We start from the raw sequence: 144,179 nt of genomic DNA, 5'->3' as shown, positions 1-144,179 counted from the left end.
TCGATGAGCAGAATGTCTGTAGTAGTGAAACTGTCCATTTATGTATGCATAAATATTTCTATATTTTTATTTTTTTTCTAAACTAATTGATTTATTTAGTTGATTTATTTATCTAGTTTGTTTTTATTTATTTATTTATTTATTTTAATTGACAAGTTTATTCGTTTATTGTTTATTCATTTATTTATGTTTAAATGTTCATTCCACTGTAAATCTGACGTGGGTAATGTATTGTGCTACTCGTTATGGGTATTTCTTTATTACGTAATTGTTTATCTACGTACGTGCAAAAGCTTAAGTTGTCTAAACAGAATTTCTGTTCATATTACTTGAGCTTAGACTTTTAACATATTTAATCTACCAAAAGAAGAAGGGATAAGGCACATGTTATAACCATGTATGAAGCCACCTCCTTACATAGACAATTCAGATGACATATATAGACTGTATTACTATCTATAACCAATAAGCGATTATCAAAGAAGCACAGTACGTCATTAACCCACACAAAAACATCATTCTAAAAGTCAAGTCCCGAAGTCAATAATTAAACATATCAAGCTCTTCAAGGCAAGAAGGCAAGAAAGATAAGTTATCAAAGAGTCTGATATTGGGAATTCTATAGAGCATGTCGGCTATCTCTTACTGTAGTGGGTAGTTTGGATTCTGATAACTACCTATTTTGTATATTCTATCCGAAAGTAACGTAATTCAATTCCAGTTTATCTATCTGTATGATTCATCAAACCAGTAATCCTTCTAAATTTACATAATCAATTACATTCATCCCATATCTCATATTTATATTCTAAAACTCGTAATAGAAGTTTTTGTCAATTCTCAAGAGAGCACCCTGCTTTAACATACTAATAAGGAAATTTTCGCATAATGTTGCCTGCATTAAATGAATATTAGTTTTCATTGAGTCAGAAATTCCCAAATAGTGGCCAAACAGTTTTTACAAGTTCACAAATAGCGGTCAAACAGTGTAAGTTTACAAATAGTAAGTTTGGTTATTATTGAACTGTAATTTGGGACATTTTTTATAACAAATGTTCAACAACAATTATTGCCCGAAATACTTGAAATGAAGTTTCTAGAATCTTCTGCATGGTCATCATAAAACGTTTTGTTAACATGTGCATTTCCATATCCATATCCTTTGTAGAAAGTACATATGAGTCCAAACTCATTTTCAGTACGATTAGTATATCTGTCGGGTTACTTGGGTACGATGGAATTACATCAATGTGAGATTGACGGAAGTACCACCAAGTGGAACCGGAAATGACCATAATGTTGTATAAATGAGACGAGCCTGTTGTAGTAGTCTCGTCATTTCTCACTCCCTACATCTGGTATCAATAACTTAAAACACCATTGTTTTGTCTTCGGATTAAGGAAATCTAATAAAAGATAATCTACCTCGCCATTGTATACAAGAACACTTCAACGTTTAGTGTTTCACTTCCGGTTCACAATGCTGTCGACATTTGTATAATTTAGGATTATAAACGTCTGAAACAATGTTCATTTTCTCAGTGTTTTTTATGGAACCACTCTATTCCCCGAATCAAGTGGTGCTATTTGTATGGTAAATAAGCCAGGTTTTGTATGTAGTGTATATACTTGTGTCTTTAAACGGCACGTGCAGGCAAACACATCAAACGCACAGCCTCACGTGCAGATATATCCAATGACAGCTTAGCGGAAACAGATAGCTTAGTTTATAAATATTACAAATTTGTTGATCAAATACGGAACGAAATTAATTATTGTCAAAATATACATGTGAGGTTCACAACAGGGAATCTTCCAATCGCTCATTTTTGTCTGGAAATATCATATGGAAATAATCTTTGAAAACATTAAGATATAACTACATTTCACATTTCCAAAGCGGACACATATATGTAAAGAAATATCTTCCATTAGAATTTAATACAATTAAGATGTGCCCTCCATGCTGGTGTCAATTCAGGTAACCGAGCCGTTCAGCTATGAATTCGATCACCCGTGTATATATCGAACTGTTTCTGATTTGTATACAAATGCATGCTCATACATGCATGTAAAATCTGATCTGGCACTGATTTTAAACAAATTAATTTGTCTAATAGTTCCAGCACGCTAGAATTCGCTAAGTTGGTATACATTATATGCTATGTAGCTGCATAACTTATTGCAATGTTTATAGTGAAGTGGGAGTGTTTCCCGACCTGCGCCCTACGTGTATATAGGTAAAATAAACAGCTCGCCACTATACTAATGGTTACTGCAGAGCGCCGCGGGCCATTTCAATCAAACATAATTGAAATAATTTACTGCTATAAAATAAAGATGGCTTGTCCATATGTCGGTTCCATGATATTAATGATAATCATCAAAATGTTCATATATCGTTAGTGAAACAAAGACTGTACATTTATATAGGTTGGGTTACAGGCCTAGCGTACAGCACACAGATTGTAACAGACTTGATACCGCTGCTTATACATATACATTCAGAAACATCCGCGAGAATTATATCTAGTGCTAAATAAAATGTATTCATAAGTTCTGAATTTATTAAATACATACCATTGTTTTTGATAATCTACTCCCGTTTACCGTTTGCTTCATGCATTATTGCCACCGATAACGTTATCAAAATAACAAATGTATAAGTATGTATAGCATAATATCCAGTATTCTTTCTTGTCTGGTATCATTATATTTTAAAATGCTGTGTAAACTTTACATAATTGTATCCCTTTTCTTACTTAAATTTTTTGATGTATAGTTTTAATGCCATATGAATAATTACCAAATTCAATGTGTTTTGTTATTAATTCACACGATAAGTATTGGTGATATTAAATTATAAGCGAAATCTTATCAGGGACACGTGGTTTGATCTGTGACACTTGAAATACTGCGTATTTATTCCAGCTCTATTTTAACATAAGAATGCAATACTTTTTATTCACGATTCTCTGATGAAGTAAGTTTCTTAATTTCCAGCTTTAGAAAAAAATATACATAAATGTACTGGACTTGTTTAATGCGAGGTTTCTTCCAGCTTGGGAGGTAGCGTTTTAAGTCAGTCCAACAAAATACCAAATCTACCAATTATGTTACGGCAATGTTTTGCTGTTTTTTTATATCTCTTGTCGCCCAGATTTTAATCCATGCAGTAGGATTAAAAATTGAAGATTGAAAATAATAAATAAGAATTATTTATATTGAGCGTTCATTATGTTCAATAAGAGGTGTGGTATGAAGACTCTTCCAAACCGGTCTCAAAATAATCTTAACTTCAATGCAAGTTTTTCTCAGATGTTTTAAACTTTCGAGAACATTGTAGGAACCAACAGTTAGTAGGGACATTTCCCTCTTTCTTACATACTCTTATGTTTCATGGATGTTGGATTTTTTTTTGGTACCTTGTGTGTTGTTTGGTATCTTGTATGTTGTTTGGTACCTTGTATGTTGTTTGGTACCTTGTATGTTGTTTGGTACCTTGTATGTTGTTTGGTACCTTGTGTGTTGTTTGGTACTTTGTATGTTGTTTGGTACCTTGTATGTTGTTTGGTACCTTGTATGTTGTTTGGTACCTTGTATGTTGTTTGGTACCTTGTGTGTTGTTTGGTACTTTGTATGTTGTTTGGTACCTTGTATGTTTTTTGGTACCTTGTGTGTTGTTTGGTACCTTGTATGTTTTTTGGTACCTTGTGTGTTGTTTGGTACTTTGTATGTTTTTTGGTACCTTGTATGTTGTTTGGTACCTTGTGTGTTGTTTGGTATCTTGTATGTTGTTTGGTACCTTGTATGTTTTTTGGTACCTTGTGTGTTGTTTGGTACCTTGTATGTTTTTTGGTACCTTGTGTGTTGTTTGGTACTTTGTATGTTTTTTGGTACCTTGTGTGTTGTTTGGTACCTTGTATGTTTTTTGGTACCTTGTATGCTGTTTGGTACCTTGTATGTTTTTTGGTACCTTGTATGTTTTTTGGTACCTTGTATATTTTTGGTACCTTGTATGTTGTTTGGTACCTTGTATGTTTTCTGGTACCTTGTATGTTTTTTTGGTACCTTGTATGTTGTTTGGTACCTTGTATGTTTTTTGGTACCTTGTATGTTGTTTGGTACCTTGTATGTTTTTTGGTACTTTGTATGTTTTTGGTATCGTGTATGTTGTTTGGTACCTTGTATGTTTTCTGGTACCTTATATGTTTTTTGGTACCTTGTATGTTTTTTTGGTACCTTGTATGATTTTTGGTACCTTGTATGGCCCAATGATGTCAGATGTGTCCGTGCTATATGGTTCTTTAGACTAAAGTACCCGATTTCTGTCAAACAAGTTATAGTTTATATTATATAAATTGACATTGCTATCTGTATACTACCAGTGCTGTTCACCACGGAGTCTAAACAGTCGGAGAAATACACTTCTGTAAATAAAAATGACACTAACAGCGCGTGGGATGTGTGGTCAGATCGGTAGGGTGTCCATTTTCCCTTCCAGACGGACTAGGCTCAGCTAATAGAATAACTTGTTGTGAAAGAAGACGGTCATAGATTTGTTTACCGACGAAAACCGAAGATCCCAAAATAAACAGCTTAAGAATAATCAAGGAATAATGGTATTTACCTAAGAAAATGAATTATCTAATCCAATCGAGAGGGATAATTCGGCCTTGATTATCTACTGATCTGTATATATATATAGTTTACGTTTGACCAGTGTCAGCTGAGAATATGACATCTCCACAAAAACCAAGCGGCTGCGGTGTTGTATTTCGGAACAACGATATCCCTTATAATAGCAGGGGCTGTCGCGAGCAGGTACCGCGGGCGGATTTCGGCCCTAGTTAATCCAATCTTCCACCCGAACACGTTCACATAAACACTTCGGACAAAAGGGACTAAAATATCGTAATGGTTTATAAACTAAAACCGCTAGTGTAGATTCTGTTCCAAATGAACCCAGTCAGGCCTTCACATTCCAATTTTCTGGTCTTCACTATGACCGGAAAACCTTTGTTTGTCTAGGTATACCTCATGATTGAAGTGAGCTCGGATCTTTGTCCATCGTCAATCCACTGACCGAAGATCGCCACAACGTGGAGACAGTTTCTTTAATAATGACATTTCTACTTCTGTTTATTTTAAATAGAAAGTATAAACGATACGAATTGCTCTCGATTATTCAATAACAACGTACCCAGACATTACTCTGCCCCGGTTGTACGAGTCCGGTTTCAAGTGGTGGTATTTCAGGAATGCATTTGGACTTGATACAAATGACCACGCTACCCGGAAATGGTTGGGAAATTGAAGGGCTCATGTAGTCAGACCAGCCAAAGTCAATATAAAAATAGTCCTCCACAAGGAACCGGATTCCGGGTCCGCATTTAGTGAGGATTTGTTATTAAACCCATGCATCTAACATGACATTAACAGTTGTGACGCTATAAAACATAAACGAACAAAGACGAACGAAACCTGTAGCAATTGTTTCAAAACATTGTTTCAATGTATATTAATGTTCATAACGTGTTTGGTTTTTGGAAATGTGATCTGGACCATGTAGAGTAATTGTTCATGATATCTTCGTTACGATGAAATAACCTTATATTTTTCATATTGTAGGATTATTTAACATTTAGTATTCCTATCATTTATCTAAACATACCTGAGTGCCACATTGGCGCTACCCTGACGCAAATTATTGGGAATATGTCTTCCTTCTTTCCAGATATTTAATCTGAAATATTTTATATACAGTAATAAAATGCACAATTCAAAACATAATATCAGTGGTATACGTGGTATATAGATCAGTTAATACAGTCTTCATCTTCTGTCCGGTCAGGCCCCTTATTAAATTACCAGTTTGCCATACGTCGGATATAAAACCGGCATGTCAAAACTTTGTTCATTTGCACATTTTTTAAATTTGTTAACAACAAAACAACAACAATCGTTGTGTCCCTTCTGTTCCCGAGTAAACTCGCTCTAAGGGAAATAACTCTTTCTGAATTTAATTACTCTGTATAGAATTTTAATTGCTGTGCTGCAGTAAAATACCCGCATACTGCAGAGGAATAAGGACTTAATGTTCGACTTTCATCACATAAATTGATTATAGAATCATTTATTTATTAATTAGAAAACTGTAAACACAATTGTGAGTCTCATTTGAACAAATAACGTGGAACCCGTTGAGAAGAAACCGACATTTCAGACCCCTGGGCAGAGTCACGTGACATTTTCGTCACGTAATAAACTATGGAAACAAGAAAACCCTAATCACCGCTGCATTTTACGTCATGTTTCAGCTATTCCTTTAAGATGAAATACGGGTCGTGCCAGTTACATCAAAGTTTGACCTTTAAAACACTACGTTTGACACGAGATCCTGCAGATGACGTATAGAGTGCCCATCAAAGGGCACTGCAAGTTTGGCCGGAAGTCTCGACTGTTCGAAATATTTTCTGTCGCCTTTCCAGGAAAAGTAATGATTCCTTTAACAGAAGACACTTGTGTCAGTTATGTTTGCATCAGAATAGAGCATCAGAAACATTGAAAAAAAAAAAAATGTGGTTCTTCAAACATAATGTAATATACAGGTCCCTGATAATATTGCAAGTGACTGACATCCTATCCCATACGTTATACCTACCCCCTACGTTATACCCACCCCATACGTTATACCCACACCATATATTATACCCACCCCATACGTTATACCCACACCATATATTATACCCACCCCATACGTTATACCCACCCCATACGTTATACCCACACCATATATTATACCCACACCATATATTATACCCACACCATATGTTATACCCACCCCATAGGTTATACCCACCCCATACATTATACCCACCCCATACGTTATACCCACCCCATACGTTATACCCACCCCATACGTTATATCCACCCCATACGTTATACCCACCCCATACGTTATACCCACCCCATACGTTATACCCACCCCATACGTTATACCCACCCCATATGTTATACCCACCCCATACGTTATACCCACCCCATACGTTATACCCACCCCATACGTTATACCCAACCCATACGTTATACCCACCACATACGTTATATCCACCCAATACGTTATACCCACCCCATACGTTATACCCTCCCCATACGTTATACCAACCCCATACGTTATACCCTCCCCATACGTTATACCCACCCCATACGTTATATCCACCCCATACGTTATATCCACCCCAAACGTTATACTCACCCCAAACGTTATAATCATCCCATACGTTATACCCACCCCATACGTTATACCCACCCCATACATTATACCAACCCCATATGTTATACCCACCCCATAGGTTATACCCACCCCATACATTATACCCACCCCATACGTTATACCCACCCCATACGTTATACCCACCCCATACGTTATATCGTCCCATACGTTATACACACCCCATACGTTATACCCACCCCATACGTTATACCCACCCATACGTTATACCCACCCCATACGTTATACCCACCCCATACGTTATACCCTCCCCATACGTTATACCCACCCCATACGTTATACCCTCCCCATACGTTATACCCACTCCATACGTTATACCCACCCCATACCTTATACCCACCCATACGTTATACCCATCCCCATACGTTATACCCACCCCATACATTATACCCACCCCATACGTTATACCCACCCCATATGTTATACCCTCCCCATACGACGTTAAACCCATCCCCCCTTACGTTATACCCACCCCATACATTATACCCACCCCATACATTATACCCACCCCATACATTATACCCACCCCATACGTTATACCCACCCCATACATTATACCCACCCCATACGTTATACCCACCCCGTACGTTATACCCACCCCATACGTTATATCCACCCAATACGTTATATCCATCCTATAAGTTATACCCACCCCATACGTTATACCCACCCCATACGTTATATCCACCCCATACGTTATATCCATCCTATAAGTTATACCAACCCCATACGTTATACCAACCCCATACGTTATACCCACCCCATACGTTATACACACCCCATACGTTATACCCACCCCATACGTTATATCCACCCCATACGTTATATCCATCCTATAAGTTATACCAACCCCATACGTTATATCCATCCTATAAGTTATACCAACCCCATACGTTATACCAACCCCATACGTTATACCCACCCATACGTTATACCCACCACATACGTTATACCCTCACTATACGTTATACCCACCCCATACGTTATACCCACCCCATACGTTATAATCATCCCATATGTTATACCCACCCCATACGTTATACCCACCCCATACGTTATACCCACCAATATGTTATACCCACCCCATACGTTATACCCTCCCCATACGTTATACCCACCAATACGTTATACCCACCCCGTGCGTTATACCCACCCCATACGTTATACCCACCCCATACGTTATACCCACCCCATACGTTATAATCATCCCATACGTTATACCCACCCCATACGTTATACCCACCCCATACGTTATACCCACCCCATACGTTACACCCACTCCATACGTTATACCCACCCCATACGTTATATCCACCCCATACGTTATATCCACCCTATAAGTTATACCAACCCCATACGTTATACCAACCCCATACGTTATACCCACCCATACGTTATACCCACCACATACGTTATACCCTCACTAAACGTTATACCCACCCCATACGTTATACCCACCCCATACGTTATACCCACCCCATACGTTTATACCCACCCCATACGTTATACCCACCCCATACGTTATATCCACCCGATACGTTATACCCTCCCCATACGTTATACCCTCCCCATACGTTATACCCTCCACATACGACGTTATACCCTCCACATACGTTATACCCTCCACATACGTTATACCCACCCCATACGTTATACCCTCCACATACGTTATACCCACCCCATACGTTATACCCACCCCATACGTTATACCCTCCACATACGTTATACCCTCCACATACGTTATACCCAACCCATACGTTATACCCTCCACATACGACGTTATACCCACCCCATACGTTATACCCACCCCATACGTTATACCCACCCCATATGTTATACCCACCCCATACGTTATACCTCCCCATACAAACGTTATACTCACCACGTACCACGTTATACTCCATCCCGGACAGTTATATTTACGTCTCTCCCTTCTCCAGCTTAGTAAACTCTGACTGCGTTAAAATTAGCGTAAAGCAATGAAAAAGGGCTCAGCGGATTAATAAGTGCGGGAATCGGTAACATAATCATGACGTCGTCTCTTTGTGACGTTACCGGAACTTCAACTAGACGGCGCCATTTTTAAAAGACTGAGATCTACGCAATTTTAGCATTTTTTCCTGTTACCCGATGATCTCCGTATAAAAAGGTAATGTCAAGTGAGTGTTTTGTCGAAAACGAAACTGAAGATTGCAGAGGGAATATTTAACTTCTCCACGAGGTAAGCTAACAATCAATGGCTGAGGCGTAAAGTTCCTATAGAACAGTCGACCACGTCACTACTATATCTGTGTCAGTACCAGCTGTGCTTGACAACCATAGTTAATCCGAGACGGATATTGTGGATTGTGGATATATTAATAAATTGAAAACGTAAAATTTATTAAACAAAAATGTTGATTTTTTCTTCTTTTAATTTTGTTAACAATACCGCATCGCGATGTGTCCCCATTGCGTTCATACACCATAAACGCAATAAAAAAAATCGTTCAATTCCAATATACCCACCCCATACGACAGCATATCCTCCACTAACGACGTTATACCCACCCAATCGACGTTATACCGCATCATTAAAAATTGCTGATTTTTCCAATCGAAGCGAAGAAAGTTCAAGGGTTATTGTGCTGCATATCTGAAATATTCATGTACAGATTCCCCGATAACAGCAGAAAACACTTAAACCGCGCTGATAGTCCTTTCAAAATGGCACCGTCAAGTTGACGTGGAGTAATGATTCCCGCACTTTTTGACACTGTCAGTTTTTCGGTGTTTTTAATTTTGTGTTGTTTTTTTTTTGTTTTTTTTTTTAAATGCAATAAAATGAAAATTGAATGGTTTCTCGTTGAATATAAAATACTCGTGAAATATATATCATATTCAACGGGAAATCATTCATTATCCAGTCTTCACGACGTTATACCTACCCCAAACGACGATTGAACCGATGATTTCAGAATTATACCCCATCAAAAACAACGATAACCACACACCGTACCATCTTATTGACAAATTCAGATTCATTCCCTACCCCTGTCATAGTTTTGTTGACATCTTCTTCAACATTACAGCATTTTATTCCCGCAATAAGAGACAAACGTTTGCAAAATCTAATGTAACGGGACCATCTGTTAAAGGGAAGCAACTCGTATGACAGAAAGAACCCGAGTCCTCCAAACTCTAGACGGACGCTCTAACCATATGGACCACCTAGCTGGTTACATGCATGTAAAAATTCAAACTCCTTAACGATGTCGCCTCTAAGTGTTTTCATTGATTGGATATCTTTTGGCACGATTTCTTCTTCTTATTGTTCTGATTTATGTTTGCGGCGATTGGACCAGGACTTATTATAACGTATGTATCACTGTATTACATTATTCTATTTGTAATGTTTTTTTGGGGGAAAGAGAATATTGATTAACAAGAGCATCGCAAACGGATGCATAATATATCCGTCTGACATTATCTAATGATTTGTTTGTTTGTTAATATTTACAGAATTGTTGGACTTGGTAATACAATTGTCCCCCAATTTTTTTTTTAAACAGATTATTACCAGATATCAAATCCATATTATCCTTGTTAGACCCTACACGGACATCCAGGTCAAAACATGACATCCGATTAAATCGTAGACCACTGACGAAACTTTAACCGAGAAATTGCACAAGAAATGTCAATTCCTATACAAGTCAAAAATAAAAATATGCATATATTTTCTAAAATTAAATCCATAATCCTTTAGACCCCACATAAAAATACATGACAAAAGTTGCACAAAACTTAAAACGGGCTTATTAAATGTGCAAGTAAGTTAAATGATTCGATTAAAGGGACTCGAATCATATAATGGACCGTAGGTAAAACAAAATCTTACCAAGTCCCTGTGGTTTCAATACTATCGTTGACTACCACCCATTGCCAAGTCCCTGTGGTTTCAATACTATCGTTGACTACCACCCATTGCCAAGTCCCTGTGGTTTCAATACTATCGTTGACTACCACACATTGCCAAGTCCCTGTGGTTTCAATACTATCGTTGACTACCACACATTGCCAAGTCCCTGTGGTTTCAATACTATCATTGACTACCACACATTGCCAAGTCCCTGTGGTTTCAATACTATCGTTGACTACCACACTTTTAGCAATCATATCAGAATTAATGTCAGATTTTTATTGTTCAAGACAGAAAAAAAACATGTTGTTTTGTATTTTTTTTTTTATTATTTTCAATTGATTCAATTAACAAATATGAATCATAAAAAGGATATAGATTAATATTACTACGTGTATTTTACCTTATATTTAAGGCTAACAATAAAGAATACCTGGTATATTGTATAATTAATAAGTAGAAGAATATATAATATCCATCAGATGAGCATGATACATACAGGAGAATAGGCTCATTGTATGATTATGGTAAATTTGTGATGATTAATACGGTATGTAAATTTCAATTTTCACAAAAAATCAATTCATAAAAATTTAATAAAACAAAACGTTGCAATGCGAAATTTGTTCAGAATTTCAAAATTCAGAGTCTTCAAACGATCGAATTAAAGAGATCTGGATGACACATAATATCACACATTTTAGACCAATAGCATATAGATTTCAAAATGGTACATAAAACAGGAGGGTTTAAGACCATAACAGACGAAAAGATACAACAATATTACAATATACAGCATGCAAAAATTAACTTGTATACATCCTAAAGAGGTTACTACTAGTAATTATGATATGTGGTTCCTTCTGTCAGATATCACCAGTCTAACCTAGATAACGGAAGTAAAACAGAGCGAAGACCACCACGAAGCAGAGCAGGAACTTGTGTACGGTATGGAAGAAAAACCAGGAAAAACTGCGGTGGTTATGTACACAGTGTGGGGCTTCCAGGGCCGCGTACATCAAGGCGAAGAACAGACTCAGCACAACACCATCCTCCCACCGGCCGATCGGGTAAAATTGACTGGAAAGACATTGGCAAAATATGTAGGATACGGGATAAAGAAATGAACAAAAATCAGCAGCTTATATCCAAGTTTGTGACACCGACTATCAAAAGGGGAATAGCCACTGTCGTAATCAGATATGCCTTTAGATTTAGTGATAGAGAAGCTTTAGATAAGAAAATATTGAGGGCCAAAATTCTTATGTTGGCACATTCGGATAAACCATTTACTGGTGGTTGTAAAATTTTGATATAGTATTAATTAACGTTAGGTTAACATACATTACTATCTTTTTTAGAGTTTAATCAGATTAATTCAATTTCCTTGACCTACGAAATATTTCATTATTGGGATGGTTAGGTACAATACAGCTATGATCGCGGATCGTATACTGAAAAAAAATGAACAGGAAAATTACTTACTCGGTGACGAATTTTAAGAGGACAACTAAAAGGGCGTCACAGACGATGGCTGTAAGTAGGTATCTGTGGCCAGTTCGATGTCCCCATGGTGATCGGTCGTTATACCACAGAATACTCACAACTTCCGCCAATATCCCTGCTATCACCATAGCAAGGCTAAACTGGATGTGCAGATCAGCCATGTTGAATGATTGTCTCTTTTTCCTGAGAATAATTGATTGAAAATGGTGAAAAAAGGATTTACGACTGCTTTTGTCATACATATCTATAGGGAGAAGGTCTAGTCCACAATAATAGTTGCTTCACTAAATTACTTAGTTAATTGATTCAAATCTGGAATTCTACCTGAAAAACATGTGGCAAGTGTACATTTGTAGTTCTAGGCAGATCTTGAAAACGTCAATGTCCACATAATGGATCGCCATCGTAGACAGTTACCATTAAAATGATGCGTGATAAATTTAATATGAATGTTGTTTTTTATTTTTATCAATACAAATTGATCAACACATAACTGTTTTTTGAGTGCTAGCCACCTAATTCCCGTGAGGGGATTAATGACTCGTGAACGTAATGGACTGGTTGAAGTTAAAACATAGCATACACCCATAAGTGATTAGCAATTGGATGTATTATTATTATTACTTTTTAAATTAGGAACAATAAAATCAGGACAATTCATCTCCAAAATCATAGGTTCCATCCATGTTTTCAAGTGGCAGAGTTTGCTATCAGTGAGGCCGCTGATTATTTTCAGTCTAGAGTATTTTGGTTGCTTTACTTTGTCATGTATCAGTGGTTTGTAAGTAAAAAAGAACGGGTAAGAAATATAATCAGGATTGCTGTTTAACGCATCGATTAAAGGGAAGTAACTCTGGCACCCTTATCTGACAAAGGTTATAGTTCCCAACTGAAGAGGTCATGCTATAAATAGCAACATAACAACAACACAGTAAACTGTGTTCAAGAAGATTGAAAGACACTTTATCTGGGTTAGATTCGTCGATGTGTACGGCATATAATTACATATAAACACAAAATTCCTCACCTGACGACGTAATACACGCATGCTTTCATATACATGTATCATCACGGAATCTTGATGCAGTAATGACTAATGGTTTACGCGTGTACAAAAATGTATCTTATTTAGGAAGAAGATCGACCCGTTTTCAAATAAACGTGCTATTTTCCATGACTAAGTTTTCCAGAAAATGAGCTGAAGTTCTATGACCTTTGATACCATGTACATTTATCGCTGACCTAGGCGTGTAGCGTAGACGTCGTAAATGTAAACAATTTGTTATACTCGATGTTGGTCTACGCCCGGACGGCCAGCTGATTCGACCTCCGATATGATTCTAATATACGATTTCAGATCTACATTAGAAGTGCGATATGTGTCAAATGCTTTGCAAAAATAATACATTAAACGAGGCCTTTCTAGATAGACCAATCTTACCTTTGACCCGAAGAGAGGAAGTGTGTATTCAAATACTGCTTCTCCGAGGTTTCTCGTCAATAATTAGGTCACCAGCGTCCCGCCAATAACTGTTAACCAATCAAAAGTCGTCCAGTCATAGATTGGTAACAATGGCGAAAGTACTAGTACTCGCCTTGGTATACCGAACGTGTGAACAGTTAGCAGTGTACTGTCGTGCCTTCGTCCCGACTACGTTCTACCGATAACGGCTTATGGCAAGCCAAGTCGTCATTTATTCAGGGAGCAACGTTGACACAGGATTTCCCCAAATTATATAAGACATCATATATTTATATAAGATATCTTATAAACTTTTATAAAGATATATATCTTATATACTTTATAAGATATCTAATATAATAAATGAGATATCTTATATAAAGAAAATTAAATAAGTTATCTTATATTTTATAAGATATCTTATATATTAAATGAGATATCTTATATATTATAAAGGAAATTATACATCTTAGATAATTCGATTATGAGATATCTTATAAAGAACGAGATTTGAATTTGAGATAATGAACTCTCCTCCACTCGATAAAGGAGCCGAGATGAAGCTGAAACTGCATATGATGGTTTGAGACAGATTTATAATTGCCATATATTCATGTTTGCTCGAACACGACATCTGCTCAGGATCGATCCGTGCCTAGCCGATCGTGGTCGCGACAGAGGGTTGATTGTGTATGTTCCGCATGCCTTCCAACAAAACGGAAGTTACCTTACAGAGGAAACAATTATTCTCGAACTTTTAGGTTTTGCCGGTCTCACGAGAGTCTCGTTTCTTTATAAGATATCTTATATAAGAATCTTATATCTTTTATGAGATATCTTACATATTACATAAGATTGAGATATCTTATATATTATATAAGATATCTTATAAATTTTAGATAAGATATCTCATAAACATTCTCATAAACATATAAGATATCTCATAAACATATAAGATATCTCATGAACATATAAGATATCTTATATGATAGGTAAAATACTGGATCAACATTGCTCCGCGAATAAATGACACCTTGGCTTGCCATAATGGTTATTCGTGGTCACTGTAATTGTACCCTGTTCTGACAATAGTGATCTGCGGCTACTATACTGGTTATGTCTCATAGTGTCAACTATTGTGTAACATTTAGAGAATTTTATAGTTACGATTGTACGTCACGCACTGCTCACATACTTATTAACAATATCACCAGACACTTACATATAGGATATCTATCATAGGTCTTGGGTGAGAGAAATTATGAAATACCTGATAAACTACATGTACACGAATGGGAAAACTTGTAAGTTCGTTGTAGGAGCAGAGATTTAAAGATAGTGAGAGTTTTGGCAGAGACCAGGTCAGGAGGGAGTTTGTTCCAATCAGATATAGTTTTTGGGAAGACATTTTTTTTTGCGGCAGAGAAGGATTTGTGAAGGTAAAGAGTATGAGGAGCGTATTTGGCAATTTTAAGTACTTCTAAATTGATCGCTGTTGATGGCAACCAGGCGGTGTAGGTTGTACATCATGGGTATTCGGGTGTCCATATATCCCTTTGTTATGACACTGGGTGTCTGTGCCCAATACAAGTTGGCGTCCGTGAAAACTGGCGAGTATCAGTGTCCAGACCTCTTATGTGCTGTTTCAGATGAAAATATCTCGATGCCATGTGATGACTAAGGTTCAATCTAACTGTCGTTTGCTACAAACGAGTTTTAAGAAATACCTTAACATGCTCTTAAAATGTTCTAAAATCTTGTCACGTGGACTTATAGGAATCCTGTAATATAGTCATACATTTTAAAGCCACGTCCATATCTGTGTACTCGAACAGATAGGACCGATACGTTTCATTATCACCACAAACTCGGACAGGTACCCCACCCCTACATAACCTTACCCAATTGCTCATAACTTCCCCGTTACATTTATATCTCATATTTCTTTTTAGCAGAACAAATGCATTTTACATTGATTCTTGTAGACTTGCAGCCTATAATGCCATTCATTGTACCGAACGAGGATTCTACCTGTGGTACATTTACATGAAAACAGGTTATAAATTCATGGTCATTTTCTAAAGTACTGGGTACTTCTTTCCATTTGCCTCTCATCCCGGAAAATGATCTATACTGTCCATTTCTTCATTGAAGTGTGGAGGAGATGCATTGGTTTGGAATGTCTTTGCTTCCATCGGGGACTAGTCTGCTTCTTCTTTACTCGAGACATCGGGTGCCAGGGATGATGACTTCAGGAGATAGGTAGGATAATACCATAGAGTGACCTCTTGTATTGAGACTTCAGTAGAGGATTGTTAATAGATAGTTTCTTCTGAGGAGTCTGTCCACAGCCAATGTATGCCTCCTTAACATGACACAAGTATTATAATATGATATCATAAATCCAAAGTAAGAGGTACAAATATGAGACATTTCAAAGAATGTTTCATTTTACAAATCAGGCTGTAGAAAAAACAATACCTGTTTCAAGAGCTTGTATATATATGCAACGGTCCTGTCTCTTTCTCTGGACTATGGACGTGTCTGCATTCTTCGGCAAGTTCTTAGTGAACTTTTCCAGACTCTTTCATTTGGATGAATATATATCAGTGGTAGAAGATACCTGCGATTTGATATAGCACCCAACAAGTTCTTGTTAAAGCTTAACCTAAAATACACATGTCACACGAAATTGTCCTCAACCGTCACTATGTATTGGGAATAGGGTAGCAACTCATAATTGCTCGTTTGTTTTGGGTCGAAAAATGCTCAAAACAGTTAACGTTACATGAGAGCAGTGTACAGGTAATGGAACCACTAGAGCCCTTATAAATAACCATCACACGATTATATCCTAGCCTTCCGCACAGGTCAGCCATTCTATATACTGGATGTTTACATGTGTATAACCGGTAATTTAGAACGATTCCTATCTCTAAACATTGTAGTAACCCATACCTGTTTGTCATGTTGATGGATGAGGAATTCTTTCCCTTCTACCAAGAAGACAAAGGATTTCAGCAAAGGTAGAACAGACTTATTAAGCCATGTGGTCAACTTACTGCCAGTAAACATACTGCATTATATGTTTTTGCCCTTCCTTTTTGAGCTTCTTTATATCTAACTCAAACTTACAAACCATAAACATACATGTACCATATTGAATTATGTGTTTTACTATTACATTAGGCAGACAATGTTTGACGACGACATTATTTTATGATGATATTTTCTCCCTTTGTGTAATATGATTTTGTCACTGACGTTTAAATTTAACTTACGACTACCTGTCTCTGATGAGTATTTAGTAGGCTCTTACAGTTTTGGAATAAGATGAAAAAATCATGTATTTAATGGAAACAATTATGTAAAAAGTAAAAATGAGTTGATAACAGCTTTCATAGAACAAATATTGCAAATTATAATTTCATTATTTTTGCAGGCCTAGTTGGGGAGATGGTTTTGTTACATCTGATTGGTTGTCATTTAATGTCGAGTCAATGCAGCTGGACATGGCAATTAGCATAATTTATTAAGTTTTGAAAATGTTCTAAATCCATCAAAATGTAAGAAAATCAAATGTAAAAGGAAAGACATGAATTTGGAACATTGCGACTCCATACAGATACTCCAACCAACTGAGATTCAAGATCTGAGTCATCTGCGTTTGACGGAGCCCAGTACAGTTAGGGTATAACCAGCACCATAACAAGAATTGTAATTCAATGGGCAGAAAAAGGCAACAAAAACAACAACAACGAGAACATAATTACCCCATCACTTTATTTTACTTACCATTATAAATATACGCAACGGATCCCGGAGTTTGACTTTTGGTGCTTCCAGGATTACATATACAATTGTAATTTCAAACCTAGAAGAGAAATTCATAAATATAGTTCAAATATCAGCTAGGATGGTGATTTTTGATAACATGTGAACTTAAGTGGTCATAGTTCTGAGAGTAATTTGTAAATGTCAAAGTAAGAAGGTTTTGTGATTCCGGTACCTGTACTGTCGAATGAAATTCCACCATTTTCATGATTACATATTGAGGCACTTTATTACCAATCAAATACAGGATTTAGACTCCCGAGGAAACCAAGCAAATATAGTACATGTATAACGGTGCTAACAGTTATTACCATTTACACTGTCCCCCGAAAAGTTTCCATAGTGACACGTCTGAATAGGGACATCGGTTCTGTGTGTAGACACCATTTTCTGTTATTCTTTGAATTATACAATACAAAAATTGGTTACATTAGGAGTTATTGTAATTTATTTGTGTTAGGATTTATTATAGGACATTTTGATGTTCTCTTCTTTTCTCACGTTTGGCCAATTGTATCACGGATATTTCCCAAACTATATTCATTATTCAGGATATTGTATCTATTACTGTATCAATATGTAAATGAACTATTGACCCGTGTGTACAGTCCTTTGTCTTGTTGATATAGTATAAGCACACAAGAAAGTGAAAACTGACAAGTTAATTGTCGGTAAATTTGGCGGTGTAGATAGTCGATGCCAACCGTTTCCTATCGTATAACATCGGTATCTGTCGTAGGCCGTATGTGAAATACACATATTTGTTCAATGGTCTCTAATAGTACAATCAAGGATTTAGCTGTAGTATAAAATTTCTTACTTTGTTCTACGTTTATCTCAAGTGATCATCTATTCTATATAAAACATTACTATTTGATTAATCTAATTCTGTATCACGTAAACACATTATTAATTGATTCATTTAATCATCTATCACAAACAAAACATTATTAATTTATAAACTTATTCCTCAATTATATATACAACATTAACAATTCATTAGTTTAATCCTCTATTACAAATACAACATGAACAAATGATTAATGTTATTCTTTGTCATTTATAACTGTATACGAAACATTATTAATTGATTAATTTAATCCTCTATCGTATATGAAATATTATTATTTGATTAATGTAATCATTTTATACATATACCATTAATAATTGATTAATGTACGTGTTCACGAACCTACCCTTCTACCTTCTACATCAGTTTAAGCTCAGTTTGTATTCCCTGACATCTCGTTTTCATTTCATAAAGATTGTATTGAATTAATTCAATGGATATTGGCCAACCGACTAATGCCTATGTAAGCCCTCTTGTTTGTCTTCTAGACTTAAACATTCCTTGGTCCCTGCTGTCTAGTACTAGCTAGAAGAATAGAACAGCTGTAGTTTTGTAATCCTATTTAGACTCATACAGTAAAAGGTCTATCTCTAAATATGAATTCTCTAAAGACATGTTAAAGGTGTCGTTAACTGATATTTAAATTGAGCGTTAAAGTTTTGCTAACATTTTCTGTTATTGCAACTTAGAATTACATGTATATGAAGGATATCTTATTTTTATTATATGTTTTTGATTCTAGTCAATACAAATACGACTGTAAGATAGATATTTGCCTTAAACATTAGATGTGCATGAAAATTCTTACATGACGTGTTAATAACGCGATACGATTTATTCTATAACAATGCGGGTTTTTCTGGGATTATAACGATGATTTATTAACTTATTTTGTTGGTATAGCATTATGACACTACTTATGAATAAGATCATTTCTATGATATAAACTAATATCGAGCAATTGGTTGTGAATTTGTTAGTTTAGATAGTCTACACGTGTCCAGGATTTGCATGAACAATATAAATGCATATACAAATAGAGGTGTCAAATACAGTTGTGATTCATGCCCTTTTGCTGCCAGTACTAGCATTATTATTATGTTGACATTGCTATATTGATACAGATATCATTTCTATTTTCACCCCTTTAAGGTACCAATAGTTTCATTAACCAGAACTTTCATACACGTTCATACATATATAGACTACTGCCAGGGTTGAGATCCTGGATTCAGCATCCGTACAAATATTCATGTTTTTTATGCACAAAGATGTACATGTCCCTCCATCTTTTTCCTGAATAGGCATTTATGCTTTTCCAAGAGTGATGAAAAAGATACAAGACTTTTTCTGGAAGGTTGTAGTGTTACAGATATTTACACTTCATGTTGTTTTGCCCCAATCCCATTGTTTTAAGATAGTCGTACATTTTCTCAAATTTGGACTGTACTCTTTATTGCGGCAATTATATATGTGATGTTTTATTACATTAGAAAATGGATTAAATGCGTTCAAACCTTTGGACTACCTAGAGTGATATATGCGCCTTTAAAGTAATAATATGTATGTATATTATCATATTAACTATACAAACACTGAGATGTTCAAATAATCTATGTTCATATATAGTATAGCAATGAGCAACCGTAATGCACACCATTTGCTGTTTCCCTATTTCAGAACGTACCAAGTCTTAGGCGAATACTTTATTTCGCGAACTCACTTGTACCTCTTCAGATATATTTCGCGAACGCTGATCTAAAAATGACTTTAAATTTGTGAATGATGAACTATTAGAGTCAGGGACACCACAAGACTCCTCTATCGGTAACCTATATCTTGGCTCCCGTCCAAAGGTGTAATATTCGTACAAATAATCGCGAAGGATTTGAATTCGCGATTGATTCTTCTCGCGTTAAACGTGAAAATAAATCCCGCTCGAAATAAAAGTGATTTACAGTATTTCATTATATTTTCACTGACAAATTATTCGTCGACAGAATGCTTGGATAATTCTTATATTGAAAACAAAAGTCATTTCGGTTCCATTGAACAGTTAAATGTATTAGTATATACGTGTAGCGTGCTAATTAAGAATTAAGAGAATCACGTTCTATAACAGGTTATCATTTCTCTTTAGTGTGGTATTGGCATTGTTTACCGTCTATTGAACAAAGTTCAAGTTAATTCACTTCCAGCTAGTTTTACTCAACATAAACGAGATAATATCTTCCTTTCTAGAGGGTAATATAACATCATAACGTTATATAACATTTCAGTATGTTCGTTTGAAGTATTTGTCTATTTCGTTTAATATATGATAGCATCTAATTTAAATTGTTAAGCTCTATTTTATACTTCTTTGGAAATAATCCTCAACTGTACCTTAATCACATTGTGTTTTCCACTGGTTACAAAACGTTTTCTTCGTCTTACCCATTATTCTATACAACGTATAATAACGAGTGTTTAAATGCATTTAGTATACTAGTACATCGTAGAAAGTCCGTATATATGATTGGCACAAAACACTATATCAGCTTAGGGAATAAACAATTAGAATACTTACACTATCCACAGAGTGATTGTATACACGTTCTTACATGAATGATTATAATGTGTGGTAGAGGAAATGTTTTCTTAATAAAACTTCACTCCATTTGTATGCCACATTCTCCATATTTTCTGTATTATGTTTTGTATAGCCTCTAGAACTGACCATAATTACAAGTTCAAACATTCTGACGTACGTTTCTACCAATGTTTATACTGTAGACCAATATGTACATTTTCAAGGGTCCTCATGTTTTTCTGTATTTCGTTAATATTCTGCCAAAGTTTATCGATTTAGATAATTATATGCCTTCAAAGTTACACCGAGAAGACAATTAAAAGGAATTAAGATAGATGATACACCCTGAGGTAGAATATCATCTCGGTTAACTGGATTTTGGTCAATGGTTATGGTAACATTCTACTTTGTTTACCTTCATCGTGTTGTTTGTAATGATTCACAAAGACCAATCATCAAGTAAGCTAGTTAGGTACAATTGTTGGCCATCCTTTATTTATATAAATATGTAATGGGATTGGGAACCAGGTGTTCCAACTTATTTCAAACCTTTTCATTTTACACATTAGTGGATGGTATATTATGATAATTGTTAAACTATATACTGATGAACTCTTCCAAAGCGTGATGCATTTTAAAATGATATTATTTGTGACACGCCTCTATTGTAAGTGGTTGCTAGACAATTTTACTTGTCATCAAGCTATTCCAGAGAAAATAAATGCTAGTTTAAATGTCAATTAAACATTATAGACGCAAACATTCTATTACACGTTTTCGGAAATAATGATAATAATAGACAAGCATACTGCCCTTAGGATTATAACATTTTATTAATATCATTTGATATAAACATACACGTAATACGAAATTTTGAACATATTTTGACTTCTACATGATATGTATTTGTTTAAAACTAAGTTGATGACTACTCAGTACTTTTTAAAGCTATGAAGTACAAACAATATGATAAAAGACAACACAAATTTGTGAGCGACATGGTACATAAAATAGGATGCACTGTAGGTATCGTAGACATAGTGAGGGCCTTGTAATCCTGCATAGAACAGAGCCACCCATAGACTCAGTACTGCCATGTCCTCCCAACCTCGACAGGTCCAATGGGCCCTGTCAAAGAAATGTAAGAAATTGTAGGTATAAATCAAAAACCTAAAAATAACATTTGTTAATATTTTATCCACTCCAACCGGGACAATATCGCATACCGTGTGAGAATTTATATCATGTGTACGTCATAATGTATATAAAGGGCGTCACCGTCAGTACATTTTGAAGTGTGCATTGATGATTAACGAAGCGTAACATACACAAAAAGAGGAAGCGATATGTGAGTACCATGTGTACACGTTTATATGACTGTATGGGCCCTACACACAGTGATGTCTTTAAACGTGTGAAGATTTGAGCACAGTCAAGTGTTTATATATGTATGGAGAAAAAGTCGATGTACAACCGGTATTGTACTTCTGTACACGTATAAACCTGATATTGTCATAGCTACAATTTGTATTTACATACTGTAAAACGATCAGACACGATTCACATGATCGCTTAAAGGCTTATGTGTTCTTAAAAAATTAAAATTATTGTTACAAAATTTGTTGGCAGATAACGACAGCTTATGAAATATTAAGTGTCGTACGCTTATCATTAATTTAAAATATAAAACCATGAGATTAGACCAATTGTGAAATTTCGATGAATGCATAACCATCTGACACTTATTCTTTATTCAGTAATTAAGGACGATCATCCCATCTAAACACATTCTAAATCTAGCTTTTCTTCTCTACCACCCAGGTCAAGTAAAACCTTGTTAACTCAACAATAGGTTAATCTCAGACATTTATGTTGTAGCATCATGTCACAGTGGTGATCCACTTACTCTTTTATATATTTGAGGACGTAGACCACGATACAGTCACACAGGAGAGCCGGAATCAGGTATCTATGTCCAATGTGGTGGAACCAGGGCGAGTAATGGGTATACCACATCACGCTGAAAATCTCGGCGATCACCAAAGCTATTACCATAGCCACGTTGAATTTGACTCTCACCTCCGCCATTTTGATATTTCTTTTCTACAGAAATATCTGAAAGAAAAAAAACTGAATTAAGCAAATACATGATTTTACTTCCTCAGTAATTTACTATCACAAATACATTTTGCTTTTTTAATCAAATTATGTACTGTTTTGATGACAATTTTGAGTTTTAAGTATTGAGACTGGGTAAACATAACATACATATAGATATAATGTTAAACTAAATGAGCCTTTTGTTACTAGCAGCTTTTGTGGATAGGCTTAAAAATATATTTAGAATTAAGGTGTAACAGGAACTCGCACGGACTTAGTAATGATATTCATGACGTAGAAAATTAGTTATACTCTGTTTTTGTAGTACATATCAATATTTCCGTGAATATTTGCAACGATATATCACATATTGCCACTCCACACATTAGGATGTATACACTCCAGACTTCTTAATATAAATACACTAAGAATTGTAAATTCCTGTTTTTCATATATCATATACAATGAACATGTGCTTATCTTAACTATTCCCTCAGATTGTGCATCAGTAACACCAATATACACGCGCGTATCCTTACCGGGGAACAATTAACATCAATATACACGCGCGTATCCTTACCGGGGAACAATTAACACCAATATACACGCGCGTATCCTTACCGGGGAACAATTAACATCAATATACACGCGCGTATCCTTACCGGGGAACAATTAACACCAATATACACGCGCGTATCCTTACCGGGGAACAATTAACACCAATATACACGCGCGTATCCTTACCGGGGAACAATTAACACCAATATACACGCGCGTATCCTTACCAGGGAACAATTACTGTTAAGATATCCGATGTTATATGAAAATTATACAGAACACTTCACTGTTGCCGAATGTGAAGTTTCAGTCTTGATCGACCTACAGAGACAGTATACTATCACAATGAAATGAAGGTATTAGAAGCTACTTTTTTTGTGACACGTATACCAAAGTATTTTAGCGCCAGAAAGCGATATCAATAGAAAGTGCGAATGCTTTTGAGAAACGCCAACGAACTATAACGACATTATTATTTTATGTGTTAGTCTGACATATGTTATATGGTAAGAGAAACATCAACCGGTAAACCAAGCATGACAGGGCCTACACCCCACATTATATAGCTACATCTACTCGTGCTACTAATGGCGGACTCACAGCCGAGAGTAATAGGATCAATCATTACCTCTTCCGGTCAGTGTGTTGGTTATACGATGTTCAGCGTGCACTATACTCGGTGGTGGACGATGAGGGTTTGGTAGAATCAATATGCGATATACATTGCTTTCTTATAGAATAAACATGTATATATACTTAGTAACTAAATCTACCCAATGCATTCTTACCTTTTCTATTTATTGCAGATTTAATTGTCGTACTTGCTGCTCAACCCTCTGTTCTTTGTTTGTCAACAAACCCTGGTATCGTGAAAATGAATACCAGATAGCTGACTGACCTTCCAGCCAATCAGGGGGCTGTTATACCACGTATCGCGGCGGTTTACTGAAGGGCGAGGCACGCCAAGTTATTAGTACTAGCAGTGAAAAATTGCTTCGGTTAGAATATCATTGGGCTAACGAGGTCAGGTGATCCGGCGGTCGATGGACAAAGCCGTCCTGTAAACACTCGAGTCATAAATTGTTTCTCGATTCTCCACTATTTCTGAATGTCATGGTATCCAGTTTTAAAGGTTAATTGAAAAATACCCGTTTTAAATAAACAATCTTACAACACCAACGCAATTTCAATGGAATCTTATATTGCGCAACAACTACGGATGTATCTTGCAAATTGTATTTAACTTTGACTTTTTAACACTGCAATTTTGTTACCAATATCAACAAGTTACAGGTTATCAATTGTTTAGAAAACTAGGTTACCAGCGTGTGCGAATCAATACCTCCTACACAATATTTGATCACTAAATCCTGTAGAGTTATTAGCCTCCATCAGACTATTATTGACACAAGTACCAGGTACAGGCTTTGGGATCGAAAATCACAACTCATGATATTATAACACGTGTATTATACATGTTCAGGGAAAAGTTTGCTCTCAGGTTCCTCATAGTTTGGATAACAAAGACAAATATTGATAAAGGTAGACAAGGTAAAGGGAAACCAATTATAGTCAGTTTCATACAAACCCCCAGAATACATGAACCTGGCCGGAGTGGGATTTAACCAGATACAAAATGTACATTTGTGCTTTGTCGAGCTTTACCCTCATGATTTAAGTACATGCCATGTCTAGATACTTTCATAGTGCTTGTTATAACGCTTGCCCTATTGCATTTTTAGAAAAAAAAATTGGTTTTGGTCTCGAAGATTTTAAAACCTCTCATATTATACTATTCATTCGATATTCTTTACGATACTCTTATAAGCAAATATTATTTTCGTATATCAGCAGTACCATCCTTTACGTAGTATATATACATGTACAAAAAACCTAACATACTCTATTTATTCCCGTAATTTTCATTTTAAATCACATGATAATTATTTATTTTGGTATCCATCAAAATAAAGAAGGAAGGCAGCTGATTGTTAGGCATGTAGCCAAAATAATTTGGATTATATTTTATCTGTTTAAAAACAGGAATATGATCCGGAAAAAGTTTTTAAAAACTTATATTAATCCGTTTTCAATAGAAATTACTTAGCATTAGACATGATGGTATATATAGGTTATGACACGCTTCGAAATAATTTTTGAACACAGTTTGAGAGGTTGTGCGGAGTGTAAAAGGGATGTGAGATTGGGATGAAGTTATATCAGGGCGTGGAAGAATGAGAGGGGAGGGGGTATGTGGGAAGAGGTTGGTTGGATGAATGTGAAAGACGTAGGATTGCCCGTGCCAATGAGAATAGAAAATAAAGTACCTCGGATAAATCGTTTGGAGTTAGTAGTGAAAGATTGTACACATGTAAATAGTGTTTTCTTCATCAGAAAGCTCATCATTCCCGAACAAAAGTAAATCAGTTAATGGATAGTTTACGTCATTAAATATTCGAAGGCGGATTTGCGAACATTTAATTCCATACAAGGACACATGGGACAGGATAAAACTTAAGGGAACTACACTCCATTCTCACTCTAGCATGGAGCATCTGACCCTTTCTGGTACCAGTGAAGTAGTACACTGGGACTTTGTGAGTAAACTTCCGTAGATGTGATTTCAGTTTATAAATTGAAGGATAATTTTTAACAGTCTGGCAAAGAGTTCCAGATACTGATGGCTGATGGCAGAAAGGAATTGTTGTAGAGTCTTGTGTGGCAAAAGGGTGATCGAAAATTGTTTCCCGTAAGAGTATCATGATCATGGTAGTAACAGTTTCGTTGGGGTAGAATATTAAAAAGATTTTGAGGAGCTAGAACATGAACCATTTTTATGAAAAAGTATAAGCTTATGCTATTTTCGTCTTTCCTCGAGGGGGAGTCAACCTGTTCCAATATACAATTTCACTATAAGTGTTAGATTAGTGCCGCCTGTCACTACGCGTGCGGCTTCTAGCTGAAGATTTTCTAATAAATCAGATTGAGAATTAGTAAGACCGTCCCACAAGATATCACCACACTCTAATATGGGTCTAAAAAGACTGAAATACATAGTTATGTATATCAAAGGAGAATTTAAAATTACGTAAAATATTAATTTTAGAAGAAATCTTAGAAATTAAATAATCGATATGATTATTGTTATTCTTTGTTTGTCATTAAATATTAATGATGATGTTTTATATTATGATAATTTTATATTGTATTTTCAATATTTCTTATCAAATGTTCTATCTATATTCTTCCTTTTGTGTTTACGTTGAAGTGTATCGTCGAGTACCGTATTCAGTTGTCTAGAATCTATCTAAAGTTCATTTGTTAATACTAATGTGTTTGTTTGTTATCGCTTATCAAGGAGGCAGCCTCTGTTCAGTAAAATGTCTACTTCAGATTAGAAATCTAAATGAAAAATTCTGCATGCTTGTAAGAGCTTGGGCCGTCCATTGTGCCAACAACCTTAATTATTAAGTTTCTTGTTATTTATAACAAATAAGTATAAAAAAAAAGTGTCCTTCTAGGGCTTCCGTACTCGTTAGTATTAATAACAAATAAATATGTAATAACAAAAATGGAATAACAAATAAACAGTAACAAATAAATGCTAGTAAATATTGTAACCGGTAACAAAGTGTCATTCTAGGCCTTCTATATTTGTTCGTGGGTCCACGAGTTTGTAAAATGTTAAAAAATGGACGTGAATCGCTTAAATGAACGCCGTCGATGTTATCAAACCAAGAAATCATTTATCATCAGTTCTGCAAACGTAGCACTAATAGGTAGAGTAAATGTAAATTTGAATGATTCTCCTTCTTGTGGTTGAAGTTATCCCTGTGAAATTCGTATATTTTGGTGGGAATGTCCACCACATAAGACATGATTTGTTTATTAAGTTGCGTCGGTATCAATCATTATTACTTTATACGCTGTTTACATATCTTATAAACTAGCCTCTTATTCTAAGTCTATATAGCCTACCTATCCTGTCACTACCTTTGTTGATTTGCTGAAGCCAGATACAACGTAATATTCTTATGTATCTTATGTAAGAAACTATGGATTTGAGTTTCTGCCTGTCATAATAAAACGACACCTTGAAGTAGTACATTAGAGCAATATGATTAGGTATGACTATTTACATGGACAATTTGAAGAGAGAAAAGTAGCTACATGGAGTATCTTACGTTTTACATAATTTACATTATGATTGAATATATTGATATAAATGATAAGAATTGCATTATATTACTATCATTTCCCTGCATGCACTTCCAATCTGTCTCGTCTTTCACTCCACTGATTACAATGTACATGTATATGTCTATTGTTGATGTCACATTGCTAAATCAAATTTTGGAGGAGAGGGATTCTATAAGTTACCAAATCATATTGCTTGAAGCTTGAAGAAGCAATAAAATATTTCAAATTAAACTAAGAAAGCATTGGCCTTATGAATTAAGAATCGGTTTTACAGTGTATTTCAATGTGTAAATTTCGCTACTTACGGGATCAGCATAAAATTTAAATAGTTGATGATCCACGAAAAGCATACATGCTGTCTGCTCTGAAGAACACTGACATCAATTGGTTTCACTTCTCTGGTAGTAGAGTGTACTGGGGAAGTGCATGACATCTAATAGATCTATAATGTATACGTTATGTCAGTGTTCCATGACATGCATGTATAATTAAAGTAGGCTAGATGACACATGTACAGAATTGCTGCAACTTATCGGAAGACTTCCGAAAAATTGTCTTTTGACTAAAAGCGTGCCTATTTAGGTCGTATGACTAATAAAATTAAATGACTGCATTCATTATCACGGGTGAATCAAACCTGGCAAACCTCATTTTAATTTCACTGCGGGTCAGATAAGCCTTTCTAGAGTTCCAATAGACATCTGGCAGAAACTACACAACCTTTGACCACCCAGTTGATGGCCATCACAAGGGAGGCTTGTTTTTCGTGGTTTGGTTGGAATAGATAAGGTCCTCACACGAGACAATTTAAACTGGCCTCACAATCTGGACATGACAGGATTATTTTTAATTGGCTCGGCATTGGATCAGAACCGATTACCTCCTTGTCTGGACGGACATTTAGTACTGTAAATTACTTAATATTTCGCGAACTTTCCTCTTCAGACATATTCACGTATTCTAGAAACGAATGATGAGCTAAAGCGATGCGTTGGCATGGAGGCATTTGGAAGGAAAATGTAGTCGAAAACTAAATAAAAATCCCAGTTACTGTAACGGGCGCAGCAGAATTATTATAGCCACTTTGGTGTTATATACTTGAGGACACAAACGTAATCCCCCATTATTAAGGCGGACATCACAATAGTCGCCTGTCACATTTTTAGGAGCAGGTAGATATGTTTGTTTGTTTTTTATTTATTTTTTAAACTTACGTAGCGTTCTATACAACCGTCGCTTTGCTGTCCATATCACAAAATCTTACAAACCAGGTCGAGATCATGCAAGGAAGGGCATTATTTTCTGAAATTACTGCTGAGATCTGATCACGAAAAAGATTGTTTTTAAATATGAATTTTCACTTACATTCTGTTGTCGCCAGGAAACCTGCTTTTATTCTCCTATGTCTAGAGCCTCCATGCAAATCTATTTTTTTCATAATTTACCCTCGTGTAATCGATTTTAAAATTAGAATAATGGTTGTGAATGCATTTTGGTATTCTCTGTTTGTTATGCTTCTACATCAAAGTAGAAGAGTAATCATGAAAAACTTCATATTGCATCATTTTGTCAAAATAAAAACAGCAATATTGAAAAGAAAAAGAAACGTCATTAGCCATTGTCCGGTTTACAAGGGAAAGTAAAAGATATGTTCTAGAATGTAATAATGGTGTTATTGAAAGATAGGGAACCACTCTGTCGTCTGTGAATTGTCATCCATGTACGTTTGGTACCCTCGTCAAATCTCGGGTTGGTCCAAGGGCACTCTAAATATAATTAGCGTTTTGGGCACATCAGTATTGTGTACGAGCCGAACGAGCCGTAGTGGTTGCAAGGACAAATATGGTATTGACCTTCTCATTCGTATAAGGCTCCATTGGACTGAGAGCAACGTTGATTGGAGGGTTCGGCATACGTCTTGGCCCTCTGGACAACTCGTCCCAAAAATGTTCTATCGAGAGGGATCAGATTAGTATGAACGACGGGGTACTATATGGATTAAATTTTCACATACGACAGTGGTTTCCTATCATTCAATGATATCATTATCACATTCTACATCATCAGCTATTCTCCGTGGACCGGTAAACTGCGTTTCCTTTTCCATTCAGTACATTGGCCTTCACGTATCGAAATGGTTGCTGAATGGTATACTTTATTTTACTTGATACACCTATCAAATCCAATGTAATATTGAATAAATAGACTGGTCATAGCAATAAAATGCCGAACCGCCACAATTCCTTCGGGTTCCGATTTTACCTGCATTTGCATTTTCTCTATTTAATTATCCATTTATACAGGAGATCCCAGAGGGATCTTGGCGCCCACCATTGAATGATCTTTATAGGTTCCATGTCAGATTGATCTTTTCTCTACTTTTATCTTCCTCTAAGCCTTACTAATCTGTGTAAATTCAGAAACAGCCCCCTGGTACTTTTCAAACAAGGGAACCTATATATAACATTTAAGATTTAGCAATAATGGCCGTCTGTCGGCCATGTTGTTTTCGGATTGGTCCCAAAATGCAATACCAGGGACCAAGGGGAACCTACATATGAAATTTGAGAAAGAACCCTTCAGTACCTTCTGTAAAATAGCGATAACAATCAATTTCAAATTTCAAATTCAATTGTCAAAATACAAGATGGCTGCCTGTGGGCCAGATTGTTTTCTGACTGGTCTCAAAATCCAATATGCATAACTGGGCACAGAGGGCAACCTACACATGAAATTTCAGAAAGATCCTTTCTGCAATTTCTGAGAAATAGCGATAGCAAACTTCAATTATCAAAATCCAAGATGGATGCCTGTCAGCCATGTTGTTTACCGATTGCTATCAAAACGCAATATGCATAACTAAGCACCGAAGGAAACCTATATATGAAATTTGAGAAAGATCCCTTCAGTACTTTCTCAGAAATAGCGATAACAAACTTCAATGGTCAAAATCCAAGATGGCTGCCTGTCGGCCGTGTTGTTTTCTGATCGGTCCTAAAATGCAAAATGTAAAAAACTAGGCACCAAGGGGAACCTTCATATGAAATTTGAGAAAGATCCCTTCAGTATTTTCTCAGAAATAGCGATAACAAACTACAATGGTCAAAATCCAAGATGGCTGCCTGTTGGCCATGTTGTTTTCCGATCAGTCCCAAAATGCAATATGCATAACTAGGCACCAAGGGGAACCTACATATGAAATTTGAGAAAGGACCTTCAGTACTTTCTCAGAAATAGCGATAACAAGAATTGTTTACAGTCGGACGGAGGGACGACGGACCACGGACGCAGGGCGATTTGAATAAAATGTGTACGCACATAGTTTTTGATATTGTCCACAAGATGTCATCTTCGCTAGCCAAGGCTTCTGATTACGTTACACTACACAAACCCTTGGCGGATATAGTCGGCGGATATAGTCGTGTTCAAACCGTCGCGCCCTGGAATCCCAGGGCATCCAATCAAATCGCGTTTTACGTTCAGGCTTGGTTTCGCAGTAAACAAAAATTGCGGCACCCAGTACAGAGCTACAATGTCAACTATGTCATGGCATTTTACCTATATACAGAGACGAACTATCTTTAGGGAAACATTCGCAGTGTTTGATTAATCTATTTAAGTCATTGATCACATATCTCATCAAAATGACCCAAGCCTCCATGTGTGTTTGTAAACATCTCAGATGAAGTAAATCGGTAACGCTCGTTTTGATTGGTCGAAAATTTCATGCGTAAAGAGTGGTAATTTTGAATCTCCGCTAGAGGGCCAGAACTGACGCCTATATCTGCCAAGGGTTCGTGTAGTGTAACGTAATCAGAAGCCTTGGCTAGCGAAGATGACAAGATGTGTGAAGGAAGACTGTCGAATCGATCATGCGCACAATAGTATGGTGTCAAATGTTGTTACAGAACTTCATGTAAAAATATGATTTGCAGTTCTATATACAATATACCTACAGAATAGTCGTATTTATATGTTGACAAACAAGAGAGATGGAAAGATTAATGTAAAATAATTTAATAATCAAATCAGAGGCCTACACTACCAGGATATATAGATCTCTTGATACAATACAATTTAAAATATAAAGTGCACTTGTGCCACATCACATTTCACCTTATCCGAAAGTAGAAGGATATGATAACTTAGATTATACAGTCAACAGTCTGCTGTATCAAGTTGTGATCAACTAGACACTAAAAAGAAAAAAAATCAAAAAAAATCAGTGCATAAATGAACTTTACCCAGTATCAATACTTTCTTCTGGAACTATCCCAGGTAGTCGATTTCAAGTTTAAAAAGTTTGTCCAATAATTGTATAATGTATATTATACTTTTACAAAATAATTGAATAGTTAAAATACTTTTAAAGGGTTAGTAGAATACATGACATCGGCACATGACAAAGTGATAATAATTATTTTACCACCTTTTATAGCCCTATCATACATGATCCAGTTTTATTTTACAATATATAGAGGTAGCAAGCAACGCAAACTAAAAGAGGGCATGTACTGTATATGTTGAGACGTGTTATTTACAAAAGCTTAAATACACAGAAATCACTACACAAGAGATCCCAGAGGGATCTTGGCGCCCACCATTGAATGATCTTCGTAAGTTCCATGTCAGATTGATCTTTTCTCTACTTTTCCCTTCATTTTACTAATCTGTGCAAATTGAGACATCCCACCAGTACTTTTCAAACAAGGGAATCCTAGCTATATAAGAAATTTGAGATTTAACGATAATGGCTGTTTGTTTGCCAGGTTGTTTTCAGGACAGACTGGTCCAAAAATGCAATACAAGGGACCAAGGGGAACCTACTTATGAAATTTGAGAAAGATCCATTCAGTACTTTGAGAAATAGAGATAACAAACTTCAATTGTCAAAATCCAAGATGGCGGTCTGTCGGCCATATTGTTTTCCAATTGATCTCAAAATGCAATAAGCATAAAGAGGCACCAAGGGGAACCTCCATATGAAATTTGAGAAAGATCTCTTCAGTGCTTTCTCAGAAATAGCGATAACAAACTTCAATTGTCAAAATCCAAGATGGCTGCCTGTCGGCCATGTTATTTTCAGATTGGTCTCAAAATGCAATAAGCATAAAGAGGCACCAAGGGGAACCTCCATATGAAATTTGAGAAAGATCCCTTCAGTACTTTCTCAGAAATAGCGATAACAAACTTCAATTGTCAAAATCCAAGATGGCTGACTGTCGGCCATGTTATTTTCAGATTGGTCTCAAAATGCAATATGCATAACTAGGCACCAAGGGAAACTTACATATGAAATTTGAGAAAGATCCCTTCAGTACTTTCTCAGAAATAGTGATAACAAACTTCAATTGTCAAAATCCAAGATGGCTGCCTGTCGGCCATGTTGTTTTCAGATTGGTCTCAAAACGCAATATGCATAACTAGGCACCAAGGGAAACTTACATATGAAATTTCAGAAAGATCCATTCAGTACTTTCTCAGAAATAGTGATAACAAACTTCAATTGTCAAAATCCAAGATGGCTGCCTGTCGGCCATGTTGTTTTCCGATTGGTCTCAAACTACAATATGCATAACTAGCACCAAGGGGAACCTTCATATGAAATTTGAGAAAGATCCCTTCAGCACTTTCTCAGAAATAGCGATAACAAACTTCAATTGTCAAAATCCAAGATGGCTGCCTGTCGGCCATGTTGTTTTCCGATTGGTCTCAAAACGCAATATGCATAACAAGGCACCAAGGGGAACCTACATATGAAATTTGAGAAAGATCCCTTCAGTACTTTCTCAGAAATAGCGATAACAAACTTCAATTGTCAAAATCCAAGATGGCTGCCTGTCGGCCATGTTGTTTTCCGATTGGTCTCAAAACGCAATATGCATAACTAGGCACCAAGGGGAACCTACATATGAAATTTGAGAAAGATCCCTTCAGTACTTTCTGAGAAATAGCGATAACAAGAATTGTTTACGGACGGAGGGACGGACGGAGGGACGGACGGACGGACGGACGGACGGAGGGACGGACGGACGACGGACCACGGACGCAGGGCGATTTGAACAGCCCACCATCTGATGATGGTGGGCTAAAAATGATATTACAATTTTTAACATTATTAGCACTTATAATGTATGTGAATAGTATTCATTACTTTTTTAAAGGCTCTAGTGAGTTTTGCATCAAAACCATAATCATTTCAATCTTTAAGTGTATAGTATTTAAATATCGTGTTAATGATTGTATTATATATACATGTACATGTATTCAAATTTGAACATTAGAAGCAATTCTGAAATTACGAGGAGGAATGTTTTTCAAACATTTGTCCATCTCCTGCTTTAATGGCAATTGAGTTTGACTCAAAGTTTTATCAAACCTTGCTGGAAATAAAAGGTAAAAACAATAATTATTTCTTACATGATGTGTATAAATAAACAAATAATCAATGTTAAACTCTGTAAAAAAGACCAACATGCACGAACACGAATGTCTAACCAAAGTGGAATTGACAGATGCAAGTCTCTTGCATTCTGCTCCAAATCATACTCCTACAGTAATGAGACTTATGTATCATGTTAACCATTCAAACTAAAGAATAATTCAGACTTGAACAAGTCAAATGTAACAAAGCCAAACTTAACACAACAAAACATCACTACTGGCATGAGCGGCATATGAAATGACGAATACATTGACATAATTCCTGACAATTTGCATTTAATTCAAAAAAAAGAGTGTTATATTTTTGAAGCTGTAAAGCTTTTCAGTGACTATTAACAGACAATCTAATTCTATAATAATGAAATATAAACAATAGAAAATTACTATTTTCACAATGTAGAAATATATCAAACTTTGTGACCTAGAATTTTACTTCAGTGTAAACTTGTTTGTTTTGATTTTGAGGTGTTTGGTACAATTTATAAAGTGTGAACTAGGAGTAAATAGCACGCCAATATAACTTGTTTCCACATCAATCGAAAGCGTATTCACTGAAAAAATTGAGGACAGGTTTCAAGAATAGAGCTGATAACTTTGCTGAACATGATAATTACTTATCTACAAAAAGTGTGTTTATACATTATAAAGTACCCTACGAACAAAATTAAAACATGGACCCATTCATTCTAGTTCATACCTCCACATCACCTTGCATGAAATATTATACATTTATATATGTATATCACATCAAGCAATTACTTGATTAACAAGCATACTAGGTATTTCTAGAGCAATACATGTACTCCACATACCAGTCTCCACTTAAACTAGTAACAGTGACCTTGATCCAAAAACCCTGAAACTCTCAATTTTCTGAGATATTATGGTCCTTTATCATTGTGTGAAGATTGATAAAAATCTCTCCAAGACTGAAGCTGCTAGAGTGCTGACAACTTTAGTATTATGTATGTACATACCGTATGTGCCAGACGGATGGAGAGGAACCTATAGTGTCCCCCGGTTACACCGGTAGGGGATTATAAAGTTCCTCAATGCTGTATGACATTAGCTGACTGAGAGAATCTACATCTATATCTATAAACATGTATCAGGGTAATAGATCGGTATTTACTATGCAATACTGAAACTTCACAAGGAGAAAATATTTGATTTCATATTCCTCCAGGATATTCAGTATCGATGTCAATAAGGAGGACATGAAAGACTGTTACACTGATTTCTAGACACAAGTGTTCGGGATAATACCAGCTGGTAGGTGAATATCTTTCTTTAAAATTTTAATTCAAATTCAAAGCTACTGGAAAAAGAATTACCCTAATGACCAAACATATCTTTCAAATCTCAGATTTCACCAAAATACACTTGCACAAATCAATTACTGTATGAATTAGCCAGGACAGCACCCAAGTTTAATTTTGTCAAAAGTAGATCATACAAATGTAGATACATGTTCCAGTTACTGAAACAAGAAAGCTTTGGTTTTCATTTCTATAAAAAGTATGCAATGGCCACATACATGTACATTTGTACTTTGAACAAATAGTTTTTATTAAGTCAGACTTACAGGTAAGGTGATTAAAATATTTATTATAATGAGCATCCCATTCGTTATACATAATATGTATAATGAGCGATTACCCAATAATGAACAAAAAATAAATAAATGTACAAAAAGGACATATTAGTTACATTCCAAAACAAACTAAAAAAATATTACAGTAATACAAGAAAAAATTTGGGGTATTTTGACAAACATTGCAAGTCATATTTTCATTGTAATATTTTTATAAGATATCAGATCATTAAGTTGAGCAAATGATTGTATAGGTATTCAATAGGACGGTACAATTGAAACAATTACCGGTATGTCTAAAAACAGTGATGACATAGAAAAAAAAAGAAAGAAAAAAAATTATATTTTCATGTTCTCTAGATAAAACTGAAACCACATTAGGGATAGTATTTATTTTAATATATGCATAGCAACAGTTACTTTGATATCAATTACATGTAGTTTACTTTTTTCCAGATAGAGATACTGATACTAGTAATTGGGTACCAGTTCAAATGGAAATGGTTGCACGACTATGTGAATGCATGAATTTGAATATCAAATATCTATAAACGACATATTTTCAGGCTGATGTGAAAAATAAAATGGTGATATTTTGACACAATTCATAAAATATATGAAATCACTATTTCAACAATGGGGACATGTATTGAGTGAAATAAAACTGGAAGAAGAACAGTTTAATTTTGTGATGAAAAAAGAGAATACTGTTTCTTAGAGTGAACAAGAGTATACAAGCTATGCAGGTGTCTCTATTGATAATGGATCTACTACAACTCCTGTGGCTGTAATATGCTCATTTGTATTGAAATTATATCACAGTGGATTTCATCATTCAATGATTGAGAAAAAATACTGGCTTGTTAATTTACAAGTAATAATAATAAAAAATAAATACAGCATTGTAAAGTTTGGTCCACATTTTATCATATCCAGGGAATTAAACTTTGATTTGTATTCTTTACAATTTATGAAGAAAAAAAGGAATACAGATCACTTTCTAATCTCCATAACATTTCATCAATCTACAAATATCACAAATGAAAGTGTATGACATGACAAGCATTATTATGAATTAAAAGAAATAATTTGATTTTTATCATAGAAATTTAAAACATCATTATTTTGCAAAAGATGGAATTTTAATCAGTAATTTTCAAAAGATAACTCTGACATTTTAATGATAAAAGTACAGTTAAGTGCCATTAAATAACATTCACTGGTAGAATGACACGGGCACTGGGACCTATATACCATCAAATACTGTGTGAAGAATTGTGACAGAATCAAATTGATGTTAAAGTTACAAACAGGGCCAGTAAAACAGCCATATGATCAAGATATCCTTTGATATAACAAAATGATGAAAATTGGCAAAGTGTTAAACAATGTTACTACTCACAATTTTAAACCTGCATGATTGACAGTACAAAAAAGACTTCCCCATAGCAGAATAGTATAGATCCACAGAGACAAGATTTTTGTATCAGAGCAACTGCAGTCTTACTTATCTCAGATTTTATATCTAATTCAAAAAAAGAAAAAGTACAGTCATATTTGGTGATTTTTAAGACCTTTCTTGTCTAAAAACAATTTTCCATAAAATATTGAGTAAGAAAAAAAATACATTTGAATCTCATTCAGAAAAGCTGAGAACCAGAAGAAGAAAACTTTAATCAAAAGAGATGCTTTGGACTTACTGTCAGATCACATCATTAAGATCAAATTTAACACAAACTCCTGAATTGATAACCAAAATGATATTTATAATGAAAACAATACAATCTGTGTCCACTTAATGGTTCTTTCAATTGAATTAATGTCATTTCGATCAAAATTAATTCAAAAACCTCCATAAACCATTTAGGAGTTGCTGAAGGATTTTAATCATTCCATTCCTACAACCTTGAGTGTAAATTAAAATCCCTCATATTTCAAGCAACTACAAGACAGATAGTATTGCTTGTATATGTACCAGTGTTTGAATCCAGTGACTGCAAGTGTATAGATGTAGCTAAAGATATTTTATTTGAATACATATACCAGGTAGTTCTCAACACTAGTAAGCTACAGACCAAATAACTTCTTCTCTCAGAAGAAGTCAATCAAAGGGCCAAAGGCCCTGAGAAACGTCAGGGTCTGAGGTCATATACTAAGAAATTTAAAATTGGATTTTATAGTCAGTTACATTTGTATCAGATGAAATGTCTTAATCTGGTTATTCCTATTCTATATATATTCAAGAAAACGTGTATAACATATTTATCTGCTGACAACTTTCCAATAGCTGAGTATAGTTCTTTCCCTATTTCTTTAATGCTTGTGGAAGATTATTGATATACATAGTGTACTCCTGAATCAGTAAAGCTGCTTGTAAACTTTGAAAAAAATCAACTGAACGACAAAGTTGTCTATTAATAGAATATGTTGTACAACCAAAGATAAAATCCAAGATGTACACAGCCTAAGTTTTTTTAACTTTATTTATACTATTAGATGTTAATTAGGCCTAGCAAACATCTACTTTGTGACCCCTAGTAACATATTTTAACTCCGATAGAAAATTGCGGTCGCGTTGTCCGACGAGACATATCTAATTTTGACATCGACGCCAGTACATCAGTCACGGATCATAATCATTAGATTCTATTCAAATAAACAAATAATAACCTTATTTAATAAAGTCCTCACGAAAAACGGCAATGTAGTTTGTTACAACTTGCCTTCAATTCCTGGTGATATTTCTTGCGTATTCTAGCGACATACAAATGAATATGAAACTGCGAACGGTCGTTGGTTTAGTTACATTTGACAGTACCGCCATTTTGCCTGATTAGTGATGAGTCACGTGACAGCTGAAGTTATCTCGTGGAATGCTCGGGTGCATTTGACTACGTAAATAGGGTTGGTTTTACGCTTATATGAAATGTACCTGCATATGAACTCCGGATGAACATATGAGTCTAAGACATGTGGATAGTTTCTCTGTGAATGCATGTAAATTTCCACGACGATCAAACTGATAGTTTTACTTTCGTTTTCAAGGCAGGATTGAGACAGAACTACGTAATCCTACGCCAACAAAATTGCATATACTGATGAGGAAAATGTTTATATTTATACTCTAAAATAGTCTAGAACACTAAACATTCATATTTCACTTTAAATAATTGCAGTAAACACGGTCTACATCAGTTAAATCGTGTCAATAATTGCTATCAAAATTGGAACTATATTAGGCTGCGGATGTATATCAGTTGTATGACAGAAACCGGAAGTTGTTAGCCGGAAACCTAAGTGTCACTAACAACATTTTCGTACCACGACTATAACGGCAGGTGCCAAAGGCATCCTGACGTTAAAAATGTGATATTCTGGGTGATAATGGAGAAAGGTGGATGGTTAAAAGGTTAATGAGCCTTTAGCTCTGGATACACAATAAATCAGCTAGGTGTAGAACAATTTGAATCCATACCTCACTAACATGGGTAAATATCAAGTGGATTTCTTATTAGCACACAGGCAGATTGTACCATCTATACAACTTGTCACTAGCCATTGTTTAGACAGACAATGGAGCCATCCTCAGGTAGCCAAGTAACAAACAACTAGTTCCTTCATAACATGTTAGACCAGAAACCTCGTCACACCAACACATACATGTAAAATACTGTATATCATCCCTCGATCATGCTAACACATAACTGCATTCCGTCCCACCATCAAATACATGTATATCACTTGGTCACAACATCAAATACATGTATATCACTTGGTCATCCCTTCAAATACACATATATTACTCGATCACACCATCAAATACACATATATCACTCAGTCACACCATCAAATACACATATATCACTCGGTCACACCATCAAATACACATATATTACTCGGTCACACCATCAAATACATGTATATCACTCGGTCACACCATCAAATACACATATATTACTCGGTCACACCATCAAATACACATATATTACTCGGTCACACCATCAAATACACATATATTACTCGGTCACACCATCAAATACATGTATATCACTCGGTCACACCATCAAATACACATATATTACTCGGTCACACTATCAAATACACATATATTACTCGGTCACACCATCAAATACATGTATATCACTCGGTCACACCATCAAATACAGTATATCACTGTAAGACTGTATCACACTCGGGTTACATTACATTTGTTTCACAATGTATCCTCCAATGGCTCGGCGCTGATGCCTTTGATAGAGAACTCCTCAAACTAGCTGCTTGCCCGTGCCAAAAATGATGTACACTATCCAACCAAACAAGCAGACCCCAGCAGTCTGATTAAACACAGCAGCCCAGCTCTTGGTCGCCTCCAGGATGTGGCCAGCCATGTACACACCCACAAATCCTGCAAAACAACCAAGGAATAATTAAAATATACAATTATAAAAGCAATATAAAGATTAATTTTATATTATCATACCCTGGTATATGTTTGATTTGATTTGTTTATAAAACAGTTTCTCATATTGCTCCTAAATGATGTATATCTGTATCCTCCTTACAAAGGACTTATCATTTTAATGAACATTTAATATCATTCAAGAAATACTTCTTACCTGGTACAGCTCCAGCCATGTTCATGATACCTGAAAAAAACAACCCAGACAAATAACATTATTGTTCACAGAATAGTATCCACATCAGTACCTTCATCTTTTATATTACATTTCTACTAAAGCACAGTTGCATTTTCTTTCAGATTTTCACTGCAATACAACAGTAATATGATTCCTGCAATGATACAATTATACAGGTTCATAATTACGCAGTTTAAAATTATATATTAAATTGATGTATCTACTTTTTAGAGACAATTACCAGGATAACACTAAAACCCAAGATCAATAATTCATAATGTTTTCACCATGATAATTATGTAAAAGAAATATTTTACAAGCATGGTATTCAGTCACTGAATCTAATCTACATCCTAAATCTTCAACTACCAATTGTGGTAACTCTCACCAAACACAGCCCCAGCATGTCTTGGAGCAATATCCTGGGGGTTGACAAGGATGCCACTGTTATGGAAACCACAACATGCCACTGCTATGGCCATGATAAACAGGGCTGAATAGTAGCTTGTAGTATAGGAAATCATTACTAACGCTGCTGAGGTTCCACAGAGAGCGATACTCTGAAACATAATGAACAGTAATTATATTAGATTGTGGTATTGAAAGTCACTACAAAGGATGCTGACGTACCACAAAGGGCAATACCCTGAAATATGATTAACATAAATAGTAGCTAATTGTGGTATAGGAAATAATTACAAATGATGCTGTGGTACCATAGAGGGCAATACTCTGAGACACAATATACATAAATAGTAGCTGGTAGAACAGGACTCGATGAAGACTAAAACTATATATCTTACCTCCATGAACTTCCTCACGAATGTCACACTAAAACCTGTCAAAAAAGGGGGAAAAAACAATGTTTCGGAATATTAATATTGAATACATGTATTAATGAAATCAACATGGCTATAGTCTGTGTTAGTAACACACACATACACACACAAAAAACAAGAGGCCCATGAGGCCTGTATCGCCCACCTGGTTGGATTAGACCAAATGTCAAAATAATGTTCATATTCAATTAGTTTTATTTGTAAATCTCAAACAATGCTATATATGGTTACAGTGTGGGATTCCGAACTGCTTTAAAGATTAATGAAGTCCAGACTCTCTAAGGTTTGAATGACCTCAAGAATTGTTTTTAGAACATGCATTCATCACTTAATGACTAGTAGCGATTTAAAGGAATTACCTCTATTTCCCCTATTGGGCTCCGCCCCTTTGGCCTCTTGGGTTAGAGGAACCATTTATGCAAAATCTGTTCCCCTTCCCCCAAGGATGTTTCTGACCAAAATTAGGGTTCAAATCCATTCATAACTTTATGACGAGTAGCGATTTGAAGGAATTACCTCTATTTCCCCTGTTGGGCCTCGCCCCTTTGGCCCCTCGGGGGTCAGAGGAACCATTTATGCAAAATCTGTTCCCCTCCCCCAAGGATGTTTCTGATCAAATTGGGTTCAAATCCATTCATAACTTTATGACTAGTAGTGATTTAAAGGAATTAACTCTATTTCCCCATATTGGGCCCCGCCCCTTTGGCCCCTCGGGGTCAGAGTCACAGATTATGCAAAACCTGTTCCCCTCCCTCCAAGTATGTTTCTGATCAAATTGGGTTCAAATCCATTCCAAACTTTATGACTAGTAGCGATTTAAAGGAATTACCTCTATTTCCCCTATTGGGCCCCGCCCCTTTGGCCCCTTGGGAGTCAGAGTCACCATTTATGCAAAATCTGTTCCCCTTCTGCCAAGGATGTTTCTGGCCAAATTTGGTCAAAATCCAATAAAAACTTTTTGACTAGTAGCGATTTGAAGCAAATGTTGACGGACGACGGACGCTGCGCCATGACAAAAGCTCACCGGACCTTCGGTCCAGGTGAGCTAAAAAGATTTGAAAATACATTTACATAGTTATGGAAACAGATATATCAAATTTTATACATTGAGATGATTCAACATTATCTAAAATGTCAACTTAAATAATGGTTTGATAAAGTTTTTGACTTTGTGTCAGATCATCGAGAGAGTTAGTGTAACAATACCTTAAAAAACATATATATCATTGGAAAAATAGCCTCTAAAATAATTTAAATGAAAATTAACATTCCAAATTAAATTAAATTAAAAGACCTTATAAATACTTTCAATGACAAATTTATCTGAAATACCAATCAAACATATTCTTGTTTTCTCATTTCACAGATATATTTATGTGTACCTTTTGCTAACATATGATCTGCGATCCAGCCTCCAAGTACAGAACTGAACATGGTCACAATCCATGGTACAACATTAAACACCCATCCCTACAGCAAAATGAAATAAAACATGACACAACAGTCATAACTGACATTTATTTTATGATACATATTTTAAAAGTTACCTACCGTATTTGACCTAATAAGGGGCCTGCCCTAATAAGGGCGCCCCTACCTTTTTTCAAGGAAATAAATCTTTGACTGAGTGTCAAAATGGTGTTCAAAAGTAATAATTCATGTGAAATATTTTGCTACTTTATGTGTTGAATTTTCTTGAGCAAATTAAGTAACTGGAACACATTTTGTGTATTCCTACAGGCTACAGATGACATGTCAGTGCAAAGAGCACCCAAAACTAAACACAAATACAAATGATAACTTACCATCTTTATTTGAAGATAAATTAAAGACTTCATTCTTGTTGATAAATAACTTTTGTTCAGAACAGAAAGCTCGTAAAAGACATCAATTCAATTCAATTATTAGGTCAAAGAAAACGATGTCTGATATGATCTGGGAAATCACCTGTTTCTATAAATAGAACACAAAAGAGTTCCATTTGAACATAAATGGTGGAACACATGTTCTCTGGTCTAAAGATCAGCTGGCATGGTTTACAAGTTTACAGGAGTATTCAAGTGATGTTTAAGCTTAATATATGATAATGAATAGATATCTTCATCTGGAATATTTTTATGACTGAATATTTTACCGTTTCCACAACCTTGGGTATTCTGCTATAAGGTATAGTCTATTTCATAAAACTTCAGAATAACTAATCTTAATAAGGGCACCCCCACTGTCAATTACCCACGCCCTGCGCCCTTATTAGGTCAAATACGGTATGTATTTATACTCATAGTTTTTTTAGAGCAAGTTCAGATATTAATCTATAATTTTCTTCATAAACAACATCTAACATGGCATCGCGGAATGATACTAATCCCCTCGCAGAAAACTCTGACGATGAACAGAATAACTTTGTGAAAACTGAAGCAAGAGTTATGGTTCTTGCACACTGCACTCCGCCTCTATGTGGTTTTGATATGTATGAAGTTTGATAAAATTATCATGCATGGTTTGAAAATTATGCTACGGACAATGTAAATATAATTTTTTTCAAAAATGGAAATAACTCTGTAAAAACAGAAGCAAGAGCTATGGTTCACTGCACTCCGCCTCTATGTGGTCTTGATATGTATGAAGTTTGATAAAATTGTCATGCATGGTTTGAAAGTTATGCTCCGGACAAATAGATTAGATACGGGCAGATCCCTATATCCCCTCGGCGACTCGTTGCGCAAGGGGATAATTATTGAATTTTCTACCATCCTCATTAGGGTCAGGGTTGACTCTGAAATAGCCGTAAAACAATCAGAAGTCTACACACAGTGCTTCTACGCTGTACAATAAATGGTAATAATTAAAATTAATTGGAAATTAAAAAGTTTGACCCTTCACTCGTGTTTCTAAAGTACAAAATAAACTGTTAAAAACATTGACAACCCTGCCTCAGAGTTAAATTCATGTAATCATTCACTATCACAAATTGTTCAATGGTCAAATTAAAACTTTTGTAGTATTTTGCTAAAATCAAAAGTAAACAGAAAATGTCACTTTCTTCAAGTGGAAAGATTATAATAAGAAAATAGTAAGTTAAAATCTGATTGAAGGCTATTTACAAGTCAGTGGTAAGAAGTAATTCATGCATTAGAAGCTCGAACATTTTAGTTATTACAGGTCATGCTTAGATAAACCAGAAATTGAAACTGTAAAGTTCACAAGAAATAATATTATACAGGTATGTGAATATCATTCCAGAGATTTTTTTAGCAGAGTAAAGCTTCATATTGTACAACATTCAGACAACATGCTATAGTTTGTACACAGTATATGTATTAGGGGACATGATTGAGAGAGTTTTAAGGTGTAATTGATCTACATGTATTAGGGGACATGATTGAAAGTTTTAAGGTTGAAGATAGATTATAGTACTGGTAAAGACCACAAAGGTATTATAGTCAAAATGAAATTTAGTCTTAGTTAGAATTACAAAGGTGACAAGACAAATTTCCAGTACTTGTGCAAAACATCTAACTTGTACAAAGTACCATGGCCAGGTATGTTACTTTCCATGCTTGATGCTATATCTAACTAAACACAACAAAGGAAACTTAGTAAAAGTTGTGACAGGAGAGAACAGAGAGATTAGGGACAGTAAGTTGTAATGCCTTCCTTGCCAATGAAATGTGTCATATTTTTACCTATACAATGTACCGTGCACATTATCACTTGTCCAACTTGATTTTTTTTTTTTAATCTCAAAGCTTATGTACCATACTTAGCATTGAATGATGTACAGCAATAGATCAGGTGTCTGTGAAATGGTTAAAATCTTAATTTTTGGGGATAAAAAAAGTACTTAAAACACTTAGAGAGTGTATGTTAAATGCATGATGGAGTTGTCTCCCTTAGAACATTTTCAAAGATAGACGTGTATATACACTGTATTGTACTATATTGTCGCATTAAATTGTTGTAATTGATGATACTTGTTTCTACATGTATGTTTAGAGCTCATAATTTTTACAATGTACGGCTTACATGTTTAGTGTATATAAAATGTATATGACTGTATGCCTATGTTGGTAATTTGAATTGAATAAATACCTGTCTGCCTCAGTTTTTTCTGTTTTTTTTTTTTCATTTACCAAAAAAACATGAAATAAGACATATTTGCCAATAAAATATGATGGATTATTATTTTTGATAATTTGTTTGTTTAAATGGGGAAGACACAGAAGAAAATACTGATTAGACAACCTTAGTCACACTTCATTCAATTAGGATGAATTTATTGAGGAAACTAATATTTTACATGCATTTTATTATTTACTGGTAGTTACTTGCATAGAATTATTAAAATGGTAATATTTAACTTCAAAAGACTTTGATTCAATTAAAGCATAACCCAAATGTTAACATTTAAGCTGATATTAAATTTACAAAGTAAAAAACTTGTATCATCAAAGGTGAAGAATTAACTGATCAATATCAACACAAGGAATTCTATGGCAAAGCATATCTTGTTTGTGTGGGTAATAAGGCGTTACAGATAAAGATAATGTTAGACAGTCAGACACCTCAAACCCAAACTAATTAGCAAGTCTAGATCTACAAAGAACCAACAAGGCAATGTGGTATTAAATTTCATCTACAACCTTGACATTTTTACCTTAGCATCTGGGAAATTTTCATGAAAATATGTAGGTAACCATGACAACAGGATAAAAAATGCATTATTTTCACAGAAATGTCCAACGAGAAGAGACCTGAAAATAGAAAAGAATCACAAGATTTGACAATTTCTGTAATTATTTTACCTTGGCATCAGGAAAGTTTTCATGGAAAAAGGTGGGTAACCATGACAACAGGATATAGAAAGCATTATTTTCACAAAAATGGCCAACTAGCAGGGACCTGGAAGAAAGAGATTAGAAATGAAAATAAGCAATAAATATTTAAATCTGGTGCCCAGCACTGTTACTTCGGCAACGTCATTATGGCCAAATCATTGATTGGTAAGAAAATGAATAATGAATGACAAGTATAGAAAATAACAATGGTTTGATTTTTTGATGATTTGTGTAGAAGCAACTGCTTATGCCAAATCCTAAAATCTTAGATTGGATCATAATTCCATTGCCAAACAAACATCTGTTAAAGCAATCTACTACTACTAATGTGTGCCACGTCTGGTCTTCTCTCCAACATTTAAAACATAGCTGTGATGTCATCCATTATTCTTTCTGTGCTATAACTACGAAAGTATTGGACAATTACCTGTAACTGTCATATATGTTACCTTTTACTGTCTTATATGTGACTCTCTTATAAGACAGTAACATATAAGACAGTTCAATACTTATGGCAACAGCTGCCTACATGTGCTTACTTAAACTGGAATATAAGTAATATATAGACATCAAACACAGTAAAATACTTAAAGAATATAACCCCTGCATCACCATGTGTTCAGGTATATAAATTATTGAAGGTGTAATAAATTTTGAAGCTAATTTGAAAACTTTGAAGAGGAAGTTGTTATTAATTACCAAAGTCCATAAAAATTTCAAGTTTTACATCCAAAAATCGCATCACAGTGAATTTCCTTTTTTGTTGTGATCTTTGTTCTACAAGTATCTACACATACATGTATATCAAATCTGAATGCGATTGTAGTTACTTTCTAGTAAGCTTAAGACTGCCTCTTAATGTCTGAAACTATCAGTACTTTTAAAAATGATGAATAATCACATTTACATAATTGTACATCGTATGATGCAAAATTATCACAGTAGAAATTATTTCATTTACTGGTACTTTAATGAGAGAAAACCAGAAGAGGTAACATTCATAGAAGAGTACACTTTGCAGCCTGTATGTTTACATCATGTGCAGCCATTACCTTTGATTCAGGGAAATTGTCAATCACATAGGTTGGCAACCAAGATATCAGTATTTGGAAAGCATTTGAACCACAAAAATGAGAAAATATCATAGCCCTGAAATAGAATGGACTAAATTGGATACAAAAGACTTTCCTTACAACAATTATTCCTTCATATTCCTCTGAAATTTAATACAAAAACAACAAGGGGCCGATGGGCCTTAACAGTCACCCGAGTTAATTTGGCCCTTTTTGGTTCAGTCCATAAACCCCTGGGGATAAGTCAGGGCCAACATGCGCATACCATTAAACTGTCATCCGATGCTGATACAGATAACGTTAATCAAGTTACAATGAATTCTAATATAAATCATACAAACGATAGACCACAGAGTCATGAAATTCATAGGATAAAATGTCACCAGGAAAGTTGGCATATCATTGATTTCTTCTTAATTTTCTCTTTAAATATTTTACGACTCACAACTTTCTTAAACATGGGCAATTTTAATTTCTAATCACTGCATGTCAACCTAGTTACCCCAAGATTTATGTTCATGTTTGCTCGGTATGACCATAAGCCCTGGAGTATTGGTGTTAACTGCATACGTACATGTACCATACAAGATATGAAAAGTGTACTATAGTATAGTATACTCACCAAAAAGCAGGTTTGACAAAGAGTGTAAGCCAGGGTACAGATTTCTCTGTCTTGTGTATCCCCTTCTGTGCGATGCCCTCTCCAACAGATGCTAATTTTTTTCTATGTTTCTCTATTAATAAATATCGTAGAAGTAGCATCCATGCAACACTACTAAGGCCTGAAAAGACAAGGAATTATTAACTTTAGATAAAATACAAAATGAATTTTAAATAGCAACACATCCCTGAGGTCTGTATTACAGAAATAGTATATGTCCCCAATAGAATATCCCCGAGGGCTGTATTACAGAAACACTTCCCCAATAGAATATCCCCGAGGTCTGTATTACAGAAATACGTCCCCAATAGAATATCCCCGAGGTCTGTATTACAGAAACACGTCCCCAATAGAATATCCCCGAGGTCTGTATTACACGTCCCCAATAGCTATCCTCGAGGTCTGTATTACAGAAATACGTCCCCAATAGAATATCCCCGAGGTCTGTATTACAGAAACACGTCCCCAATAGAATATCCCCAAGGTCTGTATTACAGAGACACGTCCCCAATAGAATATCCCTGAGGTCTGTATTACAGAAACACGTCCCCAATAGAATATCCCCAAGGTCTGTATTACAGAAACACGTCCCCAATAGAATATCCCCGAGGTCTGTATTACACGTCCCCAATAGAATATCCCCGAGGTCTGTATTACAGAAACACATCCCCAATAGAATATCCTCGAGGTCTGTATTACAGAAACACTTCCTCAATAGAATATCCCCGAAGTCTGTATTACAGGTAACCAGAAATAAATGTTACACCTGTGCTACATTTGTATAATTATATCAACTTAAACAATTTTCCTAGTACAATGATCGCAGTATTTTGCGTATAACAAGATTATATATAGTTATGTCCCTTTCCAGTGGATTATTTAACACCCAAAAACTGTATATGTTTTGGACAAAACTGTTTAGTATTCCAATTTATGGCAAACACAATGCATACTGCATGTTTTTCAGTAGTGACACTAGGTTTGAACATATGTTTATTTCCCTGTACAAGTATTGTGTCAGTATTTTCAACTTTGTTTACTTACCTGCAAAATAAAACACACTTTGCCAGCCGTATTTATCTAAAAGTAAGGATCCTATACTGCCACATAACAAGGTGCTGAGGAATAGAAATACACCCGTAATTTGGACATGACCAACAGAATATTGATCAATAGAAAACTATTGTACAAGACTTCAGCCATTATTAATATTAACTCTTTTTTAAAAGAATAACAGTTACATAATAGTTTTATCAATGTTACAAACCTTCACATTAATGTTTCATAAATCTTTTAAAAAGACATTAAAACATTACATCAAACAAATTAGTTTGATAATGTACATGTACATGTATTGAAATTGTACTCAATTATTATTATTATTATGTTTTTTTTATCCAAAAGGTAGCAATAAATATACCTAAACCACTTAATGTTTTCTCAGATACAGCAATAGCAAAGTTGAGTAAAATTTCTTCTACAAAAATGTTTGCAAATACTATCAAACCTGCCTTAGTGACCACTTGAATTTCATATGTGACTATTTTCCCCCTTTCAATGTTATTTACTATACTATAGTAATTACCAGAACCTGGATTAAGAGGCCACTAATATGACCTTTTTATTCAATATTGCCTCCCTAAATTTGAAGTCACTTGACAGGTTTGACTGTAAATGTAATGCATGTACGTGTATTATAATTGTATCGTATGCAATGGAAAAAAAACCAGGACTATGAAGGGGAGAAAACCATGATTACAAGCAAGAAAAACCAAGCCACACCCAGTCTGGACAATATAATTTATCAGCGTAGTTAACAAGTAAGCAAATTGATGATAAAGAAACTTTTATTTAAATAATCTTGAAGTCTTGTCATGGGAACAGGCAAATAAAAACTTATCAAACATCAAGATATTAAAATCCAAGACCTATAATGTGCTACAATTTTGGCGATGGTGCAATAGATTAATATGATAAATGGAATAACAACTCAATAATGATGTACCATGATTAGGTTTTTATTTTGTATGTTTTTAATTTCGTGGCTTTTTGTGAGATGCTTTCAAATTATTTGCTGTAAATTAGAACTTCACAGAAGATGGATGTGGCTAACGAGAGGCGAGATAAAAATTTAAAGCGAAAGGTAAGTTACCCAAGATGAGATCCCGAGCAGATGAAGCTGTAAGTTAAGGAGCGCTCTTGTTCTGATACTTTTCTTGACACCACGGAGCTCATACTAGGATAGTGGAAACCTGTCAGGGGAGAAAAATTTTGAGTTCAATAATGATTGATACCATTCACTAGCAGGGAAAAAACCAGCATCCATGATCTTTGTAATTATTAAGCTTTTTCTTTTCGCCTTGATCCTTTTCTTCTATTTACCTTGACAACCTTGAAGATACTGAATTATGTGTTCAGAAAAAATACATATGAAGTCATATACTGTAACTTAGGAAATGACTTGTTTTCATTGGTAATTACCATGTTCATAAAGTAGCAACAACTTCAATACCCTGATTGGCAACTGAGATTGAATAATGGGCATTGGATTAAAGTTTATCAAAATAGTCCTATTTCACATATTTCTCCCCTGCTAGATTTGTTCAGTGTAATATACTGTATACAGAGTTGATTTCCCTATCAACAGGTGCTGTAAATAAAGAATATATACGGTACTCTTAATATAAAACTACGAAAGGTTAATTATCACAAGGAAACAATTTAGAATAATACACAATAACCAGAATTTTCTTTCATATTATTCTTTTCTGGAAGTCATAATCAGCAGTGACAATACCTTATCTATGACACTGACATAGTATATTATAGCAGAATAGTTCAGTTGAGTGATTAAATGTATTTATTATAGATTGTTCCTTGTTAAGTGGAAATATAGTATACAGCTAATCCTCTTTCATTTCCTTTTTTGAAGGCAAAGCTTAATTGGTTGTACCTGTATGTATCTATATTATTAATATGACAATGAAAATGCTTTCTGTGATTTTTTTCATTCTATTACAAGGAGGATAAACTGTGTACAATAAATGAGGGCTATTCATGTAACCCTTTAAGGTTAAGAATCACCACAAGGCCCAGTTTCTTCCTTAACTTAAAGAACGTTGATGAAACTGGGGCCTGGGGTCAACCATAATAATTAATACAGAGTTGTAAATAAATTAACATTGAATTTGACTTAGATTGAGCTTGTTGACTATTTGCAATTAATCAGTTACATTCTCTGCCCTATATGAGGTAGTGGAAGTAATATAGTGTATGTATGGCAAAAATAAAACGAAATATGGAATCCAGGGTGGAAATACTAGAATAGCCCTTACATACAACTAATATAGTAAACCTCTAAGAAAATCTAAAGAAAATAATTTACTAAACTATTTACACAGATTTGACTCTAGTTTCACAATCAACTTTAAAGCAACATTTCCATATTTTCGATGGATATACTGAAAATGATTCAGATAAATAAATCTTAGCCTTAAGTGTCATGAATTATGGATATTACTATAAATAAGTGCGGAAAGACATCAAACTGTATAAATTATGTTAATTTTGCAGATGGCTGGTTTTAGAAGCCATCAGTTTAAATATATATTTCAGTAGAGTCTGACTGGTAAGATTGAGCCATTTAGTCATTCTTGGATCTGACCACATAAATTTGTTTTTATGATTATTCAGTTTTCATTTGAAGTCAGTTTGTGCTATTCACAACAAACATACTCTAAAACCTTACTAGAATTTTCTGTTATGTATGGACACATTTTTCTTCGCAAATTCTAGTAAAAATTGCAATTGATAATGTAGGAATGTCTCTTTAACGTAACCTACATCATTAACATTTAAAACATTCAGATCATTAATATATTTAGATAATGCTCTTTCAAACAATTGCAATGTGATGATCAATACATATATCACAGCAATATTTATCAGATAATTAAGATATCCTTAACATAACTTTCATTTTTACTTATAATAATAATCTTCTGAAACAAAATTGTTGGCCAGTAGATTTACATATCCTAAATGTTATTTAAATTAGTAGAACTTTAAAGTTTGGTTGTGAAACTGTATGTGTCTATAAACTAAATATCATACCTAATTAACACCACAGATGTCACTTTCTGGCCATCTTAGTTTAAATCATGTTCAATACATTGTAATTCTTGCATCCTTAGAAGCTTCACCATATAATAGAAACACTGAACGTCTAAGATGACCAGTCAAGCGTAATCCTTTTCAATTTTTCTCTTTGATTTTTTTTAGGATATATATAAAGACTATCCATTAAAACACCCTCTGGATTAAAGCTGGAGCACTAGACTCACCCTAAGTATTGGCCTGTGGCGATGAAAGCTGAGTAGAATGATTTCATCTCAATGGGTATGAACTGACCAACGAGACTGGTCATGCTAGGCATGTAAACACCTAATAATGTTGTAACAATATTGAAAACTAGAAAAGTGTTGAAGATAAAGGTAAGACTATAATGTATGAAACTATGCATGATTTACCTACATTTTACAGAATCAATAATGCTTATATCAAATGAAGCTATTGTAACATAAAACTGTCGTTGGAATATGCATCTGTCTTTCATTCCTGATGGGGCATGAAAAGGAATGAGGGACACTGCCTAAACACAAGTGCTTACTCCAAGTACTTAGATTTCCTTCTAAAGTAAGATTGTTACACATCATGCACTTCCTCCCGGGTCAACATGATTGATTAATATAATTATTTTGATAGTTTATAAATTTTATAAAATGTGAATTTCTACCAAAGTCCTACCACAATTGAGAAACTTATGACATCCCATGATTTTTAGCAATTTCAGAAGTGAAATAATCATTTTTCCAAAATCTGAAGGGCCACAGCATTTGTTAAAAATATATGCTCCTTCAATTCAAAGAGTCAAATATGAATTTGGGGAGTCAAACACATACTCTAAAGGGTCTATACTGGGACCCAAAAGAGAGATGTGATACACACTCCTGAAACAAAGCATTTTTCCTTAACCTCAAGAAGTGGTACATAATACATAACATTACGAGTAATGTCTGTGTATAAGGTCTCATTTAGGTAAAACAAATCTGTAACAATGAAGAAGAAGAGGCTGAGAGAAACATCTGGAAGAAGGATGACAGACCTGGGTAATACTGCATGCCCTGCCCCCAGCCACCACCACCTTTACTGCCAATGAACCTTATCTCTGGATAAAGATATTATTTCACTAGCTTGACAAGTGTTGATTGTGTTGACCGTACTCGACAAGTGTTGATTGTGTTGAACGTACTACTACTGACAGCAATTAAAATACACATCTTAGTTCTCGATAGCAATATGTCGATAGCATATTTTCAAATCATCCACTAATTTGATATCTCACTCAACTGTTGATTGTTCATCTGCGCAGCCTTCGTATATTAATGAAAGCATCTTTGGTATCATGATAAATATAACTTCAAAAATAAAAAAAAAAAAGTCCAACTGTCTCACTAACATCAGCTGGCCTCTTAATTGAACTTCTCCAAATCTATTTATGACAAAACATGAATATTAAACTCTGCTCTCCTTAAATATCCTGAAATCCAATTTTGTTCACAATTTTCTACAATTTTATTGTTTAATTCTACAATAAGTGCTCAGCTAGTTTTCAATTTCAGCTTATGGAAACCTCAATATCCAACTCTTACCAATGCTAACTAAAGCTAAATATAAAAATAAAAACCTAGATTCATTTAATTTGTAACTAAGCTTTATTTCTGGTTTAGAAAAAATCTTTGAAAGGTAAAAATAACTATTGTTGTAGCATTGCAACGGTCTCTGGACTATCATAGCAATAGTAGTTTTACTATCTATTTTAGCCTCTATAGTCACCCCTAATACCTACATTGATAAAAAAAAAAAGATACAGAATATCCAGTGGAACAATAATGTCAACAGGGTATCCCGTTTGTCGATCAGTGGATCAAGTTTAGATAGCAGATAAAACTATTGCTACCCTAACATATATGATGTGACCACTATGACCAGACCCACTGAGAGTACTAAGTACTGTTGTGAATCCTAGCTCCAGCTTTGCCCTCAGCATTTTGGGAGTGACCATGGGATGACTGGTTTGCCCATTGTCAGTATAATGTGACAGGGTTGGGTGTCTTGTTGGAAGTCTTCAGCAGTACACTTCAGTAAGGTAGCACTATTAAGTCTGCATCAGTTATGTGCTATTTCAAGGAGATAAAACATGTACATACCGCAGCCTCGCGAAAACACATATTCACTACACACATGCATCTCGCAGACAGGAGAGGCTGTCATTACATGACCTTATATAATATAAGCTGTTGGTAGGATGTTACACAATACAAAACCAAATCATACAAACTTCATCAGCGTCCTTGTCATCACTTTACTGAAGTTTGATATAAGATTGCTGTTTACCTCATGGCCAGGGCTGTTTAAATGTGTTCTATTATGTAATTACAGCTAATAACTATATCAAGCATTGTAGTGGCTGGCAAAGTGTTTTTTACAAAACGTTTGTCATGCATGTATGCTTGATTTATTCAAGACAAGCGATATGGTAGTCAGGAATACTTGTTTTCAATTACAAAAACAGGTTTTTTCTAACTGAAAAAAAAGCTAAAAGATTTATTTTGCAAGTCAATCATAAGGATATCGTAATTTGTGCAGATATCAACAGTATGAAGTTTCCTTTTTTGGAGAATTCTTGTACACAGCTGGACAGAGGTGCACGATTTAGTGTTGTTGGAAGGTCTGAAGCCTTGCCTACCTTATACATGAACTGCCCACTGTTTAACTCCATGAAGCCGCAGTTTATTTTCATTGGATGATGTTCAATTGATACTTATTGCAATTGTGTTACATTTTCATCATCCACAGATAGGGTTCATTGGCAGTAATGGCAAGAATACATTCAAAGACTGGAAGGTGTTAAATAGTGTAAAATGCTGAATGTCAATTCCTTTGAACTTAAATTTTATCTATGATAATTTTTTTAACAATCCTACATTTGTATTTTGTAAGGTACATGCATAAATGTAACTCAACAACTGTTGTGTGAGGTTTGGGTGTAGCAGCTGCTGGATTCTTAGATCAATGTCACACCTCAGGATACTCGGTATATAATCATACCTATTATCCTACAACTGACTTAATAACTGTTAATGATTTCCAATTTGTTTTAGTACTTCATACATAAAATTGTGTTTAATCAAAATATGACACAATAAATCAAAAAATTATTCTTACCTTGGAATATCCCGAGAAACACTCTGGAGACAATTAATATGTGTAGTGTAAGGTATTTGTCGGTAGACAGATAGGCAAGCTGGGGTGTCCAGAAGGTGATCATGGACCAGAAACAGGCAGCAATAGGCAGGACCACATCACCGCCAACCTTATCAGCCAGGTAGCCTCCCAAGAACTGTGTCATTGTGTACCCCCAGAAGAAACATGACAGCACTGACCCCTGTCATTTAAACAGAAATCATTTTTTTTATAAATCAACACAACTATATGACTTTGTATAATACATGTGTACATACTTCATAAAATATCAGAGAGATGAATAAATATGACGATTACATAAATTATATTTAAATCATTTTCTGATATTTGTGGTAACTAAAGTAAATTATTCATACAAGGTCTGAAATGCCTTTAGCTACATCATACAAGGACAAATGGTAAATAATGTAAACCAGAATTTGTCATCTTTTGAAAAAGAGCAAAAAATAAATAAACACGAGGCCCAGGGGCCTTAACGGTCATCTGACTCTAAATTAAAACCCTTATATTATTGTAGTATGTATTCTCTGTAGCAAGTATATAGTGGCACTGTTGGCCATGGCGGCCATCTTGGATTTCAGACCAATCCAAAAAATAACAACACTTGGTCAGGATCCTCTCAGGAACATTTCAGGCAAGTTTCAGCTAATTTGAGAAGAAGTTTGAAATAGGCATTGTTCAGGAAAACCATGATTGCACAATCATGTTACAAAATGGCTGTCATGGCTGCCAAGTCAATGATTTTACTAGGCCGAAAAATAACAACACTTTGTTGGCCCTCCTTCCTTAACATCCTCACCAATTTCCAGCTCAATGGCACCAGTGGAACTGGAGAAGAAGTTAAAAATGTGTTTTTCAAGATGGCAGCCATCTTTGATTTCTGGCCAACCCGATAAATAACAACACTTGGTAAGGACCATCTCAGGATCATTTCTGGTAAGTTAGAGCTGAATCCCACTGGTGGAATTTGAGAAGAAGTTTGAAATAGGTGTTGTTCAGGAAAACCATGATTGCGCAATCATGTTACAAAATGGCCGCCATTGCTGCCATTTCAAAGTTTTTACGAGGCCGAAAAAATAACAACACTATGTTGGCTCGCCTTTCTTGACATCCTCACCCATTTCCAGCTCAATGGCACCAATGGAACTGGAGAAGAAGTTTAAAATGTGTTTTTCAAGATGGCGGCCACCTTGGATTTCAGACCAATCCAAAAAATAACAACACTTGGTCGGGATCATCTCAGGAACATTTCTGGCAAGTTTCAGCCCAACAGCACTGGTGGAACTTGAGAAGAAGTTTCAATTGTGTTTTTCAAGATGGTGGCTATGATGGCAAACTTGGATTTCGGATCGGCCCGAAAAATAACAACACTTGGTCAGGATCATATCAAGATCATTTCAGGCAAGTTTCAGCCCAACAGCACAGGAAGAACTTGAGAAGAAGTTTAAAATGTGTTTTTCAAGATGGCGGCCATCTTGGATTTCGAATCGGCCCGAAAAATAACAACACTTGGTGGGGATCATCTCAGGATCATTTCTGGTAAGTTTCAGCCCAACAGCACTGGTGGAACGTGAGAAGAAGTTTAAAATGTGTTTTTCAAGATGGTGGCTATGATGGCCATCTTGGATTTCGGACTGACGCGAAAATAACAGCACTTGGTCAGGATCATATCAGGATCATTTCAGCTCAATAGCACTGGTGGAACTTGAGAAGAAGTTTAAAATGTGTTTTTCAAGATGGCGGCCATCTTGGATTTCGGTACGACCCGAAAAATAACAACACTTGGTCGGGATCATATCAGGATCATTTCAGGCAAGTTTCAGCTCAATAGCACTGGTGGAACGTGAGAAGAAGTTTAAAATGTGTTTTTCAAAATGGCGGCTATGGCGGCCATCTTGGATTTCTGACCGACCCGAAAAATAACAACACTTGGTCGGGATCATTTCAGGCAAGTTTCAGCTCAATAGCACTGGTGGAATGTGAGAAGAAGTTTAAAATGTGTTTTCAAAATGGCGGCCATCTTGGATTTCGGTACGACCCGAAAAATAACAACACTTGGTCAGGACCATCTCAGGATCATTTCTGGCAAGTTTCAGCTTAATCCCACTGGTGGAACTTGAGAAGAAGATTGAAATATGAAAAGTTTACGGATGGCGGACGACGACGGACGAAGCACGATGGCTATAGGTCATCCTGACCCTTCGGGTCAGATGACCTAAAAATGAAGACTCCAGTTGTTTTTAATTAAGATGACATTGATGCTATACAGACAGACTCCATTTCTAAACTCTCCAGTGTTAGGTCTGAAAACTACAGATAATTACTTTAATATCATCAGTCTGAATTAACTATTTAGAATACATGTTCACAGTGACATTTATTGTTTATGTTATCTGTAGAGGACCTGTGGCTGTTGATGCTCATTGGAAACAAGACAATAATATTCTAAAAGGTCTCTTATAAATATATCACAGGATCAGAGCTGTGAGAATTAAATAACACTGCACTTATAACTAACACCTGAAATACCTCACAGATTCTTATAAAATTGACTGTATACATACAACCACATTAAAACTTTTGAAATATTGGACAAGTATAGTGTACACCCAAAAAAGATTAACAAGAAACATTACATACGCTCTGGGTTTTGTCCCAACCAAATTCTTTGGCCATGGAGGCAACAACCAAAGGAGTGACTGTCCGACAGGCATAGAGGACCCCACAACCAGCAAACAGTCCAGTGGCCCATTGCTTTCTTTCCGTCCTGTGAACCACACAAAGGCATGAATACTTTTATAAGTGCTCAACAGGTCAAACAAAACTTCCTTTGGTTGGCATAGGATAGATATTTTTCTACGGCAAACATTACATATATATAAGAACATTTAATTTATAAAATTTAAAAAAAAAAAAGAAGAAAATTTGTGACACTCAACTGTAAAGACATACATTTTCACTCATTACATTTATTTCTTAAGATTACACTAGCATTGCTACAAGCTTTGTCATATTTTGAGAGTACTACATACATGTACTAATCTATCTGACAAGACAATCTATAAAACATGTGTAGTAGTGTCATTATTTTACAATACTGCTTTTTAATTGTTTATATTTATTTTATCTTTACGCGTGCGTGTATACCTGGATGTCAGCCGTCCGCGAAATACATATACCGTACGTATACGTATCATACGCAATGTGTCATGGCGTTAGCGCGCGCGGGAAAGTAGCACGTGTGGATGAATGTGAGCCACTGGACGGATGTGACATATCGTTATGTAACTTGTCTATCTATTATGTATATTGTCCATATATAGTGTTTCAAATGAATGTTGGGTAATTTTAGTGGGGTTCTGGTCACTTTTGGACAGAGCGGCCGATGCGACAGCACATATCTATGCTACAGAATTATACAACTATTTGAATCTATATATCGACGCTAAGGCCAGTCTGAGATTAATGTAAGTACTTGTCTAAATTATATAAGTGTAATATAATAGTATTTATTTAAACTATTTGATAAGCGTTATAAGTTTATTATTTTTGAAAGTTTGTATTTGATTTAAATATCGGGCGTGGTCAATTTAGAGAACGAGTTGTTTCAATGAAGCGTTAATATTATTTTAATATGTGTATTGTTTTATTAAAATAGTACGACTAAATATTGTACGAGTCGGGAAGCAATGACTCTGCAGACTTGGTCTGTAAAGTATATATATGTTTAACAATTTCAACTGATTAGGATCAGTTATTAGATGCTATTTTGTATAATTGTTTGAATGCATTATGCTGTATTGTGTATTATTGGTAATATGATTTATTCATGTTACAAGATTTTTTGTATTGGATACAATAAACTTCGTATGAAAGAACCCTAGGAGTTGTACATGTGTTATCATGGGGAAAACATAGCTACTACACATGGGAAGTCTAATTGAAGAACAAACAATTTCATGTTTACTGAAAATGGGGAAACTATGTCTGAGCATGTGCACTGCACTGAACAGCTGCAATAGTTTGTAGCGGCTGGGAGGAGCTAAGCATTTACAATTGTTTTCTAAAGTACATGTATATATAAACGAAAAAAAAAAATGTTCTTCATTTTATTTCTTAAGATGCTAAGACTAAGAATCGTTAATTATTGTTAACGATATACCATAGAAAGTAAAAAATAGATGAACTTCATTTGCCTTTTAATTTCATTATCATCCAGTCAATGTGTAGACTTACTGGATGCATAATATTCAGACTTAACAGACTTTATATTTCTAAAGTTTGGATGCGTAACATGTTTGATGTATTTTTGTGAGGCACAGTTTTATGTCAGCAATGTGGTGTATTGCACGCTCATAAGTTAAAGATCAGATCTATTATAACATGATATATGATGTCATTATAATCGATCTTTGCATATAATGAGTGTGCTAAAATCCCATGATAGGAACTTTAAAATAATATATATCATCTTTTTGTTAATATCATTTTTTTGTTCTTTCTTTGAATTTGGAAAATGATCATAACATGACAATGTGAACTAGGTTATTGTCTCATTTCACTACAAAATAAACTGTAAGCTTAAGCACACTTTCGTACATGTACTTCATTTGTCTTGACAGCTCCATCCGAAGGGATCCTCAGACCTCACGAATGGTCTGGAGTAAGACACAGGTTCTAGCCTTGTGTGTCAATACACCCAATATATAATCGATTATATATTGGATGTATTGGCAGACTAGGCTAGGACATGTATAGATCTTCTGTTATCGTCGCTTTCAAATATGCAAAACAGTCTAAAACTACAGTAGCTATTTAGGTTACGGGAGTCCTTGCTGAATTTGTTTCTGAAATCAATGAAGCACGACATGTCAGTGTTTCTGCCAATTGAGATAAATAAATGACCGTTGGTGTATTTCAAAATCTAAAACATATAAATATAAGTTTACCTATTCCAAAATTTCCTATCCAATCCTTTCACATCGTCTGTATCACCGATAGGAACCTTGTATCTGTTTGTAGACGTCATCATCACGCTTCGCCATACTTCGCCTCGTCTGGGTCAGTAAGACGTTTATCATTCACTGTTGCTACAACGCTTTTTTACTCTTAAGGATACATGCCCATACATTTTTTTTTTAAATATCTTCGACCGTTTTCTATTTTTCGGTCCAAACGGTGTTTTTTGTTTATGAAAGAAAGGTGGACCTGGCGGACCTGGCGATTGTATATGGGTTTTTTTTCAGACGACCCTTCACAATCATTTCCAAGGCTTGTATTATCCAGAAAAAAAAGGGGGGGGGGGGGGGGGGGGGGGGGGGGGGGGGGGCTTTTGCTGCTTAATATATGGAGGCGGGGGGGGGGGGGGGGGGGGGATCCTGAAATTGAAATATATAAAAATTAAAATATATATAAGGCTCATAAACCCCCAAAACTAGAGATTTAAAAACCAATAATAAGATAAGAAACTAGTACAACAACACATTATGTTACGTCGTTTGCATGATATTTAACATACATGTATGTGGACTAAATATTGTCTGCAAAAAAAAGGTATACCAGGTAGTAACTTTATTAGTTGAACAATAATAATGGACTAATTTTATTAATAATGTACAAGTTTATTCATTATCAGCAAACAGTATATTTATCAAGTGACGTGATTCTAGTACAACTTCAACGTAATCACTTGCAAGTTGCAGCGTTGTAAAAGTTGTCAGATACTGAATTATTTGACAAGGTATTAGAAATAGCCTGAATTTGAACATCTTTATTGATTTGCAAAATGTCAAAGAGAACGGATGCTGGATCCAAAGATCTGTGAATACTGTATGCATGTTAAGCAAACGCCAATTACAATACCTTGACTTGACCCTCCATTTCTTTTTTATATGAACTATTTGATGTAATTCGGTCGAGGAATAGCTATACATAATTACGTTATGCCAATTATTAGACAATATTGTATGTGCGGGTACAATACACGTATTACTTAATTCTACTGACATTACTTCTGCAAACTTATTGAATACCAAGCTGTTATCAATTGATTTGATAACAGACAACCTTAGCCTCAGAGATAGACTGGTTCCCCATCCAGCTGGTCACAAAAAAGTACTATCCTATGACCTGCTGCCAATCCGTTGTTAATGATAGGCTAAACAAATTCAATACACACTATAGGATTAATACTCAGTAGGAACAGTTACAGATATAACACTACTTTCGTACGAGTTCATCCACAATTGATAAAAAAGTGATAAATGAAATATTTCATCATAGTATTTACGAACAGAACATTAAAGTATGGAAAACAGTATTACTATAAAGTAAGCGAAGGATGATATACTGGTACACGTAATTTCACATGTCTCTCTAGTTAAACAGTATTTCATTTCTTAATTCATTTGCTTTGTAAATATACATTGCCAGGTTTTGAATTATGGTAACTTGTTATATTTCTCTGATGACATAAGATCTTTTAAATCTAAACATATTAGGTCTAACATAATATTTCCTATACAAATGTGGGTATTTTCTGAGTATAAGGGACATTCCATAAGAAAATGATATTCGTCTTCAGTTTGAGTACAAACATTACAATAACGCATTTCTGCAGTTATTGGAATCGGGCGATGTCATCTTCCCGTTTCTATAGAAGATACCCCAATTATTGTTAATTTTTTTTCACTTTTTTTCACCTTTTTTTTTTTTTTTTTTTTTAAATATTAACAATATCAAGATATCTCTTTTAACCAAATTCATTTGAGACAACCATATAATCTGACTCGTGGCGAGTCTACAAGCTCTCTATGCCAGTCTTGTATAAATATGTCTCGTACCATTGATTGGAAAAATGATAAAATACATCAAAAGTTTAGCCCAATTTATGGAACGAGAAGTTTCCGCTTGTGTGTAAAGGTCGTTATATATACAATGTTGTATAGACTTAACCAGGGCATTCTTTTGGTTATGCACGATGAGTTTCAAATCACAGCAACTTGCGAACAGTGTGTGTTTTTTCATTGATATTGTTTATTATTCATAAGGTTCATAGTACAATTATGACAGGAAATTCAACTAAATCTTTATCTTCGGATCACCAACACATCAGCGAACAATGATTTCTCAGGTACATTTTATCTGAACTGAAAGTTTGCTGGCGAATATTATTAAGCAATTGAGAAATCATAATATCAATGGTGAAAAAAAATGGTATACAATTAATTGCATTAGACATGTAAATTAAGGGAGCATTCTGGTTACTGCAATCTACTTCCGTATGTACATTATTGTATCTTCCATCACAGTCAAAACAGGTGTTCTACATATTGGTCAGTTTAGCGGTTTTTCGACAATTTGTTCACAATACCACCAACGATTTTTTATGGCAATTTTTCTGGCACAGAAATAAGTTTGCAGCAAAGGAACAGTAAAAACATTAGTGCCTTTTAGAATGTTGCCGCTGTTGAGTTAAAATACTGATGTTGACGGAAGGAGCTGGGTAGTGCCGCTGCTAGTGCCGATTACACCCACGAATGAAACTACATTTTGTATGTTGTAACAGCATGTACCTTTAGGGCAGCTACGTATAAAAAGGTTATATTCAAAATGGTCTATGACTTCGTAGAAGTCATAGACCATTTTGAATATAACCTTTTTAAAATTCAATAGTACTTTATATTTCCAAACAATAAGAAACGCAATCTATATTACTAATCTATATGTCCAGGGATATGGACATTGTTCTTCCTGAAGAAGGTCCGATTTGTCTTGATGTATTGATCGTTACCCATCATCTACGGTAACAATTACCAATTTGGCAAATGTCTGAGAAGGTCCAAGAAATCGATTATTCTATATAGAATTATTTTTGCTCTATGTCCCATGGCATGGAAAACCTTACTCCACTCCTTTTCAATATAATACAGAAATACAATAAATACAGATAACAATGATACAGAATCATGGAAAAAATATTTGGGCTCACCTCTGTGGGTGGCCTTCAGTATTATTTTATTAAAATGAACATAAAAACACATAAATACACATAAAAAAGCAAAGATGAGCGGCAAAATTACGCCCATCCAAAACACAAAAATACACATAAAAAGGCAGAGACGAGCAGCTTTACGCTCATGCAAGTATGACATTATATTTGAAAATGTATCAGTTGCTTAGATAGGAGGGAGGGAGGGAGGCTTTCGTTTTCAAAAACAGTCACTCTAGTTCATTTTTAAACAAATTGTACTAGACTCTAATCAAATTTTTTTAAAGATGGCGACAGTGAATTTTTTTCTGATGAAGATGTGGGCACTAATGACCAATCAGGTTTGAGCTTTAACCGCTGACCTGTATGCAATACCAAAGGAATGTTGGCGGATCCCAAGCTATGTATCTGAAAGATTGGTGACGTGACAAAGATGTGTTTGTTTGTAAACAACTTTTTGTCATACAGGGCTAATTTCGTTTAATTCATAAATGATATGAAGCTACATTATCAGAGGACGACTCTTAAATCGTAAGTACTTTTACTGAATATAAGAGCTATTTTAGACCCTTATTAAATTGTCAAGGCACTTTCATAAATAATAAAACTAATTTTACGTTTTGAAAAACCTTGCTTTATAGTTTCCATACGTGATTCAACCACTTTCTTAAGGTCATCAGTTTGAGATACAATGTAATTCGCATGTTACCTTACGTAGACTTTTAAAATAGGTTGATCTTCCGACTTTTCTAACAAGAGACCCATGGGCAATAACACTCACATAACTATTTTTCCATGAAGAATCGGATTCTGATTCTGAGACACTGTTTTGTCCAGGCTGTCAGTCGAAAGGTGATACATCTTTGGAGATGATAGGGTATTATACATGTAGTTTATGGTGGTACATTCTGTTGTTTAACCTGAATCGGGATGTAGTTTGTAAGGCCCAGATAGCTTGAAACAACTTACATTTTGTATTTTGTTTCCTTAGTTTGTTTTCGGCCACCTACATATGTATATATTGTCAGAGACTTATATACTAAAGTTAGTATATAGATCTCTGATATTGTACAGCATTTCTGTGGCTACAAGTATGATTATATTACTGAAGAGTGTGTTAATAGTTTTGAAGAAAAATCAAAAAATAAATGATACTATCAATTCTTTGATATGTGCTTTTATGGCCGATATTATCCCGAAGTGGTCGATAATACCCAGCATATTATATATTGTTGATTAACTCTGAAGGTTATCTCAAGGTCATACAACGTCTGTGCATCCAGTTGGTCAATAAATATGGCTCTTGGATTAGGCTATCTGATCATCGATGCTTGAGTAGTATATGAAAGTGTAACTCTCGGATGCAGTGAATTTACCCTTAAATGGTCGATAATACCCCAGTGTGCTCTATTTACAATATATTTCTAAACACACTTCCTGTATAAATAGCAGTATAACTATAATAAAGCACTAGCGGAGTAAACACATATAGCAGGGACCCGGTAACATAGTAGAAAATTATATGGCATGGGTCTGACTACAGAGTAAAAATTATATGGCATGGGTCTGACTACAGAGTAACAATTATATGGCATGGGTCTGACTACAGAGTAAAAATTATGTGGCATGGGTCTGACTACAGAGTAAACATTACCTGGCATGGGTCTGACTACAGAGTAACAATTATATGGCATGGGTCTGACTACAGAGTAAACATTATATGGCATGGGTCTGACTACAGAGTAAACATTACCTGGCATGGGTCTGACTACAGAGTAACAATTATATGGCATGGGTCTGACTACAGAGTAACAATTATATGGCATGGGTCTGACTACAGAGTAAACATTACCTGGCATGGGTCTGACTACAGAGTAAACATTATATGGCATGGGTCTGACTACAGAGTAAAAATTATATGGCATGGGTCTGACTACAGAGTAAACATTATATGGCATGGGTCTGACTACAGAGTAAACATTACCTGGCATGGGTCTGACTACAGAGTAAAAATTATATGACATGGGCCTGACTACAGAGTAAACATTATATGGCATGGGTCTGACTACAGAGTAAAAATTATATGGCATGGGTCTGACTACAGAGTAAACATTACCTGGCATGGGTCTGACTACAGAGTAACAATTATATGGCATGGGTCTGACTACAGAGTAACAATTATATGGCATGGGTCTGACTACAGAGTAAACATTACCTGGCATGGGTCTGACTACAGAGTAAACATTATATGGCATGGGTCTGACTACAGAGTGAAAATTATATGGCATGGGTCTGACTACAGAGTGAAAATTATATGGCAGGGGTCTGACTACAGAGTGAACATTATGACATGGCAGGGGTCTGGTTACTGGGTAGATCATTATAATATGACAGGGGTCTGGTTACTGGGTAGATCATTATAATATGACAGGGGTCTGGTTACTGGGTAGATCATTATAATATGACAGGGGTCTGGTTACTGGGTAGAAAATTATAATACGACAGGGGTCTGGTTACTGAGTAGATCATTCTAATATGACAGGGGTCTGGTTACTGAGTAGATCATTATAATATGACAGGGGTCTGGTTACTGGGTAGATCATTATAATATGACAGGGGTCTGGTTACGGAATAGATCATTATAATATGACAGGGGTCAGGTTACTGGGTAGATCATTATAATATGACAGGGGTCTGGTTACTGGGTAGATCATTATAATATGACAGGGGTCTGGTTACTGGGTAGATCATTATAATATGACAGGGGTCTGGTTACTGGGTAGATCATTATAATATGACAGGGGTCTGGTTACTGGGTAGATCATTATAATATGACAGGGGTCTGGTTACTGGGTAGATCATTATAATATGACAGGGGTCTGGTTACTGGGTAGATCATTATAATATGACAGGGGTCTGGTTACTGGGTAGAGAATTATAATATGACAGGGGTCAGGTTACTGGGTAGAGAATTATAATATGACAGGGGTCTGGTTACGGAATAGATCATTATAATATGACAGGGGTCTGGTTACTGGGTAGATCATTATAATATGACAGGGGTCTGGTTACTGGGTAGATCATTATAATATGACAGGGGTCTGGTTACTGGGTAGATCATTATAATATGACAGGGGTCTGGTTACTGGGTAGATCATTATAATATGGCAGGGGTCTGGTTACTGGGTAGAGAATTATAATATGACAGGGGTCAGGTTACTGGGTAGATCATTATAATATGACAGGGGTCTGGTTACTGGGTAGATCATTATAATATGACAGGGGTCAGGTTACTGGGTAGATCATTATAATATGACAGGGGTCTGGTTACTGGGTAGATCATTATAATATGACAGGGGTCTGGTTACTGGGTAGATCATTATAATATGACAGGGGTCTGGTTACTGGGTAGATCATTATAATATGACAGGGGTCAGGTTACTGGGTAGAGAATTATAATATGACAGGGGTCTGGTTACTGGGTAGAGAATTATAATATGACAGGGGTCAGGTTACTGGGTAGATCATTATAATATGACAGGGGTCTGGTTACTGGGTAGATCATTATAATATGACAGGGGTCTGGTTACGGAATAGATCATTATAATATGGCAGGGGTCTGGTTACTGGGTAGAGAATTATAATATGACAGGGGTCTGGTTACGGAATAGATCATTATAATATGACAGGGGTCTGGTTACTGGGTAGAAAATTATAATATGACAGGGGTCTGGTTACTGGGTAGATCATTATAATATGACAGGGGTCTGGTTACTGGGTAGATCATTATAATATGACAGGGGTCTGGTTACTGGGTAGATCATTATAATATGACAGGGGTCTGGTTACTGGGTAGATCATTATAATATGACAGGGGTCTGGTTACTGGGTAGATCATTATAATATGACAGGGGTCAGGTTACTGGGTAGATCATTATAATATGACAGGGGTCTGGTTACTGGGTAGATCATTATAATATGACAGGGGTCTGGTTACGGAATAGATCATTATAATATGACAGGGGTCTGGTTACTGGGTAGATCATTATAATATGACAGGGGTCTGGTTACTGGGTAGATCATTATAATATGACAGGGGTCAGGTTACTGGGTAGATCATTATAATATGACAGGGGTCTGGTTACTGGGTAGATCATTATAATATGACAGGGGTCTGGTTACTGGGTAGAGAATTATAATATGACAGGGGTCTGGTTACTGGGTAGATCATTATAATATGACAGGGGTCTGGTTACTGGGTAGATCATTATAATATGACAGGGGTCTGGTTACTGGGTAGATCATTATAATATGGCAGGGGTCTGGTTACTGGGTAGAAAATTATAATATGACAGGGGTCTGGTTACAGAGATTCCTCAGTACCTAGAAACTTGCCACATTATGTTTTTTAACATGTGATACATGTATGTTAGTGCCTGTGACGTGGGTGTTACGTAAAGTAGGTAGAGAGGAGAAAAGGACAAATAGGCTAATGCGACTTGAAAGTGTCAATGATAGATATAAATGATCAGCATTCCATGTCTACTTCTGATTGAATTTAGAAACAAGGTATCATTCAGTAAGACTGAGAGCAATGCTATGTACATTGTAGCTCTAAGAATTGAAATGTAGTTTGGTTTGGTTTTTATTTTGTTTAACGTCATTCAAGGACGTGCCTGATTTTTGAGGTGGAGGAAAGCAGGAGTACCAGGAGAAAAACCACCGGCCTACGGTCAGTACCAGGCAATCCAGGGACTAAGGAGATCCCTCAAATAAGGGATAACATACATCAAATGTCAAAATCCAAGATGGCGATCTGTCAGCCATCTTATGTTTTAGATTTGATTTCAAATTAAATGGGCACAACTATAGGCCATCGGGAACCTACATATATACAGCGGGTCAGAATTATCCTTCCAGTACTTCTCAAGAACTAGCAGTAACAATCTTCATCTGTCAAAATCAAATTGCTGTCTGTCTGCAATTTTTTTTTGTGATCAGACTCAAAATTGAATGGCCACTACTAGAGACCAAGAGGAATATATGAAGTTTGAAAAAAATGTTCCCAGTACTTCTCAAAAAACAGTCATAATTATAACAAGGGTTTTTTTATGGACGGAAGGCAGACAAAGAGTGATCTGAATGACACACTATTAATCTGAATGTTTCTGATGTTTTATCGGCCTTGATAAGATTTTTGTAAGATAAGCCCACTAGTCTGCTCAACATTTTGTATTTCGGGAGTGTAACAACTGGCAGTATAATGTGATTGGGTGTCCTGCGTGGTGTTTTCAGCAGTATAGTTCAGTGAGGTAATACTATAAATTTGGCATTAATCATTCATTGTACTTCATCATAAAACAGCAGAAAAAAAAACCAAACTAAAGTCTGAAAGTTTTAAAAGATAATTTTATTCATCTTAATGTTTTCTTAATTAACATTCTAATTCAGTTATAAATACAAAGGATCATTTCATAATGATTTCCAAAGATTTGCTTCTTCAGAAAGATGTATGTTAAAATGAAAATGAAATGCATGTATTCAACAAACAAATTATAGGTCATGTAACACCAAATGAATCGAACATCAATCATGATAAAAATAATATGTACAATTATGGCATTACATTTGAAAATAAAGTCCATAATCTGATTATGTTAATGTTACACTTCTTTTTCAAGCATTTTCTTCATCTTTTTATACTCCGATATGATTTCTTGGTAGTGAAATTTCTCTGGCATATGGTTGAACAAGCGGACCAGGTTGAATCGCTCCACGCCAGGTTGACTATAATACATTGTCATCTGTTTCACTAAAATTAGGGCTTCACTTTTTGTCTGAAAATAAACAAGGAAATCTTTTTTCACATATTTCAATATAACATTGATTTTTACTGACAATTACCTTATGTACAATGATATGGTAATTTACTATTTGAAGCTTTAATACCTAACAAAACAAGAATTGAGGAAGTCTTCATAACATCTTTATCAAGGATTATCTACTCCATTCAGATGTCTGCCCCATAATTCAGATGTTTGTTTGGCCCTCTCCAGATGTAAGTTAGGCCCCCATAATTTAGATGTCTGTTCATCTCCCCTAATTCAGATGTTTGTGTGTCTCCTTATTTCAGATGAATGTCCGGCCCCAAATTCAGATGTCTGTCCGCCCCCCTAATTCAGATGTTTGTTCAGCCTCCTAATTCAGATATAAATTCCGTCCCCTTATTTAGTTGTTTGTTTGGCCCCCATAATTCAGATGTATGTTCAACCCCTAATTCAGATGTTTATTCAGCCCCCTAATTCAGATGTTTGTTCGGCCCCCATAATTCAGAGGTTTGTTTGCCCCTGTAATTCAGATGTAAATTAGGGCCCCGTAATTCAGATGTTTGTTTTGCCTCTAATTCAGATGTTTGTTGGCCCCCGTAATTCAGATGTTTGTTTGCCCCCGTAATTCAGATGTAAATTCGGCCCCCTAATTCAGATGTTTGTTCAGCCCCATAATTCAGATGCGATTCTGTACCAAAACATTTAACATGTTTGAGTACAAGAACATACCTACAATAAAGGTAAAGAGTATCATATATCATCTTTGATATGGTTAAAGTTGACTTATAAAACACCTCGCACAAAAAGAGCAAAAAACATCTTACCAGAATATCACTGTTATACTGGCCAGCCATCAGAACAATACCTGTAAAAACAATGAAGTTTAATATACTTAAGAGCATTTTCTGATTGTTACAATACCTGGGTAATGATCATCCTGTTATATCAAACTATTGTCTTTTAAAGTCATTAATAGAATTCCAAAGAATAATTCTATTACAATAAAACAGAGGATTACAAGATACACTTGATAGTTTCTCATCTTTTGAACTATACCTACAATGCATATGATATTGAATGATGTAGGTCCAAAAACAAAAGATTTCCATTTATGATGGTAAGGACAACAGTAACAGATGTAACAATATGTATATATAAATCGTAAGAAATCAATCGCAACAAGCCATAGGATAGGATATGTATATATATGGTATACCTGAAACCAGCTATGTTATACTGTCTACACCTCAAACCTGTTATGTTAAACTGTCTATGCCTCAAACCTGCTTAGTTTAACTCTATCTATGCCTCAGATCTGTCCATTTTAATTATCTACACCTCAACATACTTAGTAAAACAGTTAAACTGTCTACACCTCAAACCTGTCTACTTAAACTGTCTATACCTCAAACCTGTCTAGTAAAACTGCCTACACCTCAAGCTTCCATTAGTTAAACAGTGTATATACATCACTAATAGGTGATTATACAGTAATGTATACATGTATTTACCTAAAACTGACAATACAGAGAGTATTAAATGATAACAAACAAACACCTTTACTTACATGTATATGTGGCAGTGTTGTTTTTAATGTTTCATTGACATATATTATATATCATTATGTTATATGCACAACGTATGTGCAACGTTTGTTATTTTTATATACCTGCTCTTGTACTCGTCCAACCGGTTTGTCTTGTCCACGTGTCTTAGCTATTTGTTACCTGTGTTATGTGTTGTCCTTGTCACGTGATTGCATGTTCGTACGTGTACCTGTACGTATCTCGCACCGTCACTCGCGCACTGGACAGCGAACTATACAGACCTCTAATATAGATTTTGATTACAATGCTAACGACAGATTTGAAACAGGACTTGTTGAAAAGTAAGTGTCTGGAACGTTATTAGTTTTTGGTTTAATTTCTAAATGTATGTTACCTTGATTCAAAGTAATCTTTATAGATTATTTGGAATATTGATATAAGTTAAAAATCTTTAATTTGGTAAACGTATTATCGGGCGTGGTTCCCGTTTTGCTATTACGGAAACTGTCATTAATGAATAATTTTATAAGTCGTTTGTTAAATATCATATTTAGTTTTGTTGCTTCATTTTTTCAACAGAACCATAATATGTAGCAGAAAACTATGCCGTATGTGTCTAAAGACCCCTGTCAGAGTGATAGGGTAGGTACGATTGTATTTTTAATACTTGTTATTTTTCTCACTCTAATATATTGATGAATTGTATTTTGGATGATATTAATGAATTCTGTCATTTATCATATCTACTGGTTTATAATGTAATCAAGTTCGTAATGTTACTTATAACCGTTACGGGTGGTACATTTTATGTAAGTTCAGTATATGTCCAGTGTAATGTATAGCGTTGATCTTTTATCATGTTTCGTAGTGTTCTTATGTTTTATTTATGTTATAACAGGGTCTTCTTCTGTTGTTCCCGTCGAATAAAGGGATTGAACCGAGAATCGGATCTGTGATGTTTTCATGTAGCATTGAACCCGGCTACATATATAAGGATAAAGAAAAGTTATTTTCCATGTGTCTCATTTGCAATCACCATATTTACATATATATACACTGTATAATGATTGTTAATTTATTAAAACATTTAAAACACAATAATGTTAGTGATATCTCACCTTTTTCTTGTTTAAGTTCCTGGAAATGAGTGAGGGTAAGACAGGACAAGGCTTTATCTTTCTGTGTCTGTAAGTAGAGAAAACATGGTAGGTGTTTCAGGTATAGTTAACATATTCTCTTAACAATGACAATCAAATACAAAATGTGCTATATTGTGTTTAAATCTGACTCAAATAAATACAATTTCTACTAAAATGTAAATCTATCAAATGAAGGATATCTTTTTTTTTATTTTGTTTTGACAAAAAAAAATTTCACCACAAAAGCTACCATGAATTAGAAGTGATTCCTTTACAGATAAAAGTCTTACAAAACATCATCCAAATTTTAATGACTGTAGTCAGATTTGTTCAGTGACATACCTGGTACATTATAAGAGGGGTAAAGTACACATCTTTTCCACTGAACTGTGACAGAATAAACTCAAATCCATCTTGTCGCGGCAATGGATACACAAACTATAAAATAAACAAACTTGTCACTCAAACTATAAAATAAACAAACATGTCAGTGACAGACTAGTACCGTATACATTTCAAGTTTCCAAAAAAATGTACTACACATTACACTTTACAGCACTAATAGATTCCGATGTTTTAAACCTATCCAGTCTATTCATAGTGGCCTTTTTTGTAGATATTGATGATATTGATGATTCAGCATAAGATTAATCAAATTCTGCATCCTGAAAATAGGACAAAACAATGTCAACAACTAATCATTAAAGTAAGAGCTTTCATTATACAAATAGTTTTTATTTTTTACCTGAATTTTGTTTAATATGTACATAGCAAATCAACAATTCAAATATCACTTAGTAGTTTTGTTACAAAACAAGGACAGATATAAACAACACTTGACACCTGACTGAGCCTGAAGCTGTCCTTGTCCCATGTCAAATCATGTTTAATTAATAAGCATTCTAAGCAAAATCACTATAAATTTGCTCTCTGCACAGAACGAAAGTGATCATAACCGGGGCGTTATCCCTTGAGTATTGGGGATGATGTGATACATGAAACATATGTTGTTACAGAGTGGTGTGTTGATAAACTTGTATCTACATTTAATCTGGGTTCCATCTAATTCCATTACACAAAACAAATCAGATCAGTACCATATCCAGTCAGTTATTATACATGTTACTAAAACATTGTATTGTAGAATGTTCTATGTAAGGCTGACATCTATAAATCATGTACTTACCACAGGACACACACGAGCTTTCTCCATTAGATATTCAAAATCCAACTCCTGCAATGTATAACATATTTTATCAATAGAGGGGAGCTAAGTACAGTTGAATATAGGAATCCATGAATTGATAAGAGAAATAACAACTCCCCTCGGACCATTACAATCTTAAATCTGGTATGACATATACCAATAATATATACAGTACTGAATAACATGATTATCTTGTTATAAGAGTAAAATTGAAACTTGTTAAAATATTGTGTATCGATTTGAATTTGTTTTGATTTTATTAGGTATCTTAAATAATTTGTGTTGATTCCAATTCAAATGTAAAATATGTTATAACATCAACAGTATGTATTAATCTTGGCGTTCTTGCCCCAGCTGAAAATTGTACAATAACTTACAATGGTATTATTTTACGTATTTGGTGTAGATAAATGGTCGTACGAGTTACATCTGTGGCTGAGGATGTTACATCACCAAATTATTAAGCTCAAATAACAGCACCAGTTTTTAATTTTTTCAACTGATAACAGGTATTACAAAAGTAAATTAAAGTGAAACACATTTGGTTACCTTGACAACTGATAACAGGTATTACAAAAGTATAAGTGAAACACATTTGGTTACCTTGATAACTCCAAACACACAATCTTTTGATACATGATATTCTTTCCAAATCTGTAACAAAAATCATCATTTTAAACCATTGCTTGTTTGACTTTCAAACTAAGTCTAATATTAAAAACAACTCTCTATATAAAGGACACCTCTCTAGAAAGGACATTTTGCTTTGTCTAATAGGGTTCCCTTTATATACAGGTTTGACTGTACTGTATTCCAATATTTCATAAGTATCCATGACAATTTCTAGGTATGCATTGTTATTCAAGTTTTTAATCATAATATTTGATTTTGATAATAAACACACACGTTTTATATTACCATCTATTTAACACCACAAATAACATTATGTATACACAGTGTAATTACATATTATTATACATTACATGTTCTATTTGTTCTGGAGTTCTGTCCTTCAGCAGGTCAACCTTCATGATCTCATGTAAACTCTGGATAGATTTTCAAGAAAAGAAGATTAGAAATGACAATTATCACATGATTGTACTTATTACACATGCATATAATTGTGTTAACTTTCCTGAACAACAACTTTTTTTTTAATTAAACACATAATTATGATAAGCAATTAGAATCAAAAACATGCAGCAACAGTAAATTTACATCTTGTACATGTAATTTTCATAAATTTATTAGCATCATATAATCATTACTGCTAAACCTTACATATTCACATTGCTTTAGCACTATATTTTTATCAAAATAGAATTAGTCCCTTTTTCTATTATCAGAATAAGCATGACAAATTTGCTTTTGTCATGGCAAAAAATAGTTTATCTTCCATATGCATGCATACCAAACAACTTAAATATCACTGATTCAATGCTCTTTCATCGAAGCAGGAACATTTTTGAAAATCCAAAGCTCTTTCATAGAAGCAGGAACATTTTTGATAAAAGTTATCTGCTATTTGAATGAGTACCTCAAGTGGCACCTGATTAAGCTTGCAGTGCTACATGAAAACATGTATGCATGAATTAAAATATCTGGCAAATATTGATAAGTTATATTATCAAAACAAGATCTATATATCAAAATCAAATCGATTCAGATATAGCTCATTTTAGAAAATGAAAACTTCTAGAATAAGCCTGTTGCAATGCAATATCAAAGATAAATACTTATTTATGAAAACTATAAAATTATTCAATTCCCAGCATGCTGAATGACTTACTTTTGGTGGCCAGCTGCCAGGGATAGCCCCTGTCCTGGGCTCACCATCAGCATCAGCAGGGGGTGGAGCTAAGTCTCTCCTTAACTGCTCAAGCTCAGCTTGTTTTTCTGCCTGCATTTCTTCCAGCTTCTCTTGGAACTCATCAGGCGATTCACTATAACAGCATTAAATATATATATATACAATAGATTTATGATAGATATAGATATATGATAGATAAACAATTAATATTAATAAATCTTAACTTATTGCAACGTAATTAAATTCATGCTCATCATAATTACCTATAAGAATAAAAAATGAATTCAACTGGACCTACAATGTTTTTGAAGAGCTAGTTCCAGATTTTAATTATGCATACACGTGTCTATACGATGAATTTCTACTGAACCGTCAACTTATCAGTGTTAAATTACAACATTATCCCTCTTTTGCTTAATTATTAAACATGTGAGGATAGCATATTCCAATAAATAACACTAATTCCAGTAAATCACATTTAACAAATCAAACTTCTGTTTATATGTAATATGATGCATTTTAGATTAACCTTTGTTTTTGCTTCAGTTTCTGCTTGTACTTTTCAAAGAATGCATTCTGTTCCAAATCATGTGTCTTAGCTGATTGCTTTTGTGCACTGTCACTGCTATACTGTCGCACCAAAGACACTCTTGGTAGTCCTGCTAAATCCATCATGGTTGGCCATCTTAAGCCACATGACGGTGAACAAGTCAGTGTTGGAATTGTTTTACTATTGGAGACAATGCCACTCGCTGAAGAGATGTGGCGGTTAGGGAGACGTGACCAGCAGGACAGACAGACACGTAACAGATTAATCCGAGGCATTACTTCTGTGTCAATACTGTAGTTCATCAGAGTCCCAGCTAACACATTAAGACAATCTGTATGTCAATCTGTCAAAAAGAAGCTTAAGGTTTATCAGAGATCTATAAATTGTTATTAAGATCTCGTTTTATTTGTCACTTAGAAACACATTGATGTCTACAACAAGATGCAATCATAAAATTATATAATCGTACATGAATATTGATATAGCATGCATTAGTGGTAGTAGCTAAAGGTTAAAAAAGTAAGATTATCAGTTTGTCGTTTACAAGGTCAACAATACAATGGATCAACAGTAGTAGGCGGATCCTTTCTATAACAGCACGTACAATGCATATGCTTCCTAGGTAACATGTAGTTTTCAATGTTGGAGGGAATCCAACGTTTGTTACACAAATCTAAGCTAACCATGGTTGTCTGGCATCATTTGTTTTTTGCGTGAGAGACTGTAATCTTATGGTTACGTGTTGTGGAGGGGCTTAGAAAATATCGACATAAGGAGAGATTTTATGACGAGATGTACATATTCTGTCCAATCAATTAAATATAGCCAATGGTTAAATGCTTACAACTGTAAAGTTTCGTTATTTGTCGGCGGCAGCCAGTCTGAAAGCATGTAGAAAGTGTGTATATTGTAGATTAAACGCTTGAATCAGTTCAATAGTAAAACATCGACGAAAACAAGGATTTAAGGGATCCCGATACTCAAGAGCTTTAGAGACCCCCGATACACAAGCATCTGTTTGACTTCGATCGTGATCAGCCAACAGCACAGCTGGCAGAGTTATGAAAATGTGAGCAAGCGAACACAATGCTGTGAGCAGCACTAGGTCATAATATAGGCCTATATAGAGAAGTAAAATCAACATGAAGCCTAAAGCATTAAGGTAAATGAATTAAAGCTTTGTTCATATCGATACTGTATAAAAAAAATCAACAAGAAAATGTTAAAATGATGTAGCGCTGCAAGTCAATGTTAGAGGATAACACGACTAGAAACTAATGACGGTTTGCGTCAGAAGCAAGAGACCTTTAGCTAGCTGACGTGTCAGAAATGTTGATGTTTTGGGATGCCAAACGTTCGAGCACCGATTCGTAAAATAATATTTTCCTGATTATATATTATATATACTTATTGATATGCAGTTTCTTTTGATCTATTTAGTCGATAGGTACACGTATTCAAAGTTCAGCAGAAGTTAGACCTATCTAGTTAACACAACTCCACCAAGACTGAAGTGGTTCAAAGTGATCTCATTAGAAGCTTAAAGCAACTTGTGAATAATCGAATATGTAGTATTGTCGTAATAGCAGTCATTGAACCTTTAGGCTAGAACATATCCATCACTTAAGGATGCATACCACAAATAAAGTTGCCTTTGACCAATTAATTATTTATGTTTCAGATTTTAATTCAGACAAATGTAGAAGCTAATCAGGATGAGGTCCAGCAGTCTACAGCTGGCCAAACCAATCCTGATTATTGTGACAATATTACAGAAATCTTGCACAACATGTAAGTCTCTCAATTGTGAATTGTATAAACACTTTATAGGCAATTTACTTGTGTCAAGATAGGTTTACGAAATTGAAAGTGCTAATGATTTCCTACTTGCAGACCTTATAAAACAAGTCAAAGGTACCTAATCTTACGAATATGAAGTGTTTAATTGGGTTTAATTTCAATGAGTAACTAAGGATCAAAACGTAACAAAATGGTTCTAATATCTTTTACAGTGATGCATTAATGAAAATTTCATGTAAAATAGAGAATTTTTAATATTAAATGTGCTGTATCTTTTACTAGCATTGCCCCCAGTAGATGTATCAGTGTGCAGCCCTAACCCCTGTGAGCATGGTGTATGTACAGCTTTACGTGGACACCAGTTCTACTGCACATGCATATCAGGTAATTCTTAGGAATTATTTTAAGTCCATTGATAGTCATTACATTTTTTAATTAAAAATACACAATTCATATAGGGCATATATACACACTGAGACTAAAGTGTATTACTGATTCACCTGCAAGATATTGAATGAAACATTTGTAATAGTGGTGATATTATTGCAAAAATACAACAAATCCACGGGGTTGTGTAAATGTTCAAGGTTCAATTCCAGTAAGACGTCATCGTAAAAATACGGACACTCTGAGTATGGCTCAAAGGTGCAAAAGTCCAGATACGGAGAGCACCCGTGCATGACATGTATCTCTACAGGTATTACTAACAAAAGTGAATAGAACGGGTCACAGACAAGTTGGTGAAAGTCCTGTCCAGTCAGAAGGAAAATGTATGTCTGACTCTAACAAAGAATATATCCCGCCAATAAAACAACCAATGAAATAACAGACACTACATGACGTAACATCACACAGACTAATCACTCGGACACTACAATTACGGAGTACAACACAAACGAAACGAACGCACACAAAACGTATACATAACTATAATAATGTGGACGATACTATAATGGACGAATTAAGTTACGGATGCGTTACATATTACGTTGGACGGACAGGAAACTCCTATGAAATAAAACTATCAAACACACTAAAATATGTCCCTGCTACACATTCATTTCACCTAAAGAAGAAAACAACAACACTATTTGCACCATTTGTACTGTACAACCCTTAGTGAAATGTTGGTGATCCAGTTGACCCTTGACTTTTAACAATTTCAGATGTCAAGTTACCATTTCTAAGAAATCTGAAGGGTCAAAACATATGTCAAATAGACATGTCTCTTCAAACTCAAGAGTCAAATATGATTTAAGTATCTATGGCATTTTTTTTTAGTTTCAGAGGGTATGATAAAAAATGTTTGCAAACTTTTGTGAGCAGATTCATACAGTTTGCAAACAATTTTTCATACTTCTATGAAACTAAAAATATATTGACATCAAAGCTTCTAATTAATTTCTAAACTATTTCAAATTTAAAACGCACTTATGTAGAATTTTATTTTAATATTTAATAAGAGATTCTTTTGAACAAGTGAATATGCAACATCAATGGTCAGTATTATGATGTCAAATTTTTCGCAACATTAACATTTTTCTCATAGAGATATGAAAAACTCAAGCAATCAGAAATCTGCTTTCTCTTACAAACAATGGGAAATTAATTATATTGTCATGAAATTACACATAATGATCTTAATTTAATATGCAATAGAATTTTGATAACTTCAACCCTAAATTGTAACTTGTACTTCAGACTTCTTTTCTTCATTATGAGAATATCGGTACAATTTGTCAGATTTTTTTAAATATTTTTTTTCTACCAAACTCAACAGGATATGGAGGCAGCCGATGTCATATTCTGTTCCATGCTTGTGTCACTCATCCCTGTCTAAATGGGGCCACATGTCAGGTCAGTCAGTTGTCATATATAGGTAACATGTTAATTGACAAAATTAAAACAATTAAAAATGTTTGCTGATTAATATTTGTATAAATTTTAAAGGTAAAGTTGTGATTTTTTCCAAGTACAATTAGTGAATTTTTCAGTTTATATGGTATTTTGTGTATTTTCATTCGACAATTTCTAAATACAATAATATAAGAAGTATCATGCTTGGGTTATTCTACATCATGTTATATGGATGTTCTGGATGAGCTGTAGGTTGAAGAATAAACTGTAGATAAATTGAGGTTGAAGGATGAGCTATAAGTTAAACAATGAACTGTAGGATGAAAGAAGAGCTGTATGTTGAAGGATGAACTGTAGAGTGAAGGGTGAGCTGTACATATGTAGCTATAGGTTACTAATTGAGGTTGAAGGATGAACTGTATGTATAAGTTGATGGAAAAAACTGTAGGTTGAAATTTAAGTAAAAATTAAATATTTTATCTCATTAACAGATGCTTTTGTTTGTTTCAGGTTACTGCAGCAGGATTCCAGTGTAGATGTGCTGATGGCTACATAGGAAGGCAATGTGAACAGGAACTGGATGAGTGTGTTAGTCTTCCTTGTCAGAATGGTGGGACATGTACTGACAGACCAGGGTCATATAGCTGTCAGTGTCCTGTAGGATATACAGGTATGTGTGTGTGAATATTCACATAGATACAGCGTATATATATGTCAATACCATATAGGTGGACATTTTAGCAGTTATAAAATTTGGCAATTTGGTCATGAAAATTGAAAGTTACATATTTGACAGGTTAAAATATGGCAATTTCCCTAAATCTAGGGTTTTGATTTGGAGTTGAGCATATATATTACCTACCGGTATATGTAGATAATTATGTTATTTCCATACATCCTGTCCATGTTGATTAAGTTTGTAGTGTATTATCAATCCTCTATCTCAAAACCAGAAGCATGACATTTCAAAATAATCAAAAGGTTTCTAATCAGTCTTACAAAATAACATGGATTTAATTATTAACTTTTGTCTGTGACTACAGTATCTATTCACTATTAAGTCTGAATACAAGATGTTGAAGTTTTCTTCTATGTGTTGATTTGTCTTCAATAACACGAGCTACTTGTGAGACCAACATTGATGACTGTAGCTCAGATCCATGTCTGTTTGGAGGGACCTGTCAGGATCTGGTGGATGGCTATAGGTGTGTCTGTCCACCAGAGAGGGCTGGTGTTGCATGTGAGAGGGAACAACTCTGTTCAGGTAATACAACTTGTTACTTACAATAGGTACATATTTGACAACATGTTACTTAGTTAATGCTACATGTTCTTTGAATGATGTTGTGTAAATGTTTTTACTCTTTCCAAGGAAAATTATAAGACAGTTTTTAGCTCATCGGGTTAAGAGTAACCATGAGCTAATGCTGTACCCTGCTTCAAGTCCAAAAGTACACACCCCACGCCTTTCTAATTTGGTTTATACATTCATTAGAGGTCTAGAAGTGATGTTATGGTAAAATCATACAGAAAAAAATTGTGATTTTTTTCAAATTTTACCTTTTTGTGGGCTTCACTATTTCGGCATCAAAACCCACTTTTAAAGTTTTTAGTTTTAAGTCCCAAAACCTATGCCTCACACTGCTACAAATCGATTTATGCATTCATTGAGGATTAAATGTAATATTACTGCAAAATACATACATAAAAAATGAGTGCATAGTGTGGCAATCACAGACAATATGTGGTTGAGTGAGGAAATGCTAAAGTGATTGACAGAGTTTGACAACTTCAAGAGACAGATGAAGGAATCCATCTGAATACACCATAGCAGACCAGATCTAAATCAGGACAAGAGGACTCACAAACTGTTGTATATCTATGATAAAGTTATTATACACTTCACACCTCAGTTAACAAACTCTCCTTGTCATTTGTCTGATGAATGTGTAGTCATTGGAACAACACACTTAGATATCCATTAACACCAGTTGCGATAAATATACCAAAGTCTGGTCACATATATTGGGCTGTTTTAGTTTAAATTCATCCTTAAGCAGTAGCTTTGTCTAGCTTTGTCACTTGGCTCCCTGTCCTTACATATCATGAATGCAATTTCAGATGACCACTGTATGAACCATGGTGTGTGTATTCCTACTGGTCAGTCTCAACTCTGCCACTGTTTGGCGGGGTTTACTGGTGACCAATGCCAGACCAATATCAATGAATGTTCACTGACCACATCACCTTGTAGTGGACATGGTAAGTAAATATATTAAATATTTATCATTCTCCTGGACACAAAATCAATCATAGAGAAATATCCTCTTTTCTACGGTTTCAAAGACAATTGAAAGTGTATCCTTTCAGTAGGTAAACACAAGCATGGCACCAGTTAAAAGTGATATCTACCAAGTAGCTGAATTGTCTAGACCTTGCAATCTGGAATCCTTTAAATTATAAAATACATGTACATTGATGTGAAGGCTTTAATTTGTGCTAGCAGCATCCTCTTTTCAGTGTTGATTAATATATTGAGTATTGAATGAGTGAATTTTAGATAATTACATGTATAATATTTAAAATGAAAATGCCCCTGTCTGTATATTCAAAGGTACATGTGTGGATGGAATAGATGGCTACAGTTGTGTTTGTTCAGACCACTTTACTGGTCTAACTTGCGAGTCTGAGATCAACCCTTGTGACCAATCTCCCTGTCAAAATGGAGGACAGTGTTGTCATAGAAACAAGATTTTCTGTCCTGCAGGCCTGAGTCCTGGGGAATACCAGTGTTACTGTGATTCTTCTGCTGGTTATAGTGGTAAGTCAGGCTTATAGTTATTTTCATTTTCTAAATGTACTGGGGTATAAGCAGTCAATGTTAAGTGGTGATATTACATCATACAACATTCACCAACCATTTCAGTAACAAATGATATTAATACATGTATGTGCATTTCAATATTTCTATACTTCAACCAGTTCGTGCTCTCAACAGTCAAAATCTGATAGCAATAATATGTTACAATGAAAATTGAAATATTTAAAAAATCATTATCATTCTCGTTATGATGATGCTGCGTTGAGTGTGAAATAATCACATTGAAATGAAAAATTTGTATTTGTATGACATTACAGGACGTCACTGTGAGGTGTCCAATCCTTGTTATAGTCAGCCATGCCAGAATGGGGGCTTGTGTTCGATGTCAGGTGGAGGTGTCCAGTGCACATGTCCACTGACGTTTACCGGTCAGTATTGTGATATACCACTTCCCTGTGCCAGCCAGCCTTGTATCAACGGAGCCAGCTGTGTGGGGACAGGGGTGACCTATACATGCATCTGTGGTCCTGGTCACACTGGGACTTATTGTGAGTTAAGGATTCCTTGTCACTTCAATCCATGTCACAATGGAACTTGTGTGGTCAGTGATGATCAAGAGGCATGTGATTGTCCAGCTAACACCACCGGTCAGTTTTGTGAGTTTGACCATCCCTGCACAAGTCAACCGTGTCAAAATGATGGGATTTGTGAACAGGTGTCCACTGTAGATTTCAGTTGTACATGTACAGCCAATTATACCGGAACAGTGTGTGAATCTAGACTTCCCTGTTCTGATATGCCATGTGAAAATGGTGGGACCTGCATCTCTAATGGATCAACCATAGATTATGCTTGTAATTGTCACCAAGGGTTTACTGGTAGAAATTGTCAGAATGAAATCAGATTCCCTTGCCAACCTTCTCCTTGTTTAAATAATGCTACCTGTATAGAAACATCTGACAACTCATTCATATGTAACTGTCTGCCAGAATTTGTAGGTATAAATTGTGAAATATTCTTGGAATGCTCTAAAAACCCTTGTCAAAACAATGCCACATGCCTGAATCATCCAAACAGTACATACTCCTGTGTTTGTCCTGAGAGTATAACAGGGTCAACTTGTGAGACTGTACTTCCCTGTTTTAGTCAGCCTTGTAGAAATGGTGCAACTTGTGTTAATTCCATTGATAATTCAACATTCAACTGCAGCTGCTTTCCTGGATATTCTGGTGATAGATGTGAGAGTTATGTCCCTTGTATAACCAAACCCTGTTTTAACGATGGATTATGTACCAATTCTGGGACGTCTTTTGACTGTAGCTGTAAAGCTATGTATGAAGGTTTACAGTGTGAGATTTATACACCCTGTGGAAACAGGCCCTGTCAGAATTCTGGTGTCTGTACTAATGTTAATGGCTCTTATAAATGTTCATGTCCTGTTGACTACACCGGACGTCACTGTGAGACAGCCGTCTATCCCTGTGTCCGAAACCCCTGTCAGCATGGAGGCTTATGTGAGGAGTTAGGGGTAGGGCAATATTCCTGTACCTGTCAATCAAATTATGTTGGTCACGATTGTGAGAACTACGTTCCTTGTGACAGTGACCCTTGTCAAAATGGGGGCACCTGTCTAAACAAAGCGGACACCTTCCAGTGCTGGTGTGTAGAAGGTTTTACCGGGAACAGCTGTGAGAGTCGTGTCCCCTGTGAAGGTAGCCCTTGTATCCATGGAAAATGTCAAGAAGGAGCATGTATCTGTGATGCAGGGTACACTGGACAGTCATGTGACTTAATCCAGACAACTTGCAGCCCAGACACTTGTATGCATGGCAGCTGTATATTACAGAATGGTCTCTTCGTCTGCATCTGTAACCAAGGTTATACAGGTATGTAGTATTATAATAGAGACAGTTGAAAATGACCTCTACTGTCATTCTGTCAATGTTTAGGAAAACAGAATTTAATTTTTCATGCAATGAATAAGAACTGATATATTTTCTGTTTAATGGTAATTGAGATCCAGTTCAGTATATATATTGTAGATGTATGCAAGCAATAAAATTGTTGTAAATTCTTTAATTTTAGGCCCTTCTTGTAATCAAGTCAAAGACCCTTGTGATGCTAACCCTTGTAAAAATGGTGGGTACTGCCATGTTGCTGTTGGGTCAACAACACCCTGGTGTCAATGCCTGTCAGGTTTTACAGGTCCTCACTGTGAAACACGCATCCTACCGTGTTACTCTCAACCCTGTCACAATGGAGGAAGCTGTGTGGATATGGTCAACAGTTATAAATGTCTATGTACAGCAGACTTCAGTGGTAATGATCCAAATTAGATTTGAAATAGTAGATTTTTTTTGTGACTAATTATTTGTCTAGATCAAGGTATCATTAATAAATGTTGACTCTAAAATATAACAGTAAAACTATAATCTGCCAATTTTTTTCTCAGAAGTATGGTTGGCTTATCTTTCATTTTGAATTCATCAAAGAATTATTTTTTTTCATCAAAGATTTAATTTGTTTTATAGAAAAGTTATATGTTTGACAATGATGTTTTGACAGGAAGTCGATGTGAACAAAGGATCAGCCTGTGTGATCAGTCTCCTTGTCAAAATGGAGGATACTGCAGTGATACAGATGGAAATTTCCAGTGCATATGTCCACCAGGATTTTCAGGTACTGACTAATTAGTCTTAACAATTCTAAGATTTTGTTTATGGTTGGAATGTAAATCTATTGAAATTTCTTGAGGGAAAACAATTCTATATGTACTTGATGTTGCTTTTGTAAGTGATAGTAATTACTAAAAATAAATACTTTGTAAAAAGAAATAAAGATTGAATTAATTTATTCAAGTTAGAGATACAACCAGAGGTCATTTTATGGGAAACATGTCAAAAACATCTCATTGGACAACAGAAGGTTATCAGTATTTTCCTACTAGGAGTGGGGCTTATTGATTGTTGAATACAGTAAATTAATATTCCAGAAAAGTTTGAACAGGTTATCTGTAGAATAGTGACAACAGTGATGAGAGTATTCAGGATAGAAACATCAGTCAGAGTATTCAGGATAGAAACATCAGTCAAAGTATTCAGGATAGAAATATCAGTCAGAGTATTCAGGATAGAAATATCAGTCAGTATTCAGGATAGAAATATCAGTCGGTATTCAGGATAGAAATATCAGTCAGAGTATTCAGGTAGAAATATCAGTCAGAATTCAGGATAGAAATATCAGTCAGAGTATTCAGGATAGAAATATCAGTCAGAGTATTCAGGATAGAAACTTCAGTCAGAAAAAAAATGAAACATCCTGGCTCATGTATTACAGTAATATCAATTGGCGCCAAAGGACTTACTGTATTATTTCCTGCTTTCAGGACTAAGATGTGAGCTGGGTGTAAATGACTGTCAGAGTCAACCGTGTCAAAATAACGGTCTGTGTAGTATCTCGACCACTGGAGTTGTATGTAGCTGTTCACCACCCTATTCAGGTAAGCTGGTCTAGACACTCAGTTCTGTTTGAGGGTCAGCCAGAGTGATACACTAAGTGAAGTTATTAATGAGAATCCTCCTGCTTGAGGTCAATTTCTGTACGCTTATTTTTGATGATGGATAAATGAAAATTACTAAACCAGAAAAAAATGCAATTTTTTCAGTTAATAGTTACTCTATTAGGAAAAAGTTCAGCTAGCAGATTGTGACTATCTTAAATCAAGCAACAGGTTCCCTCTCCAGTAGATCAGCTTGCAAATTCTGTCTCCTATAAATAACCACCCGATTCTAGCACGTATTTTATTTACTCTCCAATTGATTGACTTCTATCATACTCGTGCCTGTGAGCTGTATTTTATCATTTTGAGAGGAAAAAATTGACAATTTTCAATTTCCGTTTCCTATATATATATTCACACATTTAGTTGTGTTTGAATAAATTGTCATGTGTCTTGTATGTACATACTCTTGACTGTCAGTATATTTTGATACTGATATTACCTTGCTGTGATGGTCAGTGTATTGGGAAACTCTAGTAACATCCTGAGACCTGTGTATGTTTTAATACTGTCATAATTTTGTTGTTTAGGAGTTTATTGTGAGACTATGGTGACCTCTTGTGACCCCAACCCATGTCAGAGTGGTGGACAGTGTGGTGTAGATGAGTACGGTGTCTTCTGTACTTGTCCAACTGGAGTGACTGGCTGGTTCTGTCAAATCAATGGTCAGTTATATAATTACTATACAGTTAAACACAGGATAAAATTATTGTGATGCAATTGTGATGACAAGACAGTAAGGTTATTGTTATATAATACAAATTCATTAAATTGCCACATTCAGATGAAGGGATATTGTTATGATTTAGGTAAAACTCCTAAAAGTTCATTGTAGTTAAACTTTGGTTATCATACTTCCAGTATAAGGCAATATACATTATTTACCACCTCAATATTTGCTGTTTATGTTTTCATGAAATAAAAATATCGCATTTCATACTGATTGTGTGTACAATTACATGACATATTACCCTTAAAATCAATATATTCAAATGTTGTAAATCTTCAAAATCTCATAAAACCTTTGCCTTTTGCTGTATTTTGATCAGTGTTGGAGAACTCAATAAGTTTACATATCATTGATTTTCTTTTTGTCACTAATGAGGGCTTTAATGGATAAGCGATTACATTTTTTGCCTTTTTGTATTAGTATACTGAATCTAACTTTCAAATTAGAGCATTCCAAGTTATTTTTAATTCTGCTTGTATACCATTTTGACATGTTACATTTATTTTTCTGTTAGATAACCTGTGTGATATATCCATTATCATGTAGCAAAATTAGTGATGTCAGGTGTTAATTTCTGTCTAGACAACTGTGCAGCAGACATCTGTAATCAACATGGTGACTGCTGGATCAACAATGGCACGGTCATTTGTGATTGTTATCCTGGATTTTCAGTATGTATACAATGTTTAATCAGGTACAAATGTAGTCCTATAGATAATTAATATGTGCATATTAACTGGTTTGCCTGGTTTATTGTCCCATGAACCACCAAGTTTATTTTGAGGCAAATCTAGTTAGATATAATATGAATTTAAGCATCATTTGTAATTTGTGTTCAAATACAAATTAAATGTATAAAATTAATAAAAAAAATGATGTTAAAAAGTAAACATTTTTACCTCCAATACTGGTTATTTTTTCCAATTCTTTGAACTTTTGTATACATTTGTTGAAATTCCTGGAGTTGTTAACAGCCACTTTTGTAAAACATTTCTTTTCTGTTAATTTTGATAACAGGGAAAGTTTTGTGTGAAAAGTGTAGAGGGATGCGAGTCTAAGCCCTGTATAAGAGGCACCTGTTCAGAGGATGCTATGGGGGCGTTCCAGTGCTCCTGTCCACCAGGCTTTGTTGGAAACAAATGTGAGAGACTGGATCCCTGTGGGCGTAAGTATATCTGGTCACAAGTGATGTATAGTCTATTGCCTGACTTGGTTGGCTTTTATTATCCTAATAAATAATTCATCAGATATGTGGACTTAAGATGCTGAGTGACCAGATCAATAATCATTGTATTTTGTTGTCCTATAGGCATTCATATTAATGCTTCTCAAACTATATGATTTATATTTTGAGAAGGTTAAGCACATGATCCACATACAATGAAGATTTATTTGAGAAAGAGAAGTATCCAGGTAACAACTGCTATTAGATATATATATATTAACAGTAACAAAATCAGCTAGATATATGGTATATGTACCTAAGGACTATCTGATAATCTCATGTAGATAATTCTGATAAATGACCAACTAATTCTGATAAATTCAGACAATTAAGTTTTTGTTCAATTTTCTTCAAAAATCTGCAGTAAGGCAAAAATAGTTATACTGTATTATACAGTGTTAATTTATTGTGTGTTTGACCTGTAGTTCTAAAGTGTTATTAACTATGTGTGTGACCTTTAGTTCTATAGTGTTATTAACTATGTGTGTGACCTGTAGTTCTATAGTGTTATTAACTGTGTGTGTGTCCTGTAGTTCTATAGTGTTATTAACTGTGTGTGTGACCTTTAGTTCTATAGTGTTATTAACTATGTGTGTGACCTTTAGTTCTATAGTGTTATTAACTATGTGTGTGACCTGTAGTTCTATAGTGTTATTAAGTATGTGTGTGACCTGTAGTTCTATAGTGTTATTAACTGTGTGTGTGTCCTGTAGTTCTAAAGTGTTATTAACTATGTGTGTGACCTTTAGTTCTATAGTGTTATTAACTATGTGTGTGACCTGTAGTTCTATAGTGTTATTAACTATGTGTGTGACCTTTAGTTCTATAGTGTTATTAACTATGTGTGTGACCTTTAGTTCTATAGTGTTATTAACTATGTGTGTGACCTTTAGTTCTATAGTGTTAATTCATTGTGTATACATGTACATTCTTGACTTACTAGGATGCTATGGATTCAGATTATGAAAATGATTTTTTTATTCTGAACTTTTTTCAATAATTATGAACTTATGTTAACAAAATGCACAGTCATTGTAATGCAGGTATTAGAAAGGTCACTGTAATGTAGGTATTAGAAAGGTCACTGTAATGTAGGTATTAGAAAGGTCACTGTAATGTAGGTATTAGAAAGGTCACTGTAATGTAGGTATAAGAAAGGTCATTATAGTGTAGGTATTAGAAAGGTCACTGTAATGTAGGTACATGTATTAGAAAGGTCACTGTAATGTACATGTAGGTATTAGAAATGTCATTATAATGTAGGTATTAGAAAGGTCACTGTGATGTAGGTATTAGAAAGGTCATTATGGTGTAGGTATTAGAAAGGTTATTATAATGTAGGTATTAGAAAGGTCACTGTAATGTAGGTACATGTATTAGAAAGGTCACTGTAATGTACATGTAGGTATTAGAAAGGTCACTGTAATGTAGGTATTAGAAAGGTCACTGTAATGTAGGTATTAGAAAGGTCACTGTAATGTAGGTATTAGAAAGGTCACTGTAATGTAGGTATTAGAAAGGTCATTATGATGTAGGTATTAGAAAGGTCATTATAATGTAGGTATTAGAAATGTCACTGTAATGTAGGTATTAGAAAGGTCACTGTAATGTAGGTATTAGAAAGGTCATTTTAGTGTAGGTATTAGAAAGGTTCCAAAGACCCTTTAGGTCTAGGATGATTTTTTTGAATAGGATCATCATGTATTTATTGACAGGGTTCATGTTAGATATAAGAACTATTAGTTTTGAATTATTACTTTTTTGTTGTGTTAGCACTCAGCTTTGCTTGTTACTAACACAATTCACCATTTGTATCATTCCCAACACAAATTATTCGGGTTGTTTGTTTATTATCCCTCACTAGCACACCTCAGCCAGTCTGTCTGTCTGAACGGGGGCAACTGTCTGGTTGTAAAGGATGAATATCGATGCATGTGTCGACCAGGGTTCAAAGGTCAGCACTGCGAGTTAGCCTATCATGCATGTTCTGGCTCAGCTGCACGTTGTCAAAATGGTGGCATTTGCATGTTCAATGCCTCTGCAATAAACTCCTATACCTGCACATGTACACAAGGTAGGTTAACTTAGAGAGATTATTTCATGAAATTATGTTTGCTGTTCACTTTCATTATATGAGCATGAGGATCTGACCCGAAGGTCAGGATGAACTACATGTATAATCATTGTACTTTGTCTGTCATTGTCTGCTGTGTGATGTGCATAAACGTTTCACATTTCAATGTAGGATTCTGCTCAAACTTCCTTGAAATAGTCCTGACCAAGTATTCTTTTTTTCCGATATTCAGTCTGAAATCAAAAATGGCTGCCAATTACATTTTTTACTTCTTGTCAGAAACCCCTGAACCAATTTCCATGCAATTCCATGGCCAACCATAACCATAACTAACCCCTGAAGCAATTTCCATGAAAAATTGCCCCAGGGCACATGTGGGGCAAAAAGGGTCATATTGACTGAAGAATCAAATACTCCTCATAGATTGAAGGGTGTTTTACCAAAATCATAAATCCTGAAGTCTTGTGTTTCCACTTGGAAAACGGTTAAGATTTTATTACTTTCAGCTTATATATGGACAATCTTATTTTTGAGCTTCATTTGTTGAATTGTCATTGGAAATTTTTATACGAACCTTAATGGTAGAGTCATACATAATTTATACTCTTTTTTTTTATTGGAAGATCTAATGTTGCTTTACCAATTTTATGACTCTTGAGTCTCACATTTCTGGCTGTAAGGGGGATATTTATTGTAGTTTTTACAGAAAAATCAAGTTTGAGCTTCATTTGTTTAATTGGTATCGGAAATAATTGTTCAGAATTATCAATTTTGTTTAAGTAAAGTTTGAATCAGTGAAATTTTGAAAATTTGTCTTCGTAAATCATGAATCTGGATATGGATTTAAACAAAAGATTCAATAAACAACAGGTTGAATTAGCATCGTAATTTAAAAACAGTAGGTTGGAAATGATGGACATCAACAATCAACAGAAACCACAGATTCATTCTGAGTTACTTCCCTTGTTTCGCTCTGCATATATAAGAATGGTGTAAACAGCAGATTGTATGGATACATGCTGTTTATCTATTGAAGCACAGTAAATGGAGTACTGTACACCTTAAGGTGTTGCTTATATTTTTGCAGGTTACACAGGAAGAGATTGTGAAACACCATTCCAGTAAACAGCACAAGATGGATTCTTATATTTTGTAAAACAAAACGAAATATATCTTATACAACTGTATGATGCTGTTAGTATCATACATGTACATTATTTGTATTTAATTACAAGTATTTTTGAGTGGTGGGTTAAACAACATATCTTTATCTTTTGATGCATATATAAGGCATATTATTACGTGTAATATAAAATTGTATTGCATTTTCGCCAGTGAAATATAGAAATTTATCAAACTGATAAAACTAACATTTTCACTGCAGTGATGAGCAGTGGAAATATAAGATTTTGCATTGGAAATATCAGTTTTGCAGTGAAAATATATAGAAGATATTGAATTGTTTCCTGTTTAATATAACATTTATTTCACGAGTATGACAGAATATAGACATGAAATATTCTGTCATACGAGTGAAATATATGTTATATTTAACGGGAAACTATTCAATTTTCTTTTTATTGCATTTCATATACTTAAAAAACATAATAGAAAACATCGAAAAATTAATAGTGTCAAAAAGTGCGGGAATCAGGAACGACGTCATCTCTTTGTGACGTTACTCCACGTCAACTTGACACCGCCATTTTGAAAGGACTGATCAGCACATTTAAGCGTTTTCTGCTGTTATCGGAGAATCTGTGCATAAATAGCTAACATCAAGTGAGTATTTTGTCAAAAACTAGTCTGAATATTTCAGAAATACAGCAAAATAGCCATTTTATCTCTCTTCGCTTCGATTGAAAAAATCGGCAAGTTCATTGTGGTGAATACAAAGGTTAGCTCGCATTTGTCAAAAACGGAAAACTTATATTTTCACTGAAAAATCTTATATTTTCACTGTTCATCGCTGCAGTGAAAATATAAGTTTTATTAGTTTGATAACGTTTGACAGAATATGCTGTCATAGTCGTGAAATATATGTTGTATTAAACGGGAAGCCATTCAATATCCTCTATATATTTCACTGGCAAAAATGCAATAAAGGAATTTATCAAACTGATAAAACTAATATTTTCACTGCAGCGATGAGCAGTGGAAATGTAAGATTTTTCATTGGAAATATAAGTTTTTGGAGTGAAAATATAAGTTGTTCAATCAAAGTGAACCTTTCTACTCACCCCATTGAAACTTTTTTCCACACGATCAGTCATTTAAAAATGGCGCCCTGAAGTTGACTTGGAGTAACGTCACCAAGAGACGACGTCATTAATTATGTTACTGATTCCCACACTCTTTAACACTATTATTTTTTAGATGTTAAACAAATGCAATAAGAAGAAAATTGAATGGTTTCCCTTTGAATAAGATATATATTTCACTCGTACATACAGGAATTGGAAAGTATCTCTCTGTTAATAACAACGTAGGCAAATGACATCGAGTTAACTACACTACATGTATCTTGCAATGTGAACCACTTTTCTCAAAAAATTCTCGTCCAATCGTTTCAATTTGTTTGAATCTGTGAAAAGCTGAAAAAATTCCACGTGCAAAGATTTTTCTGGCAAATGATTTTTAGCAAATTCTGGCAAATGATTTTTAGCGAATTGCTCAACAATTGCAAGAATAATCATTTATTTTACATCATGGCCGCTTAGAGTTCATAATACATTATCTAAATAACAAATGGTATCGAAATACAGTATACTACCTTTTCGTGAACCACTTTTCCCAACTATACCCGTCCAATCTTTTTCTAATTTCACGTTCCTTGATTAAGTTTTAAAACTGTATTTTTGTTATGAAGTTTTTAAAAAATTGCATCAAATATAGTTTAATTCTTAGCAAATTTTCTCCAAAAGTACTCATCCATTTTTTTCAGTATTAAATCAATTAAAGGCTGAATACATTTACAGTGCTTGTGATTAATTTAATAGCAAACGATTTTGAAAAAGTTAACTAAATTTTGCATCAATTGGCAGACCTCTGATAAAATTATCCATTTTCCATCCAATTTTACTTAATGACTGCTGGTTTAGTAGTACATGTAGTAGTGATAAGTGGTAGTCACGCCTTGACATCTCAGTGGACAAATACAATAGCTCACCCTATGTCAGTCTTCAAACTAGTGGAGGCTCTAATCCCTCTTTGTACGACCCTGGTGCTGTGACTTATACTCGTGAAATATCTATCATATTCAATGGGGAACCATTCGATATCCTTTATATATCATTACATCTAACATAAAACTATGTACACATTCCTATTATTGGATATGATTTTGTTAAAAATCTTCTATCTTGGCTAACATCCTTATGTAGCCTCTGCCTGTCTTGGCTAACATTGATACATAATAACTTCAATATTGTTATTTCACACCAATATGAACTTAAAGGTACTTAATTTATTACCAAATGTTAAAAAAATAACAATTAAATTCAAATTGTTTCATCATGTACCAGAGATCTATGCAATAATAGACATGTTTATAATAATGCTACATAATGTATGTATATACTAGTATTAATGGTTTTATAGCCGTGATTAATTACTCTGTAGTAAAGATTATACAGAAGTAACACTTAAATGTAGCTAGGATAATGAAGACAAGTGAAGGAAACCTACGTTTCATTTTTTTAATGTTGTCTGTTATGAGTGACAATGTTTTTTTTATTACCTACATATGACACATATCTTTATATCATCGACATTTCAAATGTTTGTTCCATATTTACACTCTAAATAAACTGATCTAGTCAATGGCTTTGCAGTAAGTTTATTCATTTTGTTTAAGTTGTTTTGAATTATTTATTTTTTGATTTCTTTAAAGGTGTCTGTTTTTTGAGTCTTTTGTATGATACGATAATGTATTAAGAGACACTGACTTATTTATTGTTTTCCCTGATATTTACAATCTCAATCTGATCTAGTCAATGGCTTTGCAGGATTTTGTTTTCGTAGATAATGACATTCCAGCATCAATGATAACATACTGTATGTATAATGGCAACAGTAACTTATAACAAAACACTGAAATCCTGCCCTATCATATTAATGTAACTCCTACTCTACATCATTATCATGTTCATGTTAAATCGTACCCTACCTAATTACCATGTTTATGTATTCTTCTTCCCCACATAATAGTCATGTTTATGTGAACTCCTACTCTACAAAATTATCATGATTGTCATGTTTATGTGACCTCTTACCCTACATAATTGTCATCTTTATGTAAACTCCTATCCTTCATAATTATCATGTTCATGTAAACTCGTACCTACCTAATTACCATGTTTATCATGATTGTCATGTTTATGTGAACTACTACGCGACATAGTTATCATGTCTATGCGAACTCTTACCCTACATTATTGTCATGTTTATGTGAACTACTACGCGACATAGTTATCATGTCTATGCGAACTCTTACCCTACATTATTGTCATGTTTATGTGAACTACTACGCGACATAGTTATCATGTCTATGCGAACTCTTACCCTACATTATTGTCATGTTTATGTGAACTACTACGCGACATAGTTATCATGTCTATGCGAACTCTTACCCTACATTATTGTCATGTTTATGTGAACTACTACGCGACATAGTTATCATGTCTATGCGAACTCTTACCCTACATTATTGTCATGTTTATGTTAACTCTTACCCTACATTATTGTCATGTTTATGTTAACTCTTACCCTACATAATTGTCATGTTTGTGAACTCTTACCCCACATAATTATCATGTTTGTGTGAAATCCTACCCTACCAAATTACAATGTTTATATCAACTCCTACCCTACATAATTACCATGTTTATGTGCAATACTTGTTGATTGATTTGATGTTCTATGCAATAGTATTACAAAGTTATATAATGTATATATATATTTACACGTTATACAAGATGCTGTTTAATATTTTTGAGAACTGTCAAGGGGCTAAATATATGGGGTAAGAGATTGTGGTATAGTAAGGACGACGTTTGGTTAATTGTTTATCCTACACTCCGCATCAGCAAATATGTCATATATAATACCCCATGGGTAAGTTACCATAATCTTTTACGTATATATATTGAAAATGATAGATTTTGATAAATAAGAGACTGTTTTATAGTAAAAACGACGTTTTCTTAACTTTTTATCCTACACTCCGCATAAATCGAAATATAATACGATATCACGCTCAGCTTCTAGGGCAACGATATAATGCATAATGAAAATATGTTATCTTACCCCCAACAACGTATACAATGAAGATGTTTCCCTTTGTTTCCGTTTTTATAATGGAATAGGCATTTATCCTTATTGTATCGTCGAAACATTAAAAAGAGTCTGTCATTGGTATGGATAATTAAGTTAGAACCAATGAAAAGTACACTTGTACACAAGAGCATTTTTCAGTATTGTGGGGGACGTAATACGAAACTTGCAATTAACATGATCATGTGGGGAACAATCCGAGATTTATCAATAAAGTATGGCTAGAAAATGATCAGGTGGAACCTGTTCAGACACCAATGTCCCTTTCTCTGTTGCGAAAATAATAATAGTGATAATGAATGCAAACATTCTACCACTGGTTGTATATTTCCATTGTCAAAATAGAATTTTATGTATATTTATTCAACGATTATATACATGTACTTGACTTTTCATGCAACACCTGTTTCGTTAACCCGAGTAATTTCATTCAGAATAGAACATCATATAGGATTACAATATAGATTTACATATACATATTCCATTTGATGTAAATTAGTCTATAAGGCTATCGGAGCGGATTATATCAGTTACAGTTTCGATCCGTTCCTCAGTGTTTACACCACATTTCCCGAGCAACGACTGCATGTTCGTTTTCTTTTAAAGATGCTACACCACCAACAAGAGAAATTATGATGAGACTGAAAACAAGAATAGGCTATTGTATTATGATAGACTGAAAACAAGAATAGGCTATTGTATTATGATAGACTGAAAACAAGTTTAGACTGTTGTATATTCCCATACGAAATATACTACCATCCGCCAATTGTTTGTTTTTATTTTTCGTCTTATAAATTCAAAGTTCACCTTTGTATTGTGTAAATTTTTGGAAGCTTTTATGATTGTTTGGGATATATTTCTTGGCATATATCATGGGCGCATTTTGTGACAAATTGTGTAAACGCTGTCGATGATTCCGAAAATAGAATGAAAACTAAGTAACTTTTTAATCCTATTTTAGCTGTGTTTTAGTATGTACTTTGTTCATTGTGTATAACTTGCTTTTTAGTGAAAAATAGCTTATCACTTTTTAGGGGACAGTGAATTTCCTAGATTAATCAGCCGACATTAATTTGATATGGTGTTTGGTATATTTCTTTAAACACTATCATACAAGCTGAATGCGTTACATATGTATTATTCAGACATCTGACTACGTAATATTTTTGATTTCCTCTTATCCAGCACACTTCTTAGTCCCAGATAAAGTATTACATTGTCCTAAAATATACACAGAAAAGTCTGCCAAAATCAATAAATTTGATAACGAAAATCTTTGAATTTGATAACAGAAAGTTGTGGAAACATTTTTGGAATTGATGGCTCAATGTCTTAAACATACCATACATATTGTGTAGCTAGTCTTGCTAAGCCTCACATTTGAAGAAAATAGGTCAACTAATGGTGTCGAATTGATTGGGGGAAATATTGTCAAAAACTACCAAAAAATGGGAAGGACAAATGTGTATGAAATAATATGCGAACCAGGTCATCTAGCTTGTATACGTGTACAATGTTTGTTTTTACAATAATGACCTCTTTTGAAAATTGAACTTTCGTTTTTCATGATGTAAATATTAACATATCACGAAATAAATGTATTTTATATATGTATTACCCGTCTTGTCTTCATCTCTTACATCTGTAACTATAGGAAAAGTTATAAGATATAAAGAACTAATACCGTTATTGAATAACATCACGAGTGTGTGCGAAATGATATCTGATGGGGCGGGTACCTGGGTACGAGGTGCGTCAGCACTTCAACCAATCTCACGTTTGCAGGAGGAAAGGGAAAGCTGTTGATTGAAACTGCCGATATATAGAAACTTTGACAGAAGAAGTTACATATACATCCGATTACTGGTTGTTCCCATTACCAGAGTCATGGATTCATGCTGTACAATCGTCACAGTGGATTGTTTAAGATTAAACGTGGGGTTGACAGTGTATAACCTGGTTCATTGCGCTATCAATACGACGGTTTTGTGCTTCTCTTACAGAGCGACTGAATTAAGTGTTCTTTTACACCCATACAAAGAGTTGAGTTCTGCAAAGTTAATTCTATTTAATCGACAAACAGGGACCAGAAAAAATGACGAGAGAGACAGGTACGTTGTGAAAATTTTAATAATTAAACCTAAGCTAAACACAAACGGATCTGGATTGATAAAAAATGTTAGAAATATAAAACGAGAACGAACAGATTTGTATATATATACAATATAATCATAATGATTGTACAGTATACATTGTGATATAAATCGCTGTGTACATATCTCATATGCTTGAGTTTTCTTTAACATTTAGCCTCCGCTTATTAAGAACCTCTCCCGATTTGCTCTGGAATATATTCTAATCGCACGAACTTGTACTTTTAAAACGAAAGGGCTTGAGGAGCCCTTATTTTTTACCCTATATTTTGAAGAAGATGAGGGGAAAATGCATGGTGGAAATACGATAATAATGGTAACTTTAAACAACGCATGAATTGATATAACAATATGGTATTACAAGTGTTTACATGTTACATATTTACAGTCCCGCCAACTGTCTTAATTTCAAGTCAGTATATATGGATCTAGATGAAAACCTGCAAGTTGACGACCCTGTATATATGGAACTAGATGAAAACCTGCAAGTTGACGACCCTGTATATATGGAATTACATCAAAACATGCAAGATGACGACCCTGTATGTATGGAAGTACATCAAAACATGCAAGATGACGACCCTGTATATATGGAACTAGATTAAAACCTGCAAGTTGACGACTCTGTATATATGGAACTAAATTAAAATCTGCAAGTTGGCAACCCTGTATATATGGAATTACATCGAAATATGCAAATTGACGACCCTGTTTATATGGAACTAGATGAAAACCTGCAAGTTGACGACCCTGTATATATGGAACTAGATGAAAATCTGATTAACATCATAACACTATAATCATCACAAGACGGCAATGGAAATTATCTCTGGAAGCATGACAAAAAGTATTTACATCTTACTGGTTGTAGAACGTTACTGGTCAGAAATGCAGAATACCCACTAACGCGTTACAGGTCGGAAATGTACTGCACTAACTAACGCGTTACTGGTCAGAAATATAGAGTACTAACTAAAGCGTTACTGGTCAGAAATGTAGAATACCCACTAACGCGTTACAGGTCGGAAATGTATTGTACTAACTAACGCGTTAATGGTCAGAAATGTAGAGTACTAACTAAAGCGTTACTGGTCAGAAATGTAGTATACTAACTAAAATGTTACTGGTCAGAAATGTAGTATACTAACTAAAACGTTAATGGTCAGAAATGTAGTATACTAACTAAAACGTTACTGGTCAGAAATGTAGAGTACTAACTAAAGCGTTACTGGTCAGAAATGTAGAATACCCACTAACGCGTTACAGGTCGGAAATGTATTGTACTAACTAAAGCGTTACTGGTCAGAAATGTAGAGTACTAACTAAAACGTCAATGGTCAGAAATGTAGGGTACTAACTAAAGCGTTACTGGTCAGAAATGTAGTGTACTAACTAAAGCGTTACTGGCCAGAAATGTAGAGTACTAACTAACGTGTTACTGGCCAGAAATGTAGAGTACTAACTAAAGCGTTACTGGTCAGAAATGTAGTGTACTAACTAAAGCGTTACTGGCCAGAAATGTAGAGTACTAACTAACGTGTTACTGGTCAGAAATGTAGAGTACTAACTAAAGCGTTACTGGTCAGAAATGTAGGGTACTAACTAAAGCGTTACTGGTCAGAAATGTAGTGTACTAACTAAAGCGTTACTGGCCAGAAATGTAGAGTACTAACTAACGTGTTACTGGTCAGAAATGTAGGGTACTAACTAAAGCGTTACTGGTCAGAAATGTAGAGTACTAACTAACGTGTTACTGGTCAGAAATGTAGAGTACTAACTAAAGCGTTACTGGTCAGAAATGTAGTGTACTAACTAAAGCGTTACTGGTCAGAAATGTAGAATACCCACTAACGCGTAACAGGTCGGAAATGTATTGTACTAACTAACGCGTTACTGGTCAGAAATGTAGAGTACTAACTAAAGCGTTACTGGTCAGAAATGTAGAATACCCACTAACGCGTTACAGGTCGGAAATGTATTGTACTAACTAACGCGTTACTGGTCAGAAATGTAGAGTATTAACTTACGCGTTACTGGTCAGAAATGTAGTATACTAACTAAAACGTTACTGGTCAGAAATGTAGAGTACTAATTAAAACGTTACTGGTCGAAAATGTAGAGTAGTAACTTACGCGTTACTGGTCAGAAATGTAGTATACTAACTAAAACGTTACTGGTCGGAAATGTAGAGTACTAACTAACGTGTTACTGGTCAGAAATGTAGAGTACTAACTAAAGCGTTACTGGTCAGAAATGTAGTGTACTAACTAAAGCGTTACTGGTCAGAAATGTAGAATACCCACTAACGCGTAACAGGTCGGAAATGTATTGTACTAACTAACGCGTTACTGGTCAGAAATGTAGAGTACTAACTAAAGCGTTACTGGTCAGAAATGTAGAATACCCACTAACGCGTTACAGGTCGGAAATGTATTGTACTAACTAACGCGTTACTGGTCAGAAATGTAGAGTATTAACTTACGCGTTACTGGTCAGAAATGTAGTATACTAACTAAAACGTTACTGGTCAGAAATGTAGAGTACTAATTAAAACGTTACTGGTCGAAAATGTAGAGTAGTAACTTACGCGTTACTGGTCAGAAATGTAGTATACTAACTAAAACGTTACTGGTCGGAAATGTAGAGTAGTAACTAACGCGTTACTGGTCAGAAATGTAGTATACTAACTAAAACGTTATTGGTCAGAAATGTAGTGTACTTACTTAAGCGTTACTGGTCAGAAATTTAGAATAGAATACTAATTAAAAAAAGAATTAAAAAACAGAACTTATTTGAGCTTGACATTTTCACATCTTCACCAGAGACAACAGGAAGGCGACAAGAAAGATTCTGACAACGTAATGTAAACACCACAAAATGTGTATTTAAATGATAATTTGTTCAACGTTTCGGGACAATAAATGTTTGGATTTCGATGAACATAATAATTAAGATTGCATGAAATAAATATATTCCGGACCAACTCTCTGTCTAACACACTGCTATACCGTATTCAAAACAATATATAAAATTATTGGTATTGCATTCTAATAATGTTGCTGTATGGCGGTAAATATGTTAAATGTCTAAAGTGAGATCAACCAAGGCTACAAACACGACTGGTAGACACAAGATTGTTCTGTGTGAACATACAATGGGCGAATTTTGTTTAGAGAACTAAATCCTTTAGTACTAGTATTCTATTGTAAAATTACATAACTTTCTAAAACGGGTATCCTACCCTTCAGTTATTGATTTTTGTCCACACTATCACAGTCGAATACAACAGGCGTCGGTTATGTGGGCGGATTAATGCTATCTACCAAACGGTGACTCAGATTCCTATGAAATATGACAAAAGGCTTTGTCTCTATTGTTATTATATGAATGTCATCATTATCAAATGTCTCTGAAACGTCAATATTGGTGGGTATGACGGTGAAGTGTATATTGCTATCTAACACAAAATATGGTACAATGTGCGATACACTCCATAAGTTAACAATAAGATAAATATCGATAAATTATGTACCTGATGACAAAAGAATAATTCCTGAGTTTGCGAGAAGTACTAGAATTGATTGGATATATACGTCTCAATGGTAGTGTGTAGTTATGCTAACCCCGATATTAGCTAAATTCCATATTCAGGTAGACTCTAATGATACTGCTATGAATCTTCGGCAAACTCATTATTGAGATCATGGATAAATGATGCACGTATATGAAAATACGACCTTGATATAAAATTACCCGAATATCCATTAAGCACTATGCAATCTTGGGATCGATAGATCCATAAAACCTTCGCTTGACTATTATCTGTTCTTTGATTTACCACTCGGTTTCACCTTAATGTTGCCGCACAGTCCCTTTTATCGTTATCAAAGATATCACACGTATAAAGAAGGAAGAACTCTTTTGTTTTCGAAAGTGTCCTTGTTCCAGGTAATAATCAATGATTTTCTTTCTTTGAATAAATGTATGTATAAGTGCAATTAAAATACGATGTTCAGATTAGTTTAAAGCAATCGTAACAGCCACGTCACCAAATGATATACAGAACATCACGACCTGGAATCACAATTTCGTTTATCACACTTCGAAGCATAATTCAGAGTCTCCCTTTTCTTTCATTTTTTTTTTCTAAATATTTCCTTTTAGAACGATATGTCACAAAACATCAATTTAACATCAAAAATAGATTTACCAGTTTGAATGTATACAAAAACCACTGTCGTCACGAGCTAATTGGCATCAACTTTCTTGCTGAAGCCACTTGAGTAAGCGTAATATTTATCCAAAAGAGTATCCATGTAGGTAAAGAACGGTTGGTAATGTGTTGTCCCTTTAAAATGATGAGCCATGTGAGCGGCGGGTCCTCCCATCAAATTAAACGGAACTATCCGATGTATTCCGAAAGGAAGATCATATCCTGTATGATTGTCTACTAGGAGGAAGATAAACACTGGAACAAAAAGCATTCTCGTGAACGGATGGCTTCCCATGAATCTTAACGCGTAGTTCGCAGATAAAATCAGAGTTATCCTCTCTGGGACGGTCAACAAGTTTGTCACGCGGCCGTGCATGACGTCATGTTTGTGGTGCAATGCATGTACGGTCTTGTAGAGCCATGCGTTTTTATGAAATAGCAGATGGAAACAGAAGAACATAAAATCGAACAACAAGACACTTGTTACCAGTTGGAAACACACTCCTCCAACTGTTGGTGGGGCAATCGGAAGCGGGCGCGTCGTCTGAATGACACTCAACCGCTTTTGTGCCATGACGGACGGGTGTACTCCCATGTACTTCTTAATTGTGAACGTATCTAATAGCATTAACGGAGTTAGATATACAATGGCCTCAACGACTATATCCTTCACTGTCGTGTGTACATAGGTGACAGAGGGGTGCACCTTGTACTTATCTATAAACGACATGTAATGCAAGGCAAATGGGTAAACAGGGTATCGCTACCGCGTAGGTCAAGGTTGCATGCCAGGATTCAAAGTACACAGAGTTGAAAGCCCATGTCGACAACAGATAGCTCCAAGTACTATCTAGCCATGTCTGTAAGGTATCTAGATTCTGTATAGAAACACTAGCCACAAGAACAATCAGTGACCTCATGATCCATGGAATGTAGCGATCCCATCCCTCCAGTGGTCTCGTCTTCACCTCCGCCATCGTATCCCTGCTTGCCGTCGGTTCTGCCATCTGTAAAATGAAGACACAAGATGGAAGAGTTAAGGGCGTATCCTTACCAGTTCAAACAAAAACAGAGCCAATCCCTTGTGGAATTAATGTTAGAATTGCGACCCCCAACCCCGCTTATAATGGACCTCTGGTACTCATAGTCTTGGAGTAGTACATACACTGTATTTCCACTATCTGAGTACAGGACCGATTCCCTCACAAACACCATCAACTTACTGAGTGGTTACCCCCGCCGCACCGCTCTTTTCCGTAGAATGAGCAAAGAATGACTAATACAGTTATAAGTCTCATAGGAACCCTCAGCAGTATATCTGCTGCACCATGCAGTAGTGATCCTAATAATCTTACTTATTTGAACCCAGAGACTACCACGCTGTGTAAATCATACCTATGATTTATGACTTTATGGGCAGAATCAATTTTTATGTCCGTCGTAAAATGGAAACTCTAAATAGTACACGCATATCACGTACGTACATAAACACGATTTCTCATTATCGGACTCATGCAGGTAAAGACAATATACTATAAGAAGGCTGAGACTTGATTTTCTGAGCGTTTGCGTTTTAAAGGGATTTTAAGCATTATAGAGACAGCAATTGCTTCTATTGACAAATAGACGACTAGAAGCTACCAAAAGATACCAAATACCATAGATATATATACTACATGTGTATTTTTTTTCCAGATTTGTCGATCGAGATGGCTACCAAGAGCTTTGAATGCTTGAAATATTTCCAATACCTCTCTGAAACCACCAAAGATGTTTGATACATACATTACCTTCCAAAATTCATGTTACAATTATTACGTAAAATACAGCGAAGTTAATCTCGAAGTCTTTATTACAATTTGTTAGAATCATAACTTCTTGGGATGTTTTTGTTCATGATTTCAAATGTTCATTTTTCAAGGGTGCATATGTTTTGTCACAATGGAAATCGTCAAAATGCAACATTCTGGAAATTTCTCTCTTTGTTTAATAGAAATTTCAAAAATGCATTTCTTACATTTGATTTACTGTTAATCAGTTAAATAATTACTTTTATTTTAAAACAAACCCATATTTTTATTCATTTTTGAACTTTATGGAAACTAACAAATCGTCACTTACAAATCTTATGGATATCACAACATTTTCTCCCAAATTTTGTTGACTAGCCGTTCGATTTAAACGTTTCAAGTGTAACAGAACTTTTGGAGGGCAGTGTGTATATATATATATGTGTGTATATGTCTACATGATTGAAGTACTGAAGGCTTTCTACCAAGCTTGTTTATGTCATCATAGATGGTTCTGATTGGATGGGACATTATGAAGTATGGACTTGGACTGGTCTTTCTTGGTAAAACTAAGTTTGATTTCTTTATGATCTTCAATCAACTAGAAAATGTATGTAAGTCATAAATGCCCCCGCTGCCTCTTGACACCCTGAAACACAGTTTGGTGAGGATCACATCAGCACTTCCTGAGATTAGCTAGTTACATTGCATCAGGAAGGGACGGGACGCGACACCATATGCTGAATTTGAATTAGATCTAGATTTGTTATAAATGGCATTTCCCAAACAAAAATGGCGTTAAGAATAACGGGGTGAAGTATTATAATTAGCTATTTCCTGGTAAAAATAGGTCCAATTTTTTTATTTGTATTATTTCATTAGTTCTTTTTTAAAATTGTATTTTGATTGAGATTGGTTTATATTGAGAGTTTTAGGCAATGGAGACGATATTTGTTTTACTTCATTTTTTATAAAAAAAAGTTTCTCGAAAAATGAATGATATCGTTTAATAACATCAATCTTACATAGAAACAATGATACTTTGGTTATACACAATCTTGACGAGTTTAAATTTCAACATCGAAAAAACGCTAGGTCCAATTTCACTGGAATTTTGACAAAACATAACAACGTTATTGTTATTTCATTAATTATTATTTCATAATCCAGTTATAGGGGAAAATTGGGGGAATTGGGGTGACTACATACGAGATTTCTGATTTGATCGATATCAAACGTAGTCAAAAACCTTCTAACTGCTACAGGCTGTTACAGAATAGATACACGGTCAACGGGACTATAGGGGAAAAGGTCAAGGAAGTTCAAAAGGTTGTTGTTATATATTTTTAAGATGGCAACTCCTGATCTGCAGGGCAGTGTTCTGTATGAAATAATAGAATGTATATATCAAATAAACAATACAGTTTTATCAAACAATTGACTGATCTTTGACAATGACTATCTTCGAAGAAATAAACCTGTGTTAAAATCAATACACAATATACTCGTCGATGTTCAACCCGGCTTTAAAATTGTGTGTTTCTAGTTTCACCCTCTGTAAAGGGTCCGTAGATATGACCACCACTGGCTCGTGTAAATATTGCAATAATTTAATTACAAGTGCTCTATGCAATTACCGTGTAGTGGCTGATTTATATAAGATTTAATATAGTAACCGAAATCAAGATTTTTTCAACTTCACTAGAACCTAGTATATTAGACAAAATATCACAATGTACTGCTTATGTATGAGTCTGGTCTGTTTAGAATGTGCATCCTAAAAAAACATGTTGACAAAAAAATAACGAAACTGGTAAAAACAACGTCAATCAGCAAACAAAGAACAAGAATAGGACTTAATTTTGACAGGCTTATAATACGTCAAGCAAGCGAATACAAAATCAAAGATCATTATTTGCAGGTAAGACTAACACAATGAAGCCTAGCTACTGTTGTAGCGGAACAGCATTTGGCACTTTTGACTGTCCGAAAAGACAGTGTAAAGAGTCAAATGCTTTTCATTGATACAGATGAGCCTCATCTGTATCAATGATTATATGTTATTACATTTTACATGGCACCATCGATATCTGACCTTGTGGTGCATAAACACGATCGGTTGTCGTATGTCCGAAACACACAATTCGTGTTTATAGGCCTAAAACCAATTAGTACATCACTATATATAGCCTACCTCTTAATTGTCGTGCTCACTTGCGTGTCTTTATCAATAGTCCATCGTCAGGATCAACTGTTGCGATGTCTTTTGAGTTTACATCAACCTGAAAGAGAAGATAATTGATATGTGAGCACCGATCTCTTCGACGCAATTAGCAATTGTCCATCTAGAGGAGACGAACTGTATGTGTGTCCATCCAGAGGTGACGAACTTATGTGTGTCCATCTAGAGGGGACGAACTGTATCTGTGTCCATCTAGAGGTGACGAACTGTATGTGTGTCCATCTAGAGGTGACGAACTGTATGTGTGTCCATCTAGAGGTGACGAACTGTATGTGTGTCCATCTAGAGGTGACGAACTGTATGTGTGTCCATCTAGAGGTGACGAACTGTATGTGTGTCCATCTAGAGGTGACGAACTGTATGTGTGTCCATCTAGAGGAGACGAACTGTATGTGTGTCCATCCAGAGGTGACGAACTGTATGTGTGTCCATCTAGAGGTGACGAATTGTACGTGTGAACTCCTGAGCACGACACACCCAATGGGTACTATATTGATGTCGCCAGGGAGATACTATCTAAAGAGGTAATTCGAGACAGCATACAGCTCCCTACAATAACAGATACCTCACAGTGATAGTACGCACTCCGACGACTTGTTATTGAGTACATCTGCTTTACAGGAGTTTAGTACAGAACAGTACCAGTCACATATGTATGATAGACATTGTATACCTCTTTACTTCGACAGTAAGCACAGTTGATAAGCTGACCGACAACCTGTAGCAGTTGTACCGATCGTCCACAGCTGGCGGCCTCCGATATGGAAATCATGCATACCTGCATATTTGTCGCAAGTTTTTTAAAAATAGTATTCATATTAATATATATCTTATAGCTACAAATAAAGGGAACAATCACCACTAGTACATATGATCGATTCACAAGACAAGACTGCTGTATTTTTCACAACAGCCAAATTTACCTAGTTTACGCTATTGACCAATCTCTAGGTGTTCAACGTCATCGCAACATCCGGATCATCAAAGAGTTTGATATTCTCTTTCCATATTTTAAATTTAAGCGTATAATAACCAACAACAACTAGAAGAAATTTTATCATGCTCCGCTTGTATATTTAGTACAACTTTCAGTCTTATAGGCGGTCGATTAGGCTGTTACATTGTATTTATCAATTGCTGGTGTTAGATGTAATATTATATGGTGGGTGCCATTATATATATAAATATTGTAATAAAGATTTTTTCCTTCAAACTGAATTAATAATTTTTCTTTGTTTTCATGGTAAATACTCAAATGTGATTGGTCGAAAAATTCGTTTCATTCTTCTATGAAAGAAATTCTGAGAATGGCGAGAAAAAAATGACGTCACAATACGACAATTGACGTTGCGTATTGATTTGAGAAAAAGAATCCCATTTGAAACCAGTTAAATTGTACATAAAACATGTTTTAAATTAGAAAATCATTTTCAAAAATTAATTATAAGCGTTGATGTCAATTATTTTTTAGTTTCATCGGGGTATGAAACAAATTTTGTTTGCAAACTTCTGTAAGAATCCGCTACGCGGATTCATACAGTTTGCAAACAAAATTTGTTTCATACCCCGATGAAACTAAAAAAAAATGACATCAATGCTTAAAACAAAACATGCCTGAGTATCCTTTGATTTTCATCAAACATAAACACAAACATTTTTCTGGAAGAATGTTCTTTATACATTTTCTCTTACACTAAATAACTTAAACATTTCACCCAGTCTTTATCCATACTCCTTAATCTAAGGACATTCGTAGGCTTTAAGTTTCTATAAGAAAGCAGGACAGAATTTAAGGAAAATTCCTTAACTAGGACTTTTTTCCTAAACAAGAATACTTTGCTATGGGAAAAAATAACAACTTTCTTAAAATGTTGATAAAAAAACCCTCTCTGTCGATCCGTAACAGCATACACGCTACAGATTTAAATGTGTCTATTATTCGCTAGGTTGATAATATGGGAGCATGAAGTCAAGCAGGAAAATCGTGAGCAGATATTGGCCAGTCTGTCGTCAGTCATTCAGCCTGTATCAGATCTAATACAAATTAAATATAATATCAAAAGTATTATTAAATGATTGAGCGGTAAGGTATTTCAGTGGGTACCCAGACTTCAATATGATATTAACTCCCTGTGAGAGTAGTTTGTATAAGCTGATAGAAATAGCCTCACCCTTGTGATAATAGTTTAAAGGAAAGCACTTCGGCAGATTCCGAGCTCGACTTATTAAAAAACATGCATATAGTATCATTGTTGCTATGGGCTAAAACGACGGTGGGCGTCACACATCACGTACAATGTAGTTTCCTTGAAGAGTAATCAATAGGAAATCAAATCAAGTCCATACGTACTTGTGTTTCTTTATTTACTCTATGAGTCAGGTAAAGGCAGTGTCCTGGAATAACGGATCATTGACTGTAGTACATGATAAAATCAACACATCCTACATTAATGGAGCGCCCAAAACACCACTCGCTTGTGAAACTAGGAAATAATCAGATGTAGTTAATTATTAACAGAATATCACATTGTGAATGCGCATGTTTCCTCATCTGTCATAAAATTGATTGTGACTTTAATATTTACATAGTCATGTCGAGGAACTAAGATACATCTGTATTTTCCGACAGTAACGCCGACCCTGATAGACACATATATAGGAGTAACATATTTATAAGACGTTTAAACTGACCTCAAAATGTATTTTAAAAAAAATCATACTTTGGTAAATGTTTCACTTCCCGCTCACTCCCCGGTCACAGCGAAGCGTCTTGCTGCGGGCAGCCTATTTCATGTCCTGTAGGTAGGGCGTTCTTAGCCGTAAGAGCCGACTAAATTTGGGACTTTTTATTTACATGTATGAAGAAAATGTGAGGAATGGTTCGAATTCTGTCCCCTGGTCAAGTTTGGTTTGGTTTGGTTTTATTTGTTTAAAGTCCTATTAACAGCTAAGGTCATTTAAGGACATTTGTGATGAGTGCATATGTGTGTTTTGGAGGCTGCGGTATGTTTGTGTTATGTCTCCTTGTGATAGGCCGGAACTTTTGCCGATTTATAGTGCTACCTCACCGAAGCATACTGCCGAAGATACCCAGCATGACACCCACCCCGGTCACATATTATACTGACAACGGGAGAACCAGTCGTCCCATTCCTAATGTGCTGAGCGCTAAGCAGGAGTAGCAACTACCATTTTTAAAGACTCTGGTATGTCTCGGCCAGGTGACAGAACCCAAAACCTTCCTCACAGGGGCGAACACTCAACTAAAGGCCAAAAGTGAGACAGTGTCAAGTGAGACACAAGGAAGAAGAAAGTTGGTAAGAAAGAGAAAAGATAAGATCCCAAATTAAGTCGCCACTTACGATCATGCAATAGGGGCAGCAGGTACAATTCTTCAAGACATACCAGAGTCCTTATAAGGTAGTTGCTACTCCTGTTTAATGCTCAAAATTTTAGGAGTGGGAAGACTGGTTTGCCCATTGTTGGTATAATGTGACTGGGTGAGGTGTCCTGCTGGGTATCTTCGGCAGTACCTTTCAGTGAGGTAGCACTATGGAGTCGACATGAATTTCGCTCGATCACAAGGAGACAAAACACGAATATACATCAGTCTCCCAAAAACACGCGAACACTTAACACACACATGCATCTCACACAAAGGGGAGGTCATCCTCAAATGACCACAGCTGTTGACAGGACGTCAAACGATATAAACCCAACCAAACTATCCGCAGTCGGTATTTCTTTTTTTAAGCCGTGGTCACATCTGACGGTTACGTTCGTAGTTTACCGTGTTGGGGGATGGTCGTACGTAGAGAACCTTAATTGACCTTAGTTGAAGGTTCATTAGATTCACTTTCACTCTCTGCAGACCCTGGATGATTGGTGTCAGAAAAAACTAGAACTGTCACCAGGATAGCCGACTAATAACCTCGCTCCCCAATCCATTTTGATTCCTACTGATTCCCAAATTGTTAAAAGAAAACGTGGCAATATAGCATATCAAAACAGTAGACGCTTTAACATTATGCTTGTTGATTACGTAAGGTTCAATAAGTTGGATGAAAACTGTTTGAAGAGATATCCAGACAAGAGGGTGTCTATAAATATAGGAAAAAGAACTGCCCTGACCCTTGAATCAAAAACGCTTCAAAATCACAATTAAACTTATTAATTAACTTCTCCTTCTTTGTCGCGTATTTAAACAACTTCTTGACAATACAAACTCTCGTCACGCTCGTGTGAAGTATTGGACTAGATGCCCTCAAGTAAGATACATATGGTCAACGAAGTTGCCAAGTATCGGTGTATATCGGGAAAGATCGGAGCTAAATGCTTTGCTCATGAATTTCCAGTTTGACAAATGAACCTGAACCTGGGGTATTATTGATTTGCACTCCATGTCGGAGTATAGAATTACCACCAGATCTACACAGCGAGTCGTATTTCAAGGCATTTTATCATACTGATCTTCTTTTAAATCACACACATACAGTATACAAATGCGGCTACTCGTCTCAAAAGCATATTTCTAAAAGTCGTACCACTTTACAGTGATACAGTACAGGTAATATATTCATCACTTTACAGTGATACAGTACAGGGAACATATTCATCACTTTACAGTTATAAAGTAAAGGTAATATATTCATCACTTTACAGTTATAAAGTAAAGGTAATATATTCAACACTTTACAGTGATACAGTACAGGTAATATATTCAATACTTTACAGTGATACAGTACAGGTAATATATTCATCACTTTACAGTGATAAAGTCCAGGGAATACATTCATCACTTTACAGTGATAAAGTACAGGTAATATATTCATCACTTTACAGTGATAAAGTACAGGTAATATATTCATCACTTTACAGTGATAAAGTACAGGGAATATATTCATCACTTTACAGTGTTAAAGTACAGGTAATATATTCAATACTTTACAGTGTTAAAGTAAAGGTAATATATTCAACACTTTACAGTGATAAAGTACAGGTAATATATTCATCACTTCACAGTGATTAAGTACAGTAATATATTCAACACTTTACAGTGATATAGTACAGGTAATATATTCAACATTTTACAGTGATAAAGTCCAGGGAATATATTCATCACTTTACAGTTATAAAGTAGAGGTAATGTATTCATCACTTTACAGTTATAAAGTAAAGGTTATATATGCAATCACTTTACAGTTATAATGTAAAGGTAATATATGCAACACTTTACAGTGATAAAGTATAGGGAATATATTCATCACGATACAGTGTTAAAGTCCAGGGAATATATTCATCACTTTACAGTGTTAAAGTACAGGTAATATATTCAATACTTTACAGTGTTAAAGTAAAGGTAATATATTCAACACTTTACAGTGATAAAGTAAAGGAAATATATTCATCACTTTACAGTGATAAAGTACAGGTAATATTTTCAACACTTTAGAATGATATAGGTTTTACATTTAACACTTTACAGCGATATAGTATAGATATAAAATATTCATACCAAATTGAATTTAATTCCAGCATTTAACTGCAAACTGTGACTGTAAACGATAACGATATGACTGTGAATACACCTGTATACGTTGCGATTGATTCCATCAAATACCCTCCATTAGTAAAACACCTATTTGTCTGTGTTGACGTAGTGACACAGCAAGAATTTACATGTCGCCCTTGTGCTGAATTGTCAGTATCAAAATTAATAAACATATTTTTCAAGAACAACAAAGAAACTCCACTTGATAGTTTGGAGTTTCCTGTATACATTATAGACAAGTTTGAATATTGATCCATGTAAAACAGATATCAAATTTGGCAAAACCACTAATTCTCAAGATTCACCTAGATATCTTATATTGCCCTTAAACCACTCCTTCTAAAAAGTGAGAAGAAGATTAATGAAATAAGAATATAATTTAACTATAAACTAATTTGTTCTTCAGTTGGATACCCAATAAAGATTTTTTTTAAACAATTTCTCAAAATCCCGGGTTCTTAACATAAAAATTCACATAACATGTAGTGTTTACTGAGATTTCATGTTACAATGCATCTATAATCCAGGTTAAGCTGTAATAACATACCTAGTTTTTGAGAAACTGAGCTAAACACAAAACAAAAAAAGTTCTGATTCTCAGCACCCCTCATTTCCAGAGTCAATGGACCATAGATTCAGTAAATGAAGGCTGTGTTGAGATATTCACTGTGTGCTCTAACTATACACCATGTTTGAATAAAGTTGATCATACACTTTTTGAACCAAAACCAACGCCTATCTTAGTGGAATGCTGAACTTGAACGAAGTAATTTGATATGTTTGCACTCTTATATAATGCATTTCCCTTTCATATGCCACTGTTTTCTTTCATCAATACAAGAAATATATTCAAAAATATCTTTTTCATTTTCGACAGTTATAAACTAAGCTCGGTGATAACCGAAGGGACAGTTGCTGTAAAAATCATCGTATCAAACTGAAATATCAGATAAAAAGGAAATTGTTTATTAAACTTAAAAAAAGACGCCATGATCCTAAACAGCTGCTCCCAATGATAGGACTTCGCCGGCCATTGTGTGGAATTAGTTTGGATATGTTATATGCTTTATTGTTTACTTATGTACTTTTTATTGTTAATCGGTTAATATGTAATATTTGCATTTCCTGAATCAGTCGTTCTGTGACCAGACTGACCACAGGAGCAGATATGGGCTGTTTACAATGTGATAAATGCTGCATTTACTTCGATATCGATGGCGTATTTTCGGCTTCACATTATACTTTACTCTTTACAGATAAGGATACAAAAATACTAAAACCACCAACGTCTGGACCATTTATCTTTGGATAACACCCCCTTTGGTATAGTATCGATCGTCAAGCGTTTGTGATGGACATTTATGTAGGCTACAGTAGACATTACAAGACAGTAGCATGGCTAGACACTTCTATGCTTTAGCAATATTTTCTAAATCTTCATAAATATTTCTAATTAATATTCCATAATTGTATAACCTTTTCAACTTATTGGATATTGCAGAAACATATATACACATAAACAATACATTATACATATAACATAACTACAACAGTACATGTACGTACGGAGTTACCCGAACTATATGAAGATAGGGATCGTCGTCGTCATTGTCATCATCAGCAACAGCAGCAACGACATATTAGATAGGCCTACTTATTACATTGTAGTAGCTTTTAAATGAAGCTGAGTTAGACAACAAAATACATACACGGGCATTTATATAAATAATATGAGATACGTGTACAAGGCTATAAGGTGAGATCCGTACGAAATTAGCCTATTAAAAAGACATAAATTAGTAGAATCTAGGTCCAATATTATAAAGCCTTCCTCCAGGTCTCAGACGGCTAAGCTTACAGTATGCTTTTTAAATCTTTACCTGTTTATCTCCCATTTCAGACCCGGAGTAGAATGATAGATTAATATAATCATCCAATAAACGATAGGTACCATTCATAATGAACGGAGTGTGTATTACTGTGGCAAAGTATGAATTTCACATAATGAAAAAACGAACCTTACCTCCTTCTTACTTCAAAAACAAGAAAGAGTGTTTCCAAGGGCGATAATTTCAAAAAGGAACGATAAACCCCCGAGACATGTATAGGCCGACGATAAAATCATAAAGCATCCGTTCGGACCATCTGCTATGATACACAGCGTCTTTTATATGTGATTATATTTTTACAAATACTATTTCAAGAAACACAGTTTTTTTCTTACATTCAATTGCTCCCTTGTAATGGTAATGGTAGGGTAATGGTGAATGTCATTGCCCTGGCTGCCAATCACGATTGTGGCTTTAAATAATTAATTGATTGATCAACCGCCTTATTCACCTGATCTTTCTCCATGAATCAGACTTCCATCTATTTCCAAAACTGAAAACATCTATTTCAGGCACCCTAACTCTAACCATAACTCTAACATGCAGTGGATGACTTTCTGAACAGCCAAGAAAATGAGTTCTCTAAAAGAACATTGAGGCCATTAAACACCGCTGGCAAAAGTGTATAGATACTGAAGGGGGTTATGTTGAAAAATAATCGGATGTCCGGCAAATTTCAAATCCTTCAATACGAGGCTCACAACTAAACACTTAGCCCTCGTACTTTACTGCAAGTCAGTACGTCGATCCGTACATATGTATATTTACCCGCGACTTTGAGTCAGCTATAACAGTGTTGTCCGTAATTTAAATCCCCGAGTTTGAGGCAGTGATACCCGTTTTGTCCGTACTTTACCCTCGACTCTGAGGCAGAGATAACCATTTTGTCCGTACGAAATTAACCCTCGACTCTGAGGCAGAGATACCCAGTTTATCCGTACATTACCCTCGACTCTGAGTCAGAGATACCCGGTTTGTCTGACCGTGATTAACCCTCGAATCTGAGTCAGAGATATAGAGTTTACACAACGAGTAGTTGTTGGATACGGAATTTATTTCACACGAGTAAGTTATTTTTTAAAAGTTACAAAAGACACGAGCTTTAGCGAGTGTTTTTTGCAACTTTTAAAAAATAACTTACGAGTGTGAAATAAATTCCATATCCAACAATTTCGAGTCGTGTGACCTGTTTCTACCACAATAATATCGGCTTGAATCAAAGGGAAACGTGGCCAAGTATAATTTCGCGTATGCAAATAAAGTGTACCGGTGACGTCCGGGACCCGGTGATGTGACGTCATTAGATTATTAATGACGTCAATAACAATTGCAGCTTGGGTCAAAGTTCACCGTGTTAGCCAATCGAAATGCGTATAGAGTTTATACCACGTGTGGTATAAACAGATTGTTAATCAACAGCTGTAATGATTAACTGATGGTCTGAGAGTTGAATAACACAGGGTATTGTGGTAGAAACCCGGTTAATCCGTCAGTGATTAACCCTCGACTCTGAGTCAGAGATACCCGGTTTTGTCCGTCAGTGATTAACCCTCGACTCTGAGTCAGAGATACCTGGTTTATCCGTCAGTGATTAACCCTCGACTCTGAGTCAGAGATACCCGGTTTATCCGTCCGTGATTAACCCTTGACTCTGAGTCAGATATACCCGGTTTATCCGTCAGTGATTAACCCTTGACTCTGAGTCAGAGATGCCCGGTTTTGTCCGTACGTAATATTAACCCTCGACTCTGAGTCAGAGATACCTGGTTTATCCGTCAGTGATTAACCCTCGAGTCTGAGTCAGAGATACCCGGTTTATCCGTCCGTGATTAACCCTCGACTCTGAGTCAGAGATACCCGGTTTTGTCCGTACGTAATATTAACCCTCGACTCTGAGTCAGAGATACCCGCTTTATCCGTCAGTGATTAACCCTCGACTCTGAGTCAGAGATACCCGGTTTATCCGTCAGTGATTTACCCTCGACTCTGAGTCAGAGATACCTGGTTTATCCGTCAGTGATTAACCCTCGACTCTGAATCAGAGATACCCGGTTTATCCGTCCGTGATTAACCTTGACTCTGAGTCAGAGATACCCGGTTTTGTCCGTCAGTGATTAACCCTTAACTCTGAGTCAGAGATACCCGGTTTTGTCCGTCAGTGATTAACCCTTGACTCTGAGTCAGAGATACCCGGTTTATCCGTCAGTGATTAACCCTCGACTCTGAGTCAGAGATACCCGGGTTGTCCGTCAGTGATTAACCCTCGACTCTGAGTCAGAGATACCCGGTTTATCCGTCAGTGATTAACCCTCAACTCTGAGTCAGAGATACCCGGTTTGTCCGTCCGTGATTAACCCTTGACTCTGAGTCAGAGATACCCGGTTTGTCCGTCAGTGATTAACCCTCGAATCTGAGTCAGAGATACCCAGTTTATCCGTCAGTGATTAACCCTCGACTCTGAGTCAGAGATACCCAGTTTATCCGTACCTTACCATCGACTCTGAGTCAGAGATACCCGGTTAATCCGTACCTTACCCTCGACTCTGAGTCAGAGATACCCAGTTTATCCGTACCTTACCCTCGACTCTGAGTCAGAGATACCCGGTTAATCCGTACCTTACCCTCGACTCTGAGTCAGAGATACCCAGTTTATCCGTACCTTACCCTCGACTCTGAGTCAGAGATACCCAGTTTATCCGTACCTTACTCTCGACTCTGAGTCAGAGATACCCGGTTAATCCGTCAGTGATTAATCCTTGACTCCGAGTCAGAGATACCCGGTTTGTCTGACCGTGATTAACCCTTGACTCTGAGTCAGATATACCCAGTTTATCCGTACATTACCCTCAACTCTGAGTCAGAGATACCCGGTTTTGTCCGTCAGTGATTTACCCTCAAATCTGAGTCATGGATACCCGGTTTATCCGTCCGTGATTAACCCTCGACTCTGAGTCAGAGATACCCGGTTTATCCGTCAGTGATTAACCCTCAATTCTGAGTCAGAGATACCCGGTTTATCCGTCAGTGATTAACCCTCGACTCTGAGTCAGAGATACCCGGTTTATCCGTCAGTGATTAACCCTCGACTCTGAGTCAGAGATACCCGGTTTATCCGTCAGTGATTAACCCTCAACTCTGAGTCAGAGATACCCAGTTTGTCCGTCCGTGATTAACCCTTGACTCTGAGTCAGAGATACCCGGTTTGTCCGTCAGTGATTAACCCTCGAATCTGAGTCAGAGATACCCAGTTTATCCGTCAGTGATTAACTCTCGACTCTGAGTCAGAGATACCCAGTTTATCCGTACCTTACCATCGACTCTGAGTCAGAGATACCCGGTTAATCCGTACCTTACCCTCGACTCTGAGTCAGAGATACCCGGTTAATCCGTCAGTGATTAACCCTTGACTCTGAGTCAGAGATACCCGGTTTATCCATCAGTGATTTACCCTCGACTCTGAGTCAGAGATACCCGGTTTTGTCCGTACGTAATATTAACTCTCGACTCCGAGTCAGAGATACCCAGTCGTAATATTAACTTTCGACTCTGAGTCAGAGATACCCGGTTTACCCGTTCGTACCTTACCCTCGACTCTGAGTCAGAGATACCCGGTTTATCCGTCCGTGATTAACCCTCGACTCTGAGTCAGAGATACCCGGTTTATCCGTCAGTGATTAACCCTCGACTCTGAGTCAGAGATACCCGGTTTGTCCGTCCGTGATTAACCCTCCACTCTGAGTCAGAGATACCCGGTTTATCCGTCCGTGATTAACCCTTGACTCTGAGTCAGAGATACCCGGTTTATCCGTACGTAATATTAACTCTCGACTCCGAGTCAGAGATACCCGGTTTATCCGTACGTAATATTAACTCTCGACTCCGAGTCAGAGATACCCGGTTTATCCGTACGTAATATTAACTCTCGACTCCGAGTCAGAGATACCCAGTCGTAATATTAACTCTCGACTCCGAGTCAGAGATACCCGGTTTGTCTGACCGTGATTAACCCTCAAATCTGAGTCACGGATACCCGTTTATCCGTACCTTACCTTTTAATTTCGGCTAATCAGCATAAACATAAACAACACATAATACAATACAAATTCAGTAAGTGGTTCTGGCAATAGACATATCATGGAGGACGGACAATATACATTTGATCTTAGCTCAAAATGATAATTTGTAGCATACACGTATACCTACATGTGATGGTTATACCTATAGATGGTGTCCATGCATGGCTGCTGCCACACTGCAACATAGCAACTATATAAATGTACGTACCAATATATATTGCTTGACTGGACATCGTACGGCTATATTCGTCCTACACACGGGATACAGTTAAAGGACGATGGGGTGAATATCGATATTAAACGGTAATCGTTTGTTAATATTCTGTACCGAGTACGTGTAAACCAGAACCCAACACTCACAACTCATAGTATCAATTTACACCTGGTATCGGAATTTTCAGAAATAATTTGCACAGAAGCGACCGCAAGCTATGTCAGTATAGCTAACACGTACAAAATAACTTTAAAAAAAAAAGACTATGTAAACACTTCGTCATGATTAGGTACAACTTTACAGTGAACGGTCGGGGTACCCGGTTGTCATACGGCGGTATGATACGAGTTTTATTATACCCATTGAAGCTCCTGGTTAGATTCAGTGCCTGGTATATTTACAATGAGAATATCTCGACCCTTACCTGGGGTTCAGATCAACAGCTAATCCAGGTTTTTGTCTTCACGGCGCTGCATCCGTAAATAGTATCCGTTTCTCCCGATGCCACGCCCTCACACTGAAAATGATGAATGAAATGTTTACCCAGCTGTCCATTCAACTCGCACAGGTGCACAACAGACACGGGCACGAATGTTTAATACATGTGCGATGACAGGTGTCCACGCGACAGGTAAACACAAATTTAACGTGCTGAACGTAGCACTTCCGGGTTCTGAACCAGTTACACGTGTGATCGCCACCACTAGAATGTAGTCCACGGGTACTGGTCATGCTCGAGTACATATAGTACAGGTACTGATCACAAGTAAATATTACTTGTCATTATTTTGTGCATATCTCAGGCACCCAACACAATTATTTTATGGGTTAGCTTTGATATATAAATACACATATTATACTTGATAAATTAGTCGGTCTACATGTATACTTGCATGCATACGGGAAGACTTGCATTGGTTAATATACATATCGTTACCTGTACCAGAAACATGTATTAGGTTATATATGTTTCTGTCTATACAGCCTATGCACTGATACATATGTACATACTATTATATGGTGTACATGTATCATTTCTCAGTATACTGTTTAAATAACGATCAATGCAGCCCAGTAAACTAAATAGCAATCCTGAAACAAGACTCGAGTGCCAGGACCTTGTTTGTTAGCGTTTTTCAAACCGTGTGCAGTATTTGACACTGGGATATGATGGTCCAATTTAAAATCCACTCGGAAATGCTTACTTTTAAAACTGAACACTCCAAGCTCATGTTTATTGCAGATTGATTATTTATATTCCGAAAGGGGAAGGAAAGGGTAATTACTGTGTTCAAGAGATTAGGACAATATATGTTTATGATACAGTAATAAACTCGGAGAAGTATAGTATGTTTGCATGGAATTTTACCCAGAGTCAATGCACAAATGTACATGCATAAATACATATCTCTGTTATGTAACTCATTAAAGTAATTATGATAAAATATTTTGACCAACAGTATTTTAACAATAACTGGTCTATAATGCATTGTTCATGACCTATAGACTTTGTAACCAATGTCAATACGTCGTATATCGTAAAAACAGATAGAATCTTCGGCCTTACTTTTTTCGTCGATAAAAGTGTTTTAAGATACAAACCTGGTAATTCTAGCTGTAGACACAACGCTTTGTTGCTGTTTTCTGTCAATACACAGCCTACTAGAGGTTATATCTGAACAGTTCTCAAAATCGTCACGAATCAACCACTCACTGGATCAATAAAATTAAAATTTAACATGTTAAAGTATCGGTAGATGCACGTGTGGATTCCATACTTCCAGTATACAAACACTTCTACAATACCACCAAACGATGCATTTTAACCATATATAACGCACGGACATGGATTACTCGAGGGACGTGGCATCCTCCTCCTTCAGTATTTTCTTGATATATCATGCTGTGTCATTCATTCTCATTTGTCCGGAAATGACATTTGATTTTTACAGCCGTATAACGAAAAAGGTCAATTTCAATAGTTGATTATGTACTTTGTTTGAAATTCCATTGTATTTTATCACAATAATTGAAAATTCACAAAAAGACAAATAATAAATCTTTATTTGTAAGATAATGTCCCTAGTGTATATATTTGTATTTATGTATATTACATCTACTGATCATGAACTTCCGAAACTGCCTACATCCTTCCGGCTACATGACATGGAGCTGTCGTCACCGCTTGGTGTGTCGTAGGCAATCATGAACTATGTATTATGTGCTTGCCCCTAGCGCGAGAGTTTTAAAGATAACTCACACTGTCTTTGCTAACTGGTGTATGTATACTGTGTATTATGGATAGAATAACAGGTGAATGTGAAGTTACAAACTTCATCATGGAAATCGAAAAACTTTTATTTATTTACACCTAAGTCCAGAATCAAAGTTTGAAAATCACACTGATACATGTGTATTGATATAAAGAGATCCTCGCGCCAGTTCGTAAATGAAGTGATAAAAACACGCTCAGCTTTAAAGAAACGTAAAATCATCTCCCTTCCCACTATAGATACAGAAACCGACAGTGTCGCTGTATGTTCTAAACAATCTGTTTCATCCCCGGCAATTAACAAAATCATCAACCTGTCAACCTGATCGATATTGGACCACTCGTGTTATTCTTGACATTTTGGCGTTATGATTTGTGTCTACAACATTTAAGAAGTTTGTACATTATTCAAAACTTTTATTCCCGTTAAATGTCAATACCAGAAACTGATATATCTGAACAAAATCAATACTTTTTTTTTTTTTAGATATCTATGGAATGCTGTTTTTAATTGAATAATTATAAGATTATTTCCTTGCTGTTTGTTCTGTCATTTACACAAACAAGTCTGTTTATTTATTTTGATTGGGTTTTATTGATTTTACTCAATGGTTTGATTTAGATGTTAAGTTATTTTTATTTGAACATCTAATTTTTCATAGTGTTAGTTAAGAACGTATTCAGACATGTAATGTGATGTGTCAACATTTTATTTTCGAAAACCAATAAGACTGTAGGAGTTATTTCCCTTTAACTGTAATGGAAACTTTGTGTGCCACACAATAATTTAGTTATGGGTACTCTATGTATTAGTCGTACATCACTATAGTATGTCAAATGTATGAAGCCCAACTTAAATATAAATCGCAGGTGTAATAGTTCCTTTTCGTGCCTTATTTGCCTTATCAATTTCTGATATTTCATTGGAGTAAATATAATTTAATAATTCAGTTTAACTATGCTTCTGAATACGACCACATGGATGATTTACTCCTATAACATAAGAGGCCGCTGGTCGGCTCTTTTTCTATCGGATATTATTTTGCCGACTGCGACCTCTTATTTCCGAAGCACTAATTCTTTGATGTAGTTTCCGCCCGAAATCCGGGCGGAACTAAATATGCTTGAAAAAAACTCTTAAGAGGTTGACAGGTCATTACAACGATGTCTACGTATCATGTATGCAATATTTATCCCATATGTATGTCACAGACACAAATATATAGTATAATACGGTGTATAACACACAAAATACATGCCCATGTCGTTGTAGCACTTTTCTAGTCGTTTTTAAAATGGCTGCCTAAAGGTTGATACAAAATAGGTGCCGTTATTTCAAACGGAACGAAATGATACGGACTTTGTTGTATTCCGCTTGTAGGACAGAGGTTGTAATCCATTTTTGTATTAACCGGCAAATCACGTGGTATTTCTACTATCACTACCGACAGTATTGTCTGCTTGAGCTCTGCTCCGCTTCGGAAGAAGAAAACTTCATAATTTGTGTTTTTTACGAAATTATTCTCATTTAATCATTCGATTATGGAAAGAAATATATATTGGACCCTGTGGATCATTTAAATGTAAGTTGACACGCTATATTTTTTCAATATACGAACTTTGAAAATTTCATCGTCAGCATCGGGAAAATCAGCTATGGGCAGTTAGAGGTTACACGGCGCCTGTCAAAAGTATCTCGCCGTGTAAAACCTCTAACATTGTTGGAGTAATGGATGATTATGCTATTTGTGATATGTATAAATGACCTGCCTGACCTGGTTAAGGTTCCTTTACCTTAGTTCCTTAAATTGAGAAAAATTCCTCAACTTTATTTTTTCCATATTAAAACATTATTGGATTACAGGAAACGATCCTAGTCAAGGAAAGATAAGTCGTCAACATTATCAATAATGTGGATGGCTAATTAACACTACGACCTAGCTACAGAACAAGAACAACGGGGTATGTAAAACTGTCTGTTAAGACTTCACCTACAGAAATATAAAAACATATAAATGTGGGAATGAACAAGGAGGCCAAGTCCTGGAGAAAGCATTGGAGAGGAAGTACACAGTCCTGGAGATAGCATTGGAGAGGAAGTACATAGTCCTGGAGATAGCATTGGAGAGGAAGTACTCCTGGAGATAGCATTGGAGAGGAAGTAAATAGTATTTTCGAAGCGAAGCCTAGCGGAGAGAAGAAAAACTACGGCAGGTAATCCAGTCTATTTAAGCTTTTTCTGCTGTTATAGTAGAATCTGTGCATAAATAGCTAACGTCAAGTGAGTATTTTGTCAAAAACGAGTCTGAAAATTTCAGAAATACAGCAAAATAACAAATTTATCTATCTCCGCTTCGATTGAAAAAATCGACAAGTTTCAGCGAGGTGAATACAAAGGTCCACTCTGATTGGTCAAAAACGGAAAACTTATATTTTCACTGCAAAATCCGATATTTTTACTGCAAAATCTTATATTTTCACTGCAAAATTAGATATTTTTACTGCAAAATCTTATATTTTCACTGCTCATCGTTGCAGTGAAAATATAAGTTTTATTAGTTGATAAATTTCTATATTTCACTGGCAAAATTGCAATAAAAAGAAATACCAACAGGGTTATAGCAGAGACATATATACAGAGAGATTGGCAGCTCTCTATTTGCCCTTGTGTTTACATATTGGCCCCTGACCTTCCCACAATCCTTTGCGGTCGCTCGGTTCAGTCTTCACTAGACGCCATATTGGAGAAAACTTGAAAACCAGACACATAATTATCGATAATTTCTATTTGAAATCATCACCAAGATCCAATTATGTGCTTTAATTTTATTAATATCAAAGTGCAGAAGTGTCATCAATATGAAATATATATCACAATTTGCTGTCCAAGTGTTTGTATTTTGAGCATGAAAGTCAAGCACAACGCAGGAAAGATCGGCGGGAATCTCCAATTTTCGAAAAGTCCCTATGGGGTTTTCGAGAATACGGATAAATGACAACAATATGCATGATAATCAAGACCACATTCCATAAGTATGATAGTTTTTGGTTAATGTGGTAACTTTTGTAGTGGCCTAGATAATAGAATGTGCTTTTTGTGTGCGTTTAAAATTGAAGATGTTTTGGTCGGACGTACTGGCTGCTTAATTACAAAACTTGGACATGTCGAATAGGACCCAATGGATTTTCGAAAATACGGATAAATGGCAACAATGTGCATGATCAATAAGACTATATACCATAAATTTGATAGTTTTTGGTTAATGTGGTAACTTTTGTAGTGGCCAAAATAAAACGATGTGCTTTCTGTGTGTATTTAAAATGACGATGTTTTGGTCTGACGTAATGGCGGATTAACCAGAACATGTCGAATAAGTTCCAATACTACGATACACACATGCGCATAGCCCGTTTTAACTGCGCTCGCGTGTGTTTGATAGGAGACAGGACGCTCTCGAAAAGGGATATGCTTGAGTGGTCACGAATAAAGGGAGCCACTATGTGTACGGGGAAATAGCGATGTTACTAATCTCTCTGTATATATGTCTCTGGTTATAGAAAGTAACTATGAGGAAAGAAACCTCGTTTGCAGTATGTTCTGAGCAGATGGAACACTCGTTAAGAAAATATAATGTGTGCAAAAATTATGAACATTTTCAAAACTTCAAAACCAGTTTGACATGTTTATTTGATGAAGCGACAGAACCTTATATATGATGACTGACCAAACCAGAAGCCACATAGACGGTCTATGTCTGATAGGACGGGCCATTTGGAGCCCGAATAAAACGTAACGCTACATGCTAATACAGTGTCTTCTTAAATACTAAATATATATCACTCGTGTGGCTTATATTTTGATATTTTTCACGAGTGCGTCGACGAGTGAAAAATATCAAAATATAAGCAACACGAGTGAAATATATTTGGTATTACTGTTAGATATTATGTTTATTACATTTTATAGCAAAATATACAGAGGCAGCTCACTAGTTTTCACAAGTGAAAAACATCACTTTTATAGACTGAATAATTTTCGGTATTTCACTGGTAAAAACGTATACATAGATTGATTACAACAATGTCGCGATGCCTGTCCACCATAACCAATGCATACATGTATATGTATATCACAGAGAAGACCGGTTTGTCGCCCCTTTGTGGCGTGTCAGGGGATCTCAACCCTTTAACTATAGTATGACATGTACTACAACCCTTTCTAACAACTGGTTAGAGATAATACATCAAATTATGACGAAGAAAAAGGCGATTACGCTGTTTAAGTGACAAGCAAATATCGTTTGAATGTAGTGATACAGTATCTCGTCAGATTTGGGAGAATGCCAGACGTATTATCATACAAGATATTCCTACGCCACCATGTAATATTGTCAGTAATGACACTAGGCGTTGGGAATAATGAAATCGTACATGTTTTTGTTCTATGGAAAAGGATTTCTCAACCCGAGTGGTGTAAGAGTTTGGCTGGACTACACTCTCCAAGCTGTGGGCTGATCAGCCAAATTCCTATGTTAGAGTTGAGAAATTCCACTCCAAGGAACAGACAATGTGTAAGATTCAATTATTCAAACACCCAAGTTTCATACTTTTCCGAACGTGGAATTTTGACGACGCAACCTCAACATGTACAAGTAAGATAAACACATTGTGATTTCCAAGTCACATCGTTTGAGAGACATCACGGTACCAATGTCAGAGCGATGGAAAGTCGACACGACATGTGTATGAGATAGCCATCAGAGTAAGGGAAACTGTATATACTCTAACTATAGTTATGATTATACAATAGTCGAGGTAGGTTTGTATCCTTAACCATCCCAATGAGTGTATAATTACTTACTTTGTCACACGTATAATTTGTATACCTTATGGTTCACGTATGTCTTTGAAGACGCTAATGAATTACAAGAAAATGTTCCAGTCACACCGGTTATACGACCAAGCTTAGAATAGGTTATAGTGTACTGTGTTATTTACTCTGAACGCTGTGTCCACTAGTAGAACATAGTAGTGACATTTACATTGCCGACATAACTCGCCAACGAGCATACCATACAATAAACTTTATTTAGAGTCACATATACTACTACTGACATCATTTTCTCACGAGAGCCATTATTACGACATTATTTTTTATCAACGACAACAACGTATAAGATCGAGAGTAAAGAGACAATCTAACTAACACAAGAGTTAGATACTCAGGCCTGTTAGATAAAATTAACACTAATATTTAATACACAAACACTGGGCTATATAAGCACTATCAGGGACAGCTGTAATTTACATACATGTATATGCTAACATAGTAAAAGGTACATTTTGGCAGAATATACTACTAGGATATTGTAAACTAAAAACATATTTTCAATAACATTAGACAATTTTATTATATAGTATACATTGATTTGTCAAAGACGTTAAGACAAAATAAGAGTGCGAAGTACACAGAGAAAGACAAAACAATCCCAAGTAAATCACAATCCATGTAGGCCATGAGTGTGTTTACCTAACTGAGAACTTAGACTGCCAACAAGATTGTAGATTTTACTGCCACATCACTGTAAGTAAGGCCGTACCTTATATGGGTTTATTTGCCATAACGACAAACGTTTATTAAATACTGCAGAGCATTCAATACATGGTTATTCAATTGTGGATTGCGAAATAAAATCAACACTGCGTCAACATTGATTCTACCAGGGCATGACGAATAGGCAGACATGGCAAGCATCATGCAATATACTACGGAAGCCCTAGAGGGACATTTTAGCTACAACCCATTTGTTCTTACTTATTTGTTCTTATTTCCAAAATGAAGAAAAAAGCCCACTGTCTTTCTAGATTCTGAAGCAAAAGCACACTAAAAGATTACCATGATATGTGGTTGAGTCTGCCGATAAGGCATTCAATGATTCATATACAGTATTACATTTCTTGTTTGTAAACTTAACTAGGCTCGTAACCAGGATAACGCTAATTGCATACATTGTCCGAGTTTTCTGATGACGAACTATTGTCCAGTCATAATTCACTTTAGTTTGGCTTCCTTAACATACTAACAGTGTGTTATTGCTGGCTTGAGAAGTTGTACAATTAAGCCTTTATTCAAACTTCTAGCTCCTATATTTAGTATTCAAATATGACTGCAGACCCGACTTAATTGTTCTGTTTACTCCAGAAGTAGAATTCATGGAACGTGGATTTCGAAAAACTACAAAGATCGTTTGGTTAACTTAAACATCCGTTCCTAAAACATTTGATTATTCCACTCTTTACACTACCATTTCTCTTTTCAAACTCAAATGACACCTTCGTACGTCTGTGATGAGAGCATTTGAATGCCAAACGGCGTTAGAGTACATAGTGGTGGACTATAAGGGAGCATATATTTCGTTGAAATACGAGTAGGGCACAGAGAAATAAACCGAAAATGAAATCGAAAAATGATTGAATTTGTGATCAATGACGTGTTTGTTGAGTTTGGTGACCAGACCTACTAAGAGACAATTGACATACCATGGGAGATAACAAACTGTGTCCCTCTGTTGGACGACCTGTTTTTGTTTTCACATGAGGTTGATTCTACTGAAGAGCTTATTAAAACAGGACAAAGAGACCTTGTAAATTACTCCAATTTAGGTATATAGAGGATCATTTATCTTTAAATAACAAAAAACTATTGGTCCGTTGGATCGAATATCAGGGACTCAAGAAATTAAGGACACTACAGATTCTTCAAAATCATCAACTTACCTCAATCGTAACTCACAACGTTCCTTGCATGGACAACATACAAGGGTCCAGAGATACAGGTTGATGGAGATATTATGGGATAGTTTTATGGGAGACATCATGATCGTATTCCGGAATATTCTATTCCCTTACGTGATATGAAGGCAGACGTTCTCGATGCTTGTTTATATCCCCGGCGGTGTCGTTGTCACTAGTACTCACTTTGACCTGATGACTTCAGGGTGATGTAACCTAGATTTTCATGGCGGTTGTCGACGAGACAACGCTTACTCTGGTGAAACACCTGGTTTTATTCTTGTACTTTTCAGGAGTCTCTATATTTTTGTTTATATTTTGTTGACTTTGAGTTGGAGTTGTGGTTTCGTTTTTATTCGTACTTGTTTTGTTATTGTTTGTTTGTTATATTGTATTTACTATTTGATAATAACGACAAAACGTTGCAAGCTGTCTGGCAGGATGCACACTTATTTACTGAAATTGTTACTGTACTTGTTTTAAAGATATTTTGCTTTTACCATTTGTTGATATGATACTAACATGAATCGACACGATTGATTAAAACTGCATATCAGTTGTCAGATTTTTAATAATGAAACCGTCACTGTTTGTATAGGTAGATAGTGAATATATAAAAAGGACTAGCAAATTAGTCACTTTCCAAATTAGAACTGTCAGATGTGGTCTACTAAAGATGAAAGTGTCTCGTTCTGATATCATACCCAACTATAAGTATAGTAATACGGAGTCATGTCTCCTTGTTTTTACTGAAAATTGTCCGGAGCAAACATTTCTTTTCACCTACATTCACCGAGCATATGTTCTTGGAAGGCGAAAAATCATAATTTCTGTATAAAATAGTTTATGGAATACCCGGATTGGGACCCCATTCTTTGCCTTGACGTCATCGAGTGCCTCATATGAATATATCTATATATACATATCCGTTAGCAACGGGAATAAATTCTTCCTGTGGTCACCTCGACATTGGCACCGCTTATCGATCAGGAAAGAGGTTACCGGGAGGTTAACAGATATTCAAGGTCAGGCAAAAATACGAAAATATTGAGAATTGAATTAACGATAGTGTTTCATTACGGGAAACACACATTGATGTCATTTCTTTAAGGAAATGTTTATCGATCCTCAAAGACTTCGGAAATGTCATGTACCTCTCGAGGCGTTTTAGCTGCTTCCAGAGAGATAGTCAGTGTGGTAGTCAGGTTAAAATACATATGATACAGTCCCGTATATTATAATGGTGTGCTGACTTCCGCCTGACTACACTAGGTCTTACACATACACACTTATTTAGGGGTATCTTGATGTAGGCTGTTCACCATTCTATTTTATGTATCCTCCGGGTCTCTGTTAATATTGACACGCCAGCTGCTGGTACGGCCAAGCTTTCGTTACTATAATGTTTTGTTGTGTGCTTTGTCCGTTGTAGATACAAATATCGGAACAAGTTATACAGATTTAATGGGGCAACAAATTGTTCAGAGTCCCAACATTGACTTAATTACGGACATCACTATGAAATAAACCAGTCCGTTACCATGACTACACACAGTGATAGTGTTTAAGGCTAGAGTGAAATATCGATAGGACATGTTAGTGTTATTATTGGTTTTCATTTTCACACTAAAATATACATTAAGTCGTTTTGCTGAGTTGTTCAGTTGTAATCCGCGAAGGCTTTATTATCGTTAATAAACGTTGTGAAATGATTTTATCAGACAGACGTAGCACAGCTGGTTTAATTAATTTTGGTGAGGTGACTGGCATATCATCAGTAAGGAATAGTCATATTTAGATAATAGGAAGAACAAGTACAACGATCTCTTTTACATTTGCAAGTTTAAACGATGAAAATAACTTGTATTTCATTATAGAAGATACGGAAAAAAACATTAGATTTTGTTTTTGGATTTTTTAATTGAATCTATTTTGTGACACATCAGAAAACCCGTATAACAATGCGATGCACCAAAACGTTTTTCTTGGTGTGTTCAGAATTCAGTTTATCGATTTGAGAAAAACTTGTTTTAACAAACCGAATTCGTGATAATCAGTGCCGTCATATAAACAAGTGTTGGAAGATCAAGACAATCTAGTATAGTTGTCAGACGGATTTATTCACCACCTATTCCAATGTGATATTGCTGTTTCCTTGAACGCGTTACTGTAAATTCGATTGTTAAATAAGGTGTTATTGATAACACTGAACGAAAGAACAATTTCTTAAACGCAGATCGGCACTTTTCACTTCTGCTATGAAGTAATATATCCTATACTATTAAAACCCTAATTGATGTTAATGCAGTTTTAAGTGACACTCGCAGTAGTGTGTGTAATAGTTCGTTCTATTTAACACTAAAGTTGGTGTAACAGTACTACTTCATACGTTACCTGTTCCGACTTGGTGCTGCGTTTGGCCACAAACTATTTTATCAGTGCCATTTCCCCCGTAACGTTTCTTTAGCATATCTTGCTATTTCCCTTCTCTTTCCACTTTATACCTACAACCCTTTTGGCGGCCAGCTTTTCAAACGTAATGCTGAAGCATATGGTACATTAACCCGACAGAATGATTTATAAACGGTGAGACCGGATATTCTTATAAAATGTTATCATCGTAAGTAATATATGCTACATTTAGTAATGACGACGGGAGAAAATGTATATCACAGTTTTTTTTTATTATTGAATCGAGCGTATCCACTGACGCGGTTCTCCTACACACTAGTAGTAGCGGATGTTCCGTGTAGATAAGTGACGGTGACGGTCCTTTGTATTCTACGTCCAAACCTCATCCGGGGATGGCTCCCTGTTTGTTTGGACAGTTGACAGGGGCTTCAGTACACATACTTCTCACATAATTTCTTATCACTTTGTCTGCGATAAGATGGGAAGATGTCTGTGGGTCATTCATGCAGCTATACACGGGCACACAAGGGGGCGCTGTATCACCATAAATGGCGAGTAAATATGGGACTCGAAGGGCACTAGATCACTGTTAATGACGAGGAACACGACACGTGTACAGCACCATGAAAAGCTAGCATGCATTAAGTACAATTTCGTCCTTGGTGGATACGTGCTAAACCCTGGTCATTCCGGTGCCCAATATATAAATATATATGTCCTAGCACCATCAGAGACCTATATACTAATTTAGTATATATGTCCTAGCACCATGTACTATTTATTCTATTTCATCAATTAAAAATGTTCAAGAGAAACCAACGGAAGTGTTAATAGTTACATATTGCGTTGTCTGTTTTACAGAAGTGATACCCGACCAATTTAGTGCCACCAAATATCGTTTTACCAGTCTCTACATGCATATAAAATGTACATGCATACCTAACTGCCTAGATGCATGTTATACGTCCTAAGACACGTCTATATTTGCATAATGGCATACCTATTAATCAATTTAACGTCCGCGCTTAAGTGTCATATAAATTTTGGTGGTCGTCGATGTGAATACCATCATAGGAAGAATACATAAATTAGAGAAATAACACCAACATCTCAGCTGCTGTAGCAGCAGGTAGATTTTGGTTCCATCAGTGCCGCCTAAGTACACACAGAAGTCACGCATTTGATGGGGTACACCACTTTAGGCGGCTCTTACAAAACGGAAGATAGAAGGTATATTTTTGGATTCTGAAATTTCCCATCGACAGAGGATATCAGAGAAGCAAGCACTCCCTAATCTACTGGAAGGCACATCAGTTGCCTTGTAGATATGCAGTTAATCCTAGCTTCTAAAGTTCGATAAGCGAAGCACGTAATTGAAATCTGTTTGTTCATTCGGTTCAGAGACAAGTTCGAAACCCCTGTTATCATTAGAACATGTAGGATGGTCTGGGAGTCACACAGGACCAGATAAAGCTGGATCAATGAGTGGACCAGGTCTCATTGGATGATATGGAATGGTTGGAGGGTCACACATGTCTACATAGATCCGGGCTTAAACAAGCAAGTGTCAAGGACACTAAATATTGTTGGATCAATTAAAATAGGAAAAACTGCTAGAAAAACTAGAATATAAATATAAAGATCAGAGATATATGGAGTATCGGTTAGATAAGTTGTTCAGCCATGGAAGGAGGATATATCACTTGTAAAATGATTGAATGAAGGGGTGGACAAAGGGTATACTTACCCTCTCATATGCCCCTCCTTGCATGGCCATGAATAGATGGTAAATATTGTGGTATATAAAGTGGATAAATATAGCCAAAGAGGAAACAATGAGTTGAAATCTAACCAGCTTTATAATATGGGTTTCGTGATGGCAATATTACAAGCCGTTTTTGCGCTACCACAAAAAACGGAACCTAACAAATATCAGTCTAGAATAGATTTGATCAGACAAGTTATTTCTCTTTTAAACGAACCAATCGTTTTGTGCATAATGTATAGCTTTGTCCTGTTAGGGGAAAAAGTCGTCAGTAATTGCTTTGAATGTTTTTTGCGTGTGGTTTATAAAAAAAAATATTGAACGTTAACAGTGCGTGATCAACGATCGTGTCGCAAAATTGCCTGTAATCAAGTTAAATAGGAAATTTTCAATTTTGCAAAACATCCGCATGTTGTGTTGTAGAGAAAGCCATCACACATTTCAAGGCCATCCATCCTTGGTAGTACTCAGTAAATCATGCCAGCCTCTGTTAATGTCAGCTAGAACATTTAAAGGGGGTCACGATGAAATCTCGACTGCGATGTTATCTTCAATGCATTTCAAGCATTCTGAGTGACAACTGTTCCTTCAAGAATTCCCCTGTTGAACATTTTCAGCGCTCTAACAAGGATGCATCCTCTCTAACCAAAGCCTAGATTTCCGACACAATGGTAGATTTTATTCCCAATATCAAATGTCAATAAAAAGAAATGTTTCCCCTGATATTCATTTTCGTACGCATAATATGTAGTATAATTAGACTCTGGGTAATTTATGATATACCCGGATTTAAATTATCCAATAATCCCTCGGACAGGTCTTGAGTTCCGCCGAATGGCAGTGAAATGTAACCGAAATCCGATCTATGCTCCAACACAGAAAGGCAAGTGTAGGTTATTGTGGTGTACAGAGTAACTATACACTGACCGAGTTAGATAAACTAAGAGAAAGCCACAGGTTTATTGATCTGTACCGATCATCATTGTACATAAAAAAAACTGAGGCTTGCCATTATTAGGGAAATTTGGCTGGGAATCCAGCCATTAAAATAGTTGCTGTCTCATTAACACAATGAAATGACCAGTGATGGAAGTCCCATGGCATGCTGGCTATTAACAATAAAACAGTTAACAGCCGGTCATTGGGGTGTCTGTCTGCTGGTCCTTGAGGATTTGTAGACATGTAGGGCAGTCTGACCTTTACTATAAACACTCAAGATTTACCACGACTTGATGTGGGACCAGCCATGTAATGTGTAAGTGACGTGACATGAAAAACGATGAGAATGCTCTGTTATATAACCCGTGATATGCAAATGATTTCCATAGTAATGCATTTATGCACATGCAGATACAGATCAACGTCGTCTATTGTATTGATTACCAAATGTACGTAGCTGTCAAATTGCAATTTTGATGTCATATAAACAATGTCTTAAAAGCCGCTCCTTGCCCCTCGATTGGGCACGATTTAACATCAAACGGAGCGTTAGCGATAGCTTAAGATGGATCCTGACATGACTTATACAACACCGCGTTAAAGAACCACCCAATAACGGAATAGTCGTTAATATATCTTAGTCCTTATGAAGACAATCATCAATGCATGGCTGTGGCGTATATTACGGGGTAATACATTTTACAGCGGAACCAGTGGGACCGGCAACATTTTATATTACATGGGACCAGTAGTCCTGGTATGTTGTATATTACTGAGGACCCAGTAGACCTGGCTATGTTGTATATTACTGAGGACCCAGTAGTCCTGGTATGTTGTATATTACTGAGGACCAGTAGACCTGGCTATGTTGTATATTACTGAGGACCCAGTAGTCCTGGCTATGTTGTATATTACTGAGGACACAGTAGTCCTGGTATGTTGTATATTACTGAGGACCCAGTGGTCCTGGCTGTGTTGTATATTACTGAGGACCAGTAGTCCTGGTATGTTGTATATTACTGAGGACCAGTAGTCCTGGCTATGTTGTATATTACTGAGGACACAGTAGTCCTGGTATGTTGTATATTACTGAGGACCCAGTAGTCCTGGCTGTGTTGTATATTACATGGGACCAGTAGTCCTGGTATGTTGTATATTACTGAGGACCCAGTAGTCCTGGTATGTTGTATATTACTGAGGACCCAGTGGTCCTGGCTATGTTGTATATTACTGAGGACCCAGTAGTCCTGGTATGTTGTATATTACTGAGGACCCAGTAGTCCTGGCTGTGTTGTATATTACTGAGGACCAGTAGTCCTGGTATGTTGTATATTACTGAGGACCCAGTGGTCCTGGCTGTGTTGTATATTACTGAGGACCAGTAGTCCTGGTATGTTGTATATTACTGAGGACCCAGTGGTCCTGGCTGTGTTGTATATTACTGAGGACCAGTAGTCCTGGCTATGTTGTATATTACTGAGGACCCAGTAGTCCAGGCTATGTTGTATATTACTGAGGACCCAGTAGTCCAGGCTATGTTGTATATTACTGAGGACCCAGTAGTCCTGGCTATGTTGTATATTACTGAGGACCCAGTCCTGGCTGTGTTGTATATTACTGAGGACCCAGTAGTCCTGGCTATGTTGTATATTACTGAGGACCCAGTGGTCCTGGCTATGTTGTATATTACTGAGGACTCAGTGGTCCTGGCTATGTTGTATATTACTGAGGACTCAGTGGTCCTGGCTATGTTGTATATTACTGACGACCCAGTAGTCCTGGCTGTGTTGTATATACTGAGGACTCAGTGGTCCTGGCTATGTTGTATATTACTGAGGACCCAGTAGTCCTGGCTATGTTGTATATTACTGAGGACCCAGTGGTCCTGGCTATGTTGTATATTACGGAGGACCCAGTAGTCCTGACTATGTTGTATATTACTGAGGACCCAGTGGTCCTGGCTATGTTGTATATTACTGAGGACCCAGTAGTCCTGGCTATGTTGTATATTACTGAGGACCCAGTAGTCCTGGCTATGTTGTATATTACTGAGGACCCAGTAGTCCTGGCTATGTTGTATATTACTGAGGACCCAGTAGTCCTGGCTGTGTTGTATATTACTGAGGACCCAGTGGTCCTGGCTATGTTGTATATTACTGAGGACCAGTAGTCCTGGCTATGTTGTATATTACTGAGGACCCAGTAGTCCTGCCTGTGTTGTATATTACTGGGGACCCAGTAGTCCTGGCTGTGTTGTATATTACTGAGGACCCAGTAGTCCTGGCTATGTTGTATATTACTGAGGACCCAGTAGTCCTGGCTATGTTGTATATTACTGAAGGACCCAGTAGTCCTGGCTATGTTGTATATTACTGAGGACCCAGTAGTCCTGGCTGTGTTGTATATTACTGAGGACCCAGTAGTCCTGGCTATGTTGTATATTACTGAGGACCCAGTAGTCCAGGCTATGTTGTATATTGAATACGCCAATCATACTGCAACGTATAGTTTTTGTCTGGTGATAGCGACAGGGTGCTTTTGCCGAAACGTCACACATACATCCAATACTGATTGTGTCAAAGTCTATTCACATTTTGATTCTAACCAACCAACCTAGAAAACCATGTTTCATAAGAAATGAGTTTTATTGTAAGATAATTAACTGTTTTCGTGCTGTTAACAAACAGTGTTGTAGTAAATTCCAAAAGTGAAGAGTATATTATAGATTAAATTATGTTGATGTTTTGATAATCACTGCATGGTTACACCTCATGCACATGAGACAACATATTATGAGTATAACACTAGTATTGACTAAAATAGATACACTTTCGTGTACCCGTTAGGAAATTGTCTTTTCAAGATGGCGGGCCAAACTGATCACAGAAGATAGTAGTTTGCATTTCCTTATATTCTCCATGAACCCATTACCGCAGAAAGCCCACAAGTAGCATTTTCCAGATTTCCAATCGTATTCGCGTTGAAAATGATCCTGTACTCAGTATACATGTATATAAATTATCTTTCGAGTGCAAGACATAGATAATGGTTGGTCTTCCACGATTTCACCCTAGTACCACCAACACGTCCTACAGCAGGTAATCTGGTGTTACAGCATATGATGAATTACGAGATTCCCTGGGACTAATCCTCATTATTCTTTGTTCCCTGTTCATTCTCCCCACTGCCTGGGGACGGGGAGGAGCGCCTGACAAGCCTATCAGTCTTGTTCTCGGTGTTACTTAGCGAGGGGAGCCTAGGTTATGGATGGTTATGTCGGATTCACCAACGACGCGAGAGGCAATGTATTATCTCCCAAAAAGCCCATCACACAAATGCTTTCAGAAACCCACCGGATAAAACGATAAATGAGGGAATGCTTCATTGCAATGAAATGAAAATAAATTATCTATTAGATCTACTTCACGTATGTATATACATGTGTCATAACACAACATGGGTATGTAATACATAAAATATGTAGTAAGATGTTTAAATGTTTGTATTTGATAATAGATAATATGATTGACGAACGAGTTTTTAGGAATCTTAGCATCCCTGTGACACAACTCTTTTTTTAAAAGGTGTTTTAAGATGTATAAAATGTCGAGAACAACGCACATGTTCATACGCATGGTCTCTTCTTGTAACAGGTACTGTGTGTCACATGTTACGAAACTGATACCAAACATTTTTTTGTTCAACAAGCCAAAATATATTGAAATTGAACGAAGATGGAATTTATATTGCAACACAAATCCCATTATGTAAAGACGTAATATGGCATGATATTACGTAGGAATTATTGATCCAAAAATTTTTTCTCTTTCTCTCCCGAAATGTCATTCCCCTCCAGGGCGCGCTTAGCAAATTCCAAGGCGTCCCTGTATACGGGAAACACTTACAACTGATCCAGATTAATTTCAAAGCTTAATGCAGCCATACATATTATCAAAGTTGTGTGGATTTCTGCATAATTAAATAAGACATCATTTACGATACGCAATTCGTATGGAGTATTTAAGAGTATCGTGGGTCAATAGGTTCATTCAGCAAATTGGTAAGTCGTCCCTAGGAACTCGGTTAGGTAACTATATATTTTCATGAAGTCAATACACAATTTATAATCAAATTCATATTCAAAGACCAGAAACGTATTCCTAGGAAAGCAGATTAAAAGGAAACACTATATCGAAAATGTAGCAATGTACACGTATTATTGTTGTTTCGGTGTTCATCCATTGAGTACACCAACGACAATAATGAATCGTGTTTTATCTGTACAACTTCTCCTAATCCGAAGGTGTCTGATGGTTTATCGGCCATTAAAAATTATGAAATGGGCCGACTACCATTAGCAAACCTGAAACGGTGAACAATGGAGGGATTGGAGTTGTGGGTGGGGAAGGCTATGTCATTATACATAAACAGGCCAATCCACTCATTTTATTATCCAACAATGAATTTTCAAAGATTTCACTTCTATATTTGTAATATGTGAATCACTTGATTAAACTCTCGCCGGGAACCATTTTCGACATCGGTGTCACGCGAGATATCATCAGGTCACGTTAACGCGGTCATTATACAATCAGATATGTCGAAAAATTATCGTTGTTCCGATATGAGTGTTATCTATCCTCGGGACGACGGTATTGAATAGTTGAAACCATACGCTGAAGTGCCTAAAACAACTATAGATACTCAATCCATAAGAAATATGAAAAAGAAGCAGGCTAAAGGAAATATCCCATGTCTTTTTCCCCGTGAAATCGCTGTCCTTGTTTATTTTCTAAATCGCCAAGGATTCGGCATTCCTTCAAACTTGTATTAATATTCAAATAATTGATTGTGATATATTTCAATGCCTATGATTATGATTGACAGAAGTGTATATTTTATATGTCGGTTACTCTCCACATCTACGCCACGTATTGCTGTTTCAAATTGTCCTGTCGCTGCTGTGATGCCATCTCAGACAATGTGATGCTATTTCACGCCTTATTTGGCGTAAAACGATAAGTAATAGGAATTGTCTGGGTCAGGAACACTGGAAGTTAAAAGTCATTTGATGTTTGCTATTGAGCAATAAACAGTGACAGATAGACGGCGGCCTTCTAGTGGTTAGTGTATTTATCACAGCTGTAATTATATTTACGTCGGCCAAAAGACAATGGACCGGAAAGATTGCGATATATTCCTAAATAATGAAAGATTGACCACCTGGCGTAGGAATACTGAATAAGGTACAAGGCGATGACAACAGCTACACTGTATTTGTATTACCCCCGTACGACCCTTTTGGGGGCACACTGTTTAACATCGATTCCCTCCATCCCCACCGCCGGAATACAGGATTAAGGTGTTTTTTGGTCTACTGCTTAACGAAAGATACATTTACCATTCTAGTTTCTTGCATTGATACTTTTGTAGTAAGAATTGTGCAACAAACATTTGAATTTATTACTTTGAGGTCTCGTATGTGGTTAGGAATTGGTATTTGGAAATTTAATAACATTTGAAACTTGTAATATGGATTAAAGTTTTTAACAATATTCTTCAGGGTACCCTTTTGATGTCATGCATTCGGAATCAGTGGTGTAATTAAGTAGGTAGGAATGATTGTTTTGATTTTTTTTTTCTAAATTGTAATAGCCCTGAAAAATAAGAATAAATTGTATTTTTGGAGTACACAAACTTGTATAAAACTGTTTTAAGTTTGATTTTCATAAAACCCTTACAATCAATTTTCAATGCGCTAAAACCATGAACGTGTAATTGAAATCAAACTAACTGGTTATTTATTCATGATTCATGACATAAATTATAATTTGTTGACAATTTAGTAGGCGGTACTTAACCCATCCGTTAGACTTACTCATTGCCTGTTGTTAACTTGGTATAGAGTGTAAAGTTTAGATTGTGAAGCTCCTGCTTCTATATCAGATTGAGATATACCGGTGCAAGCTGTAACTAGGGATAATTTTTTTTTTCAATTGTGGACACCACATTGCATTGAAATAAAGCGGGGTACGAGGGCATTCACTTTCGTCATGGTAGGAAACGAGACACTTTCTCTGGAGAAAATCGCGTCCTCGGAAGGATGATCGGGGTCTGCATCATATCCGCATTCGGAATCGAACCTTTAACACCAGGATGTGAATAGAGTTCACTTCTCTTTGCCACTGCACACCATCCCAAGGCTGGCGCTGTTACTAAAACGGCAATGTTATCACAATAAAGTAGATTATTATGTAACGCCCAAACTGGATTTCGAATAATTGTGTTAATTATAACCCGTTATACGCTATAAAAACTACGATTAAGTTGAAGATATGTTAACCAAGATAACGATAACGGTTAAATGTACTTTTGACAAATTAATTAAAATCGAAAATCCGATTTGTTTACTAGTGGAATTTTAAATCCCTAAAAGCTGTTTAAAACAACAATTATTCAACTCTATAATGGTCCACGATAATCAGCGTTAAAACGAAATAAAGTGCTTATTTCTGTCAACATTTCTGATAAATTACACACAATTAGTTTTCTCAAATATTATTGATGCACTTGCGCCTCTTCGTTTCCATCGTATATTGGTAAATGTGTAGCACTGCTGGGTTTAAACTATAATAGCACATTAAACACTGTCCTCCCGTGTAGTGAATGTGCTTCATTCAGTCTGGTTAGTAAAATCCCGTGTAGTTAGCGTGTTTCCTTTCGTCTGGTTAGTGAACACGCGTGTAGTTAGCACGTTTCATTCCGTCTGGTTAGTAAACTCGCGTGTAGTTAGCGTGTTTCCTTCCGTCTGGTTAGTGAACTCGCGTGTAGTTAGCACGTTTCATTCCGTCTGGTTAGTAAACTCGCGTGTAGTTAGCGTGTTTCCTTTCGTCTGGTTAGTGAACTCGTGTGAAGTTAGCGTGTTTCCTTTCGTCTGGTTAGTTAACTCGCGTGTAGTTAGCACGTTCCATTCCGTCTGGTTAGTGAACACGCGTGAAGTTAGCGTGTTTCCTTTCGTCTGGTTAGTTAACTCGCGTGTAGTTAGCACGTTTCATTCCGTCTGGTTAGTGAACACGCGTGTAGTTAGCACGTTTCATTCCGTCTGGTTAGTGAACTCCCATCCAGTTGGCGTGCTTCTTTTCCGTCTGGTAAGTGAGCTCCAATGCAGTTAGCGTGCTTCCATCCGTCTGGTAAGTGATCACCGTGTAGTTAGTGTGCATCCTTAAGTCTAGTTTGGTTAACTCCAGATCATCAAGAGTGCATCCTTCCGTCCGGTTGGTGAGCTCCCGTGTAGTAAATTAGCTTCATTCCGTCTGGTTAGTGAACTCGCGTGTAGTTAGCGTGTTTCCTTTCGTCTGGTTAGTGAACTCGTGTGAAGTTAGCGTGTTTCCTTTCGTCTGGTTAGTTTACTCGCGTGTAGTTAGCACGTTCCATTCCGTCTGGTTAGTGAACACGCGTGAAGTTAGCGTGTTTCCTTTCGTCTGGTTAGTTAACTCGCGTGTAGTTAGCGTGTTTCATTCAGTCTGGTTAGTAAACTCCCGTGTAGTTAGCGTGTTTCCTTTCGTCTGGTTAGTAAACTCGCGTGTAGTTAGCACGTTTCATTCCGTCTGGTTAGTAAACTCGCGTGTAGTTAGCGTGTTTCCTTTCGTCTGGTTAGTGAACTCGTGTGAAGTTAGCGTGTTTCCTTTCGTCTGGTTAGTTAACTCGCGTGTAGTTAGCACGTTCCATTCCGTCTGGTTAGTGAACACGCGTGAAGTTAGCGTGTTTCCTTTCGTCTGGTTAGTTAACTCGCGTGTAGTTAGCACGTTTCATTCCGTCTGGTTAGTGAACACGCGTGTAGTTAGCACGTTTCATTCCGTCTGGTTAGTGAACTCCCATCCAGTTGGCGTGCTTCTTTTCCGTCTGGTAAGTGAGCTCCAATGCAGTTAGCGTGCTTCCATCCGTCTGGTAAGTGATCACCGTGTAGTTAGTGTGCATCCTTAAGTCTGGTTTGGTTAACTCCAGATCATCAAGAGTGCATCCTTCCGTCCGGTTGGTGAGCTCCCGTGTAGTAAATTAGCTTCCTTCCGTCTGGTTGGTGAACTTCGGTGTAGTTAGCGTGCTTTCTTCCGTCTGGTTGGTGAGCTCTCGTTTAGTTAATGAGCTTCATTCCGTCTGGTTAGTGAACTCTCGTGAAGTTAATGTGCTGCCTTCCGTCTTGTTAGTGAACTTCGGTGTAGTTAGCGTGCTTTCTTCCGTCTGGTTAGTGAACTCTCGTTTAGTTAATGAGCTTCATTCCGTCTGGTTAGTGAACTCTCGTTAAGTTAATGAGCTTCATTCCGTCTGGTTGGTGAACTCTCGTTAAGTTAATGAGCTTCATTCCGTCTGGTTAGTGAACTCTCGTTTAGTTAATGAGCTTCATTCCGTCTGGTTAGTGAACTCTCATTAAGTTAATTAGCTTCCTTCTGTCTGGTTAGTGAACTCTCGTCGTAGGTAGAGAGTCCTACATTGGTATGTAGTTTTTTCGTTTAGTCTCAATGCAGTTTTGAATATCTCCCGTAGTAAAAGAAATATCTTGTATTGAGCGAGTTTCGGCATACAATGAATTATCTTGAAAGTGAGTCCCCATGGGGATAATGAGTATTGGTATAGTAAACTACCTTCCCTGCAATAAGTTAGTAAGAGCCCGATATTAAGTGGATTCCTCCACTAGATATTAACTTATCATATTTAGTTAGTAATGCATTGTGTTTTTACTACGGTATCGTGTCGTTTGTAAGTTATCGTTAATAAGTAACTTTTATGTGGTTTGTATATTCTATAAGTTCTCGTAAGTAAGTGACCTTTTATGTACATGTAGTTTGTACATACAATGTAACGTAAGTTCTCGTTAGTAAGTGACCGATTGTATAGTTTGTAAGTTCTCGTTAGTAAGTGATTGTATAGTTTGTAAGTTCTCGTTAGTAAGTGACCTTTTGGGTAGTGATCCCCGTTAGTTGATGAGTTGTGATGTAGTTAGTGAGCTATTGTGAAGTAATATGTTCTTCCTTGGAGTGAGTATCGTTAAAGAGGCTTGCCCGCAGAGAGATCAGAAAAAAATGGCTAATAGAAAAAGATTTTTTACACATGACAGATTGTTGGAATTGTTGAGTTTTTCATTTTATTTTCCTTATAAAATGCTGAAAAGTGATATTAAAACCTCATTTTTTAAATATTATTTATTTAATCGCAACTCACAATAAGTCCCCGCTATAAAGTGGAGTCTAATTTGATTGACACATCAAAGAAACAAGCACGTGCACAGTGCCGCACAGTGATAACTTCAAAGGCAGCGGCGATTTACAAAGAAGATTTGCCGTTATATTCCATACATTTCCCTCTCAGGTTGAGTTTTAAAACGTCTTTTAAATACATATTCTGTAATTGTTTTCAAGAAATAAAGTCGGAAAGCCTCTAATTTTGTCACATAGAAACGTGTACTGAAGTTTATTTAGTGATCGGAGATGTGCCGTTTACCGGTCCGTCTGCGGGTAAGCCTCTTTAAGATAATGCGTGAGTTTCCATGTCGATAGAGAGATAATCATACAAAGTCAAAATATTATTTTCTGAATTCATCGTTCCTTTGTTGATTGTTTGATAGTACAGGAATATCCATTTACAAGTGATGACGGACAACGAAAGTAATTGCGTATTTGACCAATGGATGACCCACAGACTTGTGCGCACTTTCTGATAATTAAATGTAATTAGGATGAATATTATTAGTCATTGTGATAAACAACAATTCATCAATTTTATCACGCTAGAAATGTCTACACAGGGGGAAGTGATTCGCTTACCACCTCTCTTGATCTAGGACTCGTATCAGCAGTACGTCCTCGGCCTCGTAACATCTAGTCATCGTATCGGCAGTATGTACTAGGCCTCGTATCAACAGTACGTTCTAGGCCTCGTATCAACAGATTTTTTTTTGCCTCTTTTTTTTTTTGCGAGGGGTCTGGGAGCCGCCCAGCGGGTCCAGGGCAGTGCCCTAGTAGGGGGTTCCAGGGGATGCTAAGCACATATCACATTTGCAATCATTCGGGATCAGGCGCGGATCCAGGATTTTCGAAAGGGGGGGGGGGGGGGGGGGGGGGGGGGGGGAGGTCCAGTAATTAAGTGATAATGCGAGCGCCATAGGCGCGAGCCGATTTTTTTCCCTTTTTGCGAGGAGTCTGGGGGCCGCCCAGCGGGTCCCAGAGTGGCGAAGCCCCCCGGCGGAAAATGAATATAGCAAATTTGCAATCATTCAGGATCAGGCGCGGATCTAGGATTGTCGAAGGGGGGTAGGGGTGGGGGGGGGGGGGGGGGGGGGGGCAGTAATTAAGTGATAATGCGAGCGCCGTAGGCGCGAGACGAATTTTTTTCCATTTTTAAGGCTATAAAATAAAATTCCTCCTCCGAAAAAAGGGAAAATTTACCTAGAATAGGTATTCACTTTAAAAACTTATTATTTTTCCTTAATATTTGACAGGTTTTTAACTTTTCGAATCTGATAGAATGTGTATCTAAAGCCTCGGATCAACAGTACGCTCTAGGCCTCGTATCAACAGTACAGTATGTTCTAGGCCTCGTATCAACAGTACAGTGCGTTCTAGGCCTCGTATCAATAGTAATGTTCTAGGCCTCGTATCAACAGTACGTTCTAGGCCTCGTATCAACAGTATGTTCTAGGCCTCGTATCAACAGTATGTTCCAGGCTTCGTATCAACAGTATGTTTTAGGCCACGTATCAACAGTACGTTCTAGGCTTCGTATCAACAGTACGTTCTAGGCTTCGTATCAACAGAATGGTCTAGGCTTCGGATCAACAGTACGTTCTAGGCTTCGTATCAACAGTATGTTCTAGGCCTCGTATCAACAGTATGTTCTAGGCCTCGTATCAACAGTATGTTCTAGGCCTCGTATCAACAGTATGTTATAGGCCTCGTATCAACAGTATGTTCTAGGCCTCGTATCAACAGTATGTTACAGGCCTCGTATCAGGCCTCGTATCAACAGTATGTTATAGGCCTCGTATCAACAGTATGTTCTAGGCTTCGTATCAACAGTATTTTCCACGCCTCGTATCAACAGTACGTTTTACGATTGGATAACTGATCCATATTCCAAATTACAGAAAACAGCATTAATAATATAACATAGTACGCTCAAACATAAATGATGGAGACGTGGTAGAGATACCCGTAAAAATTATAACATATTGGTGCCGCAACTTCAGTCTATCTGTTTCTAAGCTGACCTTCATACCTATATATTATACATGTAACAGAAACATGTCTATTACAGATACAAGTTTTGAGTGACATTTGCGTGATTAACATTCCGTAACGCTCTAAGTCTAATGGGGATGGCCATGGCGCACTACGTAATATCACAATGAGGAGGCAATCATTACATTGCATCACAATTGCTTGTTAGCGTTGCCGTAGGCCTATACAAGGACTCACTGAATATAGCCAGACTTGATGGATGGTAAGGTACAGCAGGTATAGAAAACGTCAATCACAATTACTGGTATACGTGGATTGTGAATACAGCCAGTACGTCAATTCAATGTGTAATATATTGGTCAATTTGTTGGTACAAAATCAATTTAAAGTCGATAACTGGTTTCAGTTACGGAAGTGTTCAGGACTGTCTTGTCCGGAGTACAGAACATATTATATATATACAGCATTGTCGCTTGTACAACGACGGGATTTCAAATAACACACATAACACGTGTCAGATAACACATTTCAGATAACACATGTCACATAACACATAACACATTTCAGAAAACACATAACACGTTTCAGATAACACATAACACATGTCAGATAACACATATCAGATAACACATATCAGATAACACATAACGCATGTCAGATAACACACAGCACATGTCAGATAACACATAATGCATGTTAGATAACACATGTTAGATAACACATGTCAGATGACACATTTCAGATAACACATATCAGAAAACACACAGCACATGTCAGATAACACACAACACATGTCAGGTAGCCCATAACACATGTCAGATTACACATAACACATGTCAGATAACACACAACACATGTCAGGTAGCCCATAACACATGTCAGATTACACATAACACATGTCAGATAACACACAACACATGTCAGATTACACATAACACATGTCAGATAACACATGTCCAAACCGTTTAGACTATTCTATCAACGTTCATGATATGCTGGATGAATGTAGGTAAAACACAGTCGGATAGCTTAGTTGTATTGTAATACTCAATTCGAGCTTGAATATGATAGTCCGATGTTTTATGCTAACAACAAACGCAAAAACCAATATTGTCGAAATAGAGCATTTATTCAATGCCATTAAATAACACAAAAGGCAATATTGCCGAAAAAGGACTATTATTAAATGCCATTTAATAAATCAACAACCATATCAAAAAAGATATCAACACAAAAAATTGGAGTAAATATTATACTAAAAAAAGCATTAGCACCTAATGCATAGGAGGTATTATTGTGTTTGATAGGACGTATTTGTTTTTTATAATCTGAATAATTATTCGATGATACAAGTAGCTAAAATTTCAAATGTTGTTCCATTTGAAACCATACAATAAGCCTAAATATTCAAAGCAAATGTTTTCCTGGTAACGACTATGGCAGTATCTGCATTCAAATTTCAGGCCGTTGATTATAT

General features: G+C 35.9%; 6 protein-coding genes across 8 annotated transcripts; 1 reads left to right on the top strand and 5 right to left on the bottom strand.

Annotated features, from left to right (window-relative positions):
• Nucleotides 1-11,511: 11,511 nt before the first annotated feature.
• On the bottom strand, nt 11,512-14,272 carry LOC117325557. Its single transcript, XM_033881864.1, has 3 exons — nt 14,143-14,272; nt 12,681-12,884; nt 11,512-12,275 (listed from the first exon to the last, which is right to left on the bottom strand). Exons 2-3 carry the CDS (start codon nt 12,860-12,862, stop codon nt 12,077-12,079), a joined length of 381 nt encoding a protein of 126 aa, XP_033737755.1. The 5' UTR covers nt 12,863-12,884; nt 14,143-14,272; the 3' UTR covers nt 11,512-12,076.
• Nucleotides 14,273-22,233: 7,961 nt separating this feature from the next.
• LOC117325556 lies at nt 22,234-25,048 on the bottom strand. 2 transcript variants are annotated; one of them, XM_033881862.1, is made up of 3 exons: nt 24,866-25,048; nt 23,326-23,534; nt 22,234-22,547 (listed from the first exon to the last, which is right to left on the bottom strand). In XM_033881862.1, exons 2-3 carry the CDS (start codon nt 23,505-23,507, stop codon nt 22,352-22,354), a joined length of 378 nt encoding a protein of 125 aa, XP_033737753.1. In that variant the 5' UTR covers nt 23,508-23,534; nt 24,866-25,048; the 3' UTR covers nt 22,234-22,351. The 2 variants fall into 2 exon arrangements, with proteins under 2 accessions (XP_033737753.1, XP_033737754.1); XM_033881863.1 differs by lacking the exon at nt 24,866-25,048 and adding an exon at nt 24,706-24,802.
• Nucleotides 25,049-40,392: 15,344 nt separating this feature from the next.
• Nucleotides 40,393-60,781, bottom strand: LOC117325555 (solute carrier family 17 member 9-like). 2 transcript variants are annotated; one of them, XM_033881859.1, is made up of 12 exons: nt 60,639-60,777; nt 58,330-58,456; nt 55,651-55,870; nt 50,516-50,615; nt 49,408-49,481; nt 48,325-48,484; nt 46,449-46,545; nt 43,174-43,261; nt 41,756-41,790; nt 41,341-41,512; nt 40,932-40,961; nt 40,393-40,720 (listed from the first exon to the last, which is right to left on the bottom strand). In XM_033881859.1, exons 1-12 carry the CDS (start codon nt 60,719-60,721, stop codon nt 40,581-40,583), a joined length of 1,326 nt encoding a protein of 441 aa, XP_033737750.1. In that variant the 5' UTR covers nt 60,722-60,777; the 3' UTR covers nt 40,393-40,580. The 2 variants fall into 2 exon arrangements, with proteins under 2 accessions (XP_033737750.1, XP_033737752.1); XM_033881861.1 differs by lacking the exon at nt 46,449-46,545 and adding an exon at nt 46,597-46,693 and having other exon boundaries at nt 40,581-40,720; nt 60,639-60,781.
• An 8,287-nt stretch (nt 60,782-69,068) lies between these two features.
• Nucleotides 69,069-76,709, bottom strand: LOC117325554 (ATP synthase mitochondrial F1 complex assembly factor 1-like). The gene is made up of 10 exons (XM_033881858.1): nt 76,605-76,709; nt 75,740-76,103; nt 75,190-75,343; nt 74,384-74,446; nt 74,004-74,054; nt 73,380-73,427; nt 72,536-72,631; nt 72,173-72,239; nt 70,332-70,372; nt 69,069-69,516 (listed from the first exon to the last, which is right to left on the bottom strand). The coding sequence occupies exons 2-10, from the start codon at nt 76,060-76,062 to the stop codon at nt 69,343-69,345; spliced, it is 1,017 nt and encodes a 338-aa protein (XP_033737749.1). The 5' UTR covers nt 76,063-76,103; nt 76,605-76,709; the 3' UTR covers nt 69,069-69,342.
• A 103-nt stretch (nt 76,710-76,812) lies between these two features.
• On the top strand, nt 76,813-91,285 carry LOC117326447 (neurogenic locus notch homolog protein 1-like). The gene is made up of 17 exons (XM_033883196.1): nt 76,813-76,922; nt 77,442-77,551; nt 77,843-77,944; nt 79,341-79,417; nt 79,928-80,097; nt 80,500-80,681; nt 81,539-81,679; nt 82,032-82,238; nt 82,556-84,124; nt 84,324-84,557; nt 84,804-84,917; nt 85,624-85,737; nt 86,328-86,462; nt 87,110-87,198; nt 87,545-87,692; nt 89,617-89,826; nt 90,914-91,285. Exons 2-17 carry the CDS (start codon nt 77,476-77,478, stop codon nt 90,949-90,951), a joined length of 3,606 nt encoding a protein of 1,201 aa, XP_033739087.1. The 5' UTR covers nt 76,813-76,922; nt 77,442-77,475; the 3' UTR covers nt 90,952-91,285.
• Nucleotides 91,286-97,275: 5,990 nt separating this feature from the next.
• On the bottom strand, nt 97,276-119,132 carry LOC117325553 (cholesterol 25-hydroxylase-like). The gene is given in 4 exon segments (XM_033881857.1): nt 97,276-102,286; nt 102,288-102,536; nt 105,514-105,601; nt 118,894-119,132. Coding segments are annotated over 2 exon segments (972 nt in total). The 5' UTR covers nt 105,514-105,601; nt 118,894-119,132; the 3' UTR covers nt 97,276-101,563.
• Nucleotides 119,133-144,179: the final 25,047 nt, after the last annotated feature.

Source organism: Pecten maximus, chromosome 4, assembly GCF_902652985.1.
Source record: "Pecten maximus chromosome 4, xPecMax1.1, whole genome shotgun sequence".
Taxonomy (NCBI): domain Eukaryota; kingdom Metazoa; phylum Mollusca; class Bivalvia; order Pectinida; family Pectinidae; genus Pecten; species Pecten maximus.
Note: the sequence above shows the minus strand (reverse complement) of the source record. Positions and strands in the feature narration are given on the sequence as shown.

Coding starts and splice junctions, on each gene's coding strand:
- LOC117325557 (XM_033881864.1), bottom strand. CDS start 12,862: ATGGCTGATCTGCACATCCAGTTTAGCCTTGCTATGGTGATAGCAGGG. Junction 12,276..12,680: donor CTCTTAAAATTCGTCACCGA/GTAAGTAATTTT, acceptor ATGTCTTTCCAG/TCAATTTTACCCGATCGGCC.
- LOC117325556 (XM_033881862.1), bottom strand. CDS start 23,507: ATGGCGGAGGTGAGAGTCAAATTCAACGTGGCTATGGTAATAGCTTTG. Junction 22,548..23,325: donor GTCCTCAAATATATAAAAGA/GTAAGTGGATCA, acceptor TTTCTTTGACAG/GGCCCATTGGACCTGTCGAG.
- LOC117325555 (XM_033881861.1), bottom strand. CDS start 60,721: ATGATGACGTCTACAAACAGATACAAGGTTCCTATCGGTGATACAGAC. Junction 43,262..46,596: donor AAAACTTTCCTGATGCCAAG/GTAAAATAATTA, acceptor ATTTTGCTGTAG/GGATGGGTGTTTAATGTTGT. Junction 40,721..40,931: donor CATGGCTGGAGCTGTACCAG/GTAAGAAGTATT, acceptor GTTGTTTTGCAG/GATTTGTGGGTGTGTACATG.
- LOC117325554 (XM_033881858.1), bottom strand. CDS start 76,062: ATGAACTACAGTATTGACACAGAAGTAATGCCTCGGATTAATCTGTTA. Junction 72,240..72,535: donor CCCCTCTTATAATGTACCAG/GTATGTCACTGA, acceptor CTCTACTTACAG/ACACAGAAAGATAAAGCCTT. Junction 70,373..72,172: donor GGAACTTAAACAAGAAAAAG/GTGAGATATCAC, acceptor TTGTTTTTACAG/GTATTGTTCTGATGGCTGGC.
- LOC117326447 (XM_033883196.1), top strand. CDS start 77,476: ATGAGGTCCAGCAGTCTACAGCTGGCCAAACCAATCCTGATTATTGTG. Junction 84,125..84,323: donor CTGTAACCAAGGTTATACAG/GTATGTAGTATT, acceptor CTTTAATTTTAG/GCCCTTCTTGTAATCAAGTC. Junction 89,827..90,913: donor TACCTGCACATGTACACAAG/GTAGGTTAACTT, acceptor ATATTTTTGCAG/GTTACACAGGAAGAGATTGT.